The sequence below is a fragment of the Paramormyrops kingsleyae genome, chromosome 11, assembly GCF_048594095.1.
Source record: "Paramormyrops kingsleyae isolate MSU_618 chromosome 11, PKINGS_0.4, whole genome shotgun sequence".
NCBI lineage: Eukaryota > Metazoa > Chordata > Actinopteri > Osteoglossiformes > Mormyridae > Paramormyrops > Paramormyrops kingsleyae.
In genome coordinates, this window is record NC_132807.1 from 3,951,182 (window position 1) to 4,095,360 (window position 144,179).

The following is a 144,179-nucleotide window of genomic DNA, read 5'->3' on the forward strand; positions in this document are numbered from 1 at the left end:
ACATTAGGACATCACAAATAATAGCTTCCAAATTAAAGTAAAATCCTTTTTATGGTATAGGCTTCAATAGTTACAGTACTGAAGCTACACAAACCTGCTGTAAAGGCACATTTGTCCTAAAACAAACAGAAACATAAAGCAGAGAAACTCGTCAGCGGAAGAAACACGCATAAACAGAAATATCCCGCTAATGCAGGTATGCTCGTTAGTTATATCTGAGCAGGAAGCTGAGATAGAGATTAGACGCTGAGGTTAGGGATGAAGGAGACGCTTCCTGGCAGCCTGTGGTCCTGCTGCTGAGCGTTTGGTGCAGGGTGCACAGCGCCCCTGTCGGCAAGCTGGGGGGACGACAGTGCGGGCGTCCAGCATGTAGCGCTCATACCTTAAGCAACTTCTCATGTAAACGCCGAGCAGACACGGCTCCTCCACAATCACGGGGCTCTTTGGAGGATGCACTTTTTCCCCGAAAAAAATGCCGCTTTTCACAAAAAAGCGGCGTCCTCCACTCTCCGGTATCAGCAAGAAACACAGTGAGGAGATGTCAGGTCCTGCGTTGCTGCTTATTTGCCGTCGGGGCGACAATGTCTAGAAGCTGCCAAGGGACGGAGGTCTATTAACTGCCTATAAAACTGCAGTTATAGCTGCTGGCTGCGGGATGTGCACGGTTGGGGTGGAAGGGGGTGAAGAGGAATAAGCGGCCGGCCGCGGGATGCGCTGAACGCGGGGCAGAGACGAACCCTGCGCCGTCATCTCTGTACTTTACAACATTAAGCAGAAGCAAACGCCATATAAAAGCATGCAGCTGAAGGATGAGAGGTGTCCGGAGAGGAGTAGCGGGGACAGTCAGCGGGATGACGACCAGAAGAAATCGTCTTGCTTCTCAAATATAAAGATATTTCTGGTGTCGGAATGTGCGCTGATGCTGGCGCAGGGCACGGTTGGGGCATACCTGGTGAGTGTGGTCTTTTCCTTCATGTTTGCATGCTTTGCATATCCCTTTTAGGGCTGTTTATGTGGCATGGCTTATGACTTGGCGAAACGTAAACGCGGATGGTTGATGATGCAAGTCCTTAGTCTAACCGCATCATCGGCATGCCAAGGAACTTGGGATAAGGTTTAATGCTGCTTTTCCGTCCTCCAGCTGCCGCTCGGACGCCGGTCGATTCATCCCCGTCCACCGCGACCTGCAGGCTGCGCAGTTTTGGCTCCTGCGGGAATGTTGCGTGATCATTGCGGGAAGTCAAAGTGACGCGTCTTGGGTTAAATGTGCGGTCGGATGCGGTGTTTCACCACGCATTAAACTTTATATGTCCGTTTTTCTTGTAGATTAAGGGCTATTATTGGAAGCTGTTCTGTGCGAAGCATGCCTTTAATTTTCCTTTTTTCATAATTTATTTTTTTATACGATGAAATGTTGCGGTGTTTATGTCGTATAACTGCGAGGGTCCTGTGAAGTTCACCTAAGCGCGGTTTTATATAACATACCACAATCAAATCCAATATAAGGATGAAATTTATATTATATATATCGCAAGAAGTGGCTGGGAAAGTGATAGATGATAGAATGATAGATTTTTGTTTTACCACTGAAACAATTCACTTGAATCACATAAAGTCTGGGTGCTTTACTTTCTGTACCCTACCTATGAACTATCTACTGAAGAAATATTTAAACATGTTAAAGAGCAAAGTCGTAGGTATGGTTTCCTTACTGGTAGTAACCAAATTAGCCCCTTAAACATACACGGTACTCCCGCAATATTGGTATTGACATGTCCTTACCGTCCATATCCAAATGTATGACCTTGTTAATGAGTGCCATTAACGTACATTAGGCCTTTTAAACAGTATGTACGTTTTTAAAGAAATACGTCAGTATTACTGATGAAGACAAACAATTGGCTTCAAGTCAGACACATATAACTATCTGTCTCATTTCTTCTATAGTTATCCTTAATATATAGTAACAATACTTTTTGTATATAACACATAGGATTCTGACGAATGGAGCCACTTTGACCACAAGGAAATCCAGATTATTACACATAATTCTTAAATTCCTGTACCGGGAAACACAGGGCACAAGGCAGGGCAGTACTCTGCATGGGATGCCTGACCGTCTTAGGGCACATGTACTGCATGGACCACAGGAGGAACCCCAAATGACACGACTGCCGCACACAGCAGGGCTGGGAACCCCCATCATGAAACAACTTGCCCCCCATAATAACAGTATTCAAAGTCCCTATTATTACTTTCAAAGGTTATTTTGATGTGTGATTTGACCTTATTTGACAGGTTAATTTCAAGTGGTTTCAGAAGATGTCTTAAATATTCATTTCTTTTTCCTTTCCTTTATTCTCTTCAAGCTCTATTTCTTTTGAAGGAAAAAGATTTTTTTATGCATAAGTCCAGGGGAAAAAAATGGAACTTAATTGTGACGTGTTGTTCAGTTTGTTGGGCTGTTAGGCTGGCACAGGGTGCCCGCAGATCCTTAAAAAGAAAAGTATTTATCTAATATATATTAAAAAATACCTTAATTTGTATTAAAATGTCTTAAATGACACAAACCTGGAAAATAATACTGATTTAACTGCAGTTTTCAGGATTGGTCCCTGTCCTGGCCCCTTCTTTATCTCAGTTCCCTGTTTGCCCAGCAGGTGTCGCTGGCCATGCCGTTTAGTCTTGGCTCCTAAGGTGCTCTCCTGTTCCTTGTGGTTCCTATTCTTTCTTGGTCTATCTATCTATCTATCTATCTATCTATCTATCTATCTATTTGGAGTCGGGCTTCAATGAAGTCCCTTAGGTTTTTTTGGGCTGCAGCTTTGATTATCCTTCACACCACCGTGGCCCACCATAACAGCGGTGGAACCAACAGCAATCATTTTTGTTTGCAGAGAGAGGGAAGGACACTATCTTACTTATTATTAGAAATTATTTTAAGATAGCCTGTAAATAACATTATCTATCAATTTTCAGTACTGGTAAGTGCAAATTCAACAAAAACTGTTTGGATAACACCAGTTTTGCAGCTTTGTTAAAACCTGGGGGGTATTCCATGATGCAGGCTTAAGGGAAAGTCTGACTTATTTCGACAAGTCAGTCTTACTTAAGTGAGAGTTCCGTTCCATCAACGTGTCTTAAATGAATCCCCGCTGAATTACCATGGTAATTTAGGCCTGCGAACAAGCCTGGACCGGACCAGGCTAACTGTCTCGCTTAGTTTAGCATTGTCTCAAAAAACGTCCGACGTGTGGGAACAGATTCCCAAAAGATCGTTCCGTCGGACGAAATTCCGCGATCTTACTATTCATGTTCATGTAATCTGTTGAATTATATGTCCTCATCTGACATTATATTTTACATTATCTGATTGATTTTTTTGTTAATCTGTAAGGTGTACCAAAATGACATGATTTTTTTGAGTTAGCGGGAGAGTGAGTCTTGTATATACGTATATAAAAAAACGGAACCCTGTAGTCAGTGCTGTGAGTAAAAGCAAGACGAGAAAGCAGAGAATGAAAACCATCTTTTCGGAAGTAATCCTCTGCGTGATATTTCCATAATAGCCTATGGAGAACAGAGCTGAGATTGCTACATAATCAAAATAATAAAGCCTATAAAATCACGTTTTAGCATTCTAATTAATTCCAAAATAATTACAGTAAAATCCCGTTATGGTGGACTCGCTTATAACGGAATATCGTCTATAAGGGACGAGGTCCGCTGGTACAGGTGTTCCGGGCAATTCAGTTTCCCTATGTTTCCCCTGTCGCGCGCTGATTTGTTCACGGTTTCGCCATTGTTTTTCATGTCTTTTTACGAAGCTCTTGAGGTAAACAACACATAGCCTATATTTTAAAACATCACATGCCTTTTCGATGTTTTTTGTTTTTACAGATAATAAATGAAAGTATTTAATTCGCTGGATAGACATATTTCTTGATGAAAACGGTATAGTAGGCTATTGCTTATAAGACTATATCATGCGTGACAGACTACTGTATTCACATGTAATAATGTACCTGAGTGATTTTCAGACATCTCCCATACATATTTACCTAAATATTACGAGAAACATTATTTCCTAGACATCCAGGATATTTGGTTCCCCCCTGTTAAAACAGGTATACACTACAGCAACTCTGGGCCTCGGTACTAATAACAATACTGTATTCACATGTAATAATGTACCTGAGTGATTTTCAGACATTTCACATACCTCTTTGCTTTAATATTAGGGGAAACATTATTTCCTGATAGACAGGGGAAACATAGGGAAACCGAATTGCCCGGAACACCTGCCGTGCGCCTTTACGAACATTCAGAAAAAGCATCGGATATAGCGGACTCGCATATAACGGAATTTCGCTTATAATGGACAAACAATTTGGTCCCCAGGGCCGCTTTTAGCTGTAGTTCTGTTCGGCTATAACGGACATGCAGCTCCGCCTACATGGCGTGTGGCGTGCCGGTGATATCCAGCTCAGATAAGTATGTAGTCGGGGTTATTAATAGTCACGCATCTGGTCACGTCAAGTTGGATTACTACATTTACAATATAATAATCTATACCACAAGTGTCTCTGCTGAGGTGTGGCATGAGTAAATGGAGTCCTGTAGTTGTGTTCTGGGCATACAGCAACTCTGGATGTAACGGACTGTTTTGCCAGGTTCCTTGAAGTCCGTTATAACGGTATTTTACTGCAAAATAAAAGGTACGCATATTACGAAGGTGAAACATGAAATGCAATGACTGTAATTGGAAAAAAAATCCGTTAAAATAATATGAACAGGAAGATATCTTTATATTTTTATTTACTGTATACTTTGAAAGTATACTACTAAAATAGCAAAGACAATATCCGGTTATTTGTGCAGAACATTTCACGCAGATTTGATTTAAAGTATTTTACGGAGATCAAATAATATTATAAAGTAATAATGACTGAAATCAACCCAGAAGGCTCCCCGTTGGCTATGGGGATCGATCCAGCAACTTTCGCATTACAAGGCGACAGCATAAACCACCGTACCACCATGCCACTGTACTAAGCACCTGTACCATTTGCGTAACTTATGCATTTAGTCTGTCTGCAATTCATTGCCAAGCCAACTCCCTGGATGTGTTTATGGCCACAGTATTCCCTTTTTTTAACGATTACATCTTCGTATTTTTCATACAGCTCCATCAGCAGCGTTTATTCTGCGGCGGAAAGAAACACCGCTCTCGTTTTACAGGCTTTCCGACTCATTTGGTCGATCTATCCTTCATCCATTTATTTGGGCTTCTTAAATATCGCGGGTGTGCGCACTAAGTGAGACTATGCAAGTCTGTTTTAAATGAACCTTGATTAATTAAAATTGAACTGCGTTCGTGGAACGACGTGAGGCTAAGTTTAGAGATGGAGGTAGGTTGAGTCTGACTTTTTCGGGAAAGTCTGCCTTTTTTTTTTAGCTACTTTCATGGAATACCCCCCTGGTCTGGCCTACAAAGGCTAAACACAGCAACTTTGTTGACACTGAAATTGAGAGATAGGGCTGCAAAGCTTTTTTCACCCTCCACCCAAATGTGTAGTAGGTAGGTAAATTATAGTGTTTTCTCCAAAACCGAGCACAGTTGGACTAAGATAACTGGGTGTCATGAGGTAAAACAGAGCCTAAGAGACCCAATGTTGGTCAAAATTCAGTTTTGATGAAGTATGTTGTTACAGTGTCTTGCGTTGCGTTTGTTTTGCAGTATTAAAGATAATGACTATGTGGCTTATTTTACACCGCGAAGGAAATTCTTCAAACTCGGCATAATGGAAGTCAGTGCTGTGGAATCCCATACACCGGGTGGCTGCAAAAAAAAAAACACCAACAATCTAAAGCAATCTGTGAAACTTAAAAAGTCTTAAATCTAACCAGCCTAAACCATCAGATGCTCTGTGGTAGATGCTAGGCATCCAGTGGTTACATTTGGCTTGCAAATTTGTCATTTGGGTGCTTCCCGAAATCAAACCAAGGAGATTGGTCTGTACCTGAATCATTGGCCGGCTGGACATTTGCATGGTCCTGACAGCAGGCATCAGGTCCCTGTGACCCTTTGATGACTTTTACGGACTGTTTCCTGTCTCTGCCCCCTATAGGTTGAGGAGGGTTGGTGCGACAGTAACTGACTAAACCATAATCCTCAGACATGATTCTCAGAAACCTGAGGCCTGATCTACATGATGGGGACAGCAAGTCCTACATCACTAGTTTTAAGGCCATTGAGCAGCCACCAGGAACCAAACCACCTGAGAAGGTTTACAGCAGTGATACGTTTTCAAGATTAATTAACACATTTGTAATATGTTTGATAGAATAGGCATTAAATAGAGATTCTTCAGCTGTCTATAAGCGATGTCAAAAGTTCTTATGCTCACCAGTCATACTTTCCCGATTCATTTATCAAGTTTTACCATTTTTCAAAATGGAGTAATGAACATCTGGAAAAGTAAAATTAAGATCCATTTTAGAGGTGAATAGTAATCAGAGCCAGTGTCTATTTTAAGCCTAAGAATATGATACGAAGCTGTAAGACAGGAAGCCATTTCATTAGGACTGTATCTCAAGGGGGACTGTAAAGAGAGAGATGACTAACAGCCTGATTTGTGACACTGTTAGACTATTATCAGATCCTGAATCTGCACAGATGTGGTCAATGACAATCCATTTTATTGCTTTCAAAACAGAAAACATAAATCTTATAAGATATGCTCCTTTAATTTCTAAAAATATCTTCCAGAAATGAAATTGCCCCTGTGGCCGTATAGCTGTTGTTCATCCATAATTCCTAGCAGATATCAACCACTGGGCGAGGAGGTCAGTTTCTGCTAGACCTAGCCGTCGTCTTTAAAGGCGTTCTATATTCTCCAGGAGAGACGTTTTCCTTGAGTGAAGTAGGGCTGAGACTCTAGTGTGGCGGGTCAGACTCTTGGGAACCATCCGGAAGTGTGGGCCATATCGTAACAGTAAAGTGGGAGTCACCGTGAATGAGGTTATGGATTCACGAGGGATACAGGCTGGAGAAGCTTTGTGGTAGAGTAATGGGCCGTCCATACCACAGTGATGCCTTGCAGCGCCACCTAGAGGCTCTGGCCTCAGCACAGCATGGAGGTGATGACCCTGGCGATTGTGAGACTTTGATTGGGAGGAGGCCATTTTCCTCGAATGAGTACTTGCGCCTCAGTTATCGATTAGGGATAACAGACCTGACTATGAGTCTCTCACTCCTCATGGACTGAAATTAGCTAAATGAACACAGAGGGAGGAAAAGTCAAACGGTGCTTTTCAGAAAAGACACTGTGTACAGACGTAATGCAGACCCCTCAGCTGAGTTTGGGTAGAGGTCGGTCTTTCATTTTGTCATTTTAATCAACAAGATTCATGCATAATGAAGGAAGCTAATTTAACAGAAACTGACAAGAGTTTTTAATGAGGAAAAAAATTGTAAATATGAATATTTAAATGAGGAGATTCAAATATTTATCATAATTTTAATGACAGCGGCACGATGACTCACTGGGTAGCACTGTGACTTCAAACCTCCGGATAAGTGGGTTCAAATCTGACCCCACCCCCCCCCCAGGTATGGGGGTTTACCTGACTCTTTTCCCCATTTTGAGTTTCTAAGTGCCCCGTTTTTGATAACTGAGAATTAAGCAATATTTACTAAGGGGGACCCTCCTGGTTGGCCTCCCATTCAAGCACCTCCCCCTTGGAAAATCTGCGCACAGTTCTGGAAGTTCACATGTTCTGTGTTGTCTGGGTGGCTTAAAAAAATATTAGCATGTCCAGAGTGTCAGAGTAGAAACAACCCTTAGTTGTGTTGGTCTGAAGTTAACATGTTCTGTGTGTGTGGGTGGCTTTGCTCTGGTTGTTCCTGTTGATTCCTACATTATGACATAAGCTGTTCTGGTAAGCAGGTAACTTCTACTAAGCTCACTGTGTTCCTGGCTGAAGGCTATAACCCTGAGCCCAGGGCATTCTGGGTATGTTCTGAATCCATCCCTTTTGAATAAACAAGTGCTTGCACGTTTTCCTGCTGTCAGTAATACGACAGATTCAGTCAGTACATCTGTGTTGTTTGTATTTACTTTTTAATTGTGTTATGTTTTAATAAGGCAGCAATAATATAGATGAAGAAGAACTCAGGGATCAGAACGCAAAGGTCTGAATCTCAGTAAGATGTATGAAGTGTCATAATGCCGGAACTCATTGAAAGCAGCTTCCGATGCCTATAAAGGAGAGTCTGCCTTTTGGAAAATAACGTAGTAGCTGATTTTCGGAAATTACTCGCTGAAGTATTTTTATGACCCTCTGTAGCTGTCACGTAATGGTCACATTAACGGTTATGATTCTGGGAGACACAGAGCATCCTGTGGATCCACGCAAATGTGGACAGAATTGCCGTGTGTGGCTTTTAAGTGCTGTAAGTCCCTGGTCTGCAGAGCCTCATAAATGTGTCCTTATAGAAGCCCTAGAAATGGGGAAAGGCGTCAATCCACGGGCCTCCAGCTGGGACGTTTACACCACACCTCAAGGGTAGGGGCCTGGACAAAAACGGCACCGTCTCCAGGTTCTCCTCACCTGGCTTAGGTGCTGATGTCACTTCCTCTTGTATCGAGGCTGTCTGCCGCTCACGTTAACCCCGTTTCAGTCCATTAATCCCTTTTTGGCACTTGCCAGGCCGTCATTGTAAATGAGAAACTGTTCTCAACGCTTTTCCTGGTAAAATAAAGGTTAATGAATGAATGAATGTATCTCCCCTCCTTCTCCCATCTGCTTCCCATCACTGTGCTCCTTCCCTGAGCTCTTGTTCCCTGCTGTCTTTCAGTTGAGTGTCCTGACCACTCTGGAGCGGCGGTTTAACCTGCAGAGCGCCGACGTGGGCGTCATCGCCAGCAGCTTCGAGATCGGCAACCTGCTGCTCATCCTATTTGTCAGCTACTTCGGGGCCCGGGCGCACCGGCCACGGCTGATTGGCTGTGGTGGCATGGTCATGGCTCTGGGCGCCCTGCTGTCGGCCCTGCCCGAGTTCCTCAGCCACCAGTACCAGTACGAGGCGGGTGAGTCTTGGAGGACGGAGGAGGGCCGGGACGTTTGTTCCAATGCCTCGTCCCCCTGGACGGAAGGCTGGGACTCTGGCTATGCATGTGGGAACAGAGCCAACACCAACATGATGTACCTGCTACTGATCGGGGCCCAGGTGCTGCTGGGAATCGGGGCCACCCCGGTACAGCCGCTGGGCGTGTCCTACATCGACGACCACGTACGCAGGAAGGACTCGTCCCTCTACTTAGGTGAGTGAACTTCAGAGGCTCTTTGGAATCGTGCACACGGCATTGTGGGTAAGTGACGTTATCGGTCCCTCCCGTCGTGTTCTCCGACATGTCCCCTGCAGTTTTAATAACTGCTGTTATTAATAGACCATATGTGGTTCCTATTCATATGCAAATGTGTGATTTCTCAGTAAGTGTCGGGGGCTTTAATTGTTGATTTAAAGGGAAGTGGATCTGTTCTGTGACGGTTAAGCACAGGGGCCCCACTACACTCACGTAAATGACCGGCTGTTTATTAAATTACATGCCTTTCTGCGAGGAATCTGTTTAGAGTGCTCTAATCTCTGCGTCAGCTTTTTGAGTGCCCTATAATATGATCCATCCGGCTTACAGATGTGTGTAAATATGCCCAAGTGAAGCAGCAGAGCTCTGTTAGCAAATTTACTGACCTTGGTCAGTCCCGGTTCAGGGTCATCCCGGCCGCTCTCCCGCTTCCTGTCAGTGCTCTCGCATGCTGCCGACATCATGACCCGCTGTGTATCCCTGTCATGCAGCGTCTCCGTAGGCCGATCACACCCCCTCTAATGGGTCATTCTGAGAGAATATGGAGCAGGAAGAGAGAAGGTGACCTGACTTCTGGGAGGGACATATCGTCCCACATCAAATATATTATACAACTCTTAAAACTTAAACACTTTTGTAAAACTTTTTCAGAAACCCTGTGAGACTGGTCCCTTCCTTGTCATTAACAGAAATGTTTTTTTCTTTATCACTACTGTCATTGACTGAGTAATGTGTATTTTGATGTGATAGTTGTATTTTCTGAATAATGTGGGTTAATTCGCAATAATGTTATGGACGTCTGTTTTCTGTCCACATAAATGTAATTTCCGTGGCGTGTAGGTGGCATGAAGGCCTCTTCTGGATACAGATGGATTCCTTCTGCTGAGGATGTGAGAAATGTGGCCTTGTTTGATTGTGTATCAGTTCTCGTCATTGTTATTTATATACCCAGAGCGTTTTCATTCTCAGTCTTCTAACATGTGCTGATTTCCCCAAAACGTACATTTTTCTCTCGTCGCTTCCCGGCACTTTTACTCAGACCTAACGCTGGGTGAGCGGTGAACCGCGAGCGTAGAAATCTGATTGCAATGAGACAGGTGGTGAGGGCCGGTGTAACAACAGCCGGATGTTTCACTGAGCTTCTCATGAACTTCGGGCAGAAGCGGCCAGTTCTGGTTCACCTGAAGTCATCGATCTCTCGTCTGTGGGGCACGGGAGGAGAGAAAAAGGCAGCTAGATTACAGAAAATAATCCCCCCGCAAATCCACCATCTTTTCATCTCCGTAAAGGCACTGACATCCTGAGATTTGAGCCTGACAGAGCGTAGATGAAACATCACAGGCGATGCCTAAAACCGGCCTGCAGCATATTCTGTCTCCTTGGACTTAAGGGTGTTAAATATAGTTCACACAAGCAGACCAGTGTTATTTTTGGCTGATGTATGCAGTAAGATTCCCTGCGTGGTGCCGCAGACATCTGGATTTCCATGTATTTGATTAGGCATCACCTGGGAGCGTCTCATCTAGCAGGTTTGTATCTTCATAGGCTGACCCTGAGCAGGTCTGTCCTTCCATTTATATGACATTATTGTCATGCAGTTGTGTACTGTGCCTTTAGCTTTAAAGCTGGTGTAATTAGCAATAGCTTTTGGTTTTTTTTCTAGATGTTATTGTCCTTAGGAACACGAGAAGCTTAACATTTCTTCTGAGACCGATGGTTTAACCTGTCACCTTAGTGTTTGACTGAACATGCCTGGAGTTCTCATTGATCACTTTTCAGATCTATTCAATTGGTTCCCAGCAGCAGGCAATTTAAATCAAATGCTGTTAAACAGTTTAAATGTAGCTCTATTGTACTTCTGTGCTTCCGTTTGTCAGGCAGTCTGTGTGTCTTAAATTTCCCTTAGTGTGATTGTGTGTGTGTGTGTGTGTATGAACACACGCAAATGGTGACATGTACCAAAAACTCAAGTAACACTGACCAGTGTTCCTGTGATATTATGTCAGATGAGGTGCATCGTGAGATGTGGCCGTGGTGGTGGACGACGTTTCCGGTCCTGGCCCCAGGGACTCCCTGTGCGCACTGGCCTGGCTTCCATTCTAGCGGAGATCTTAATTAATTAGTACAGACGGAACTGTTGATTGAGTGACTCACACTAGATCATGTTCCAGGCCTGGGAACCACCCCAGTAGTATTTTGGAGGGAATGTGAATTCAGGAAGAGCCAGGGTGTTAGCACGAGCATGAGGACAAGCGTGGAAATGGGTGCTAACAGAGCGTTAGCGCTAGCATTACCCTGAGTGTTAGTACGAACATGAGGACAAGCGTGGAAATGGGCGCTAACAGAGCGTTAGCGCTAGCATTACCCTGGATGTTAGTACGAACATGAGGACAAGCGTGGAAATGGGCGCTAACAGAGCGTTAGCGCTAGCATTACCCTGAGTGTTAGTACGAACATGAGGACAAGCGTGGAAATGGGCGCTAACAGAGCGTTAGCTCTAGCATTACCCTGGATGTTAGCACGAGCATGAGGATGGATGTGGAAATGAGCACTAACAGAGCGTTAATGCAAGTGTTACCCTGGCTGTTAGCACGAGCATGAGGACGAGCATGGAAATGGGCGCTAACAGAGCGTTAGTGCAAGTGTTACCCTGGGTGTTAGTGCTGCGGTGGTGTGCTTTAGGCATGTCTTGCAGGAAACCCACTTAAACTGGTGAAGAACATGAAAAGCCCACACAGGCTGGAGCTATGGGGCTTCACCTCCGTCTACCAAAAAGTGTTCAGTCCTCCTTAAAGACGCTCAGAATTCTGACGCTCCCTCCATCCCCTCCATCATACCCCACTAAGGTGTGCGGTTTGTTGTTGTTTATGGTGACTGTTTTGCTGTCTGTTAGCGCCAGATCAGCTCACGCATATGCCCACCGTAGGCAGGCGACTTGAATCAAGCCCTTGTCACAGCTACGGCCAATGGCTCTGTGCCTTGGTCCCCATGCGAATGCTGGGCTCATTCCAGCACGGGAAGCCAAAGGTGCGCAGCATGCTCCGGGTGCCCGACCACTCCTCCATCCCGCCAAGTCCATCTGCTCCTAAAAGCCTGCTTCAGTTGCTTTGGATTTGCTGCCTCCTCCAGATTGAAACAGCTGCCACAGCAGTAGAGAGTGCAAATGATCAGCATCACCTTTGGGTTCTGATCCTCTGACCCCTGCTGGCCGGGCAGCCGGGCGGTCTTAGCTGCACCCCACCGTTGGCGCCACCTACTGGCATCTTCTGTGTGGTTGAAACTGCCACTATTCTTGTCCTGCAGAGCAGGGCAGAGAGGAAGGTATCACAAAGCCCACAGGATACAGGCACGCCTTCACTCTGCGTGACAGTTGTGTCCTGACATATATTGGCTCTGCACTTGCCTACCATCTAGTGTAGGGGCATTTTTTATAGGTGTAAAGTTATGGGTCATTTCCTGTGTGTCACAGGATCACTGGGTCACTTACACCTTTTACTCTGATAATGAATATTCAGTGGCTGCAGTGTGATATTGAGATGTGCAACAGTAGGACAAGCATGTCAGCTAAGTGACGTAACAGATTGTTGAATATTGACACTTTCAACAGAAATCTGTGTATGTTTTCTTACTCATTTCTCATGTTGCACTGCGAAGTTGTTTATTTTACATGTTCTTGAGTTTAAGGTTGCAGTGGCAGACGTACTTGTCAACAGACACATGCCATCTGTCTGTTTCAGGTCACCCAATACAACAGCAGTCCAGTAATGACAGTTCAGAGGGGTTCAAGAACAGACCAGTAACAAGTATTACTGTGTCCTATGGAGCAGTAATGTTTCTGATGTTTCAGTCGTATTCTGGTCCTCCCTTGAGGTACTTCATGCAGGTCATTTCTTAATGCTGCACCCCCATTCTGCTCAAGTCCATAATGATCATTCAGATGTCAGGAGAGCGGAGCGCAGATGACCGAGGTTATTTGACCTCTGCATTGTGACCTACGTTTGTACCTGCATTGTGGAATAAGGATCCGTTAGACCAGTGTTTTTCAAGCCATTCTTCAGGGACACCCCCAGACAGAAAGCTGGGAGGGACCCTGAGGATCGGGTTGAGAGACACTGTATTAGACAGAGATCTATCACCTACTGATGGACGCCAAAAGGTCCTTGTGCTTTGATTTATGGAAGGAACGTTTTTGGAGGTCAGGGCTAAGTGTGGGGACAGCAGTATTTCATTCACACGCAGTTTCAATAAACCCACCATTTCCCCATTATCCAGCTGTTATAAATCATGTCTTTGTCTCCCAAAAGTGCCCACTGCATTGGCATTCACAGGGTAGCCCATACTCTGAGGTTTACAGTAACAGTGAAGGAGGTTGATTCGTGAAATGTTGTTTAATTGTGAGGGGTAACTCTGCCAATTTTTAAAGTGTCAAAGTTGCAAGGTTTCTGATATTAGAAATGTCACACTGATGAACTGCCACTGAATGACGGCGTAGGGTTTTTGACCGTTCGATGGTGAAGGCCTTGAATTTTTTGGCATATAACTGATCTGACTGATTTGCTATCAGATGTGACGCTGGAAGTCCTTTCTCACCCATGATGCAACGGGGCATGAGAGCGGCTCTGGCTTAATTAATATCATTAAAAAACTAAGTTATGAATCACGGTGATAGGATCCTTTCCCACTGGTCTCTAAACAAATTACAGAGAGACAATGAGAGCAGAGTCTAGCTGCCTGATTTAATTAAAGGCAAGATGTAGTGCAGAGAGCATAACATATAGGATTTTTGAGGGCGTAAGAGAAACACGGCAGAAACACGAACCACATGTGCTCCAAGGCTGGGACGTGGAGGCTGGTTAAGAAAATGCAAATGACACAGGCATGGCCTCTGCCTTTTAAGGTAGTCTGAAGAAGGAACCCATTATAAACAAAAAACTGCTTCCTTGATGGAGTAAGAGCCTTTTTGTGGTCTTGATCACAGCATTGGTCAGGTCTGTATTACGAAACAGGATTTCTTGCTTAGCCGAATAACTTGCCAGATTTAAGGTACCCCAGTTTAAATGGACCTTATCTTTCTTCACTTACATTTAGCTCAGACTACCTTAAATCTGGCAGGTTGTCCGGCTAAGTAAGAAATTCTGCTTTGTGATACAGACTCCAGGTCTCTGTGGGCCGCTGGACAGTGGAGTGTGGAGATCCTCCCCGGGACCCCAGAAAAGAGGTGATAAGAAGATGCTGGACAGCAGCTGTCTGGGGCACCTCCAGCTGTCAGCTGAGGCCCCTCCTCCACCTGTAGGCCCGAGTGAGGATGTATCTGCTTCTGCTCATCCCGGGAGAGACCTGTGGAGGAGATGACTCTAAACATAGCACACCTGGACACGTCTGGCTGGCTGTCACGCTCTCTGGACGGCAGACTAAAATGGTCGCTCTGAGAGGGAGGGGACGCACACCTGGGGGCGGGGGGGGGGGGGGTGTCTGTGACTGTGGAGGACACTGGGGATGTGAACTTTGATGGAGGCACGGCCGATGTCGGTGCTCGTTGGTTCCTCCCCTAGCAGCAGTACTCCTTTTCTGGATCGTTCCGGATCTATGGGGAAATGGTGTTCCTCCGCCTCAGCATTTTCGAGCTCGTCCCGAACGCAGTGCGGTGCTTCTGTCTGAGCTTCAGCAGAACCTCAAAAAGCAGCCATGGGAGATGCAGGGTATGCAGGGAAAGACAGCCTGCTTCCCCCGAGTCTGTACCATCCCACAGCTACCAGCGTGGTGTCTTTATTCCTTAATGGTTCATTACTGGCCTACAGAAAACCACATCCCAGCAATATCTACAGCATCTTTATACACTGTCTCATCTGAGGCCATTTACAGCAAAATTGAGGCGGGCAGCTCCAGGAAAGTGCAGGCAACCGCTTCTGGAAAAGTGGTGATGTGAGTCACATTTTCCATTCCTGGTTGTTAATTAGCAGCTGCGGGCAACATCCGCTGTGCCTGGCCTTCCGGGATGGGGTCTGATGAGTTTAGGGTCAGGATTAGGGCCGGTAAGCCTCCCTCTCGGCTTTCGTGTGTATAGTTCACTTTCCTTCTGTCATGGTCCTGTTCTAACGCTAGCAGCCTTAAAAGCGTTTGTGAATTGCCTGCATACGTGTTTCTGTGTGTGATGCACCACAAAGACACGGTTATGACACGGTGAGGTGTGGCCTCAGTGACCTCATGTGTCTCCAGCCCCTCTGGTTGGCTGAAACCCGTCCAAGGTCTTGGTGTCCCTAAAACATGCTGATTAGTGCTCTTCTGGGAGGCATTTAGATTGAACTGCACACCACTGAAACAACAATGAGTTTTAGGACCTTCGGTTCTTCAGATTAATAGGGAAACCCCTTCCCATCTCCTCCGCGGTTGGCAGGCTGGAGCCCCGCCCATTACTGCCCGTCATGGTCACATGACTCCCGGCCCCATCAGCTGCTCTCTCTTTAGAGGGACATCACACTTTACCCAGTCCTTACTCAGAGCTGAGCTTGCAGCCCCATAAGCTCAGTGTCTGTCTGACCATGTCAGGCAGCCACTCTGCTCTCCCTGCCTCTCTGTCATTTGTCTGGATTTATTTGCTTGTTATGTGTGACCCGAGTTATTGCATGTAAAAGGCCTCTGCACTCCAGCAAAACATGCCAAAAGTGTGGGATTCCAAAATCGATTCCAGCTATTTGTTTTTCTTTGCTTTAGGTCACATTGCGCAGTCCTTTCTCCCTCCATATCGAATATCACACACTGTTTCCCTCACTGACAAAGGGGCATTTCAGCTGCTCCCGTTTACTTCCTCGATGCGATGAGCCTCCTGTAAGCCATGCACTGTGCAGAATGCGCCCTCCTGTGGCAAAAGTCAATATTGTCACTTACATAGTCATTCCACGGAGAGACCCCAGCAGGCAATGGCGTAGGAGAGAGTTTGATATTGGGAGGGGGGGCACAATTCAATAATGTAAAGACAAAGGTCTACTTCTTGGGGGAGGTGAATCCAAATTAAATATTGGGGGGCACATGTTGTGGTTTGTACGCCCCGCCAGCAGGAGTCAGTATGCTTCAGGTATCTGGTGCAATATAGATCAAATATAAATATATATTTGTGGCTTATAGGTGTGGTAACTAGTGGTGATGATGGTAGTGATATGTCCTGTATCCTGAGCTGAACTCTGTAACACCAACGACCACTAGTCAGCAGAGCAGATGTTCGGCAAGTGAAGAATCCCTCCTCCTCCTCCCTCCTCATAATTTCACTCCAAGGTATCAGTTTCTTCATATTTGGAACTAAAGGAGGAGTGATTTCTCATAGGGAATCCCTCTTAAAATAGATAAAGTCCCCCAACCCCCTTTAATGCTGGCCTGTGTGATGTCGCCGACACACTTAAATCCTGCAGCACTCGCCACTCCTCAAAATCTGCGTCGGGCTTCTTCACTAACGTCCTACGACGACCTGCCCTCCAAGGTCAGAGGAATTATGACTAAGTGACCAGCAGCGGCTCCTCGACCTGCTCGCGATGAGGAGATTTCTGCGTTCCGTCTTCAGCTTTGTTTCGCTTCTTCACGGACAGGCTGTTCGAGACGGTGACTTTGACGAGATGAAGTCACATCGAGGTGCATTTCTGTCTAGGGATATTTTTTCATAAAGCTCATTAACGAGAACATTAGGCTGCCTCGACTTCACCTTGCTATCCTTTTATGAGCTGCCTGCTGTTATTATTATTATAACAATCAACAAAACATAGCTTTAATTAATAATTCCTGAATGAGACCCCGTAAATCTGGCAAATACTAGTATTATGTAAGACTGCAAGATACTTCTCTAGGTTTTGTTAAGGTTTATTTGTGGTTATGACTGAAACCCAGTCGGACTTCACTTCTCCAAGGGTAACCAGGGGGAAATGGGAGTCACCTTGCTGAGGCCTGCTGAGTCTGGCTGATGTCGGGAATCTATAAATAGTTTTAATGTAATCCAGGCCCCGAGGAAGATGCTGGTAAAATACATTTACACATATTTTCATTTTTATAAACAAAGTAAGGCAGCATGACCAAAATTCCTTTTTTTTGCCCTGTTTTCTGTATTTTTTGAGTGTTGCAAATGAATCTCGTAGTATACAAAATTCAGGGTTCGGTTTTGAAATGAATTATTATTCAAACTACAAGCACAGTTGTAAACCAAAGGCAGTAGGTCTGAACAACAAAACCTAAGAGACACTTATTTTCACATTGTGATAATAAATATATAAAGTCATTTTTTTAAAGGGTAACACTTTACACGAGGGGGCACAAGTAACTTAGTAACTCATTTGTTACTCAAGTACAAACCGTGAACAAATATAGTAACTGCATGAAAAGCATGAACTGTTGTGGTTGATTAATGATTAATAAACATGGGATCAGTACGCAAGTTTCTGGATGATTAATAGATAATTTAACAGTGTACTACTACATTATTTATTTGTGCACCCTAAAGTAAAGTGTTACCAAAAAAATAAAAAATATGACTTTATAACAATCATAATGAACTAAATCCCATCTAAATCCCATGTTCTCTTCTACTGAGTATGGTCAGATATTTGTAGTGATAAACAGCCCTATAGCCATAATATTTTTTTTTTGCTCAGTCTAAATTTTCTGGCAAGAGCGTCTTAGATGCCACAGAGAGACTCACAGAAGCTGTACACACACTCAGATCTTGTCTCAGATGAGTTAGCGCATCAGATGTGTTTCCAGCAACATATCCGACGTTGGTGTAGCAGAACGGACAAACAGCCTTGGTCCTCTCAATTGCTGTCACTCTAATGTTGTCATTTTTTGGCAAACCCCCAGAATGTACCCAAACTGTCGGTTATAACTGAGTGTACCAGCACTAGCTGTGACCCACTCACAGCCACAATTAGCATAATGTTTTCCATGCTGAACATCTACCTGTGAAATTAGGTTCCATTCATGTCAATAAATGTATTCATTCGTTTCACTGTGTGTACTGAACTGAAAATGATGTACTGAACTTTACATGACGAATACTACGTGTCGTTTCAGCCCTAGAACCTTGGGTACTGTCTCCTGCAGTCATAACAGCATGTATCTATGCCTTCCAGGCATCTTGTTCTCAACGCTTGTCTTCGGCCCAGCTTGTGGCTTCATCCTGGGGTCCCTCTGCACCAAGATCTACGTGGATGCGGTCTTCATCGGCAGCAGTGAGTCTTTGTGTATCGCTGCGCCGTGTGTAGAATTGCCCTTACACTGTGTTTTCACACCTTCCTGCTGCCAGACACAGTCACTAAGCCCTGTGGTACAAAAACTCTGATTCTTGGCATCTAATCCCAGCACACATGTTTTTTACATGGCAGGCACCTTTTCCAGTAGTAGTCTGGCTGAATGTGCGCTGCTCAAGTAGGATTTTAAACACAATATATACTTTAAAAATAGAACGTGTGCAACAATGGTCGAAGCCGGCTAAATTCTGCGGCTTTAAATGCGCCGTAAACCTGCCTGCGCTCCCTTGTGTCCCAGGATCGCTTGATTATTTAACGCTGTGAACAGCCAGGTGCACCTCCAGCGTGTATGAATAATTCACTGACTGGGCTGTTTCCCAGTCAGCTGAAGCTGTGTGAAGGTGACGTCTGTCTCGTGTGAGTTATCCGAGCAGGGGGGCGCGGTGAAAAGGCACGGCTCTCCGCAGGCAGGCTGGACATCACCCCCGATGACCCCCGCTGGATCGGGGCCTGGTGGGGGGGCTTCATCCTGTGTGGGGTGCTGCTCTTCTCCTCTGCGCTGCCCATGTTCGGCTTCCCGCCGTCCCTGGTCGAGCACGAGGAAGTCGGCAGGTGTGACAGCGAGCGCGCCATGCTCCCGAGAGAGCCGTCGCAGGACTGCGAGGGAACTGGGCCCAGCAACGGTGCCCTGGGCCACCTGGAGGACAGGGACGGCCCGTCCTGCTGCGAACAGCTCAGAGGTAAGCAGCAGCGTCACAAGTACCAGGATAAAAATACCCTCACAAAACTCTTTCGCAGTACTTATAAAGATACTGCTTATGTTGTTGAGATGTTCCGCGACGCCTATGGATTACACCTTATAACTGCATAGTCCGCTCTTTCACATTATGCCCTTTCAGTTGTTCGGCGGGAACCGCGTTTCCTCCTGCTGGAGAACTGAACAGATTGCAGTCCCCTTGAAAAATAACCAAAGGACGGAAGATACCATATTGTCTGTCTTAAAACCCAAGAGAGTAGCAATTCCCCTGTCTGTAATGGTGGTTTTATACAACACAGAGGCAAAAAGAGTGAGTGATGTTTGTAGCCAGTCCTCTAAATTATCGGGTTTCTTTCTGGTTTCTTGTTTCACTGGCTTTTTCTTACTATGCCTGCAGTGAGTCCTGATCGAAACAAGCTTACTGAAAATAGAAACCTGCGTTTGACCCGTCCTAGTTCCTGCGTTTCCATTCATGATTTAAATGTCTGCATGTACAACCATATATGGTTTGATGCTCAGGTCACTGTGCGTCTGGTAAGATTTATTCACAGCAGTAGGTCAGTAGCAGCAGAGGATTGTGGGAACAGAGTGATACCTATGCCTGTCGTCATGCATACCTGATGTTGCAGGTGTAATGGTGTGAACTTACAGATATTATGAGTGTTTGGAGACTTCTGTCCTTGCCCATTTTCTGCAGTGATTCCCATGGTGACCAGGCACCTCCTATCCAACCCTGTCTTCACCTGCATCATCCTGGCCGCCTGCATGGAGATCGCCGTGGTCGCTGGCTTCGCTGCCTTCCTGGGGAAGTACCTGGAGCAGCAGTTCAACCTCACCACCTCATCAGCCAATCAGCTTCTTGGTTAGTTGCATGTGTGGCGAGCGGCGGGACCCGATGGTGACGTTGGAGTCGTGCCTTGGACCGTGTCTGATCTTGCTGGTCTATAGGCATGACCGCCATCCCCTGTGCCTGCCTGGGTATTTTCCTGGGGGGTCTGTTGGTGAAGAAGCTGAACCTGTCTGCCCTGGGGGCAGTGCGCATGGCCATGATGGTGAACCTGGCATCCACGGCGTGCTACGTCTCCTTCCTCTTCCTCGGCTGCGGCACAGGGCCAGTCGCTGGGGTGACTGTGGCTTACAACAACGAGTAAGGGCTGTATTTAATACATACAGGGGAGACAAAAATCTGACCATATTTGGTGCGTGCTGCATGAATTTAATTCATTTTACGTCAATTTTGTGGCCCGAACAATTCATTTTCCGGGAGTTTGGAATCTTTAAAGGGAAAGTGTGGCACTGTGGCTCGTAGCTGAGCAGAAATCGTGAGTGAAAAGCAAACATCTGGAGAGACACAGGAAGCAGAGCTGTGCCTGAGACACAATGCCCTTGTCAGGAGCCTGCAGGCCAGCCGGAGACCGGAGGCAGCCTGCGTGGACAGCTGCGGGTGTCACACGTCGTCTCTGAGCCCCGTGTGTGGCTCCGATGGGGTCACCTACCTGTCCGCCTGCTTCGCCGGCTGCACCCGAGCTGTGAGTACAAACCCCTCGCCCCCCCCCCCCCCCGGGTTTATGAACCACACACATCCCACTTCTATGCGGCAGTTTGCTTGCAGAACAGATAAGAAACAAACACTTGAAGTAAACCCCTGAAAATCCACTTTATATGCTGTTGTTCAACCCTTTTCTTGGGGTGGTGATTCTGTTTCAGGTTAAATTTACATGTAACGTTCCAGCTGCCATTTTTCCAAGCTGGGCAACCCCGCGATAAGTGAGGGGAGTGTCCTCCGTGTTTGTTTATCATTACCATAACAAACGCGATGGCCATCGCATCCTGGTGTGGCACTCGACGTTTAATATCAGGCAGCCAGAGGAGTTTAATGTCAGTCTGTGCTTGTAATGGCTGCCCAGCAGGGACACGCTGAATATTACTGCTAAAGCTTTCAGACTAAAACCCGTCGCTTGATTCCCTCTGCAAGCTGCACCTCAAGTCATTTTTTGCGAGGAATTTTAAAGGACGTGATCTTCTTATGGTCGTCACCTTAGGTGAATAAGTTTAGTGACTATCTATTAAATAGATCTTCACCTCGTCTCCTGTAGAATCTGACGGGCTGTGCTTGCATCGCCGGACGCCGTGATGGTGGCACAGCCAGCCCGGGGAAATGCCCCAGTCCCGGCTGCCAAGAGGCCTTCCTCATCTTCCTCTGTGTCATCTGCGCCTGCAGCATGATTGGCGCCATGGCCCAAACACCTTCCGTCATCATCCTCATCCGGTAAACCGTTGCGCTGGATAAGGGGGGTCTCCACACGGGAATCTGCCCACTCATCCACACAAAGCCCCTGTAGGTCCACAAACAGAGTGGTGAGCTAATGATGCAAAGGTCATGGGTTCAAATCCCTGCAAATGCATTAAAGTCATTTTGGATAAAAGCATGACACAAAGCAGTAATTACAAAGGGTATCAGTTGCTCATATTTATATATTCACCTTAAGTATTAACCTCAGCCATCCCAGAAAGAATCTGAATCACTTCAGTGAAATGATGTCACAGTTTATTGTCGTTGTTGATTTTACTACAGGACGGTGAATCCGGAGCTAAAATCATACGCTCTTGGCGTGCTCTTCCTCCTCCTCAGGCTTCTTGGTAAGACCCAGCTGCAGGCCACAGCCTGCTTATTCCCCATACACCCCTGTGTCACCCCATACACCCCTGTGTCACCCCATACTCCCCTGTGTCACCCCATAAACCCCTGTGCCGCCCCGTACTCCCCTGTGTCTCCCCATACACCCCTGTGTCTCCCCATACACCCCTGTGTTTCCCCATACACCCCTGTGTCACCCCATACTCCCCTGTGTCACCCCATACTCCCCTGTTTCACCCCATAGACCCCTGTGTCGCTCCATACACCCCTGTGTCACCCCATACTCCCCTGTGTCACCCCATACTCCCCTGTTTCACCCCATAGACCCCTGTGTCGCTCCATACACCCCTGTGTCACCCCATACTCCCCTGTGTCACCCCATAGACCCCTATGTCGCTCCATACACCCCTGTGTCACCCCATACTCCCCTGTGTCACCCCATAGACCCCTATGTCGCTCCATACTCCCCTGTGTCGCCCCATACAGCCCTGTGTTGCCCCATACTCCCTGGTGTCGCCCCATACACCCCTGTGTCGCCCCATACTCCCCTGTGTCGCCCCATACACCCCTGTGTCGCTCCATACTCCCCTGTGTCACCCCATAGATTCCTGTGTCGCCCCATACACCCCTGTGTCGCTCCATACACCCCTGTGTCACCCCATAGATTCCTGTGTCGCCCCATACTCCCCTGTGTCGCTCCATACTCCCCTGTGTCGCTCCATACTCCCCTGTGTCACCCCATACTCCCCTGTGTCACCCCATAGATTCCTGTGTCGCCCCATACACCCCTGTGTCGCTCCATACTCCCCTGTGTCACCCCATACTCCCCTGTGTCACCCCATAGATTCCTGTGTCGCCCCATACACCCCTGTGTCGCCCCATACTCCCCTGTGTCGCTCCATACTCCCCTGTGTCACCCCATACTCCCCTGTGTCACCCCATAGATTCCTGTGTCGCCCCATACTCCCCTGTGTCGCTCCATACTCCCCTGTGTCACCCCATACTCCCCTGTGTCACCCCATAGATTCCTGTGTCACCCCATAGATTCCTGTGTCGCCCCATACTCCCCTGTGTCGCTCCATACTCCCCTGTGTCGCTCCATACTCCCCTGTGTCACCCCATACACCCCTGTGTCGCCCATACACCCCTGTGTTGCCCCATACTCCCCTGTGTCACCCCATACACCCCTGTGTCGCCCCATACACCCCTGTGTCACTCCATACTCCCCTGTGTCGCCTCATACTCCCCTGTGTCACCCCATACACCCCTGTGTCACTGTCCCACCCGGGGCAGGGCTGCTATCCTGCCACTGCAGAACTTACTTTTTCATTCTTCCCTGTGAATTGTCTATCAATTCATTTCTTGAGGCAGCTGGCTTCCCTGACAGTAAGATGTGCTCTGTAGGGTTCATTCCGCCGCCACTCATCTTCGGTGCAGGGATCGACTCGACGTGCCTGTTCTGGAGCACCGTGTGTGGCGAGAAGGGGGCCTGCATGCTGTATGACAATGCAGTCTATAGGCAGCTGTACGTCAGCACCGCCATCGTCCTCAAGAGCATGGCCTTCCTGCTCTACTGCACCACCTGGTGGTGCCTGCGCAGAAACTACAAGAAGTACATCAAGAACCACGAGGGCTACCTGACCCCCACTGAGCTCTTCGCTTCCAACCTCACCCTGGACAATCTGGGCAGAGATATCGGCCAAAACGCAGCCAGCAGGACCAAGTTCATATACAATCTGCAGGACCATGAGTGGTGTGAAAATATGGAGTCTGTTTTATGAGCCGAAAGCGGAGCAGGGAGGCGGCCCACTCTGCATTCAGCCATTCAAGAAGATGATCATCAACTTTCTTTTTCCAAAGGAAGAACTTTTTAATAAAGAAGATGAATGTAATTTCACTTCCAGAAGATGAAAGGTTTTCTGCTTAATGCTTCAAGTCCAGCCTATTAGGAGTTAAACGGTCTGTCGATCTGGTTTGTTTGTAACTGAGCATCTCTTGGGATAGTGGGCCACTAACCCAGGCACCTCCCAGCAAGGCTAGTATCCACGATTACCAGTGGGTTTACATTTTTATTTACTTTCTTACTGATCATGTTTTCCTTTTTTCTGCTTTTTAAATATACATTATAGAGTATTTGTTCTGATGCAGATTTATGTACATTTTTAATTAAGGCTGTCTTAACATTAGAATTTTCACTATTAAAGATTTTGTAATAAACTTCAGCGAGTCTTATTGCTTTATTATGGTGAAATTAGCACATTCTTCGGAACACTGACGACTGTTTATCTCCATTAAGAATCAATCAATATATCTGCCAAATGCTTTGAACAAACGTAACTCTTTGATATGGCGAAGCCACTCAATAATTAGTGCTCCAAATCATAATTAGTGCTCCTAATCAGGAAGAAGGCTGCTTGCACACAACAGAATGCATATCATTTTTTCACACTTTCTCCCCTGAGTTCCCTTCAGGCCTTGTTTTGGTGGTGGGGGGGGGGGGGGGGGGGGGGGGTGGGGGTAGACTGTTTTCTTCAACCTGGCTGCAGTAATGCTTCAGGGAGCAAAACCCGTTGCGAGCAGAGACTTCAAAACCAGTTTGGTCTGCAGTGAAATGGAATTTCTGCCTGTGGAGACGCCTTAAAGGTGCTGCTGTAAATATTTCATTTCTTTTTTATGTGCAGAATGCTTTCTTTTTATTGTCTTTAATTTGATATTCATACGTTTATGGCATGCACACTTACGTGGGCCACAAATCTCCATAAAAAGACAACAATCGCCTTTAAGCAAAACGGGAAATAAAGTTTTATTGACCAGTTTCAAAAATGATTGAATAAGCCTTTACTTGACTGATAGTATAAATGTAAAAGGCTATATAAAGAGAACAGTATCATCAGTTAAATCAAGATTATGGTGAATATGAGGTCGAGTGCAGCTGTTAGGTAAAGCCGGGTTACTCTCTCCCTCCCTTTACTTCCCCCACACACTTACACCAGCTATCTGGCCAGTATGACGCACACAGAAGCCAGTGCGGCGTTAATGTGTGATTCTGTAGCAGACAAGTCGCTCCTGTGTATGAAAGAGTCCATTAAAATGGTCTCGTCGGGGTATCGCTGGCAGTCGGCAGTGCCAGTCGGCGGTGCCAGGCTGCTCTGTGCCTGCAGACAGTCAGCGATTCACCGACTGGAACGCGACATTCAAATTTGGTACGTTTGCAGAGGCGGGAGGCAAGGCTCTCAGCCCAGTTCTCATTTATTATGCCCAATTTTTCCATGCAGTCATCCATTGAATCCAGGTAAACAGAAAACATGAGCTATGTAGCGCATGGAACAGCAGGTCCATCAAAGGCACTCTAGCTCTCATGCTAACAGCAATTTAGCAACACAAACACACCCCCACAGCAGTTGTTTACACTGTAGGAGGAAACCTGGGTTTAGATCAAGGTGGGCAGGGGCGTACTGGCAACAAAAAGCAGCCTGGGAATTTGCGGAGGGGGGCATCCCTTTGGTATATTTTACCAATCGCAATCAATCAACCAGTTGGTCACCAATGAAATAAAGTATGATCCATTAATTAGCTCCAGCAATCAATCTGAAAATATGACAAGATCGACGGACGGGTTGGGCACCCCTGGTATTTAGGTTCTATAACATCGGGGTTGGTGTAGACACACCGGCCCTGACAAGGCTGGCCCACCCGGAAAATTCCAGAACTTTCTGATAGGCAGATCGTGCCTGAAGGTGCATTCAAATACACCAACTCAGAGGTCTGTGGTGACACTACACTACTGTATCACCCTATTCACATCTACATTTGTGATCACCAGTGTAGTGCATATGCTGTGGCCTGCTTTAAATTGCCATAAATTAAAATGCATTCAGATGAAACTGGTATGTGGTGGGTGACCATCCAGTCACAGTCCGACGCAATTCAGCTAAGCTTAATTGCCCAAAACTGACATTTTTCTCTTAATATCACCACAAAGTGTTACCCTTCAGGCGATACAGATTGGGGTTAAAATGTAATTTAGGGATTTTTACACCACAAACTTATGAAATTGCACGAGATACATGTGCTTCGGATGAGCATTCTTTGATCTTTTACATTTGCCACCTGCTGAAAGGCGATTGTACTAATTGCGCATATGATTAATTTAGGCTTCTTTCTGGAGATTAATTTCTCCAGAGACCAATGCTTAATTGCAAAAGTACATCGCTGTTTTGAATAATCTGAAAGAGCCATGTTTTCCCTCTAGGTTTCAGGACTGTCCGTAAGTGGCGGGACTTTAATGAATAACAAACTAGCAGCACCCACAGACATATAAATAAAATATGCTTACTGAAGTATTCTCAAGCCTGAATTCCTAATAGCAAATACGATTTTACCAGTGTTTCATTCAGTCCATTTTAAAAGTTAAATAAAAACGAAACATTAACTGGTGTGTTTTGTAGTGATGGCCAAATGAAGCATCATGAACCATTTGTTGTATTTTCTGACTCCACTAGATGGTGCTCTCTGTTAAAAAAAGGACACAAAGCAAACCAAGAGCGCCATCTAGTGGGGTCAAAAAATACAGCAAATGGTTCATGATGCTTCATTTGGCTATCATTAGTGTTTTGAAAGCATTGTTGCCAGATTAGATCAGAAAGTTTTGCTTGTGCAAAGAGGAACATAAATATGAACAGGTTATTTTGTCATTAGAATAGTGTTAACCCATAGGCTGTATTACATTGCAGTTAACATGATTCCACTTCAGAAACAAGTGATGTGTCGGTGAAAAACAAAGATTCCAAGTGACACTCCGGAGCATTGCTTCAAAACAGCATCCAGGAACCCATGCATACTTTTAAGTATGATACAGTAAGTAATTGTGTGCATTTTGAACAGTTTTTGGGCTGGAAACTGTCAACTGTATCCAGCAACACTATTTGAAAGTGTTTAGAGAAGCCTCGTTTTAGGCACAGGATTTGCAAGTCTGTGACAGGCCAACTTAAGGGTTTTCAAAAGGACAAGGAGGTGCTGCAAGAATGTAATGAACATAGCAATCGTTTCATAATTCTGCCTGATTTTGCAGGTTTACGGAAGTTAATGGCAAGTTAAAAAGAAGAAGGAACTCCAATATGGGAAATTATAATCCCAGGTTCCAAAAGTGTTATGGGGGACTTAAAAGAGCAACCTCATGTGATAGCTTCAGATTTACACCTAGTGATTCTAGGACGTATCTCCTAGCATACTCCTGTGTGTGTGTGTGTGTGTGTGTGTGTGAGAGAGAGAGAGAGAGAGAGAGAGAGAGAGAGAGAGAGAGAGAGAGAGAGAGAGAGATTTATATTACATTGTGGGGTCCAAATGTCCCTCACAATATAATAAAAACCTGTTTTTTTTTTTTACATTTTGGGCACCATTTTTCAGGTCCCCACTAAGGTCTGTGAATGCAATCAAAAAAGTGAAAATGCCAAAAGTCTCCTATTTTGTTTAGTTACTTATGGTTAAGGTTAGAGCTGGGTCGGGGCTAAAGTAGTCATGTTGGGATTAGAGTTTTCTCCATAAAAATGAATGGAGAGTCCCCGCAAAGGTATAACTAAAAACCTGTGTGTGTGTGTGTGTGTGTGTGTGTCTGTGTGTGTATTTTCAGAAAATGGTGTCTGTAGTGCCAGACTTTATTTTGAGGGACATCTGTTCATGAATACTAGCTGGCCTGCTTATGCTAACGCGCATGGATTGCAAAGCCGCACTTTCCAGATACTAATTGCGATGCTAATGCACTTTTAGTTCTCTGAGCAAATGCTTCCCTTAAAAACCAGCCTTGTTCAGTTGTTCAATAAATGCATGGCTTAATAATGAAAAAATTGAAATTAAAAAACCACTGAACTATTCTGTAGAATGTTTATGTAAGAGTCACAGTATTTAAATGTCAGACATTTCTTAGACATTAATATTCAGGACCAATGGCTTCAAGCCTATGATACTTGAAGGGCGGAGTGTACAATATTGGTTGTCTTGAGTCATTGTCGACTTTATGTTTTAAGACCTTTAAGAATTGTTGAGGTTGCAATGAATTCAACCTGTTTATGGTGAAGGTGTGTTATTCAATGACAGCGAAGGTCTTTCAAAACTCAAGACAGAAGCTAAGTAAAGATTACATGAATGATTAAACTTAAGTTTCTGTGCGTTTGTATAGTCCTGAGTAATAGAAATATTACAGATGGTAAAGAGGGTGTTTTCCCCAAATGCACGACCCTTTACAAGCCAGTACTTCTACACATCAGCCAGAACACTGAGAGCTTGAGCGTGGCTAATTTCACTCAGGTAGAATCACCATTCACCAGAGCATGCTGAGTAACTGGGCTTTAAATCACGTTTGTTCTGAAGTAGGAGGTTTTGCACTGGTTTATCGGCTCTGACAGGTAAATGTACAATAATGGTACCATTCAATCATGATTTCACAGGCTTTAACTGTGCAGCTTTATTTAGCTGGAAATATGTGGCTTCCAAGGGTCAGAAGTAAAATGTATATTGACTGTCTAGTGAGTTGAATAGCTGTTGAACAGAATAGTGAATTTCGACTTGACATTCAGCACGTCAGGGAAAGCACTTCATGCCACTGGCATTCAAATAGCATTTATCAAAGGAGGAAAATAGCACCAAGCTGAATATTTCATAGTTCAAATTCCAAGGGCCATCTGCTTTTTAACACCTTTGCCTCTTTATCCTGTCAATCTCCAGCCATCCAAAGCCAAAATGGAATTCAAATAGGCAAGGCTTTGTAGTGCCACCTACTGGCCGAACTTGTAGGCAGCAAATTGACCCATGTTCCGCTATCAAAGTCGTAACTCCAACAACTAACAGGCTAGCTATCAAGTTTTGTAGAAAATACTGTGGAAATGTTTTGATACTTGAGTTTACTGTGCCCTTTAAATATTTAATCAAATCAGTAAATCTGTATATGTGACAAATGTATTAATAGTGCAGTTGTCTGACATACGGCTGAAAATTTTTTAGAGATGACCAAGAAACATAGCTATCATTTAATTCACTCAGGCAGACGTATCAGACTGCCAGTAAGACAATGGTCACCTGTTTTTGTTTACTGACACGAAAAATATTGGAAACCAGAAGCACACACAAGGAAAAAATACTTAGGAAAAATCAAAACACTTCAATTGCTTTCATGCTGGGTGTTCCTGGCTTGAGAAATAGGATAACACAGAATTCTTTTAAAATCTTTCTTCATGGAAGTCACAACATCTTTTCAGGTCGATGCACATTGTAAAGACGGTAATTCTTTTAAGGAAACTAAATCCGCATCTTTAATCCCCGCTGGCTTGGAGCAGAGACGGTGCTAACTCACCAGTGAAGGACTAACAGTTTGCACAGCTGGTGCCTGGGGACAACTGAAAAAAAGAAACGGCTGCCCTTTTTGTTTCATAAAGATCTTGCCGCACAGTCTGGCGATTTGGGAGGATGGGGGAGTTTTCCTAGTTGTTTACACAGATCCTCTCCAAACTACCATCTCTTGTGTTTCCCAGTTTGCCTCTGGAATTAATTTCCCGCTCGTGCGACTTCTGGATAACCAACCTGATCCTCAATAAAAGATTTGGTTTTGGGGGATTCTGTGGCCGATAACCTTAGGTGAGGCCGATAAGCATTTCATCACAGAGTTGAGCTGAGCTCTGAAAAACACCCTCTCTTCAAGCCACGACTCTTATGCTTCAATGTTAGGCGGAAAATTTTTATGCAAAATACGGCATATATTTTCATTTATCCCTGCATCCATTTTCAAAATCTCTTATCCTGTTGCAGGTCACAGTGTGAAGTATTTTTATAGGCATGTAATGAAAATGTAGTATGATTTTTACAGGTGAGAAAACCACCTACGTTTCATTTGCAGCACCCCCCACCCCGAAAAAGATCACCCACAGCCCCAAACCCAGTCCCCCCACATGCCTTGATCAGCATAGCAAAGGAGATGGTGAAAGGCGAGGTGCGGCTAGAGATGAATACGGTTGGATGAATGCTTAAAGGCCAGAAGGACTCGGACTCACCGACAAGGTGAAACATCAGAGGCCTGAGAAATTCCTTAGAGCATAACGAGAAGGTACAGTTAACTGAAATATGTCCGAGCACATCCATTTCATTTTTAAATGGAGAAAAATAATACACGCACGCAGACACACACACACACACACACACACATATATCTATATATCTATATCTATATCTATCTATCTATATATATATATATATATATATATATATATATATATATATATATATATATATATACGCACACACATATATACGCGCACACATATATAATAATAATAATAATAATAATAATAATAATCGATACACACACACATTGAACGCTTTTGATCACAGGTACACATTTGCAGCCAGGTGGTCATTCCCAGTGGTCGCAAATGGGAATGAATGAACTTGAAACTAATTTAACGCTTTTTACAAATAGTGTCACCTAACAGAGTATCGCTTAACCGAATGCTGCGGGGAGCAACAAGGCAGCCTTAACGAAGGGAAGATGCCAGACGTAAAAACCAATTACCCATGAGAAACGGGCAAACAAGCCCCCCATCCATTATACAGGCACGTTGTTTAGCCTTCATTTTCCCAGAAGTCATGATATTGGAGACATAATGAATCTCATCAAAGGTATTATTTATGTCGTTAGCAGGGTTTTATGTAACTGTTACCCTGCTTCATTAGCTATTAATCCAGAAGTAGTTACATGGTCGTTGTGTAAAATAGAATCCATTAAGTGCAATGAGCACCCACAGTCTTTGGCATTAATCACATTTAATATTATTTATTTTTCAGTAATATGAGGGTTATATGTGCATAAAACCGCCCCTCATATTTAGTGTATCTGGTAGTAGATGCATAGTGTAAAGTATAGTCAGGGTTTATTTTGAGAAAGAAGAGAGACTACGAGGTGTTGGCAGTGGATGGAAGCACCATCCTGTCACAGAGGGCGTTCTGCTGCACATCTAACAAGCTCCACAGGGGGCATAGCCGGTTAAATGCCCTCAGACTGCGGGCAAAAGGCAGAGTCAGCCATCCATTGTACCCAGAGGCCATTACACGCATCAAGCCTTTGTCTGGCTATCAGAACCATGTTGAACTTGGTTTGTGCTACCATTTGTGCTGCAGAGAGCATAAGTGAGCGGTAAGGTGCTTTTATTTTAGGTTAAGCAGCAGTGGTTGTGAAATTATGGTCCAGGGAGCTGTTTCAGGACCCGGAGAGGGTCCTTGGTGTATTTAAGTACAAAACATCCAGTGTTCCAGTAAAACATTGTATAAGTGGACAATATGTGACACGGCTACTTGAGAGGCTTTTCATAGTATAGGCTAAGCAGATTAAATCACATTTTTTGGGTCTGAGCAGATTTTGGGAACAATCGTGGACTCCTTTGCAAGCTTGAGGATTCATCGGCACGAGCTGAAAGGTGCAGCCGAGTGCACGTTTTCTGAAGCGCCGGGCAACCCTGTCCAGCTTCAGCCCGGTCCAGCTTCAGCGTCTCTCTCTCTCAAACGTGCCATTCAGAATTAGGCTACGAGCGAGGAGGAAGCGCGACACCCTTAAGCCTGATTTAGCAGCCGATGCTCCACATTTCTGCTTCACAATCCCAAAGTGGGTTTATAATACAGTTGCACTGAAAGTTTGTAGGTTATAGGGTGTAAATGAAACGGCGTTACTCCGGAGTAAGAGCAGAGTGAAGGAGGGCGGAGAGGCAGGGAGACAAAACACAACCTGGGCATTGTGCTCTCAAACTACGCCCCTTCCCAAACCAACACATTCGAACAGGAAAATGACAAGGATAAAATCATTTTGGGCTACGGAACATGCAGGTGGCAATTAAAACATCTTAAGACCTGCTGCTTGGAACTTTATTATTTCTATTTCGCAGCGATCTTCAGGTTAAGTCTCAGAGACGGAAGAAAAGTCATGCCGTTTCTGTTTCGGTCACTGGGTTTCGGGGTTGTAGCGTTGCTGGCACTGTTTTTTATTTTCGCAGATTTTTCTGAATTTAAAGAAGAAACCGGGTGAGTACAGCCTTATCCGCCGCTGCGAGAGCCGCTTTTCCGCTTTGGGTTTGGGGATGTTTCCCAGGACTTCGCATGGAGAGGTTCTCTGCCAGTGTTGTAATTTATTGTTTGGCTGCCATTGCGATAACCTCTGTCCAGAGGATTAAAATGCTTGCCAGACATCCAAGAGTGCTGATGTTTCAGCCGCTTTGCTGAAGGAGTTTAATTTGCCCAAAGGTTTCTTTGTACCGGCAGCAAACCTGCATATGATGCATCCCATTCAATCAGGCATTTCTTAGTTGATCTCCTATTGCATTTTATCCCCTCTACGAGTCAGTCCCTCCAAACGCTACTTTACGCTTCTTTAGTAACAATGTGGCGTTTCTCGTGTTGCTTTAATTGTTAGTTTGTTTCATCAATTATCCAGTTACTTGATATCGCTGGGAATCATAAAGGCGAGGTCGTGTGCCTTGTTTTTTAGTTACATTAATCTGTTAATTGTAATATTTTTATATTAATCGCCAGTACTGACTGTTTGATGTCTGTTTGATGACACCTGATTGGTGGTAACCTGGTGGCTATTATACTGGACATTTCAGCCGTTACCAGAGTGCCTTCGGGCAGGGACACTCCGTATTTTCTCCTCTACTATTCTGGAAGTCTAATCTCAAACGAAACCAGTTCATATGTACAAAAAGTTTCACACAGCTTTACTGGTTAAAACTGGAGATCTCACTCAGGATTACAGCTCTACAGAGAACCCCGTTACTCCGTGGCGCTTTGTAATCAGCGAGGCAGAAAAAAACACAATTTTCTTATGTTTATAGCCACAAATTAAGTTTAACTAACATCATCATGTTTATACTTGGGCAGAGTGGCTGTGATTAGGCGATGCTTTTATTAAGAGGCTTTTAAATATCAATAAAAGGTTTATAGCTATCAAATGGGGACCTAAGTATTATCTTAAAGCCACTTAACAACAGCTACTGTTTCAGGCACTCCCTTTTTCCAGTTCACTCTGATTTGCAGTACAGCGTGACGCAGTTAATATGTATGGAGTCGTTAACGTGTATACACTCGGCAGGCATACACTTCGTCATACAGAGCCTCACACTGTTTGCTTAGTCCTTCAGACCAAAGCAGCCTTTAAGTGAATATCAGCCAGTGTGTCCTGAAGTTACTTTGACTGCCAGTACGTCTCGTTTGCTCAAAGGATTGCAGAAGGCTCTTTGGTCGATGCGACGGATAATAGATGGATGTTTGATTAGTCAGTGGAAGGCAAAATAATAACTAACAGTGATGATGACGATAATTGATGATTATTAATAATTAATTCATTGGTTGGTTGATTAATATTAAGCATGGGGGTTGCTCTCCCGTTTGCAACCGTCAAGGGTTCGAGGAGGTTCAGTAGGGTATTCTCTAAAAAAAAAAAAGAAGAAGAAGAAAAGAAATCCTGTAAATGTCAAAGAAAATTCTTTGTGTCAGTGATGCAGAAACACAACACAGGTTTGAAAAATGATGGTGTAAGGCTGGAGACAAATGTAAAACAGCCTTAACCAAACAAACTCAATATTTAATTTGTCTTGAAGTAAAGATTAATTTTAGTACATTAAAGATTATTACTGTTACTGTAAAATTTGTCATTTAAATGCCTAGTGTCAGTGTTGACTGAGTATTGGCTGTAATAACCCTTTGTATTTTCTAGGGTCTCCTCTTATCCCAGGCAAACTGCCTACAAACATTTATTAATTAGTGCCACATCATTAGCTTATAGGTTTAACATATTTCTGTGGTTTCATTACATTAGGTTCCTGTATGATTCTTCTAACACTCTGGATCAGAGCCGTGGTTCTTAAAATGTGTGTCTTGAGAATCATTGGGGGTGGAGCTGGGGGGAGTGGATTCCATTATCAGCGCCCTAAACAGTTATCGTGATTACAGTATGTTTCCCGCTCATTGCGCTAGTGTGCTGTTTACATTGAATAGGACTCCATGACAGGCAGAGTGATGGCTCTGAGGCTGGTTTCAATCCTGTGAATCCCAGGAGTGATCCTACTCCATTGGGCCCTTGAGCAAGGCCTTTAACCTGCAATTGCTTCGTCATGGGTATGACATTAATCTGCATCCAGCCTCTGACTTACAGGGAAATTTGGGGGTTGGTGGGAGGATTGGCACTCCAGCCACCAGATAAAAACCTCTCTCTGGTCCAGGTATCACCTGCCGCATGGCTGCACCCGGGCTCTCATCCCTGAGGTGGTTTGTAGTGTGGGGGGTGCAGCTATGCGCTGTCAGCACATGCTCCTTATGACATTATTGGGATAGTGGTGTCTTACTGTCTTAGGGTGTAATAGAATGCATTGAGTGTGCGTTCTTAGCTCATATACTGAAGTGAATCAAAATGGACTTTTTATGTAACATGGTATTCCAATGTTTTTTATAGTCTATGTTAAAAATCCATTGTACATGTGAAACAACCTAAAGTAATGACTTTAATGGCATGTAGTTTAATGTTGTTTTTCCCCTGGTTTTGGTTCAGGAATCTTGGAGGTACAAGGAAACTTCAAACATTGCTTCTGAAGTCCAACAGGTCCGTTGCCTCTGTTCCTGCTCCTGACTTGCTCCTTTTTGATTGTGGTATGCAGTGTACTTGTGCACAATGGATTAAAACTTAACCAAAGCCTTGAATTACATGCTGAACTCTTAAGTGTCCATTCATGAACTCAGACATCATTGCATGACTCAACTCACATTACGTCCTGGCTTCTCATTAAACATACTTTTGACTCTTGATGGGTGGGGGAAAAATCCCCAATAAAGACTCATTATTAGGGGAGTAGACAGTTATGTGTGCACGCGTGATAGAGGGTCCCGTACGGTGTCTTGCCTGCCTGGTGCCCAGGTAGGAGACCTTCCAGATCGTGTGGACAAGCTTTTGGCCCCAGCTGGGGTGGATCCAGTTGTCGTGGTGCATGTTGGCACCAACGACATAGGCAAGGGTAGAAGGGCTGTTCTGCAGGATAAATTTATAGAAGTCGCCAATAAGCTTAGAAGCAGAACGTCCATGGTGGTATTTTCCGAAATACTCCCCGTGCCACGCGCAAGTGAGGCTAAGTTAGCTGAGATAAGGAGATTAAATGCGTGGCTAAAAGGATGGTGTAGGAAAGAGGGGTTTAGGTTTATGGGGCACTGGAGGACCTTCTGGAACAGGTGGGACCTGTTCAAGCCGGATGGGTTGCATCTGAACCGGAGGGGAACCAGTGTACTGGGAAGGCGTATTTGTAGAGTAGTTGAGGAATGTTTAAACTAGGGACTGGGGGGGCAGGGAGGTTAGTTAAGTATGTAACTGGGGGGAAACGGAAAGCCCAAAAAAATCATATTATAAGTAGGCACTGTAATAAGCCTACCCTTTGTTGTCTGTATTTAAACGCCAGGAGTATTAGGAATAAAATTCATGATTTAGAGGCTCTTATCTCATCGGACTCTTATGATATTATAGCAATAACTGAAACGTGGTTGAGTGATAAGGATGGACAAGAATATAATATGGATGGTTACACATTGTTCCGTAAAGACCGTATAGGTAAGAAGGGAGGTGGTGTTGCAGTATATGTAAAGGAAATCTTGCAGGCAAGGGAGCTTACTGATATAAGTAAAAGTACGGAAGCTATATGGGTAAAATTAGATGCTACAAACTCAAATAGCCTAATTGTCGGTGTTTGTTACAGAGCACCCAATGTAGCTGCTGAGGAAAGCAGATTGTTATACAGTGATATTAGGATTATGAGCAATAAAAATGATGTGGTAGTTATGGGTGATTTTAATCTACCGGGGATACAGTGGGACATTGTTGCTGGCTCTTCTGAAAATGAACTTGAGATGGTGGAATTAGTACAGGATTGTTTTTTTACTCAGTTTGTTAACACCCCTACCAGGGGAGATGCCATTCTTGATCTTGTTTTGTCTAATAACCAGGACAGGATTGGTAAATTAGATGTTTTAGAACCACTTGACAGTAGCGATCATAACATGGTTAAATTTGAGGTTAAGTTTAGTGCCCGAAGAGCAAAGTCCAAATCAAAAATATATAATGTTAGGAAGGCTAACTTCAATTGTATGAGATTAAAACTAGAAACCGTGAACTGGATGGAGTTAAATAACAAAACTGTTGAAGAGGCATGGGAATTTTTTAAAAGCACGTTATTGCAAGTACAAGAGGACTTCATACCTGTTTCTAGCAAAAATAAATCTAGGAAATTGCAACCTAGGTGGTTTAATAGGGACATAAAGTATAAAGTAAGGAGGAAAAGGGCTTTGTTCCAGAGATGGAAAATAACTGATGATGACATAATAAAGCAAGAGTATCTAAATCTACAGGCTGAATTAAAAAATGACATTAGACGAGCTAAAAGGAATGTCGAAAGGAAGATCGCATTGGAGGCTAAGGATGACGTTAAAAGTTTCTTCCAGTATTTTAACTCTAAAAGAGCTCTAAAAGCTGAAATTACTAATCTGCAGGATAGTAAGGGTCTTATAATTGTAAACGACATTGACATAGTAAATGAGTTCAATGATAGTTTTGCACGGGTATTCACTGTCGAGGACACTAGTAACTTACCAGTTCTTATTACTAATTCAACATCGTCTATAACTAATATATATATAACTGAAGCTGATGTTTTGCAAAGCCTAGCTAAGCTCAAAATAAATAAATCACAGGGCCCTGATGGCATCTTACCTATAGTGTTAAAAGAGATGAGGGATATTATTTGCCGACCCTTAACATTACTGTTTCAAAAATCCTTATCTGAAGGTGTGGTACCTTCTGATTGGAAGCATGCCAACATAACGCCCATTTTCAAAAAAGGGGATAGAAGTAATTTGTCAAACTATAGGCCAATCAGTCTAACTTGTATAACTGGTAAAGTTATGGAGGCTATAATCAAAGAGAAAATGGTAGATTACCTGGACTCAAATAACATTTTGAGGGATAGCCAGCATGGATTTAGGAGAGGTAGATCCTGTTTAACAAATCTGTTGGAGTTTTTTGAGGAAGCTACTCAGGAAGTTGATGATAAGAAGGCCTATGATGTCATCTATTTAGATTTCCAAAAGGCTTTTGATGTTGTTCCCCACAAGAGGCTCTCACTTAAACTCAAAGCGACAGGTATTTTAGGAACTGTAGCGACTTGGATTGATAACTGGTTAACGGATAGGAAGCAGCGAGTAGTTATAAGAGGCTCGATGTCACAGTGGGCCTGCGTTCATAGTGGGGTACCGCAGGGTTCAATTTTAGGACCACTTTTGTTCCTAATTTACATAAATGATATAGACACCAATATATACAGTAAACTGGTGAAATTTGCAGATGACACCAAGGTGGGTGGTGTAGCAGATACTGAACTAGCGGCTCAGCAGCTACAGCGGGATCTTAATTTAATTAGTGACTGGGCTGACACCTGGCAGATGAAATTTAACATAGACAAATGTAAGGTACTCCATGTAGGGAGCAGAAATATAAAGTACAGGTATTTTATGGGACCTACTGAAATAAAGGTAGCTGATTATGAGAAAGACCTTGGTGTGTATGTTGATGCTTCCATGTCTCATTCTCGCCAGTGTGGGGAAGCAATAAAAAAGGCCAATAGGATGTTGGGGTACATCTCCAGGTGTGTGGAGTTTAAGTCAAGGGAGGTAATGCTAAGATTATACAATTCCTTGGTGAGACCTCACCTAGAATATTGTGTACAGGTTTGGTCACCATATCTTAAAAAGGACATAGCGGCCTTAGAAAAGGTGCAGCGTAGGGCCACAAGAATGATTCCTGGTCTTAGAGGAATGTCATACGAGGAAAGGTTATTTGAGCTAAATCTGTTCAGCCTCAAGCAAAGGAGACTGAGGGGGGACATGATCCAGGTCTATAAGATTCTAACAGGTTTGGATGCTGTTCAACCGAATAGTTACTTCAGCATTAGTTCAAATACAAGAACTCGTGGCCATAGGTGGAAATTAGCGGGAGAACATTTCAAACTGGATTTAAGGAAGCACTTCTTTACACAGCGTGTAGTCAGAGTATGGAATAGTCTTCCTGATAACGTAGTGCAAGCTGAATCCTTGGGTTCCTTTAAATCAGGGCTAGATAAGATTTTAACAACTCTGAGCTATTAGTTAAGTTCTCCCCAAGCGAGCTCGATGGGCCGAATGGCCTCCTCTCGTTTGTATAGTTCTTATGTTCTTATGTTCTTATTATGTTCCTAGTTTCCATAGAAACAACATGGGTACACCATATGTTTAAAAAAACATGGTCTCAAATTATTATTTAATTAGGTAGTCCATCAAAACCTTGTTGTTCTTTTATAAAATAAAAAAGGTCACATTTATGAAGCAAATAGGTTTCTTGGTATATTATGTGTTTATGCATATGTTCCATAACTCCACAGCACGTTGTGGTGCTCCAAACAGTGGAACGGTGACCAAAGTACAGTCTGAATTAATGTTGTGGGTGAAACTTACCTGCAGAAAAGAAGCCAACCCAATCTCAGAAATCCTAGCAAAAAATAATTTATTTTCTGTGGAGATATTTTCTTCTTTAATTAATACACTGTTGGTTGCAATACAAATTTTAAAATGCAATAACCCCATTTAATGAAATTCAATTAGCCATTATTTTCTGGTAAAAATCTACTTCATACACAAATAACTGATGCCCATAAATGGGCTCCAGCTCTGCAGATCCGTAGGACGTTTCTCACTCATCCTCTGATCTCTTTGGAGCTTCCCAGGGTCCCGATGGATTCTCTAATGATCATTTAACCCTAATTAAAGACTTCAAGGAAGTAACTGCATAAACTTTGCGGTGAGATGGATGAATACTTGTGTTTTTCTCATAAAGCTTGAGGGAAATTTTAAATCAGAAGGAATTGCAGATTAGCTGATCTATATGAACAGGAATGATTAGAAAACGCTGGAAATTAGAAATAAAATGGTCTTAGTGAACTACTAAAGAAAGTGTGGTGAATTATGCGCTGCTGCCTGTCTTCTATTGGCACAGATGCACAGCGTTGGCTAACCTGTTATATTGTATATGATGAGAGTCTGACTCTGACAATCTCCAAATTCTGCCTTTTGGTTTGTTTCACCTACAGGAACATCTGAGAATTGACTTAGCTCAGGCCCCCAGGTCACGCCCATCTATTACACTCGCATCTCGAAAAGGGCCTTTTTTTGACTTTGGGGTCATTGCAGAAAGTCCAGTTCCTCCAGCATTTTATGGGTCGTGGCTTTAAAAGCCGCCTGTCCCAGACGGAGAGTGACGGCTCTCCTCGACCTGGAACTCCATCTCAGTTTGAAGAGTTGCTATTATTTGAAGCAACAACATCCTGATTCTCATCAAAGTGTCTTTTTTTTTCTTTTTGACCTGACTGGCTTCACTGGTGCTTTTTTCCAGTTCAAGTATCACATACTGGGTTCGTCCTGTTTAGCTATGACTGGATTTGTGTCTGTGTTGAAAAGGAACAGAGCATCACTGGCTCTCGCATGCAGAAAGGCCTTTCTTCACTTGTTCAGAGGGTCACTGCCTTAAAAAATAATCTGTGTTTTTGGTGTCATCAGGGAGGGTTCTGTCTGATCTGAGGTTCTGGTTGAACATTCCATGTTGCTTCTTTAAGTATGTATGAAGGGTCTCTGTACTTGTATTTGGTTGTTCCCTAATCCCACCACCACTGGGAAATTGCCTGGGAAGATCTTGATTAACTCACTTGCAATATGTTTTGTTTAGATTACCAATGATTAAGCAGGCTTACAGTGTGTTGTGCAAATATACCAGCTTATATACCAGCATCATTCAGTTGTCTGCATTGCTTCTTGATATAACTGGGCAAACTCTGAGGCTTGTTACCAGGAAAGTGCATTTTACACTTTGACATCCCTAACTACACATTCCCAGGGACAACCTTGCACAACAAAAGCCCTATTAGTGATAGATCTGATGCTTGATTAGATTATTGTAATCTTTTAAACATCATGCTGCCCTTCAAAAAGTTGTTGCAAATTGTCAGTCATTAGCTCAATGCAGCCAAGCTACCAGAAATTGTAACACAGAGTATTCAGAATATATGCAGTGTTGCTTAATGATTTGCCATCACTTGTATATATTTTTTTTTCTGGAATGTCTGAAAAATGCTCCATATCAGTGTTTCCAGGTTCCCTTGGCAACATACTTCACCTGACCCTTCTGATCTTCTGCTCACTGGGTTAGCCATCATCATAATCAATCACCATCAGCAATATCAGTCATCCAACATTTTTTTTTAGTTCTACACTGTTCCATGATGTTCAGGATAAAATGGATATAGACAAAAACAGTGATTGCCCATTAAAAATCAGTGTGTTGCATGAAGATGAGTACAATGGACCATTGAGACCCAAACTCCATCTGATCTATTAAAATAGTATAATGTTATCTGCTCATGTGTTTGGTTTTCTATACATCTCTGCCTGGTCCTGTACCTCATTAACATGACTCTATCATCTCGGGGTGAATGGGGTCCCTCTGTCTCACGTGGAATCAGTGATGTTAATAAGACTTTCCTCGCATTGCACGTTTTCCACAGCAGCTCTAGTGATTTATTAGTATGATCATTCCCAGACCTTAAGAGGTCACATGGTCCACCACCATTTGGGCATCGTTGGCTTTCACTCCTGTTTTTACAGGCAGATCTCAGGGTCTGTAGCCTTTCATTACTTACCATTAACAGGATATAATCCCAGAGGGCACTTAAGGCCATTAATGTGGGCTCTGGTGGGTGATAAAAATCCACCCCACATCCCCCTACTGACCATCCCAACTTCAGTAAATTAGGCAAAGACGTTTGAAAGGGAAGTTGCAGTTGCATAACCACAAACCCATTATGATTATGATGATTGTACTGAAAGGTCTTTGTTCAAACAAGCTGTTCTTGTACTACCCCTTCTGCTGTGTGTAGTTTCTTCAGGCAAGAGCCAGTAAGTCATAAGCTCTTCATGTGACCCTCAGTAGGTGAGGCAAACTCTCCCTGGAAATGTCTTTGTAAAAAGGACCTCAGCAAATCAGCCCGAAGTGTGTTTTGCGGTCCATGGGGGGACCAGGCTATCATCAAAAAGCATTTCACATTGTGAGTTGCCATAGTGACATCCTCCTAGTCACTTTGATTCTGATTTATGAGGGCCTTGATTGAAGAGTGTTTGTTGTGGAGAACACTGAGGTCTTTGATTGGTTATTTTAGCCTGTATTGGTTACTTTGATTAACTAGAGTGCCGTGAACCAAACAGTAAGTTATTTGGCTGCTTCAAACCACACTCTCAAGATAGGACTTTGATTTGAGTGTTATCAGTTACTGGCTTTTGTGGTGCTGTCAGCTGATCCTTCAGAACAGTGTGCCTGACACTTTTGACATTGGACGTAAAGTTTTTAAAGCAATTATTGTATGTCTGTAACTTTGAATATCTGAATATCCTTTAAACTACCAGTGATGGTACTTAAAGCTGACTGTAGAGGCACTGTTCATTACTGCTCTTTATAGCATTGTGATTCTTGGCAATAAACTCACAGCTCTTCTCCACATTTTGAAATCCAGAAACTTTGTTCCTGAGACAGTGCCCACTTCATCACTGAATGCTCTGGACCATAAGACACCCCAGTCCCCAAGCAGTGCTGTTCCAGTGGCCTCTGGCTGGCATTTCAACAAGACCCTCTCAAACCTGATAAGGTATGGTGTGTCACATGTTCTCTGTTATTCTTTCCAGTTTGATCTTTTTTTTTCTTTTTTGCAATTTTTTTGTTTTATTTTAAGGAAAAACATCTTGAAGTTCTTGGATGCCGAGAGGGACATCTCAATTCTGAAGGGCATTTTGAAACCCGGAGATGTCATCCATTACATCTTCGACCGTCACAGCACCATGAACGTCTCTGCCAGCCTGTACCAGCTCCTACCCACGGTGTCCCCCATGAAGAATCAGCACCACAAACGCTGTGCCATAGTGGGGAACTCGGGTATCCTGCTCAACAGCAGCTGTGGCCCAGAAATTGACTCTCATGATTTTGTCATCAGGTGAGCTGCTGAATTACTGGGACCACATGGTATCTCCAGCCTGGCTGGCCAATGCACAACAGGCTTTTATTCCAAAAAAAGGCTGGGGGGGGGGGGGGGTGCACTATCAACCGCCCCTGTACGAGGCCTATTTACAGGCACCTCCCTTGCAAACAGACTCCCCCAATCAGACCGTGGTGTCTTGGTGCTGTTCCCTGCAGGTGTAACCTGGCCCCGGTGGAGGAATACGAGCATGATGTGGGTCTGCGCAGCAGCCTGGTCACCATGAACCCGTCGGTGGTTCAGCGTGCCTTCCGCGACCTGGCCAGCCAGCTGTGGCGGGATCACTTTCTGCAGCGGCTGCACAGCATCGCCGGCGGGGTGCTGTGGATCCCGGCGTTCATGGCCAAGGGCGGCGAGGAGCGTGTCGAGCTGGCGGCTAGGCTCATCCTGCGACACAGCCTGGACGTGCGGCCTGCTTTCCCCTCACTGCGGCTGCTCGACGCCGTCAGAGGGTGAGCATGCTAGCGGCTGCCTGTGTCATCATCTGGAAGGGTCATGAGATATGAATCGTTCATAATGGTGACTCCACCCACTGCTGGTGTTCAAGTTGATAGTCACCCCACCCGCCACTGGCACTCAGCCTGACAGTGACCCCTCCTGCCAATGGCACTCAGCTTGACAGTGACCCCTCCTGCCACTGGCACTCAGCCTGACAGTGACCCCTCCTGCCACTGGCACTCAGCCTGACAGTGACCCCTCCTGCCACTGGCACTCAGCCTGACAGTGACCCCTCCTGCCACTGGCACTCAGCCTGACAGTGACCCCTCCTGCCACTGGCACTCAGCCTGACAGTGACCCCTCCTGCCAATGGCACTCAGCCTGACAGTGACCCCTCCTGCCAATGGCACTCAGCCTGACAGTGACCCCTCCTGCCACTGGCACTCAGAATGACAGTGACCCCTCCTGCCAATGGCACTCAGCCTGACAGTGACCCCTCCTGCCACTGGCACTCAGAATGACAGTGACCCCTCCTGCCACTGGCACTCAGAATGACAGTGACCCCTCCTGCCACTGGCACTCAGAATGACAGTGACCCCTCCTGCCAAGTGCACTCAGCCTGACAGTGACCCCTCCTGCCACTGGCACTCAGAATGACAGTGACCCCTCCTGCCACTGGCACTCAGCCTGACAGTGACCCCTCCTGCCACTGGCACTCAGCCTGACAGTGACCCCTCCTGCCACTGGCACTCAGAATGACAGTGACCCCTCCTGCCAATGGCACTCAGCCTGACAGTGACCCCTCCTGCCACTGGCACTCAGAATGACAGTGACCCCTCCTGCCAATGGCACTCAGCCTGACAGTGACCCCTCCTGCCAATGGCACTCAGCCTGACAGTGACCCCTCCTGCCACTGGCACTCAGAATGACAGTGACCCCTCCTGCCACTGGCACTCAGAATGACAGTGACCCCTCCTGCCAATGGCACTCAGCCTGACAGTGACCCCTTCTGCCACTGGCACTCAGAATGACAGTGACCCCTCCTGCCACTGGCACTCAGAATGACAGTGACCCCTCCTGCCACTGGCACTCAGCCTGACAGTGACCCCTTCTGCCACTGGCACTCAGAATGACAGTGACCCCTCCTGCCACTGGCACTCAGAATGACAGTGACCCCTCCCGCCACTGGCCACTGGCACTCAGACTGATCAAATTGATATCAGATTATTCCTTCACAGGGTGCTGTCCTCTCTGTCTTTATTAACCATTCTTTTCCTTCTTTGGCAGGTACTGGCTGACAAACAAGGTCCAAATTAAGAGGCCGACGACGGGTCTTCTGATGTACACCATGGCGACCCGGTTCTGTGATGAGATCCACCTGTACGGATTCTGGCCCTTCGCCCTTGGACCCCAGGGGAACCCGGTGAAGTACCATTACTATGACAGCCTGACGTACGAGTACACGTCGCAGGCCAGTCCTCACACCATGCCACTGGAGTTCAAGACTCTCAGGGCGCTGCACAGACAGGGGGCGCTCTGTCTTCACACTGAGGCCTGCAGCACGACAACGTGAGCTCCATGGCTGATCTTGTGACAAACCGGGACCTCTGTGAATTATTTACCCAGAGCGGCCTCCCGCCTGAGGCGCGGAAGGGTAAACTCAGGTGTTGTCTAAGGAAAATCCTGCAGTGAGCTGCCATAGCGAGTCACGCACAACAGCTCTTAAGCATTTTAGAGAGCCTGCATACATAACAGCATGGAGTAACCGTTTATTTATTACAAAAGAATGCACTCCCTGAATTCTCTCTCTCATTATGGATCAGTGACTGACCGTTTTCATACGCCTGGGACCAAACGGGTCGAGTTTTAAATGTCTCTGTTTGTGCTGAGTGTATTTCTGAGTGTCGTATTGCCATCATACAGACCCGCTGTGAGTTTCTCAGTGGAACGGGGAGGGCGTATATTTCTCACTTGTCCTTTTGGGTTATTTAAATGCAGAAATGTTTGTATTCTAGATGCCCTGCCCTGTTTGAACGCAGATTAAAGGGTAGATGTGTTTTAAGGAAAGTGGGTTTGCACACGGCCACCTCTGATCAGAAGGTAAACGGAGACGGAAGGGAGGGTGCAGGTTGGATCCTGGAGACGCCCAGTCATTTACACACTGGGCAGGTACAGCTACCTGGGCTTGACTAATAGCACCACACTGTTTGTTTTTAAGTGACTAACTCCTGCATACTGAGTGTCGCCTGTGTGTGAATGTGATTAGTGCATCTTCCTCCAGCTGTGCATTAAAATGAACAACATCACAGGTGTGGCATTGCAAACCCCCCCCACCCCCAAAAAGCACTGTTACGTCTGAATTTTAAGAGTCTTCTCTGATCATTTGTGGTTCTCAAACGCTGGTCTGTACAGGCTATACCTTCACCACTGGACTAAAATAAAAGTGTTTCCCTGCCCTACTCTAATCTGGGTAAGACACTATTCCACGTTCACCCTATAAAACACTTTTTTTTGGTATCACTCTACAGTTCCGCTAGTTTATTTTGAAGCAGAACTAGTTCATGTGCCTCTAAGTCACAATCTATGGCAACTGTGAGCCAATGTAACCAACTTCTGTGACCTCTTAAATGAAGCATGACAGCTTTAGCAAAAGAGGGGGGACATTTCTACCCAGCTCACCTGTGAGGGGGTGGGGGGATCTCATCAGCGATGTTGTATTGCATTTCTTTGGCACACTTCAACACCCATCGTATTTTATTTATGGGAATCTTAAAGCCTTAATCTGTATGATTAAAAATAAATTATACATAATTATGATGCTTGTTTGCACACCAGTGTTGAAATAGAAACACAGCCAAGCTTGAAGAATGCATCAAAGTTTGCTGCCCACATCCAGGAGAGAGCTGCTCTTCAGCTCAAGGCCAAATAGATAAAGTGCGATTAGCTTTGAAAAAGGTCCTGTGCTACTCCAGGTAAACACAGCTGAGTAAATGTGCACAGGTGTCAGAAACCAGGAGCAGAGTGCTGCTCTCTTTTCTGCGAGGCAGTGCTACTGTAGCTGGTCCGGAGATGGTGCCTCCCCACACTGGTGTTTCTGGCCCCAGAGGCTCCCGGGCACTGGGGGAAATGAAGCAGCGACGGCACATTAGCACTAAGCGGTTTGATCTGACCTCCGGTAATCGCGCTAATGCTGCTCAGGCTTAACGTTATACGTGCAGAACATCACCAAATGCTGCCTCGGTCGCAGTATTACATGCATGCGTGCAGCAACTGCTGCCTCGTTAGCTAATGAAGCACGTTACCTTCGTCCTTTTTGCTAACAGGAGCCGGTACAGGTCACCGAAGGACGTGCTGTAAAACGATCGAGACCTGAACCACGTGCCATTTATACTGAAACTGTCAGTCGACAAACACGTACAGGGACAGAACAAGGTATTCCTCAGAAGCACAGATCTCAGTCCCACGAACCAGAGAAACGCCGGCAAGTGGCTCTGGAAGCAAACTGACAGTCGGCGTAGCAGCAGCACAGCAGAGATAAGAGGGCCGCTGACTCGAGTGCCAAACTAATTATACAGGGGATTAAGAACTTAGAGGCACAAGCAAAGTTATTCACTCCGTAAGCCCGACCCCGTCACTTATGGGATGAGTCTGCAGTGAAAAAAAACATTCTGACACAAAGTTAGTGTATGAAAGTTGATTTTTGCCTGTCTGGAGGAGGATTATTTAATTTTGGGTCTAAAAGCAATAAACGGCCAAAATGGCAAACTGACGCATCAACGAAACATTGGAAGAGTATTGAAATTTCAATCACATGTGGTGCAGAGGATACAGACCACTTTTTCCATTTCATTTTGCAGATGCTTTTTATCCAAAGCAACACTTTAGAAAGAAGGACCAGCTAATTCCTCAAGCAATTCGGGGTTTAGGTCCTTGCTCAGGCACCCAAAAGTGAAACCTCTCTACCAACCCTAGGATTTGAACTAGCAACCCTCTGATCACAGGCTGCATCCTAACCACACACCCAAAGGTATTTCTCAATGCCAAGAACATACTTGCGGTCTTGGCAAGGCCGGTCATGCTAACATGCCTCCTAAGAACCAACTTGGGACGCAATGACTCATAGGATTGGTCTTGTTTGGCGAGGATGCACCCGATGCATCCTTGATATATAGGGCAAGGCGAGAATGACATCTGGGGTTATTTACTGTCCTCTGTACTTCTGTTCTTAATATTGGAACTCATCCTCTGCAATGTAAGATCATGAAGAAATGGATACACAAGATCATAAGAATGGTGAAGTATGCATATTGAGAAACATCTCAAGACAGCAGTACTTATGTCACAGTGCAGAGTTGCACAGTTTATTAGCTTAATACTCTTACACCTACATTGCTGGAGCTACCATCTATACAATAAAAAGGCTGTATATATGTATGTTCTGTAGTCATACAATGTCGTTTCCCATGTTAGAGACAGGATTGCATACATTTCACCAGGCATAGGGGCCATGCAGGACATTTAAAATCAGACTAACTACAATTAGGATGCTAAACTCCTCTGTTCCAGTAAAGATCATGACATTGTGAATCAAAATGGCAGCTTTGCACATTGCAAACACTCAGTGTTTTGGTAAAAAATACTTTTAAGCTGACACAGGTGACAGCGGCGAATATTTACTAGAAAGAAGTTCCTGAATCTATGGTGCCCAAAACGGCAGTGGCATGGCTAGTTTCAACACAGGATCTCAGTAATATTACAGAATATCATACAGCTAGAAGGTCACAACAACTGAAGAATCAGTCTGGATTATGGAGTTCTAAAGGAAAATAAAACCACGATAACATTACATTCAAAATAAGAAGAAAATAAGAAGTATGGCTTCTGAAGATCATAGTTAATGATACACAAAGTGTTCTTGCCATAGGGAAACTTAAATCCCCTCTAAAACACTCTGGCGTAACAGTAACTGATTCATAGCATTAAGATAGAACTTCTGTTTCACACAACACACACGGAGCTAATGGGAAGTTTACTTACACAAAAATGTTCTGAGGGCAGAATGAAAAATAATTGGCTTGGAGATATAACCAATCAGATTGTAGACAAGGTGGGTTCAAGCGACTAAAGGAGGCAGGACCAACCAATCAGATGTCTTGGTCCTGCCTCCTCTAGTTGCTTGAGCATACCTCCTCCTAAAACGCCTACAAGCACACACTGATAGACCTACAAATGTGAAGTCCAGTAGATCACCCATATCAACAGCTCCAACACTGGAAGAACCGCATTATGTACGAAAGAAAATATAATGATTCTTCTGAAGATCAGAGAGATGTCTCCAGTAGCCTAGTGGTTAAGATTAGAATGAGAGGGAAAGGAGCAAGTAAACTGAAGAAACTGATTGTCCTTTTTTTTTTTAACAATCCCTGCAGAAACAGTCGTGTAACTGTACATAGATTGTACATACTATATCCAGTGTTACAGTGGTCTTCACCTGGCAGGGGAAAAACAAATAAAATCAGTCAAGCACTGCAAACTGTAATGGAGACCTCTTTAGTGTCAGACAGGTAGACATATACTTACACAAGCTAAGATTTAAATCTCTGAACAGTTTTACATATTTGAGTTCTCTGTGATGATTAGAATGAGGGCCTCACTAGAAATAAGAAAGCTTGACTGAAAAGAACCTTTATTAACATCTACAGCACCGGTATACAGCACATTAAGTTATGCTTCAACTTCTGGGGGCAGTTTAATTATACGGTCATTGTTGTAAATGGAGAACAGAATAATGAGCTAATGATGAATCTATAATTGAAAATGTACACCTATTAAGCTGGGTTTAAGTATTACAGGTCCCACCTATGCACTAGTGATTCAACACTGAAATGCAGAGAATCTACCATGATTTCCAGCACTGCTTGTATTCTAATTAGTGTAAAAGCATGATCAAGATCGAATTAGCTATCAATACTTGAGCTCTCTATAAAAGTACAGTGCTACCAACAGACCACCCACAGACCTAATTTGCTCTTCCAGGTGGAAAGTCTCCAACTTCAGCCTCATATGTGCAGTTCCCAACTCAAGAGCAGGACAACCACTTCACTAAGACGAGGTCTTTTCGCCTCAAGTATTTCTCATTGCATGAACAACCTGGGCTTCCTCACGTTTCAATTACTTTCCCAAAGCCACTTTTATTGACATTGCATCTGATCATCTAAAGACACATTATGAATTTTTCCCCCACGTTTAAAAATAGAAAGGGAAACGAATTGTAGTACCTCCTGGGGAAAATGACAACATGTGAGAAAAGGTCATTTGAGCAGTAATGCATTTATGAAATGAGACTGCACAGTGCACCTCAGCATTAGCGATATGACTAACCCATCAGCTGCCTGATGGAGACTGAGGCGAGTGGCACACCTGTACTTGATATCGAAGAGGGTCGAGTCCTCCTCATCTTCGTTCTCCTCATTTAAAGGCGCCATCTCGATACGCTCCGCCGGCGTGGTGATGATGTCGTACCGCCGCGTTTTCCCCACCTTCCTCCCAGACCTTCAGACAAAAGGAAGCATCCACACAATTTCACTTCAATACAGGGCTGTCAACTTTGGTCAGCTGGCTGTCCTGAGATTTTTGATTCCAGACAAGTGCGCACATGCATTTACACCTATGTGACAGTTTTATTACCTTGTAGATAGTCTGTAGGGTTTGCAAACTACCCCAACACTTTTGATGCAGCTAATTTTAGGTTTATAATGTAATAACATTAATTTGCCATAAGAATATTTAGAACCCATTATTTAAAACCAGTAAACCCTCCATTTTGAGAAATTGTTCCGATGCTCCCTACCCCACTGAAATCCCCCCCCCCTTTTAAAACGATGAAGAGCATCCAATACCTTCCAGAATTTGTCTTACCAAAAATACTCAACTATTATACATATCGCGTCCATTTTTAGTTACTAAATAAAACAAAACTAAAATATCACTAAATTGCATTATTGATATTAAATAGGAAAATACCAGACACGTTGTCACTGCGCCTCTCACCTGGAAAATGATGGAGATGAGCATGGACATTATACACAGGGATGCACATAAAATTATCATGCAACTTAACCTTTATGTGGCTAATTTGTAATTCTTTCGCCGTATAAAGGTTAAAATAAGCGATAATTTCTTGTCTTAGCACGAATGCACACAAAATAAATATGCCGCGCGTATCACTTACACAGCCGATGCGTACTTGCGTACCAGTTATGTGCATCCCCGATTAAATAAGTGAAAATAAAGATCCGGCCGTGCTGTTACCTGTAAACCTTGACGACCAGGCAGGTGATCAGGAAGACGGCAGAGACGCAGATGATGACGCCGAAAGCCCTAAGGGTGGCCAGGTCGCCCAGGAAGGGGGGGATGTGCGCTCCGACGGTCGGCGCACCGCCCGTGCCGTTCCGCGGCCGCTGCGGCTCCGGGATGCTCGCCGTTCGGTTCGGCCGTAAGCTTTCGGCCGGCGTGGTGCGCAGCTCCCCATGCGCAGCCACAGTCAACGCAAAAGCAAACGCCAAGCAGATGCGAAGCGGGACCGGCATTTTGGATGTCCTTACGGTCGATTCGCTTTGCGTAGGTTATAACCTATATGGCGACCATTTTGCTAAATTCGCAATATGATTAGGATTTAAATGGTAACTGACGAGCCACCGTACCGCACAAGCAAGCAGCTGTTAAATCACCGTCGTTGGGTCACTAAAGTCATTTCCCATGCCCCTGAAAAGGTGACTCAGTCTAAGGCCACTTTAAATAATAACAAGTCCCATTACAGCACTGAAGTCCGCTCCGGGTTTTCGCCAACTCACTCCGCGATCCTCCCCGACGCGATCTCCCCTCCCCAGTGGGTTTATTTGGATGGATGGTTAATAATAGGCCGCGCTAATCCAGCTAAACCCGGACCTGCCGCGCCGGGTCCGGATGTGCTGCGGATAAACGTGGATTAAAAAAGGACGAAGCCGCCGATGCTGCGTTACTGGGGAAGAAACAGATGAAACAGCTCCGGGCTGCGTGTTAACGCGTTATCTCCCATATATATGTAAGGATATAAGCCAATATAGGACATGTCGTCATGTTTATTGTAATGCTTCAGGTTTAGGTTGTTGAAGGAGAATTTATGTCTTAAAACCGAGCAGTACTCATATGGAGCAGAACTAAAACGGTACGTCGTGCGTCTTATGATGGTCTTATCATTCTGATCCGCAGATTACGGTACAGTTAAATCCATCTAATTAATTTATGGTGAATAAACGTAACCGGTAAACCAGTGCAAACCGGGTGCTATTTAGAGTAATTTTTTAAAAGCATTTGTGGAGAGATTCCATAATGAACACCAAAAGCATGTTCACTTCTAAGTTTTGCAAATCACGATCACACATACGCTTCCCTTTATGTACGGTACAACTTCTGTTTTGTTCTGTACAAGACAAAAGTAGCAATGTTCAATTTCAATGGAGTGATAATTATGAATTACGGCCACTAGATGGCGTATTGTCCTCACCATATATTTTTTGAGTCATATTAACGATGGGCTTGTTAACATTTACATACAAACTGTATGATATAAAGAAACAGACCATTTCACAACTGTGTGACAATCTTTACTCCTTCTAGTTAAACCTTTCCACAATAAGACGTAAAAACAAAACCAGACTGTACAGAGTGATTATATATTTCTATCACAAATGGTTATTTTCCCCAAAAAATTGCTTTTTTATGTTAAACATTTAAAGCATTAAACAGCCATTAGAATTTCAGATGACACTGATTACCTAAACAGCACTGTCTTAGTGTATGTGACATTTTTTAATCTACAAATTTCATAAACATGTCAGTTCCCACGTGTCATACATAAATGAATACTCAATGCTGAAATACACAAGCTTGCAGGAAAAATCCACAAACATGAATGCGAGTCCAGTGTGTGCAAACTATGTTATACGGCAATCAACATTTTTTCCCCCCCATAAACAGCTAAAGAACGCCGACCGGTTGACCTATTAAATCAACACTGAATTTTCACAGCTTACAGTATAAATTTCACTCTCTTTACTGATCACTCTTTAATATTTGATATGCGACAATATAGCTGGAGGGTTTACGATTTGAAGACAACTGGCATATCATATTATATCACACACTGTCAGCATAAAATACAGCTTCACAATAAATAATGTACAGTATTATCGGGTGTCACAATACAAACATGTTCTGATCTGGTTCTTGTTAGTCCTCTTTTCCTAGTGAAACATAAAGTGCGTTTGTAGTGTAAGAGTGAGTCGCAGCACACGGTTTTTCCATTCTGTTTTCACTGTTCGGTGAGAAGCAAACGTCCGCATGTGGCCTCATCTGCCCTTTTATTCCCAGGTAGGGAGGTTGTTCCGGCCTCCTGACCCATCACGCCACAGTTAGCCAAAGTATGGCTGACAGGAACACATCACTATTATAGTGCACTACCCAGGATCTAGGGACAGTCTTTCTGGCAGCATGCAAGTCTGCAACATTCATATTTTCACAAATCGTACTTAAATAAAAAATAATACTTACCTCCTCACCCCTCATACAAAACCCCAAAAGAACAGCCTAACAATAATTCATTGTTCTTGGCCTTTCGTACAACCACACATTTTATACGCTTATTTGCGGACAGTGCATTATCGCAGCAAAGCCGCTTTGAGGTGAGTCGTGTTGGACTAACTTTCCCAAACCAGGCCAGCAAACCTGCGCCGTGCTCTCGCTGCTCGTAATCAGTTCACGAGATGCTGTCTGACAGTTTGTATTTTTTTTTTGATGCTGTAAGTTATGTAAAGTGGTTCTCGCGTACAAGTGCTTGTTGTTCTTCAGGAATCCGCTCGCGAGCTGAGGACGAGTTGCCTTGGCAGCTTCGACAGGGAGAGAGATATTAGCCAGGAAAAAAAAAATAAAAAAATCCAGGATCAGCAGCATAGCTCAAATGACCTTCAGTGCATTTCTGTTAGTAGAAGCTGCTGAGATCAGCCTTGTGTGTACCTGTACAACACGAGCTGAGACAGTCTTGGAGAAGACTGACATCATGACACATAAACAAGAGCCAACATCTTTTAACACCTTATCGGCACCTCTGCTAGTCTCCCCCCCCCCCCATCCCCATGGGGCAGAATGGTGTTCAAGGAATTAGTAACAATGTGTCGAAGGTGCGGCTCTCCAGAGTGTGAAATTAACTACCACCATTAAAATCAGAGAATTTCCATCTCTCTCATTTCATGGTCCCTTCAGGTTACCTGCACCATCAGAACGTCCATCTAGGCCAAACCCAAAGGCACCAGTCCACCTCCCTCAAGCCCTGGCTTAGTTGTCTGGAAACAGATCTTCTCTTGAGAAGCTTTTACCCCAGTAATCCATTGGTCCACAGAGACACACGATCCCCAGCCAGTCCAACAGCACGGCCAGATCCGCAGATTCACAGTCACGTTCTGCTCTTCACATTTAACGGTCTGGCCATACTGGTATCTTCAGCTCAGGGTTAGAGAGCAGCCTCAGCCCAGCATTGAGCCAGGGATCTATATTACTGCTGGGAGCCGCACTCAGCACTTTGTCCGGACTGAACCCCGTCTCTGAACAGCCACATCCCCAGATTTTTAAAACATTCATCTACAGGAAACTGGCCACAAGTAAGACAGACATTGACGGTAATACAGTGTTGGAGCAGAGGGCATATGGGTGTACTTACACTCAGAAGACATTAGCAAAGGAACTTTTTCATCAAGGAATTAAATACACCTCTTATTTTAGGCCCAGGACTTCTTGGTCTAAAACGACACTGTTGTTCATGACTCATAGTAATTAGATATAAATAGTCCTGTAAAATAAACCACTTCTGACTTGACATATTACATACTTGTATACCCTGGTTGTTTCTGTAATGTGAACAGAGAATTCACTGTCCCATTTAATAAATAATAATGATAACATTATTAAGTCACAGCACCCACAAAATATTAATGAGCCAGAAAAGCTGAATGCTGCAAATTTTTGAAACAGTTTTTCTGGAGGATCTCCCTGATTCCAACTACTTGCTAGAAACATCCTGTCTACAGGCATATTGGTGTTTTTCTTCTCTGAATGGGATGCCAGCGCAGGACATGTCTGCGGCATCTCCTCATTCCTCTGGAGACCCACACCAGGGTGGTGGTTCTTTAGGAAAAAATGGTAATGCAACACAGACTACTAGTAGATGAAGTTCTCCAGAACTTCAGGTAGAGGTCATGTGTGGCTCTGAAATGACAATGCACTGATAGATGATCTGATAAGCTGGTCTGTAGGGCTGTACTTGAAGACTCCAGAAATGACTGAATGACACTCTACCAGCAGAGGTATGATCAGGTGAGAGGGACCTTCTGTAGGTTCGGCCCACTGGCGGCAGAATGAAGGGCGATGGAGGTGAGTGACTATGGATATGTGAGTCAGCCCTGGATACACAAGACAAACAACAGGAGGCTGGCAGAGGACAGTGAATAGCCAGTGTGCGTTCCTGGTGCAGAGCTGCCCGTTTTCCACGCGGCTTCAAAGATGTGATGTTTGCTCTTGTCCGAATGGAGCACTTTCGCATCCTCAAGAGCGTAATAAGCCGCCATAGTGAAACTGACATCTCCAGATGTGAGGAGGTCAAAGACGCAGGACTGGAAGTAGAGATCTTGAACAGGGAGGTGCTCCTTGCACGTGGCTGTGGCTGACATGTAGGTGAAGCCCGTTTTGCTGGTGGGGGCGTGGCCATTGTCAGCCTGGACCGCGGCGGCGCCGAAGCCGATGCGCTGGCTGAGTGGGCAGCCGTCCCGGCAGAGGTACAGGTCCTGCTCGTCCCTCTCCTCCAGCGAGTTCACCACCTCCTCTGGCATCCGCACGGCAAACGTCAAGTAGCGGCCTACCTGTCGGACCACAATGGTGGTGCCGATGTACCGCGCCTGGATCTCCACGTGTTGACCCGGAACTTTCTCCAGAATGGCCAATGCGCTGGCCCCATGCTGGTCACCTCCGTTCTTGGAGCCGTCTGCAAATGCCGCTGGAAGCTCATCCGTCTCAGCATGGTACATCTTCTGGTCTACACATTCCTGGAAGTTCTTGAATATGATGGTTAGCTGTTTGAAGGGAGAAGTGTAACTATTAGTATACATGTTTGTTTTAATTATTTAAATGCATTTGTTTGAAATAAAACATCTTTCTTTAAAGACCTCAACAGGCATGTCTTGCCTTGGTCCCCACAGACATTTAAAATCTTTCTTTGTTCTCTCTATTCGTTCATGTCTCTACCATAATTGCAGGCATCGCTACTCAAAATCTAATGGGCAGTGACAGGAGAAATGGAGCAATAGCAGACTAGGCAACCAGGACCAGAATCTGTGACTGGCATCGATGGACTGATCATGTGCTCAGTTCCTATAAAACCTGGAGCTGGCAGTTTGCCCCATCAGACCCTCCTAATGAAAGGTTTTGTCCCCTGCAGTGCCCACAATAATGGTTACAGACAGAGAGTAGTGCAGAGAGCCCAGCTCCTCGTTCAATGAAAGACTGACCACAGACCTCTTCTGGAGGTCCCTGAAACATGGAAGTTCATGATTTATCTTTATAAATGTACATTAGGAGTGAAAACAGTCAGCGAGTGCGGTTGGGTGATTTCAGTGAGTGGGATTCGGTCATTTCAGTGAGTGGGATTCGGTCATTTCAGTGAGTGGGATTCGGTCATTTCAGTGAGTGGGATTCGGTCATTTCAGTGAGTGGGATTCGGTCATTTCAGTGAGTGGGATTCGGTCATTTCAGTGAGTGGGATTAGGTGACTTCAGTATGCAGCATGACAGCAATACCTCCTCACCTTACTGGTGGCTGTAGCAACAGCCCCAGGCAGCACAGGTGTGTTGGTCACCTGGACGGAGAGGTACTTGTTGTGGATGAGAGGCCACGCCCCCTCCACCCTGCAGGTGTGGAAGTCATCGCTGAAGGTGCGTAGGTGCGGGTCCCCGAAGAAGCCGCAGTGCGTGTAGTTAGGTGGCGCACCGTGAAGCAGGAGGCTACGCTCGTAGTGGCACACCTCTGGGCCGTCGGAGCGCTCCTGGCTGTCAGGGGATGGAAGAGGGGGCGGGGCAGGGGCACGGGAAGGGGGCGAGGCCGGGGTGCGGGCACGGGAAGGTGGCGAGGCTGCCTCTCGGGAGCAGTTGTGCTGTCCCATCAGGTCCTCGACACCGTGCTGCGCAGAGTGGTAAGTCAGGTCACCGCGGCAGGCACGTGCCGTGCGCCGCACACATGCATCATACGCCCTCAGCGCCGCGCAGAACTCCCCGGGCCCTGAGCTGGCGGCTGAGGCCCAGAACTCCGAGTTGCACCTCAGGATCTTACACTGCAGGCTCACTGTGGAGATAAACATACTGTACGTGAAGGGAGGAAACTACAGATCTGCTCAAGGATGAGGTCTGCAGAGGGAAACGGGAAGTGAGAGAGAGGAGGAACAGCAATAACCCAACAAGAAAAGTAATAATGAGTGTATGTATGTGTGATTATGTATACTGTCAGAAACATGCAGGGTACAGTCCTGGTACAGTTTTGTTCCCCAAGGTGCAAACAGCATTAATGTACCCCCAATGGTACAAAAATGTTCCTCGCAGTCCATTTATCTACAGTTAGGGAGCGATAGGCAGACCCTTAAGGATACAGCCTCAGTGACAAGTAATTGCATCCTCAAAGGTAGAAATTGGTACTTTTTTTTTTGGTATGTACTACTATATCCATCTGCCTTCATTTTAAGAATAGAGGCAGTATCATTTCTTATTTAAGGCACCAAGACAGCAATAAATTAGTCCAGTATAAAAAGATTAAGTCAAGTACAGAGTTTCATTGTACATATGACAATAAAGACTTATTTTGAGGCAGGCACATGGCAGGCAGACCCTGACAGTCTCCTTAAAGACCTACATTCCCATTCCCTTTTACTTTCCTAATCAGTATAACCAGAGACATTCTAGCAATGCTTTCCTATGCTGTTAACCAAAGTGGACAGAAGATATTAATCTGGCCACTACAGTTTGTAGCCAACAGCGGAGTCAATTCTGTTAAAAACCCAATTAACAGCAGAAATTCCCCAGCGCGCTGCTAAAATGCATTTAAATCAATAACATTTTCTGCTGATACGAAGAACCCCATCTTTTTAACACATTATCATCTGTAATAAATCCTCACCGTATTACCCACAATGCTGTGCAGTATCTTGCTCCATTAATTTGGGGAGAAGCCCCCTGGCAGGCTGGATTGCACTGTTTAAGCCAACAGCCGAAATCTCCATCTGCAACTCAAGGCTGACTGAAGGTGTAATAAGATCCTGACTTTAAATAACGGAGCAATTCATCACCTCTGTTGTACCATTGGGTGTTTTCGCTTCGTATCCACACAAATCCTCCGAACTCAGTTTTTAGCTCTAACTTGATCTGAAAGGAGCTAACGCATGTTGCGAACCCATTATCAGCATCTCTCCACCGCAATTTCTTCAGAGGTTTAGAAAAGCGCGGTATAAATCTGTTGTAATAATAATAATAATAATAATAATAATAATAATAAATAATAATAATAATAGAAGATTAAAACAATCTGACCTTTACACTTGCTGGTACCACTAACAGTACAAACAGAAAATCATTCATAAATGTAATCTTTGTTACAGCAGGATGGTCTGCTGCAATCTGCCAAGGTTTCGTAAACAAGCTGCCTTCAGTACAATGTTACAGCTGGCTTCACCTCTACAGGTTAAAGATAAAAAATCGATACAACGTTATTTTAGTTAATGTTCACAATTACAACTCTCCTGGATGACATCTTCAGTTTACGTGCATTAAAAGTATTATTTTTATATTAAGCCGCTGTTAAACACAAACCTGTTAAACGTAAATAATTTTCCACAGAAATCTCCTCCAGTCCTCCCATCCCTGACTAAGTAAACGCAGAGAGATAATGCAGATTCGCGGAGAAATCAGCAGACACTTAAAACTGGTATATATTACACTTGAATTTTCCTTTGAAGAAATCCATTAATCATTAAGGGAATTAAAACCTTTACCTTACCTGAAGGGCAGATGTAAATGAGCAGTACGGCGAACTGGGAGACTGCCCGCAGTGAAGGTCTTGCTCCTTTCCCCATAACCATCCATCCAGCTCGGGGTGGCCCTCGTTTCCTCTCTCTGATTAGATCAACGAAAACGACGGGCAATCCGTTGCGTTATTTCCACTGCAAAAATCACGGAGGGTTTAAAGCACCTGCATGAGTGCATTTTTTTCAGTAGCAGCACCTAACTTGATCTTAGTGTATGAAGCTCTCCTTCTCAGATCAGGGTGAGGGAGTTCAACTTTCGGGGAAAAAAAAATTGCGAAACGTCCCTTACCGGGGCTGTTTGGGAGGCACAGCCCACAATCCTCCGGTGGGAATCCCAGTCTTTACCCTCCACCGCACCCCACCCGGCCAGGTTTCACGTTTCATCCGACTTGGAAGAGTGCATTTTCAATATTACACACGAGGTCGGTTATATACGTTTTTTAAACCGTAAATTCTGTATGTTTTGACTGTTTCATCTGAGGGGCACTTGCTTAAAAGATTGCCTACAGAGTCTTCACAGCACTTTCTTTTACAAGTGCAAACGTCCACGTTTCATACTTTTATAGACAGAGACATCTCGCCACGGCTCACTTTGCCAAGATTTCAGCCAACTTATTATACAGACCTTCTGTTATACCGGTTCATATGGATTGCCCAGGGGCGGTAACTAAATAAGTAACAGGTTATTAAAATGCACCTTTCCCCATCTCAAATTACACAGGACATACCTTCACTATTAACTTTACTATTTACTATTATACTTTTATGAAGCATGTCTTCATATGGCAGAAATATTTTAAATAGTTTTAAGCCAGAGAAATCACGTCTTATACTCTGCATAGATATTTGCTTGAATATTTCACCAGTTTACTGCATGGTTGCAGTTCAAAATCAATTATATGCTATAACTAATATATATCCATATCTCTGGCAACAAACCTTGTTTTTAAGACTACGGGTTTTGCATTCTTTATACCAACGCAGTTTTTTTCACACCTGAAAGTACCAAAACCCTAGCATAAAACGATATGACAGCTGCAAGGTCCATGAACTTGAGTCCTGGTACCAGGTACCATTCAGGGCCTTCACTTCACTTGATGCACCGGAGCACATGTAGCATGCGAAAAAAATTTCATAACAGCAATAGCATATATGTAGTATAATCGAATGCCCTTCCGTTTAATTTCTCTTATTTCACTGGTACCGCAAGCCGACACGGTAAGACACCCTCATATTAAACGCCGAGTAATATAATAATTATAGTAACTCTCCAACAGGCGGCGCTTTTATGTCTACTGTTATGAATATACGTATCTGGAAATCACGACAAACGCACGTGATAGACATACAGGTTACTCCGCACGTTGGGTAATTCTGAAGGGTAGATTATAACTCCCAGGAATTAACGCATAATTACAGAAACAGGGACTTGCTTTCTAGGCTGCACGTGAACTGCGAAATTCGCATTATTAATGCATATATTTCACTGGCACGGTTAATTACCTCCACCACTTTTGCAATTAGCAAAACTGAAAATAAGCTCAGAGTTCTAATGTGAAATAGCCTAAATGAAGATTCGTCATAAGTAGCCGAAGTGAGAATATAGTCACTCGACAGTGTTGAATAAAACTCCATTCCAATTTTCCATATTAAAATTTGCAAAAGCGCAATCAAAGCAATTCATTTAATCTTTAATAACGTCTTCTGTTTATCTGCATGCTCAGTTGGATGTGTTCATCTGCATTCACTCAATCTAATACGCCATGCAACAGTAATTTTATAGGCTAACTAATTATCATTTTACAACAAAAGCAGGTTCCCGGTTGGGTTACTGGATTTTCAGCATACTGCGAGAAGAATGAATGTACAGCCGCATATTCCCCAGTAATAAAAAGAGTAAATTACATCAGTTACTTCCATATGAAAATACTGTTAATATTTAATGCTGAGGAACCTGGAGCAATGTCATCTAATGACTCACCATCTTACCTTTGTGGATGCATGGAGCTCTCCAGCCCAGATCCCAAGCAAGCTCTGCTGTGTACCCGGGGGGAGCCTATGGGCGGTACAAACCCCAATTCCAGTGAAATCCAGGCGAATACTGCCTGTATATGTGCGCCGCACACAAACCGTACTTCGTATGGTTCATCCGAGCGGGAAAAGGCAGTCTTCCTTGCATGCTTGCCCCAAGTGCTAGACAGACACCGTGCAACGAAAGTAATTTCTCACGACGTCTGCCGACGGTACTTGCGCTGGAGGTCCTGTCATCTCTGATTTGAAACACACCAGCACTATTGCCTCAGATTCTGTTTTACATGCTATGTTAGACATTCGGAGATCGCCGAGTGTTTTACTGTGACACTTTCAACAAGATATAAAGGAGTACATGTGCTGTATTTGTATCTGTACAAACTACCATTTTTTCTAGTTATCATCAAACTGCTACCGCTTTCTCTTTCCCAGTGAAGATGTTGAGAAACGGTTCAGCGCCGAAGGCAAGACAAACCGCAGTGCGCGTCGCTCCCGGGATAGCAGCGCAGCGCGCAGCCACCAAGCCCCGATACCTCCATGTATAAGTCTGACAGTACTAAGAGTCATTCAGCTCCATTAAATCATTAGCAAGATGGGAATATGTGCCCCTTCTTGTAATTTGGATTAAACCGCTTTGTTTTTGAGGGGACACTGAAGAGAGAGTAAATTTACCCAATTTCCCTCCCGCTACTAGTAAAGTATCTATCTCGCTAACCCTAAACATGCAACTAATTAAGCTGCAAATGGCCCGTACCAGGTAAACGCAGCTCTTTAGCTCAAATGATCGCACACGCACACGCACCTAAAGGATTATTAGGAACACCTGTTCAATTTCTCATTAATGCAATTATCTAATCAACCAATCACATGGCAGTTGCTTCAATGCATTTAGGGGTGTGGTCCTGGTCAAGACAATCTCCTGAACTCCAAACTGAATGTCAGAATGGGAAAGAAAGGTGGTTTAAGCAATTTTGAGCGTGGCATGGTTGTTGGTGCCAGACGGGCCGGCCGGTTCCATTCCAGTGGTACCCGGTGGGGTCTTCTGCTGTTGTAGCCCATCCGCCTCAAGGTTGTGCATGTTGTGGCTTCACAAATGCTTTGCTGCATACCTCGGTTGTAACGAGTGGTTATTTCAGTCAAAGTTGCTCTTCTATCAGCTTGAATCAGTCGGCCCATTCTCCTCTGACCTCTAGCATCAACAAGGCATTTTCGCCCACAGGACTGCCGCATACTGGATGTTTTTCCCTTTGCACACCATTCATTGTAAACCCTAGAAATGGTTGTGTGTGAAAATCCCAGTAACTGAGCAGATTGTGAAATACCCAGACCGGCCCGTCTGGCACCAACAACCATGCCACGCTCAAAATTGCTTAAATCACCTTTCTTTCCCATTCTGACATTCAGTTCGGCGTTCAGGAGATTGTCTTGACCAGGACCACACCCCTAAATGCATTGAAGCAACTGCCATGTGATTGGTTGATTAGATAATTGCATTAATGAGAAATTGAACAGGTGTTCCTAATAATCCTTTAGGTGAGTGTATGTATATGTGTGTGTGTGTGTGTGTGTGTATATATATATATATATATATATATATATATATATATATATATATATATATATATATATATATATATATATATACACACACACACACACATATATACACATATATATATATATATACATATATATATATATATATACATATATATATATATATATATACACACACACACACACACATATATACACATATATATATATATACACACATACATATATATATATATATATATACATATATATATGTATGTATATATGTATGTATATATATATATGTGTGTATATATATATATATGTGTGTATATATATATATATGTGTGTATATATATATATATGTGTGTATATATATATATATGTGTGTATATATATATATGTGTGTATATATATATATATATATATGTGTGTGTATATATATATATATATATATATATATATATGTATGTGTGTATATATATATATGTATGTATATATATATTCATAAAACTGGGATGCTTGTCAATATTTACACTTCTTGTGCAGAAAGCTTGTTACCTTGGTGTTGTTGGCCAGTCTCACAAACTAGCCTAATAAACTGGTGCGATGAAACTCGTAAATTGCATGCATGAATGGGGTGCGTTTGAAGGAGCCATGCATGAAACACCTCTACCAAGCAGCAACTCACCTGAACCCAAGACGGTTAACCTCACGGACGTATGTTTTTGTGGAGGAACCCCGTGCAGGATATAACAAGATCGCTATACAGAACCCCAGTTTTAATTTAAATATTCATGTTTCACAAAGGCCAATTCATGAGACAAACTTATTCAAGTGAGAACCCCCAAGCAAAGCTGACAGATCTGAAAACGCGATGTCCCCTCAAGCCTGTCCTCATTTACAAACCGCAGTTCATTGCCTATAGTGCCGCTTCGCTGGTCTGCAACGTTTTGCAGGTAATCGCTACAAGTGTATACGGTACCGCAGCGTCGCGTTTATTTTCGACTGTGTCGATTTTAAACACTCCCTTACAATTTAAAAACTAAAACAACTAGGTACGCTGTGTGGTTTTTGCATATTTATCTGTAGACCCCGTACATGCAGTTATATGAGTGGACGCCATGCAATTATGCACAGAGCCAATTAATGTAGGTATTTGAATTTCATTTTGAATGGATTCGAAAATCACATAGTAGCAACATTGTTAAATAAATGGGAAAAAGCTTCAATTTGAATTACTCAGGCTTCAAGTATACACACTTATCAACGGATGTGTAGGCTATACATACAGTATGTCTATAATTTTTTCATCTATGTGTTCGACAATTTTCTTTCTCCCTTGATTACACAGTGTCACTGTCTTTTCAATCAAATGAGTCCAGAATTTTCACCAAATCCAGAACTGTCACTCTGCTTAGTCTTGGCAGTCCAACCAGTAAAGAAACCATGAAATTGACATTCACTTAAAGACACAAAGACTATATGGATCCAAACTGCAACTCGTAAAACAGTGCAGTTTCATTGAGAGCGATGCTGCAGGTTACAGTGCAGTCCAGTTTATTGGAAAGTGCACCAGTCACACAGCATTTTTCATTCTTGTTGGGTATAATTGTGTAGAGAGCAGTTGTAATCCCTGCTCTGAAGAACTGGCATTGAAAGTTATTTCCTACATGAATAAACACACAACAAATATTCTGAAAATGTACAGGAAGATCAGACTGTCAGTGGTAATGACTTTTGACTGAATACTTGATGTATGTGTTTGTACGCAGTAGGTAAGAAGCACCTAAAACGCAAAATTCTGCATTTCATTTATGCAAAATCATCACACCTTTGCGACCATTAAGGAGTTTTTACTACATTATTAGTACGTTGCTGCCCCGCTTTAAGAACCTATTAAAATTTGGGTAATACTTTATAATACTGTTCCGTAGTTAACAGGTAACTTAAATAATTAAAATGTAGGTACTGTATACATATTTTAGGCAGTAACATTTTGTAGAATAAGTTGTATGTCATACAAACAAGTAGGAAGAAACAAGCCTGTTATTCCAAAAGAAAAAAATGGGAAAAACCACTGAGAACAGTAGCCTGTAAGTTCCTGTTAGTCCAAAAAAAAGCACCATTCATTGATGAGTAATGAACTAGTAGTTATTAGAAATAATCCATAGTTAGTACATAATTCCCAATGAGACCAGCAATACTCAATAGTTCCTAATGAAGTAATAGCGAACTACTATAATAATTAGTTCACTATTACCTATTGAGTAATTAAGCATAATTCCTTAGTAGTTAATAGTACCAATTTAGGTGTTAATGAAGCACTACTCCTTTGTTGCTGCTTACTTCTTGCATATTTACCTGTTAACTACGGAACTATTATAAAGTGTTACCAAAATTTGTATTGACTACTAGCTCTTTTCGGACAAGCAGAGCAGAACAGATTTCACAGCACATTAGGAGAATTGATGAAGTACACTGGTGATTTTAATTTCAATGCCCAGTACAATAAAGGTGCAGATTCATCTTGTGTCTCACAGTTTATACGGACTGTCTATACGGCTAGCAAGTTCATGAATAATACATGACGCAATCTTTAAAACAAGGACTTCCTAATTACTACCTGCTTACACAGATAAAGGCATTTCGAGTAATGGGGGTATTGGATTTAAATCATGAACAATTAGGATCAAGTTTAATTGACTTAGAGGCGGGATGGTAGATGATGTTCTGTGACAGTCCTGTAGTTCTGCGTTGTGTTGTCACCAAGCACATTAGACTGTCCTCTGTCTCTCTTTGTCTTGTCCCTTGCTGAAGGATGGACACTGCATGACTCCATGGGTCTATTCAGCCTTATGGCAGACAGGGTCCCCTCTGGCCGTGTCACACAAAGTGACGGGAGGCTGCCCATAGCTAAACGCACAGATCTCCATCTCACAATTTTCCTACACGTTCATAAAACGTATTGTGTTTAACACTGAATCGTGCACATGTACATCTTTCTGCACCTCTCAACTGGAGATGAATCGAGTACGGAGCAGAGGTCTTATTTAATTAAAAGAACTATTTCATTAAGTGGTCGTTCCAGGATATGATACCAGCCTTTACCCATTTGAGCTCTAATTTCTCATAAGACAAACAAAATATTGGACCATATAGTGACTATTAATCAATTTATCCATTTCAAAGAATGCATCACAATACTGTTAACAGGTAATTATGTGCCATGGTTAAGGTTATATTAACAAAATGCTGTATATAACTGCAAGTCTAAAAACATTAACAAAAATACTGCAGAGCCAAAACAGCTTTTGGGGTGATAACTGTCAAGAAATACATTATAATGAGACAGAAGGGATTACAGCGGCAAATAAACAAATAAACTCAAAGCATTGTTTCCATAGTAACATCCTCTTCACCAAGGCTTATGTTAACCACCTTTAGTCTGTAAAGTTTGACCATTTGTGTTATGGACATTTTAAATTATAGCCACAATGTGCTTTCTTAGTAATTGATAATGCTGGTAAATGGCAATACATCACATTCACTTAGAATCTGGGGCGGAGGGTGTCAATAGCCGTCTATGATCCAACAGAATAAACAGTATTCAGCCATATGTTAGAAGTTGCTACTTGAAGTCATTGTTACAAAGGTGGCTGGTAGCTTGATCTGTGCTCATATGGGATCTTGTGAGGAACCACTCAGGGATGCAGTGAAGGGCTCCCTCACTGCCAGGCCAATGGAGGTAAGCACCTGGGTGCACACGCTCACCCCATCCTCGCCGGTGGTGCTGGTGAGGAGGGACGACGTGCACAGAAAGAGACTCCATAACACGATAGCACTGGGCGCACCTGGGTGGTTGAAGAGGGCAAAACGCATGGTTCACAGCCCTAAGTTTCCTTATTAGAGAATGTTGTTTTACATCATTAATATGAAGCCGTTCCATGTTCAGTTCAATACTGATCATTATTGGCTCTAAGGTTACACCTATTACATCGCTGTGGTTTGTATCTTATCATTTAAACGGCTGAGCGATTAACCAGTGTGTCATAGCACAAACCTGCTGGTCGATAAGTTCACTCACTGCTTCTGGCCAGTTCAGACCATGATCATGTGACTCCTGGAGTAAATATCTCATTAAATAGTACAAGGAGATGGGAGAAGGGCTGGAATGAGTCGGCTCTGCACGCTGAACATCTGACAGGCTGCAAATTACTACCCCAAGGAATTTCAAATATTCCCCTATCTATAATCTCCAGCGAAGATGACAAGAGGTGTATTCATGTTATTAAAGATAAAAGCCCATTTCAATGGCTGCTAAGGTAGAAGTCAAGCAATAAAACACTGGTCCAGCACACTGGTGTACCAGCACTTTAACTACTGTGACGGAGACACGGGAGGCGCTGCTTGTCAGGACTGGCCCCGTTTGCCCAGCAGGTGTCACTGGCCATCCCATCTCCCCTTGTTTTCCATTTCTGTTCCTAGCGTGTTCCCCTGCTCCCTGGCTCCCTGTGTGAATGAATGAGCTTAGTTGCGCAGTTGCTAACTAAGCATCTATCATGGATGGATATTTTTTGTTCCCTAGACCTTGTTTTATATACCTTGTTCATTTTCTTGTTTCTGCATGGCTCCTACTTTTGTTCGTGTGGTTTATTCCTGCTTCTGCCCCTGTTTTGTAAGTCTTGTAATCCTGGTATCTCCTAGTGTATAAACCCTTAGTATTTGTTAATGACCCTCACCTGTGTCTTGTTGTTCCCAGTCCCAGTGGTAAGTTAATTGTTGTGATCTGCACCTGCCCTTCATATAGCCCTTGTTATCTATGCATTTAAGTACCGGCCCTCACTATGCTACCCAGCAGTCACTGTCTGTGTTGATGTCTGCTTGGTTCCTGTGTATCTTTCTTGCACGTTTTTCCCCTGAACATGTTTAATGTTAGTTTTCCCTTATCTTGGTTAAATCCTGTATAGATGTAGTTTAATCTCCTATGTTTATCACACCTCCTTGTGGTTCCTTTTTGTTTTTGGTTTTTTGAGATCAGCTTCCAATAAAATTCCTTTTTTTGTAAGTCGCAACGTGGATCACCTGTCACTCCGCCATGCCCCGCCGTAACAGCGCTGAGCTCTCTGTGAACGAGGGTAAGGGCTGCTGACTGCATTTTATGCAGTAACGTGCCGTTCTAGAGCTGAGAGGAACTCATCACCACGTCCTCCCCATCCTAATATTTCATGCATGTGACCCAAGGTTGATGACCCCTCAGAGCATTTCATTTTTCAGTTTATGCAAAGTTGCTTATAGTTTTTAAAAATTGTTTTTATGACATATGCATGATGTAATTCAGGATAAATACCTGGTTTACTAGTGCTGGAGTCTCCTGGGACATAGAGCAGAAACCTTCCGGTTAGGAATCTGTGCTGCCTAGTATATTACCCATCATGCATTTCTCCCGGCTTATACTAATACTAAATAAACTTAACCATTTACCTGAATTCTGTAACAATTTTATTGAACTCAAAACAGTTAAACAGAAACAATCTCCCTGGAGAGATTCTGCACTGCATTAAAAAAAATAAATTGGCTTATTGGTGAAAATGAAAAATTTTTCCACTCAGACATCCACAAACCTGGTCAGCGCCTGCAGCTCTAAGTACATCTGCAGAGCGTTTGGATGTTCTGTAATGAGTATAAGGAATATCCTGAAATGGATCCACAGATTAAAAATGTATTTGCAAGCAGTCTGTAAAACGTGATCATTCTTCCAGCATTATACTGACAACATTAAAGCTGTGTGACTTTTCCAGCATTTCCATCCAATGCTGAGGACCACCATGTAATCAGATGAATCAAACTGGCCAAATAAGCAGCATTTCTTACTGCACACAGGAGTGGCTCCTTACCCCATAGACACTGCCACCTTTTCACCTTCACACTTGACAGGTGTCCTTTCTCACAGATTCATTCTGCATGTACCAAGACAAATGAATTTTACTTCTCTCTAGAAATGAATTCCTAGAAATTTAACAATGACCATAAAAGGGGATTTCCATTTCAGTATACAGTTTACACCCATTAAGTAACAAGATACAGCAGTATTTCCTGATCCGGTCCTCAGGGACCCACAAGCAGTCTACGTTATTGCTCCCTCCCAGCTGGGAGGGAGCAAAAATGTGGACTGCCTGGCAGGGAGCAAAAACATGGACCGTCTGTGGACCGGTTCAGGAAACACTGGCGTAACAGTAATCCATGACAGCCACTGAGGGAAAGGTGCATCTCCTCTAGATTAATGAGTGTTGATGGCATTCTCCATCAGCCAGGCTACTGCCTAATAAAGCTACAGCTTTGGCATCACCAGCAGCCACAGCAGGCCTGTTAATGATGTCTACATCACTTCAATATGTGGAGATGCTTCATTACTGCAGAATGAGGACAAACTGTGATCCTCAGTACTGGATGTGGCCAACCAGGATCAGGCCAGGAGCCGGTCACATGCCCAGCATCGCAGGTACAGGGGAGTGGCAACACGCTGCCGTGACTCCACAGCCATCGTCTGGTCAGCCACCATGGACCCGGATGTGTGCCCACAAACCCTGGCTCACCACAGGGCTCCAGTCCACGGCCGGCCGATGTTACCCAGAGCAGGTGTGGCTCATAGAGAATCCATTTTAATGAGCACCTCACTGACACCTGACAGCGCAGGTGAGGCAGCAGAGGCAACCAGCAGCCTGCCTGCTCCTTGGCTCACTCTTTCTGAGACATGCCTCATTGCAAAGGGCCTTTGTTACAGCTTTAGGATCAGTACACGAGCCTCGAAACCAAAAGCCAACCAAAAAAAAAAACATGACTGTGAAATAATGCTGCTGAGTTTGAATTAGTTGTGTACTAATTAAGACTGTGTGTGTACAGCATTGTTATTTACTTCTAATAGGCTGGGGACCAAATAGCTGAGGTCGGCAATATAGTGTGAGCAGTGAGGTTCATGTGGGGTCTGGATATCCTCTCAGCAGGGGGTATTTTAATGTACTGGCTTCCCCAGACTGAAGCCCAGGGGCCTCCGTGAAAAAAGGGGCCTCAAATTTTATCGTCACCACCCGCAGCCCCCCCCCCCTCCCCCCCATCAATGGCTACACCATTGTAGGAAATAGCAAGGGGGCCCCTGCCCAGGTGAATGTGGTTCTGCCTGACTGTGCTGTGTATTTAGGATTGTCTGTCATACGCTGCCTCCTATAGTCACGGCGCACGGTGAACTCCGTGTAAACCCGGAGCATATCGGATGCGTATCGGTGCCAAAGGAGGCTGGAGTGTTCAGTGCGCGATGGGAGCCCCTGGGGGGCCTCCTCCCATGAGAGTGCCACCGCTGTCAGCTCATGCTGAGACATGCTCCCGCTCGCGTTCCCGCCGCAGACAGGAGAGGCGATGAGTAAAATCAACGGCTCCAGATAATCTGATAAGTGTTTCCTTTTCTGTTCGGCGGTCCACGTTCCATGGCTTCCTGTGCCGACTTGCCTCTCTTTGCTCATATACATCACTGGTTTCCCAGAGCTGTTCGGCTTCTTGAATTTTTTTATTTTGCACCCACACGACAAGTAATGATCCCTCCATAGGCCAGCCGCATCGCCGCAAGGTGGGAACCACAAACAGACAATGCGTGGCTGCTTCTCCCACCCTCTTGTAGGTCTCAAGACTTGCCTTCTTCATCTTTACTGGTGACTTTAGTTCCCAAGAGCTGCATCCCTGTATGATTTCAGTGTAGATGTTAGCTGATGCCTCCTCTATACCCGAGATCCCAAGCGAGCAGTACCTCCATGAAACCAAGTAGGGCAGGAGAGCCAAGTGTCTCCATACACACGCTCAGAGCATTCCAGTGCCAAGCCCATATCCAGTGCCAAGCTCTTCATCTTCTCATTATTTCATTAATGAGACATTAGAGCTTTCCTTGGCTTAATCTCTGAACTTGTTTGCGCAACAAAATGCAAATAAGCTTCAAGCTAAAATGCAACACCCTAAAAAAGCGGGATGAGAAAAGTTCACTGGGGAACACATATATAATCAGGGCAAGGCTTACAGGGGCCCAGAACTGGGGGGCCATGAGTGCGTAGCTTTGGTTTGGGAGGGGGGCATTCGGAACAGTTTTTCAGGGGCCTGGCCATGCCTTTGTGTGGCCTGGTGCATAAGCAGCCCTCAGCCAGGAGTTGCTCAGTGTTGGTACGGGGGCAGATTACCACATTTGAAGTGACCATTTAACTTGATGGACAACACCTGGATAAAAAATTTAAAAACATCACTGGAAAAATTTAGACAGTGTTTTAACTATAAGGAGTTTATTTATTGCTGCCCTGTGATACCATTCAGCAAACATTTGATATCTGAGATGAATTGTGAGAAATATGAGTATGGAATAGAGAGGAACACCTCACCAAAGGAGTTTCGAACAGGATGAGCCAGTAGACTGATTTAGCTCCCCATAGCAACAACATAACAGAAACAACAAAGTACGAGGGAGTCGTGGTCAGCAGCTGTAACACAATATGATATCATCACAGCTGGCGTGTTGAGTCAGGGAAGGAAGAGCTAGGATGAGCCAGAGGGGGGGCACTGGGGTGCTCAGGAAGATCAGGTTTAAGCTGATAGTCCCTCAACGCCGCTGTTTCGCTGGGAGAAACTGACTCTCCCTGAGTGTTTACAGCTATGTTGGCCTCAGGTGATCATGTTGTGTTCTGATGCCTTGGCTTGGCAGGGAGGGAAAGACCCATCAAGCGAAAAAAGCCAACATCACTCATCAAACTGCTTTTCATGGCACGACAGCCCCACCCCACTCCTCATGTCAGGGTACTTGAGCTTCTGAAAAGCCTAGCAATGTTAACTCTGAAATACCCGCAGGACTCCCTCATGTCGCCTTGGCAAGGGACGGTGGGACTGAGGAAGGGGATTTCATCTCACAGAAAACCAGGTGATTCTTTAGACTTTGCAAGTCAAATCACTGGTCTGTCATTTCTAGTTTGTGTCCATTTAGTCTGGTCCAGAGTCAATCCCAAACAAACACAGGTTGCACTGTAGACTGCTATACACACATACATGGGCACGTAGGTAAAGTCATTCCCATACTCAGTGGAGCTGTCAGGAGGATGTACACGTACTGGCTAGCCTTCTGGTATCATCAGGAGGAGGTACAAAACAGGACTGAATAAGAAATCAATCAGTGAGGCATCAGGTATAGTCAACAGAGCCGAGATGAATCACTACCTGCTCATGATTCTCCATGCATTTGCATAATGATTTACACAAATATATTGCATGTTAATGATCAAGCAAACAAAAACATTTATCAAGCCTTTTGTCCACAAATGATGCAAACATCTGATACTTATACATCTTATAAATAAAGCATCATCCCGCGCACCCAGTGGGACCGACCCTGCAGGTCATTAGGGCAACAATTAGTGACGTATGTGTACCGGCGCCCTCTTCAGGTAAATCAGATTCAGCTGACAAGCAAAGACATTAAAGCAGCCCAACACAAGGAGGGCAGGATAAGTCAATAAGTCAGTGCCCCAGATTTACACTTTGGGCCAAAGCTTGCATGACCAGTTTGGTAATTACTAATCTAATAAGCTGACAGGCACACAGCTACCATCTCTCTCCTCAGGGAGATCAGCGATGCTCGCCTTATGTCTTCCTGTTCCTCTGATTACTGCAGAGACATGCTATCTTTTAAATGAGATCATTAATAACACCCATGAAAAACCTTCAAAAAAGCAACATTCCTCAGAATGCAGGAATGGCCCATTCGTTTGGTCTGGTGCCTGGGAAGGTGAAACTAGCCTGATCCTAACCCTAACCCTAACCCTAACCCTAATCCTAACCCTAAAGCAGATAAACAAACGCAATGCTGTTCTGAGCGCTGTGAAATAAGCCAGACAGAAGTCATGGTGCCAGACTTGTATGGTGATTTTTTTACACGCTTGTGTGCAAAGTTGACCTGAATTTTTTTATAGATCAAAGGAGGTGAAGCCACTGAAGGTGACCTGACCATTAAAGGTAACGTGACGAAGGTAATGTGACTGCTGAAGGTGATTGGATCATAAAAGGCAATGTGGCTGCTGACAGTGATGTAACCGTTATTGGTACGGCCTTTATTAAGTGTGAAAAACAGCAAGGCCACTTAGAGTCTTAGGCACAGCCCTCTGACAGGAATCAGCTGCCAGATTCAAAACTGCAGGCCAGGTCATTGTCACGCACCAGGGCTCAGGGCTGCAGTGAGGGCAGGACAGACAGCTCTGTGCTTGGCCATGCATGGTAGCATCAGGGCCTGGCGTGAGCTGGGTCAGGGTTTACCCAAGAGCAGGAATGGGCTGCAAGCACACAGAGTGTAACCACCTGCCGGAATAATCCCACAAGTGTGTCTGGGTGTGCATGTGTGTTTTCCAGTGAGGGAAAGGCTTTGTTTTCAATCAGCAAACCAAAGCTGTTTGCAAATCCCTCCACCACGTGAGAAGTCTCACTCCAGACGTTTCTCATGTGTGGATCTCTGAAGGTGAAATGAGCTGCCAAACCACATCCGATCATCAGATTCCTTCTCCAACTTCAAGAAACGGCTCAAGATCTATGTGTTCCATGAACACCTCTAGTCGCCTGATGCCACTTTATGTTCCCTGAATGCTATTAATGTTGCATTTTCTCCTTACTTTTCTCCTTATTACGTTCTTGATTTGTTTGGACAATATTGTGTAGCAACTATATCTCTTCATCCAATACTGCTTACGCTTAAGAACATAAGAACTATACAAACGAGAGGAGGCCATTCGGCCTATCGAGCTCGCTTGGGGAGAACTTAACAAATAGTTCAGAGTTGTTAAAATCTTATCTAGCTCTGATTTAAAGGAACCCAAGGATTCAGCTTGCACTACACTAGCAGGAAGACTATTCCATACTGACTACACGCTGTGTAAAGAAGTGCTTCCTTAAATCCAGTTTGAAATGTTCTCCCGCTAATTTCCACCTATGGTCACGAGTTCTTGTATTTGAACTAATGCTGAAGTAACTATTCGCTTGAACAGCATCCAAACCTGTTAGAATCTTATAGACCTGGATCATGTCCCCCCGCAGTCTCCTGTGCTTGAGGCTGAACAGATTTAGCTCAACTAACCTTTCCTCGTATGACATTCCTCTAAGACCAGGAATCATTCTTGTGGTCCTATGCTGCACCTTTTCTAAGGCCGCAATGTCCATTTTAAGATATGGTGACCAAACCTGTACACAATATTCTAGGTGAGGTCTCACCAACGAATTGTATAATCTTAGCATTACCTCCCTTGACTTAAACTCCACACACTTGGAGATATACCCCAACATCCTATTGGCCTTTTTTATTGCTTCCCCGCACTGGCGAGAATGAGACATGGAAGCATCAACATACACACCAAGGTCTTTCTCATAATCAGCTACCTTTATTTCAGTAGGTCCCATAAAATACCTGTACTTTATATTTCTGCTCCCTACATGGAGTACCTTACATTTGTCTATGTTAAATTTCATCTGCCAGGTATCGGCCCAGTCACTAATTAAATCAAGATCCCGCTGTAGCTGCTGAGCCGCTAGTTCAGTATCTGCTACACCACCCACCTTGGTGTCATCTGCAAATTTCACCAGTTTACTGTATATATTGGTGTCTATATCATTTGTGTAAATTAGGAACAATAGTGGTCCTAAAATTGAACCCTGCGGTACCCCACTATGAACGCAGGCCCACTGTGACATTGTGGCTCTTATAACTACTCACTGCTTCCTATCAGTTAACCAGTTATCAATCCAGGTCGCTACAGTTCCTAAAATACCTGTCGCTTTGAGTTTAAGTGAGAGCCTCTTGTGGGGGACAACATCAAAAGCCTTTTGGAAATCTAAGTAGATGACATCATAGGCCTTCTTCTCATCAACTTCCTGAGTAGCTTCCTCAAAAAACTCCAACAGATTTGTTAAACAGGATCTACCTCTCCTAAATCCATGCTGGCTATCCCTCAAAATGTTATATGTTATAGCCTCCATAACTTTACCAGTTATACAAGTTAGACTGATTGGCCTATAGTTTGACAAATTACTCCTATCCCCTTTTTTGAGAATGGGCGTTATGTTGGCATGCTTCCAATCAGAAGGCACCACACCTTCAGATAAGGATTTTTGAAACAGTAAAGTTAAGGGTCGGCAAATAATATCCCTCATCTCTTTTAACACTATAGGTACTGTAAGATGACATCAGGGCTTAGACCTGGCGGTCACTGGAAGCTCAGCCTAACTGCACCTATGCCTATTGAGCTCCTTGCCAGCATGTATGTCTGTAATGTACTATTTGTCTGACTTGTATGTCACTTAGGACAAAAGTATCTGCCAAATAAAATGAATGTAAAATGTAAATGCACAGGTCTTTCTTTCAGCTCCACCTGCCTATAGAATGATAAAGGCAGATCTTCTGTTTGTCGTTTGTTTCTTGGCTTTGTTTGAACCGTGGTTGGATGCTGTCAACAGCACTGACACAGCAATTAAAAATCCCCAGGAAGACAAGAATACAAATAAATGTAATTCACATAGCTGGATGTGGCAACTTTAGTGGTGTCAACGGGTCTCAGATGCTGCGGCGGATCAGAAGGACAGACGGCGGGCGAGAGGAGAATCGTAGTGGAACACGTGTTCAGCAGCATTCAGAGAGGCTGTATCCTGATGTGGTGGAGCGAGGGGGACAGAGAGGATGTAATGCAGCCTGCCGCGACCCCCCCCCCCCGCAATCCCCAGTTACCAGCCTCCTCCTCCGCCTGACAGACAGGGTGACCTCTCATTGCTCACAAGGGGAGGACCGGGGAAATGTACTCCGAATTTTAACAGCCACTCCCCCCCCCCCCCCACCCCACACCCGCTGCTGTCACCGGCCCTCTGTGTCAGCACCACCATGTGCCTATACTACTGTTATTATGGTCTAGGACTCCAATTACGGCTTGTGCAGAAGAGACCGACAGAGGCCAAGGACACCGAGCTGAATACCAAGCGCACCGGGAGCCGTAACTGTGTGGAAGAGGAGATAGTACCGGCACACTTTGCGTTTAAGATGTCAGACATAGTGCTGTACAGGGGACTCTACAAAGAGCTGTGCAGTCTTCTCCTTGTGCTTTTAAAATAGACCGGTGCCTCAAATTTATACTGTAAAAATAATCATTAAAGGTGATACATTTAAATGCAAATGACTCCATTTTTCATGCAAATACCCTCAGTGTGCTGAACAGAGAGAAGCTCGTTCCTGTCACGATGCACATTATGTCTGACAGACTGGGACGTATTGTTTGCAAATCCGCCGCCTCCGTTATCATGAAGAGTCCGGGGAATGGAGAGAACAATATGCTAATCATGCGAGGAGACGGAAAGGGTCTGAGACAGGCATGCACCTCATTCTGGCTGCGTGCGTCTCGACACCGAACGGCTCCGTGATAATCCATTACTTTACGGAGTAGATCAGGGAGGTACCCATGGGGACGGATGACTTTTTCACCAGGAAGGCTTTCTGTTTCCAGCTAAGCTCTGCATGTATGTTGTCTCCCCTCTGGGCTGTGCGACAATGACATTCATGCCACTTAAATTTTCGAGGTTATAAACAGCAGCCCACAGAAAAACACTGTTAAGTTTCTGTTCCTGTTCTACAGCCAATGGTCCTAATGTTTTTCAGAATGGCATTAGGCCTCACTCTGCTTTCACTCCAGTTTCCCTCTGACCTCACAATGCTCTTACTCCGGTTAGATCGGTTTTGTGCAGAGCGATGTAAATGGACAGACCAGCTGTTTCTGACTACAGGTCATCTTGGCTCTTCTTTTTTTGGACAGGAAATCACATTAATCCCATCCCTGGAAAGAATAACATACTGTTCCACTAAATATCCTTCCATTACAAGTCATTTTCTTTCAATAAGCTTGTAATTATGAATTATGGGTTGTTGCAGAAGCAGAAGGGCAAAAACATTAAAAAATGTATCCTAAAATGATGTTAGAAGGGCACACCTGTTTGCTAATTTCATACGGCTATGTCATCGACGGAGAATATAGTGATAACCCTTTTCATTCAGCATGATATTTCGTTGAATGGGCAGAATAGCACTTAAACATAAAATGGAGTGTCTCTTACTTTCAAAATGCAGAGAATGTGTTCGTTTGCTAGAGCTATGTGACCTAAGAGCAGGAGGAACATGTCATGCTAAGACCTGAGGCCTCAGCTGGACTGGTCTGGTCTCCGGTGCCTGCCGGATGGGGACCCATCGCGCTCATCCTGCATGTTCCTCTGGTTCTGCTTTACATTCCTCTTGGTGCACAGGGACCATGCTCAGCTCTCTTTCTGACCTGCAAGAGCTGTGCAGACGCAGCTGCAGTCTTCAGAGCGGGGGATGGGAAAGCCCACAGGGGCAGAGGCAGCGAAATCAAGAATTTTAGCGTTTATATTCAAGAAACCTTCAAACGCTCAACAACAGCCCTCACTCTGACCAGGAACAATGGTTAGAAGAGAGACTGATGTTGCAAATAATCGTGCCTTGCCCTTCAGTTCTATCAGGAAAATGAGAAAATTCTTAAGACATTGGGAAGATATCGGGATTGATTCTTTTTTTAACGTCAAATATGAGCCACATGTGACCCTCTGACGTCCTCTGGGATCTATCAGATTTGTCACTTTCACACTATCAGTGACATTGATCACCCAGTCATGCCTGCCAACAGGCATCTGAGCAGACAAACTGTGTCTTTCCTTTCATTTGAGCTCTCTGTAAGCAATCAGCGCCTCGACTTGGCAACTCCAAGTCTGGCACACACTTATTCAGTATTAGCCAATAAGTTGATGGACACCGAAAGGTGCTGTCCTGTTGGTCTATCAGTTTCTCACGATCTCCGCGGCATCCTAAGCTGCCAGCCTCTTTGGCACATGCATGATTGGCCTCCATCACTCCTCACGCTGGGATAACCTGCAGAAAAGTGCCCTAAATGTCAGTGTCACTCTAAACTGACATCATGTATCCATCTATCCATCCAAACAAACTCCCACATAAACACAAAACCAGGTGCCTTCTTATGAATAACTCAACTGGATCTACTCCTTTCTGGAACACAGAGGTGAGAAGAACATGGAGAATGGTGAGATGCTGACGAGACAGCTCCCTGGTGAGAGGCATAGCGACTCATGCCTGCCTCCTGGTCCGTGAGAAAAGTGGTGGGAACATTCAGATCAGATCGGGTGTTGTAAAGAACATCCAGAGTGTGAAATATTTCCCCCCAACTGCTGTAAAAAAGGGTGAGGGATGGGCTTTTGGGGGTGGGGAACTCAATGCCTGCGTGGCCACTGAAGATCCACATGGTCTCCCTCTTCACTGCTTCTTCTCTGTTGTTCTCAACATGAACACAGGGGTAATCTCTCAGCTACCAGGCACCCTGAGCCAGAGGCATGCTGGATAAAGGTCAGCATCTCAGTGTGAGGCACGGAGCCAAAGCACACATAGGACAGGTACCAGCACTCCAGCAGGGCTGACGTTCCCCTGAAGCCTCCAACCATGGTGGAAAAGAGCACACAAGCCTGAAGGAGGTGAAATAGGGGCAGGTTGACTAGGCATGTTCTCCCAACCAGAGTCATGTGCCTTTGTCCAGTATGCAAACAATGTCAATGCAAAACAAATACACGCCAATAGTGGTAATGAAAAATAAAATGTTTACAAAAGATTATTCCTCCCATGTTCATCAACCAAGAAGATTAATTAAGGGGTTAATTAAAATCTGTCAGGATGCCCAAACAGAGTGTTACTCATCTGCTGACTGAAAGGGTTTGGCCTCAGTCAGATGAACGTGGGAGCCGCCAAACACTGAGGAGCCAAAGGCAGCCCGTCTCTGGCTCCTCCCACGGACCCGGGGGTACTGTCCGGATGCAGCCGGGCCTTGGACCGCTCAGGGAGTCGGCCCAGACAGCTGGAGGAGCGGTCACCTCATGATTCTGTTTAGCAGACCAGCCATACAGTGTCTGGTGCAGGGAGGAATGTGTCTGCTGTCTGCTTTGCCTGTCAGCGAGTTTGAGGAAGGACAGAAATGCCAGTTTAAATTTTAACATTCACACCATGACATACTTTCACTGTGTCATGTCTCACAAAGATGCCTGAAAACCACAGCAGAGGATGCACGGAAAAGAGGTTTAGTCCCCATTCAGAAGAGCTCTGTTCAACATCCACTCCCTTGTCAAAAAATGGTCCCTACAACGTCAAAATGACAGGCTTTTATCACATTGCAGTTGCAGTATATACATATATATATATATATATACACACACACACAGCCACCTCTGCTCTCCGTCCTCCTTAATTCCTCTGTAATCGCCCCATAATATACTGCATAACCTTCACTAAAAGAATGCAATGGCTGCTCCATTTGTTGCATTCCCAGAGGGAATTTTTAATATGAAACATTAACACAGCCAAGGATTCCAGATAAATGTTGCTAAAAATGTCAGTGCTGTGAGCAAAGACCAGCTGTGTAGCTGCATTTTATATTTTATAAGCATAGTTTCCTTACTATACCCAGGTGTTCAGCTGCCTGATTGGGTTCCAACCAGCACAAGAATATACCATGTAAAATGTGGGTTACAGAGCCCAGTGGATATCTAATGTCGTCCAGTAACTTGGCCAGATGACGAAACCTTACCCGATGTTTATTCTAAAACAGCTAGTAAATACTGTGGTGTTCAGACTTTAAAATAAGATTTCTGATGTGAAATCATCCTCAGTAATTCCTACATGACAGTGATGCACATTGCACAATTATATGTATAAAGGAAATATGTCTGAAACTCTATGTTTATCCTCAGCTTAAAAATAACCTCTTAGCTTTGATACTCAGTTTAGAGAAACTAACTGTAGTTTTTTTTTTTTTGCAGATATCGTAACCTGAGAATTCTGACCCTAGCTGTCACCTGTTATACCTTCCTCCATTACTGGACTTCTTAAATGGGCTTTTAAATGCATCTGTCCTGCCGAACGCCGCACGGAGCGCAGTAAAGGCGCAGGAAGCCAGAAGTTTGGGGGGAACACTGAGTTTAACGGACGCAGCAACACAAGGAATAAGCAACACTCGGGCTGACATAACAATGGGGAAACAAACTGAAACGCGGACTAAATACACTGAACTAATGACAGTAATCGGAAACAGCTGACGAACACGGGGAATCCACATGCGGTTAATGAGGGGGCGTGGCACACGAGAGGAGCGGACGATCGGGGCATGATAGTATGCATGCTCATCCATCAACACATTAATTTCCCCACAGCTATTTTTTATGGGTGTAAATCGTAAGCTTTGCCACGATACGATTCTATTTCGATTTTGCATGGTGGCGATTCGATATCTCTATATTTGAAGTGTTACTGCATTGACATGATTTGATTCTGTAATATATGATCAATATATTCAATACAGATCGACATGCGGATCGGTGCGGCGTCAGCAGTGATGCGGGCGCTGCATCGGCTGTCATGGTGAAGAAGGAGCTGAGCCAAAAGACAAAGCTCTCGATTTACCAGTCAATCCATGTTCCTACCCTCACCTATGGTCACGAGCTGTGGGTAGTGACCGAAAGAACGATATCGCGAGTGCAAGCGGCCGAAATGAGTTTCCTCCGCAGAGTGGCTGGGCTCTCCCTTAGAGATAGGGTAAGGAGCTCGTTCATTCGGGAGGGACTCAGAGTAGAGCCTCTGCTCCTCCGCATTGAGAGGAGTCAGATGAGGTGGCTCGGGCATCTGATTAGGATGCCTCCTGGACGCCTCCCTGGTGAGGTGCTCCGGGCATGTCCCACTGGGAGGAGGCCCCGGGGAAGACCCAGGACACGCTGGAGGGACTGTGTCTCTCGGCTGGCCTGGGAACGCATCGGGATTCCCCAGAGGAGCTGGATGAAGTGGCCGGGGAGAGGGAAGTCTGGGCTTCCTGCTGAGACTGCTGTCCCCGCGACTAGACCTCGGATAAGCGGGAGATAATGGATGGATGGATATATACAATACAGTGAAAAATAAACTGATTTTAGTGGAATTTATTTGAATTCAAAATAACTATTTTTCATTTTAAACACAGAACAAGAAGAAATATGAGAAAAAATATATACATGAATCAAAACACATAAAATGTTTGCACAAGAAACATTCTGCCTTTTATTTGCACTTTAACCACAAAAAAGTATTTCGGTGTATGTATAGCTTACTCTCTGAACATGTATAGAAACACAGGTACCCTAAACTGCATGAAAAGTACCGTAATGTATTGGTCTCTTTCAAGATCAATATTTGTTGAATATTACTCGATATTTGTTAATTGGATTAAATCGTATTGTGGCCTTAACAATCGACATATTAATTAGGATCGATCAATTGTTGCAGCCCCAGTATTTATGTCCTATGAGATGACTAATCAGGAGATGTGTGTGGAAGGTGGATGGAAGGGTTTGGATCTGTGACTGGAAAGCTTCTCTCTCCTTCAATATCATCAGAGGTTCCTTAGAGCTTTAAAAAAAGTGGTTCATTGCCAGCCACAGTAATATATGAAGCACTTGCCAGCCACCAAAGCTTTTATCTTAAATTCCTTCGGCCATTTTCCACAATTATGCTGTACTCCCTGGTTTAAAAGAAACAAGACCCATTTTCAGATCAAACTGCAGTGGTATCATTTAAATTAGAGCACCTTGCTGATGGGGAATTCAGCCCAATATTATGTCCATGGACTCCAGAATCACCGCATTCAGAAAAATGACAGTCGCTCTCAGAACTCATCAGGGCCCGGGAGCTCATCAGGCCACGCCGGGGAAAACGCCAGATACCCGATTCCCATAGCCATGCTCATTTGCTTGTCTACCTAAGCTGCTGTCTCTATGGCAACCGCAGCCAGCCCAGGACTGAGCATCCTCCTGTAGAGGAGCACGCGGAGCAAGGGAGCAGAGAAATGAGTTCATTAGTGTGCAGAATCACAGCTGGATCGAGGGATATGTGGGTGAGACTCTCCATCCTTTAATTACAGCTGGATTTATGGCTCCTACTCTGGGTCAGGAGGGTAAAAACAGGGTTTCCCCCCCAGATGCCAATGTAGCTGACATCACTAGATCAGTATGTAAACTGCGTTATGAAACACATACTTTATTAACTGTTAATGTCTGAGAGGAAGTCACACTGTCTGATTTAATGGAGTTGAGTGGGAAGGGTTAGGGTTAATGTTGGGGTTACGGTCAACTTGTAGGACAGTCAGTGACAGAAACACACAGGCCCATTCCATCCAGGTATATACAGCACTCTCTGCGAATGAAATACAGTAATTAACAGAAAAACAAGTCAGGTTCCAATTATCTTACTGACGGCATCTGTTTAAACTGTGGGCACTCTCAGATAGTACTTTATTAATACTAATTAATGAGCCGCTCAGTCATTTGTAGGCTGAGTGTGTTCTAATGTTGATTTATACATTTTTAAATTGATCTCTGTTCAGAATACATGCAAATTATCAACATGCTAACAAGCGGAGTGCACTGTTAGTAATACACATGGTAAAAATTCACAAGACAAATATTGGATTATATAGGGAATACTAATAATTTTCTCCATATCACAGAATAGATCCCAGTTCTCTTAATGTAGACAGATAGACAGACAGACAGACAGACTTTATTGACCCCGGGAGAAATTTGATATGCCCAGAATGCAGCAGGCAAGATGTTTGTTAGTTATAAGCTGATAATTCCGGGCTCAGTTCTCTCATGGGGGAGACCATAGGAAATGTTGTTCAAAGCAGATGTATCAAAAATGATTTAATTAGCACTGTGCTGAGTCCCCCCCCCGGCACGTCAAGGGCGCCAAACTGATTGCATGTGGATTGCCACCGGTCCAAAGAAAATAAACTGCATTGCCTTGAACAGCTGATGTGGTGGATGGTGTGGTGGTGCAGTGATCAGCATTGCTGCCTCACCCTCCTAGGACCAGCGTTCCAATCTCTGCTCTGTGTTTTGATTGGGTTCATAATGTCCCCCACAATGTAATAAAAAAAATTGACATTGTGGGGACCATTTTTGGGTCACCACAAAGATCTGTGGATGCGATCAAAAAACTAAAAATGCAATAAGTCTCGTATTTTTTTTTTGGTTACTTATGGTTAAGGTTAGGGATGGGTAGGGGTTAAGGTCATCATGTTGTGCTTAGAGTTTTCCCTATAGAAATGAATGGAGAGTCCCCACAAACATATAATTACAAATCTGTGTGTGTGTGTGTGTATGTGAGTGGAGTTTGGGAGTTCTTGTCATGGGGATACCTCTGGGTACTCTGGTTTCCCCACCACAGTTCAAAAACATGCTGAGGTTAACTAGAGTTACCAAATGGCCTGTAGGTGTGAGTGTGTGAGTGTAGGCGTGAGTGTGTGAGTGTAGGTGTGAGTGTGTGAGTATAGGTGTGAGTGTAGGTGTAGGTGTGAGTGTAGGTGTAGGTGTGAGTGTGTCAGTATAGGTGTGAGTATAGGTGTGAGTGTGTGAGTGTAGGTGTGAGTGTGTCAGTATAGGTGCGAGTGTGGTGTGAGTGTAGGTGTGAGTGTAGGTGTGAGTGTGTGAGTGTAGGTGTGAGTGTGTGAGTATAGGTGTGAGTGTGTCAGTATAGGTGCGAGTGCGTGAGTATAGGTGTGAGTGTGTGAGTGTAGGTGTGAGTGTGTGAGTGTAGGTGCGAGTGTGTGAGTATAGGTGTGAGTGTAGGTGCAAGTGTGTGAGTGTAGGTGTGAGTGTGTGAGTGTAGGTGTGAGTGTGTGAGTATAGGTGTGAGTGTGTGAATATAGGTGTGAGTGTAGGTGTGAGTGTATGAGTGTAGGTGTGAGTGTAGGTGCGAGTGTGTGAGTGTAGGTGTGAGTGTGTTAGTGTAGGTGTGAGTGTGTGAGTGTAGGTGTGAGTGTATGAGTGTAGGTGTGAGTGTATGAGTGTAGGTGTGAGTGTAGGTGTGAGTGTGTGAGTGTAGGTGTGAGTGTGTGAGTATAGGTGTGAGTGTGTCAGTATAGGTGCGAGTGCGTGAGTATAGGTGTGAGTGTGTGAGTGTAGGTGTGAGTGTGTGAGTGTAGGTGCGAGTGTGTGAGTATAGGTGTGAGTGTAGGTGCAAGTGTGTGAGTGTAGGTGTGAGTGTGTGAGTGTAGGTGTGAGTGTGTGAGTATAGGTGTGAGTGTGTGAATATAGGTGTGAGTGTAGGTGTGAGTGTATGAGTGTAGGTGTGAGTGTAGGTGCGAGTGTGTGAGTGTAGGTGTGAGTGTGTTAGTGTAGGTGTGAGTGTGTGAGTGTAGGTGTGAGTGTATGAGTGTAGGTGTGAGTGTAGGTGTAGGTGTGAGTGTGTCAGTATAGGTGAGTGTAGGTGTGAGTGTGTGAGTGTAGGTGTGAGTGTGTGAGTATAGGTGTGAGTGTGTCAGTATAGGTGCGAGTGCGTGAGTATAGGTGTGAGTGTGTGAGTGTAGGTGCGAGTGCGTGAGTATAGGTGTGAGTGTGTGAGTGTAGGTGTGAGTGTAGGTGTGAGTGTGTGAGTGTAGGTGTGAGTGTATGAGTGTAGGTGTGAGTGTGTGAGTGTAGGTGCGAGTGTGTGAGTGTAGGTGTGAGTGTGTTAGTGTAGTTGTGAGTGTGTGAGTGTAGGTGTGAGTGTGTGAGTGTAGGTGTGTGAGTATAGGTGTGAGTGTAGGTGTAGGTGTGAGTGTGTCAGTATAGGTGTGAGTATAGGTGTGAGTGTGTGAGTGTAGGTGTGAGTGTGTCAGTATAGGTGCGAGTGTGGTGTGAGTGTAGGTGTGAGTGTAGGTGTGAGTGTGTGAGTATAGGTGTGAGTGTGTCAGTATAGGTGCGAGTGTGTGAGTGTAGGTGTGAGTGTGTGAGTGTAGGTGCGAGTGTGTGAGTATAGGTGTGAGTGTGTGAGTGTAGGTGTGAGTGTGTGAGTGTAGGTGTGAGTGTGTGAGTGTAGGTGCGAGTGTGTGAGTATAGGTGTGAGTGTAGGTGCGAGTGTGTGAGTGTAGGTGTGAGTGTGTGAGTGTAGGTGCGAGTGTGTGAGTATAGGTGTGAGTGTAGGTGCGAGTGTGTGAGTGTAGGTGTGAGTGTGTTAGTGTAGTTGTGAGTGTGTGAGTGTGAGTGTAGGTGTAGGTGTGAGTGTAGGTGTGAGTGTGTCAGTATAGGTGTGAGTATAGGTGTGAGTGTGTGAGTGTAGGTGTGAGTGTGTCAGTATAGGTGCGAGTGTGGTGTGAGTGTAGGTGTGAGTGTAGGTGTGAGTGTGTGAGTATAGGTGTGAGTGTGTCAGTATAGGTGCGAGTGTGTGAGTGTAGGTGTGAGTGTGTGAGTGTAGGTGCGAGTGTGTGAGTATAGGTGTGAGTGTGTGAGTGTAGGTGTGAGTGTGTGAGTGTAGGTGTGAGTGTGTGAGTGTAGGTGCGAGTGTGTGAGTATAGGTGTGAGTGTAGGTGCGAGTGTGTGAGTGTAGGTGTGAGTGTATGAGTGTAGGTGTGAGTGTAGGTGTGAGTGTGTGAGTGTAGGTGCGAGTGTGTGAGTATAGGTGTGAGTGTAGGTGCGAGTGTGTGAGTGTAGGTGTGAGTGTGTTAGTGTAGTTGTGAGTGTGTGAGTGTGTGAGTATAGGTGTGAGTGTAGGTCTAGGTGTGAGTGTAGGTGTAGGTGTGAGTGTGTCAGTATAGGTGTGAGTATAGGTGTGAGTGTGTGAGTGTAGGTGTGAGTGTGTCAGTATAGGTGCGAGTGTGGTGTGAGTGTAGGTGTGAGTGTGTGAGTATAGGTGTGAGTGTGTGAGTATAGGTGCGAGTGTGTGAGTGTAGGTGTGAGTGTGTGAGTGTAGGTGCGAGTGTGTGAGTGTAGGTGTGAGTGTGTGAGTGTAGGTGTGAGTGTGTGATTGTAGGTGCGAGTGTAGGTGCGAGTGTATGAGTGTAGGTGTGAGTGTGTGAGTGTAGGTGTGAGTGTATGAGTGTAGGTGTGAGTGTGTGAGTGTAGGTGCGAGTGTTTGAGTGTAGGTGTGAGTGTATGAGTGTAGGTGTGAGTGTGTGAGTGTAGGTGCGAGTGTAGGTGCGAGTGTGTGAGTGTAGGTGCGAGTGTGTGAGTGTAGGTGTGAGTGTGTGAGTGTAGGTGTGAGTGTGTGATTGTAGGTGCGAGTGTAGGTGCGAGTGTATGAGTGTAGGTGTGAGTGTGTGAGTGTAGGTGTGAGTGTATGAGTGTAGGTGTGAGTGTAGGTGTGAGTGTGTGAGTGTAGGTGCGAGTGTGTGAGTGTAGGTGTGAGTGTGTGATTGTAGGTGCGAGTGTGCCCTGCGATGAGTCGGCACCCCATCCTGGGCTCCTCCCTGCCTTGTGCCCATAGCTGCTGGGATAGGCTACAGACCCTGAATAGGACAGTACAGAACACGGATGGGGTTTATGTAGCTTTTAACCATGTAGAATGTTTAAAAAGATCCCCACATACAGGGCAATACATACAATATTCATACAGGTTTAATTTTTAACACAATTACAAGCAAGTTTCTGTGGCTGGACCTTCATTAGCTCAGTGTCTCCAGCTTGTCCAACAGAATCGGCTTCAGCCGGCCACATTTTTAAATACCATGTCCACGGTACAAATTGCATTTTCATCAAAATGTCCACCAGAATTCCCCACGATATTGAATGAAATCACCACATAGGGACTACAGGTGTTTTTCAGCAGGCCGGCAGGGTTCCTTCAGGGTCAGAGCCAGCCTATGTGCACAACATGCATTCAATGGCATTTAAATAGCTGCATGCCAGAAGCCCAGAACATTACCATAATTAAAAGACAATGCTGAGGAAGGATAAAGATTTTTAGCCAGTAGCAGAGTGCGCATTTCTGAATATGAAGCCTGCAGTTAATGAAACGGGATGATTGTAGTGAGCAGTGACCCCATGCCTGCCTGGTCAGGTACTGCTGTCTTCTGCTAACTCTCCAAATGGCAGATCATGGAATAACACAGCTTGAGAGAAAATGATTCCCTGTGGGATTCTGGGAAGAATCCAGCCCACAGAGGAGTAATGCAGAGACGGAGCAGAATACAAACTCTAAGCCTCCTATTACCTTCCAGCCTTTTCCTCGACAGACCCACTGGTGCACGTCACTTATCATATGCTGTGACAAGGATGGATGTTTATTTACTTATATTCAGGTAAATTTCTTGGCTGTGGAGATAAGAACGCTCTCTTAAATGGAAATTGAGCTTATCACCGTCTGTCTGGACGCTGCAGTTTTTCAAATACCACTAGAAATGGGTAAAGCGAGTAAATGAAATTATGGAATGGAAAGAGAAGCTGGCCTCGATCCCCCAGATGACACACGGAACGTACCAGAGTTTGGGTGCGGCGGGCTGCTGCTGCTTAACCCCCTCCCCGCTCCTTGCTCTAGGTGGACACGCTGCACAGCAGGGGTCTCTCAATGAGATCATTCCCTAAATGGAATTTTCTCTGTCTCAGAGCACCGACTCATGTATGCAGCACTTGCCTAACATGTGAGGGACATGGACCCCATCCTGCCCCCTCTGCTCCCAATCAGACGAATCCAACCCCCCCCCCCCCCCCCCCCCAAATGGATCAGTTTCTTCTCCTTCCTTCAAACCATTGGCAGCTTTAAGTCCACAGCACACAGCTGCATCAGTTTTTTCTAAATCCAAATGCCTCACTGAAGTGAAATGGAGGTAAAATTGCTAGAGAGAGAATAGGCTGATCTCACTGCGATTCACTTCATCTTAGATGCAGAGATTACCAAACATTACTCATAATTGCTGGAGCAAATTGAAACTGATTTTGTAACGCAATTGAAATCCATCCTCCTCATGTAATTGCTCTGAATGGTAATTGCAATCAATTGACATACATTACCTAAACTACTGTGTGCAAAATGCTCTAATGAAGGTCTTGAGGCATTGTGCAGCAACGCTCATATCAAATTTAATCTCGAATATCATGACTCAATATCGTTTGTAGATTAAAAGCAACAACGTATGATAAAAAAAGGAATAAACAGGATGTGTCCCACTGTTTATTTAGAATGACAAGGTTTAATATACCTTAATAAACACTGTCTATAAAATCCATTTTCCTCAGGATAATAAACCTCACAGATCAGAGTTTCTCAACCCAGGAGAATAATGCTGCAGGTGTGTCCAGTGAACAGGGGCAGTTCTGGGGGGGGCAGGGAGGCCAGTGCCCCTGGGACAACATCCATGGACCCCCAGTGGTCTCTGTAAATACGTATACTGCTTGGGTCTGAAATAAACGTATTATTATTATTACTATTACTATTATTATTTACATTTATATATGTGGGCTAAAATTTTGCGCTTTGGGAACAGGCGAAACACAAACGTAAGCACATTTTCCTGCCGGACTCGTAGTGTGGGTACGCCGGGCGCTCGACTCGCTTCAGCTGATGAAAGGCAAACTTAACAGCACTGCAAAAATAACATCGGTTTTCAAAAATGTCTTTTGCTTCTTAATGCTGCTAATCTAGTGCAAGTAATACTTGGAGGTCAAATGCATCTGCCCTCCCCCAACAGAATGACGGGGCTCAGTCTGTGCCCCCCAGACGAAATGGTCTAGAACCTCCACTGCCATTGAGGGCAAAAGACAGAGCAACCTCCTCTCAGCTGTGACGTATGTTTACGGCCCCTGTCTTTGTGCTTGAGATTAAACAGAATAAGTTACTGTAGCTCATTCACAGCTGGCTGTCTTGGTGCGAGAGATGCAACGAGCAAAAACACAAAGACACATTCAGCTGATTTCTAGCAGACTTTTTTTTTAGGTTTGTTCCAGGACGTGCACCTAACAACAGCCAGATGATGTTTCTGAGATAGAGAAGTACGACAAGCGCAAATATGTTGTATATATAAACGTGCATTGTTAAAAAACAAAGAGTATCATCTTGGCGGAAACAAAGCGTCTCGCTTGGTTGGATGCTGCATGTCGACATCGGCAGTGTAACCGGTCTGTTCTGGTGTGTGTGCAGGATGTTTTCTAGACCTGACTGAAGTGCTGATGGGTAGCATCTGAAATATTAATAAGGAAGCATTTTTTGATTTCCTCAATAAACTGAAAATAACATGGCCCAAAAAAAACTCTAGAAGATTTGGACTAGGAAGATCACTCACGGGGACTGATGACAGGTTTGTAGGTCAACAGTTCTAGGAGGGACTTTGTTAAGACACGGAGCAGTTTCATCATCATCAGGTCCTGCCGTATATTTGTGTTTGAGCTTGTATTTCATTCTGCATAAAAGTGTAGTGAACTGCTTGACTAAACCTGCATTTGGAGTAATCCTGCAGTACAACCACTGGGGGCAGAGTGGTTAAGGAAGCATCAGATTCCTTTATATCAAATCAGTTCTACATCACACAGAGCCCTTGTGTAAGAACACTTGTGCAAAAATAATAGTAGAACTCTCTATGAATGGCATGTCTATAAGATTCTATGAACACATTTATAACATTATAATACATCCATAACGCATTATATTCAAGGCTATAAATATTTATAAAAGGGCATAACCCACCATAGCCATGTTTATTATGCATAATGAATGCTCTGTGAAGCTCTCATCTATGATGCTGTAAACTATAGATAATATCATAATGCAGTACACAGCATCCTTAATTATTATACTGACCATTATAATGCATTATGAAGGTATCTATAGTGCATTATAGATGAGAACTTCATTGGAGCTTATGAAGTATTATAATCAACAGTATAATGCCTTATGACTGTCAACAGAAGATGCTGTAATGCTTTTATTAATTCTTATACTGACCATTATTATACATCACTCTATAATGCATTACAGATGACAGCTTTAAGTTAAGTATTACCAAAATTTTTCGTTATACTTTTGACCTTCGTGCCTAATGAACATGGCATTAAGGCAAAGGCATGGATCTCACTTCCAGCCAATCCCAGCTAACAGCCTCTGCTGCATCATGGTTTAGTGGAACGAAATTGGACAAGACTAGCATTTATTAGACAGGCAGGTCGATCTATTGTCAAAGAGGATCAGCACAATGGTTTATTTTAAACTTCTAAGTGGGTCACGACCCTAAAAGGTGGGGGAATGAACTCTGATGTCTAGTTTATGAGTTTTCTCCTATTCTGTCAGTCAAAGCTCAGAACCAAGCCTTAGTGTTTGTCTCCTTTATCCTCACTAAACCACCACACACAGGGAAAATGTGAGGTTCAGCTTGCAATATGCCATCTGCTTCCAGTTGTGACACCAATAACAAGCATATAAGGAGCTCGGACTTCACCTGCATGAAATCCATCGAGCAGAATAAAACCCAAACTGTCTCAGAGCACGAATTATATTTTAAAAAGCCACTAGAGAAACATACAAGTCTGGGTAGAATTAAGCCTCTATATTTCAATCCCAGAATTACAGGCGTTAGCTGTCTCAAGTGTCTGTTCAGGATGCGGCCACACTAATCCCATCCTGAAAACATGCCCTGCACCCCATGGTAACCGAGAGGTTATGGAAGATGGAGGGATGTACGGACAAATAAAATCAGTTGAGAATTAGCTGTCATCTTCTACAGTGAGCAGCACCGAACCCGCAACCCCGCAGCACTTAGAAAGCACCGCGGCGGCACACCGGCCGATCGATGGCCTCTTCGCGATAATAAATTCAAGCTCCAGTGTACAATGCTTAAAATCAGCCTTAAGCAACATTTCACAATTTAGTAGCTAAGCTTTCATGGAAATTCATCAGCTCAGTGAGACGGATAAATTCATAGGCAAAGCTGCATTATACACAGATACGAGACCGTAACTGTTTTTATGACCTTTTATATACCGCAACCTACTCAAACATCAGATAATGACGGCTAATTAAACATGACATTGAATTCATTCTGGAGATTCCTGTTGTCATGAGGAAACGCTGGCGCTTTAAGGTTGCTTTTGGAAGGGGCTCATGAAACGCACGGCTTACTGTGTCCTGCGGACCGTGTAATTACCCCCCTGGATCACAAAGCAGATAAGCACTGCAGCAAGTTCTGAAGTCAATTTCCCTGCACCTGTCGAACTTCTTCGGAAAAATGCGACAGACGCTACGAGTATAAGATCTTCCTCGGGACACACGGATGTAAGTGCGTTTTGGGGCAGTTAGAACCCTCCCATAGGAGAATCGATCTTACCTTACCGGTCCTCCAAAATGTCACGCGCGTCAGAGCCGCCGCGAGGATCGATCAATCACGACATCGCGAGCCCTCCCACCAGACCGCATAGGTTTCTTCTTTTATTAAAGCAATTATTCAGACTTAAACTAAGTTGAAAATGCTAAGGGGGCTCGAAATTTAACCCTAAAGCAGGAAGACCGGAAAAGCTCACACTACCAACACAATCCCTACTCTGGGTCTCCAAATGGTAACTGCATTGAGCCATGTGAATGGTATATACATTCATGCGATTATATTAATGTATTTTTAAAACTTTTGGCATTAGTTGTTGCCCACCAAGTGGAGGCTGAATATCATGCATAGTCCAAGTAACCTGATAAATGATGACAAAAACATTTGCACCCAAGGGTCTATTTTGAGGGGAGGGTATTGGAGGTTTATTGCAGTCTCCAGCAGAGCTCTGCGCAGGTTATTGGGCCTCACACCATAAGAGGGCCGTCCACGACGTGCCTGAATGTTGATTCGATCGATCAGGCACTTCAATCTGCTTCAACATCTCCTCCAATTGTTTCAAGATATTTACTTACATTACTAGATGATTTACATACCTCATATCTCTATGCGAATATCTCATACGACACTGTACTGGTAACTAACATGTTACCTGACAAATGTACTTCTATTAGTATTCCAGAGAGGTAATTTTTAGGATAATAGGATTGCAGTATGGATTTTCCATTTCCATTCATCGGAGAGCTTGTTAGTGTGTGTGATGATAAACTGACACCTTTTGCTTCATCCCAGTGGCTGTATATTGGCAGAGTGGGCAGTCAGAGAAGAGCTGCGTTCATCTACGCTTAAGCACCAACAAAATTCAAGTTTCCTTGGAAATGTTCTTTGGATTCAACGTGGGGACAGAATATAAAGTTCAAACCCTCAGAGATTGTCTGAGCATTATTGGATACTTATAACCGGCACGGAGAAAATGATTAATGAAGGTTTACATTATATGTAATGTACCCCAAGCATATCACTCTGCTGGACTCCCAAGAGTCAAAATCCAATTTCATTTCCTTAGACCACAGACAGAAGAGCACACAGGAGAAACCCATGGTGAAGGCTCCCCCTACTGTTCAGTCATTGCATGTGCCATGGATAAGCAAGGCTAGCATAATATCAATCAGCAAGTAAAAGGTTATTCCACCTGTAATTTAACAGACTTTTATTTGATATAATTTAAACTCTTGTCACTTGAGATCTACATTCATCACATTAAAGAGAAATCATTGCATACATCATATCAATCAACCAAATTGACAAGAAAAGGGAGGGGGAATCAGTGTACAGGGTTGGGATGAAGGACATGCACTTGTACCTTCGAAGAACATCTCTTCATACCTCTGACAGATTAACTAAAATGCATTTAGTCACCAGAGAAAATCTGCACTTTCTGTTAGGAGGGGTCCATCTCTGTTTGAGGCGGGGGAGGCATCTTCCATGCCAAGCCTGTGCATTTTCTGCAATGTGCGAGTCTGGGACTCGAGCCAGTTGCTAACCACAACGGCACAGCTGTGACACTTCTAATCTGGCTCGCCTGTCACTCCCCGTACCTGCGAGCTCACGCGCTCCGGGTCTTGCCGTGGTCATTAGCGTAATCCCCGACATTAACATGAGCGCCCCCTAAAGGACACACGCTACACGTGAAACGTGACACGAAAACATGTTTAGTGAAAAACCATGCAAAAAAATTATGTACATTCTGTTCTGTTTAATTACATTGAAACAATATAACGCCAGGCCTCCGGGCACAGGGAAGGTACCTCCGCATGCTAGAGCTACGCCTATGATCACACAGAGAGCACAGTCTTAGTCTGTGTCTTAGTCTGTGTCCATTCTGCCCTCAGCTTTGGCAGTCATCTTCATTCTGCCTTCCTCAGGGCTTATCACCACCACCACCATCATCATCATCACCACAATCATACTTTAACTTCTCCCTTTCACTAGATCTCTGGTTGGCCAAGAGCCCCTCCCCAGCAGTATGGGGGGGGGGGTGTTTGTGCAGTATACTATATATTGATTAGTCAGAGAGATGGGCAGTAATTCATTGGTTATGGAGTGAGAGATTTCAAAATCTCTCCATAGTGCATAAAATTAACTTCAGAAATGAATGAGTGAGGTTTTTACTCAGTGGGGAAAGAAAAATTGTGTCACGTCTGGAGAGCACCTGCCTGTAAACACACTGTAAGATGGAATGCATAACAGCATGAGGACTAAAACAAAAGAGAATTTACAATTTGGCAAATTTCAGCCTTACAAAACCTTTAAAACGAATGCATCGAGGAGTGGATCAGATTCAATTCCTGAACTAGTACATCAAATGATAAAGAAAAAATTCAAAAGATGGCAGAAATATTGATCAATTGTGTGTGGCTCAATGGGTTATCAGGTCGCCGGGTCAAATCCTGTGGTTGGCAGAGCGATGTCGCCGTTGGGTCTTTGAGCAAGACCCTCAACCCCAATTGTTCCCTGCCTGAACATGCTTTTTCAATTGTACGTCTCTTTGGATAAAAAAAATCTGCTAAATTAAGATATATGCAAACTTACCCTCAGATTCTGTATATCTGAACAGAGATAAAATCTGCCTTTAAAAATTGTACCAAAACATCTAGGTTTGTTTTCAGTGGTATTTTTCCTGGCCTTTTCCTTATAAGGTGGACTTACGCGATGCTGAAGGAATCTTGAGGGACTCCCCGTGGTTAAGCTCAAAGCAGAAAAAAGGTTTGGCATTAAAAGCTTTGTGATGCAGCATAAATCTTCACAGGAGGGCATATTGAATAGGAAGTGTTCTTCTGAATTGGGGTTAGATTCATACAAATATAACCAATCAAAAGAAGTCCCCTGAATTGGACCCCCTCAGTCTGCAGAAATACAATAATGCATATAAATCTGACAAACATACCAGTATTAGTATTATTACTTGAAAAGGATAAAATGCAGTAAAAAACATCAGTCTGTAACCATTAATCTTTTTAAATGCAAAAACCAGAGCACAAGTCCAGTTCAGGATTCCTTTAACTTAAGAACAAGCGAAGGACTTAGGATTTTACACAACAGAGGGACAACAGAATTGATTAGTTTTTATCTTGTTTTGTCACCATGTGGTTCATGGAGGATTATAGTATTGGCAACGAGTTTTAAATATTTTTTGATCCAGAAATTATCATTTGAAATCAGATACTTCTTAGACCACCTTTGTATCGTAAACCAGTGTTATTCTGTGATCCACACTTGTGATGACAACCTCACAATCAGATCTTGAGTGAGATTACAGGACAGGAGCGATTCTCTGCGCGCTGCTGATTAGGACTAATAGCAATCTGATTAGGGTGGCTGGACCCCATCGGCATTAGTTTCAGCCCTAGCTATAGCCAGCAGCTGCAGTGGGACTGACATTATTGAGTTTTCTCTGCAAGATGGTTTTATGCATTTTGCATAAATATTACACAGGGATTGAAGGCCACGCATCACAGCTTTCCTTGCCTTTGCTACTAGTTCAAATGATCACACAAATATGAGCTTGTGAAACGTACATTCAGTGGGTGGTCAGTGAAGTAACAGACTGTCTCTGTGATTGTCACCCAACCATTTTCTGTAACCACTTGTCCTATTCAGGGTCACAGCAGAGCCAATCCCAGACGCTACAGGTGCAAGGCAGGTGAACAAACTAGGATGGGGCACCAACCCATTGCAGGGCACACTTAACATGTTCTTGGACTATAGCGGGAAAACCTCCAGCAACACGAGGAGAGCATGGAAACTCCACACCCAGAGCTACGGTGCTCCCAACACTGTGAGACAACGGTGCTAACCACTGTACCACCGAGCTCGTAACATTCAAGCGATGGCAGTAAACCATAACAGTGGATCTCATCAAAGACAGGGGGCGGGGAATAAGGGCCTGGTTCAGGGGCCTAATAGGGAAATTACTCTGATGACTCAGAGATTTGAACTTGTAATCCTCCAATCAGGGTGCAGCACCCTAACCTGATGAGTCACAGCACCCCACGGCTAAAAACCGGCTCCTGAAAATGAATCCAACATATGCCAGCTTCCTGAATTTTATAGCAATAAAGCATAAAATTTCAGGAAAACAATCCATGGTTTCACTGAATCGAACCAAAACAGATTTATTTCATAGTAAATGAGCAGAATAGAAGGGTTAACCCTCACTCAGCTGTGCTGTTGACAGGACGGGTCAGCGCTGTCTAGCAGGGAGGCTGCCTCTGATCCAAGGGTCAAAATCAGCGCACTTTCTCAGAGCCTGACCTACATCCACTCAGCCGTTGTGCATTTCCAGGTAGGGGACAGACACCGATGCTAGGGGCCAGCTATTTGTACAGACAGAGTGCTTAAGACCACAACACCTGACAGGTCAGCGATGGGTAGAGACAGCATTTAGACACCGGAACAGTGCAAGTATCCCTTTCACATTGAGATGAATAACTATAATGGCGATCTATGTCCACTGGATTACAGAGGACCTTGTGACATGTGACCATCACCTCAGCCAAATGACAGGCTGTTTACTCTCAGCTGTCATATAAACAAGATCAAACTTAATTACAAAACTGCATGGATTTAGAGTCGTTTTTTTGTTTGAACAGTAAGATAAAGGAGGAGGAATTTCTAATGCCTCCGCGGTTTTCGATGAGGTGGGGTTTCACGCAGATTCATCCCCCCCCCCCCACCGAACACACCTCCCTCATCAGAGGCTCAGTACAAAGGCTTTTCTCACACTCGGATTACCAGACCCAAAGGCAACGCGGTGTGAAACAGCCATACCGCGAAGGCAGAGCCTCCAGCCGCGGTCCATCTCCTGCTATTTCTGGTTACTGTGAGACCGTTGCCGTCTGTGGTCAAGCTGTTTTTCGTAGGCAGAGAGTAACTCTACACCTACAATCAGAGGCGTAATTCCATGTTGCCTTTCATGTGCAGATCGTGCTCGTCTCAAAGCGATCGTCCCCGTCGGTATCGCCCGGCCCATGAAAAGACATCTTAACCTTACGTGAACCCCGAGGTCAAGGGAAACGGAGAGCTCTTTGTCCTGTTTGCATTCTGCTGGTAAATAAAAGGGGGATATATTGTGGATTTGGTTAGCAGTAGGTCCTGAAGGCAACCAGGAAAGGAACAGAAAAGAAATGACATGTGGAAGGCGAAGCACGGCCTTCAGCTGATTAAGCAGCCGGAGTGAGAAAAACCAGCTGCGGCCTCCTGATTCGCGGCCTTGGAAAGCGCTGCAAACCCACGTGCTAAACAGCTAATTGATTTTTCATTAGGACAGAGAAGCACACTGATGCCCCACATGGCCTGCCTGCCTGCCTCTCTCACACACACACACACACACACACACACACACACACACAGCCCAGTGACATTAGCCACACAGCTGTGCAGGGCAGTATCTGGAACCGCAAGGGACTAGGAGCCGGTCGGCCAGCAGCCAACGTGATTTAAGCCCAGAACCAAGGTAACCTTCGGAAATCGGTGCTGGCTCCCAGCTGGCACTCCAACAACATTGTGGAATGGAATAATTCAGCTATTCTTTTGCCGTGTAGCTTGGCAGAGGGACAGGAATAGGCGAAAGTGTCCATATTATTAAGCAGTGCTTCTTTAAAAAAGATTTATAAGTGTTACATACAAAAACATCCTTAGATTTTGCTGTAACCTACCATTTTTGGGATGAACCTGAACTACAGAAAAGTGGGATAGTCAAAGCCAGGACCTAGTTTGTTGACTAACCAAGAACTGGTAGCTTCGCTAGTTTATTGTTGTTTATGAATATACAAAGGATCACAGAATGACAGGCGAATAACCTGCTCAAACAGGAAACTCCCAACGGATCCTGGCTTGCACTCAAAAAAAAAACTGGAACTGCATAACCAGAAATATGACAGATAATTACAACTTCATGGGAAGTCATGGGTAAGTAGTTGATTGATTATTAACAACAACAGATGACAGTTAATGACAGTTATCACATTTTGACCTCAAAGCACAGCAGCTAAAAACCAGTGCTTTCAATGATGAAACGAATGTGACGAATGAAACGAAAACCTAAGACATTTTCTGTAACTACAGGTTGGATGGATTGATGGAGAACAGTGGGCGCAAGACATCCGCAAGAAGCGTCCATGTTAAACCAAGGTCGACTGCACTTAAGAAGGGTGAAAAAGACAATGGCTCATACGTGAATATGAGAAAAGTCAAACAAACTCTGCTCAACTAAAAGATGCCAAAGCAATTCAGAGAAACCTGCACCTCTGTCACGTTTACAGAACTGCCCCTCTTGGTAGAGCAGAAATATACAACACATTTTATTCAACTCTGCTCTCCCTCTCTACTGCTCCACCTTCTCACAACCTGTTTTGATCGGACAACACATTTTCATTCAAAAGCAAAATGAATGTGATGTTATGGATGACTTTCTGAGAACACTCCCCCTGTTGGTCATTAACCAGAAAGACGCAACAAAGATTAGTGACCAGACACTTCAGGACAAGACAAATTACACTTCATCAAACGTCAGAAAAACTTTAATAGAAAAACTATTCAGACGTTACAAACGTGGTATTTTCGTCTGAATTCTCATTTTCTGTATTAACGTGAATATGAATTACTGCACTGTTAAGAAACTGACATTCTTTTTTCCTTCTGTATTAAAATTATTTTACATACCAAGTATTAGTTTGGCACATAATCACAGAGAGGTAAGAGCTGTTGAGATCAGAGGCATTAAACATGATGCCAAAGAACAAAACTAAATGAAGCATCATTGGTGTATCATGAATATTTTTACAATAGGCCCATATTCCACATCCGCAGTTCAATTGCAGTGTGATAAGATTGTACCACTAAAATAATCTTTAATCCACAGAAAAATGCTATAAGTTTCTTGAAAATAACTGAATAAATTTAAAGGTAAGAGTAAACATAAACCGAACCGTTTACAGAAATTCCATCAAAAGTCATTTAATTGCAATAAGATCACATGATAATTACGTGTTTTTGAGAATTGATTAGCGAGTCCAGTCAATCCAGATTTAATTAAAAAACAATACTAGTTTTGTTACATATACAAGAAACATATACAAGAAATCAAAGTGCCTGTGAATAAGAGCAGTAATGCACTGAGATCCTAACACGTGAGGCCAAAGAAGCAACCATGAATATCACGATTTGTCATCCACATTTGCTGAATGAAAAGACGTCTTATGTTCAGCTTAGAGCCAGATAAATCAGTACTGCATAATCCATACAGAAAGGCGCTTTATAAGAGAAAAACCTGACATACCTGGAAGCTGACGTCAGCTTCAGGAGGGGAAGCCAGGCAACCGAAACCGGATCTGAATCCCGCGTCGATCACTGTCACCGCACATGTGATTCTTATCGGACAGCAAAAATTCTCCCACGCAGCAATATGAATGAACTCAGGTTAAATAAATTAACTCAGATGGTCACTCAGATTACAACATGCAGTTAAAAACACCTGTACTTAAAGGTGCTGAAGCACCTAATGCCAAGGGCAATATATCACTGAGCCACACCCTAGTGAAAGGTCAAATACGTCTGACAAGCGGCATCTTACACGTTATCGTACAAATAAAACTGCAATTTTTCCCATGAAATAAGTTATGGAGAAAACAGATATAGATAAATAATAATATTATCACGAAGTACAGACAAATTATTTACATAGGCCCATATCATACAGATCAAAATGGGTTATGGCATTTCCCTTACTGTATAATTCATTTAAAAAAGGTTTAATATATATAAAAAAAGCATAATTACAGAATTTTCCACATTGGTTCAACGTTATTGGCTTTGTAAAGTCAACCTGGCTACTGTATCATTAAAGCCGAAAATACCAATACTTTTTAAGGGCATTATTAACAGAGATCCACTGTTTTCTGTAAAAATATAAAAGTAGCGGCCCAACCTCTTTTCGGAAGCACTAAATGAGTTTAGAAAGTAGGGAAATCTTAATTCTAGCATCACCACACCGTACAGGACATCCCTTAATGCTCAGCACTATTTAGTTTACTCAAGTTGCAAAGGTGCAACTGTTTTTCATATAAAATACCAGCTTATTAGAATAACTGAAGAAAGTCCTATACAGCAAAGGACGTAGGTAGGGATGTGGAAGCATCACCTTGTTTATGACATTTCACACTGGTGTTTTAATCATCTGATCGTTTAGTGGCTCAAAAATGCCCCAGCTTGGGTGGCTCTAGACTATTTTAGCTTAAAATGTCTTTATGCATCCTAAAGAAATGTCGGAACTTACCTATTGCCACAGATGAACAGTATGCTGGCTAAAGATAATAATAATAATAATAATAATAATAATAATTTAAAAAAAACTAAAGAAAACTCAAGGCTGCGTGCCGGGTGATATAAAGAGCTAGAACCATAACAAAGACAAAAGCTGTAGACAAGTGGACAAATTAGAGGAAATGCACACAGAAGGCAAAAATGGTGTTTTTTTTAAAGGACAATTATATGAATGCAAACGTCTTTCCGTTAGTAATATGGGGAAGGCTGACTGACATTGTGGCAATAAATCCCACATGTAGGAGATCTGCCATGATCATAATCATGATGATCATCAGGTCCAGAGCAGCTCTTTTTCCCTTCCTCATTTCCCTACTGAGAGGGAAGCGTGTGGCTGAGCAAGCTGCCGTTTGTCTCAGTGCCATTTGAGGTAGACATGGAGGTGTTGACCATGCTCTCGAGTGGATGTATCACTTTGTCCTGCGTTTTGTAGTAAACGACATAAAAGAGAGGCAGGATGACCCCGATTAAAAGCATGAGAACCACAGCGTTCCACCATTGGATGCCCCAGTCCGCCCCATGGCTGTGTGAAGAGCCAGCCCCGGGTGTCTGCTGTGGGACCCCCGGGCCACTGGATGGCACTTCGTCCTGGCTGTCCGTGGTCTGAATGAGCCTCTCGATGTCACGGTCGATCTCTTTGAGGAAGTCAGCATAATCAGGGAGATGTGGTGTGGCGGTGCCCTGGGAGGAAGGCAGGTGGGATTCTGGGTGCGGGGAAATCAGCTTGTTGTTCAGCTCCGTTAGAAGGCCGTGCTTCTTCACTGGGATTTTGATGGATTTCAAGGCATACAAGTCTTGCTCACGGATCAGGTTGTTCAGCTGTTTTATGTCGGCTACCTGTTTTACGAGAGAATCAGTCACCCCTCCTGCAATATTCTGCTACCCTTTTTTGGACAGTAACTTACTAATCATTAGTTAAGTTCTAAGGAGATTAACTAGATACTGTGGCCCAGTCACGAATTCCTACTCCTCGCAACCCCCAACTTCTACATTTTCTTGCACTCCTACACACTCTCCCCAACAATAAAAAAATAATAATCTTTGTTAGGCCGACTTTGTGTGACTTGTGCCAATGTAATCAGGTTCATAAGATCTGCATCTGTGCCTGAACCTTCATATGCTACCACTCTGCAGCGCTGATTAATTTTTGGTATAATTTACCTGAAGCTATGACTAGTTCCAGATCTTCACCCATACATTGTGTCGGCAAAGTTTGAAAATGCTCTGCCAAATACTTTTTGAGTTATCACACTACCGAAAAGAGCAGGATCAAAACCATATGTACCCCCTGTCAAAGACAATTTTGATCCAAAACTAACTCAGCCTAAACTCTAAAATCAGGAAATGTAAGTGGCTACAGATCAATCCTTACCTGCTCACTGAGTCAGTGCAGTGAAATCTGAAGGACTGAGGACCCAAAGTGACCCAAAGTAACCCAAAGTCACAAGCCGTGAGTCCACCAGCATGCCCCATTGTCAGACACGTGGATGACGCACACAGACTTCTAACCAGAAAGGGGACCTGCCATTGTGCGCTTGAGCCAGGTGTCTTAACTGCGTCAGTAAAATGTCCAGCGGTATAAAAACTCTAGAAGTGTGTTCCAGCTTCTAAGCGATTGGACTCACCTTGCAGCCGTACTGCAGGGCCAGCTTGTTGAGGCTGTCGCCGTGGGAGACAGGCCGCTCCAGCAGCAGGACGCCCCCCACCCGCGCCTGCTCCTGCCCCTGCCCGGACCTGCACCCGCGGGGCCTCCGCTGCACCATGCCCAGCTCCTCCTCCGAGGACTCGGCGGAGTCATCCCGCGCGCCCCTGAAGACGTACACCTGGCCATCTGCGCTGGCGTGGACGTCCACCGGCGCCTGGAAGGCTCGGGGGAACCTCTCCCCATGGCTCCCCATGGCTGCGGGATACAGAGCGGGGAAGATCGGTCACCTCACGGACAGCTCGTGGGAAGGGGAAGGGGAAGGAGAAGGAGGCTCATAAGCGTAGACAGGAAAGTTTGTTTTCACTTCACAAATGAAACAAGCGCGTTGGTTTTGGTAAAAATAAAAATGCTGAGTGCAGCTACCCCCCCCCCCCCAAAAAAAAACAAATAAGCAATACAGCTGTTCATCGACTTGAAATGCACAGCGCTGCTGAAATGGGCTGCATATGCGCGACACTTTACTGAGTAACCGTATGGTCTAGACCTCGAACTTGTCTGTCAGACGTGCTTATCACAAGCCTACAGTCTGTGGTGTCCCCACAAACCCAAGGCTGCGATCAGCGGACTAAAAACAGTCATTACCGATGGCAGATCAAACGCATACTCTTCTGCGGGCTCCACACTCAAGACCGACGAGTTTACTGACAATCAGGAGCTCACACTCGGTGTCCCGGTTAACCCTCAGATTAGGTAAATCCGAAGCCTGACTGTGATTCTCATACTGGACACTATCCTGGCGATTAGCTGAGGAGTTCATTAGCCCCGCCATAAACACATTTAAAACGCTGCCGATCGGCCCTGGAGACCGCATGCAGTATTAACGGCGCATTTTAATGACAGCAGCAAAGCAGAGAGAGGTAAAATCACGGATTTTTTAAAGATCAACTACCTGTCTACATGAAAAGTTATCCTGACAGCGCATCGATAACGAAACTGCTGTAAGTTTTAAGAAATTCATGACTTACAAAGCGAGAAATTCAGCCATAAACGGTACTCACCCGCTTTGAATGCAGGGTATTTGCTGCCTACATAATAACAAAACACTAAAAGGCTCACATTATGGTAAGCCTGCGATACAAAGTAACCACCGCGATGTGTCGCGGCAAGCCCCAGATGAACAGGAACATCCACCAATCACGTCAATAGTCGACGACGCCACTAGCCAATAGTGCAGCAGATTTTTCTTTCGGTTTTCAAGGTAGGTAGACGGAAGCTCGCTGCTACGTGTTATGTACCCTAGGTGGACGTATTATGTACGTAGCATACCTTTTGTGCGTCCCTCGGAAGTTAATGTATTGCATGTGTGTGGTTTCTTTGTGCTGCATCGATTTTCTTCGAGTTTTTCGGTTTCTTTCCGCAATCCAAAAGCATGCAGTGAGGGTAATCTCTAAATTGCCCGTATTGTGTGATTGTATGTAAGTATATCAATGTCCCACAATGGACGAGCATTTCATCCAGGATATTACCCTGATCTGTAACTCGTGCGTTTGGTAAAATGCTCCAGGGTCTCCGAGATCCTGCGCCGAATAATTGGTTGGAAATAGATGCATGAATTTCTTAAACATTTCGCACACAAAAGGTGTGTGACCATACCTTTTTTGGACCACTAGAGGGCAGCAGTAGACTAACTCAGGAGTAATGTGCATTGAAAATATTTTTTTCCACTAGAGGGAGCCAATGTGTATTAGAATTTATTGTCTTGGCAATGCACACAAAAATGGAAAACATGTCACGTGATAAAAGAACAACTAAAGATTTCGGTGTTTCAGATAAAGTTCCCTTTAGTCGTAAACATGCCACTTATGACAGTATGAAAGAAAAGCAGTCCACAGAGGTACAACACCTGAGCACCTGTGTGTTTTAGAGATACAATTTAATTAGCACCTGCCTGGTGGGGGACATTCTAGCACCTGAAACACCAAGTAGTGAAGCAATTATGAGCACAACCGGGTCTCGCAGCCGGGTCTGTGAAGCCTACCTGAGACAATACTGAAGCCCAATAATCAGGAGCTACAACCCACTCAGCCAATCACATCTCTCCGTGTCTGCACGTGTATACCTGAAATTTAGGGAATGGTCATCTTAAACTGTATTTTACTTGTCACAATGCATTGTGACAAGTAAATGTAAAATAGTCCACATGCAAAATAACAGTCACAAAGGCCTAAGTTTGTTTGTCGGTCTTTGTATTGCCTTTTATATTCAAGTCAATTCAGTTCAATTTTCTTTTTATATAGCGCCTTTCACAACAGAGTCGCCCCAAGATTCTTTGTATGAGTGTTTTGGGATATGTTACTACATAATTAGACAGAATAATACAAAAACATGGAAAAGGAAAGAGAGAAATGAAAGAAAGAAAGAAAGAAAGCCAGATGACAACGAAGGAGAAAACATTTATTAGTATTTTTAGAAAGCAAATAATTCTCCATGTTATTAATGTAGTGCAGGGTCTTTTCCATAAGCAGTAAATGCAAAATGGACTATCTGACGACCTGCAGCAAAATGATGCTCGATAATCCTGCATGTTCTGCATCGTCTGCAAGCCCTTGCTCTGCATCATTATCTTCACCTCAGATGGCCCTGAATTGATTCCTGCCGAAGCGTGGAAGTATTAACATGGGTGATCGCTGATGGCTTTTAGAGGCCACTGGGGGCATTGCTGGGTAGGATCGGGTTTGAAAACACAAAGGGCAGAGCAGAGTTCAGCCCGGCTGCACCTGCAGAGATGCAGCCGGGCAGAATAAGAAGGTAACGACAAGGCTTACATCTCCGATGCCGGATTAAGGACCTTTGTCTAGCCTTTGTTGAAGAGGGCTGTGGTCTTTAACTTTGATGATTAAAAAAGGAGATTTATGTTACTTGTCAGTCTCTGTATAGCTATGAAACCATGTTTAAAAATGCCACATAACTGCCTTTGGAGAAAAAAAATACAAATATATTTTGCTTAGATATAAAATGTATGACCTTTAAGGTTCTGGCAGTTTCACATGGATATTCATTCATCTGCTGTAAACCTGATGTTAGGATCAAAATAAAGGTCACATAAGTAATGAAATTGGTCAAATTTACTGGGGAACTAATTATCTTAGGTGTCAGTGCTGGTCTCTGCTTTCACACTACGATATCCTCACTGTCCTTAAGCAAAGGTCACATTTCCAGTAGCTCATAAACACCATGGGTCTTCAGGTACTCCAGCCAGGCCCTGCATTTGTCTGGAACAGAAAAGATTGCATCCTTCGTTTGTCATTTTTCAGTTTTATCTGTGTCAAAAGCCTCATCTTTATGTATTGTTCAAGCCCCCTTTCTTTGTGATGCTCTCCCATTGGTCCCACGTCCTGTCAGTCAAAACAGAGACGATGGCATTTGCTAGCTGCCATGTTTGGTTGAGAGTCCACTGAGCTGGGCGGGGATTCTGCTCCTCCTGCCTTGTCACCTGATGCTGGTGTCCGGCAGGGCGTGTATCAGGATGTATCAGCTCTGAAGAACTTTGCCCTGGCCTGGGCCTCCAGGGAAGCTCACCAGGTGCTCCGTGTGTTAATTATTGCTGACAGAACGGTAACCCTAAAACTGCCCTCCTGTGATGGATCAGGTGTACCCGCGGACTGTCTACCGAGTGGGATTCATATTCTTTATCTCGGAGCCTCTGGGCAGTGCACAATTACGGACAGTGCCGGAGGCGGTGAAGAAGCTGCTCATTCAGATCGCAGTTAAACACCAGTGTGGTCTGGAAGTGTGGAATTCAACGATGTCTCCTTATGCTGTCCCTTCACACGAACGTTGTGAACAGGTGCTATATTGTCAAATGTTTGCTGATGGTTAACAATCAAAATAATTAAATGAGTGAATTAAATACATTTTCTGGATTGAGTTTGTCATTAAGTTTATAAATTTCACCTGGAAGTAACAGGATTCTATCCTTGCTGTTTCATTGGCTGTTCCCGATTTAATTCAGGACTTTCCTTCAGCCAATGGCAGCTAGGTGGCAGTGTGGAGCCTTCTCGGGCCACCTGAATCCTTACCACTTCTCATTGTAGACCTTGACCGCTCCTTCTAGCTGAATTAGACACTAAATATGAACTATGAAAAAATGAATTAAATATAAAAAAAATTCCCATATAGGTCATAGGTTTTAAATAAATGTGATTGAAATAATGATGCTTTCAGATGATGAGCTTATTATTAAAGGGCTTTGTTATCGATGGAATCACTCGGTCTGTCTGCATTACCCATAATCCTCTGTATTACAAGAAGGGAAAATGGGCATGGCGACATCTGCTGCTCTTTGTAGATTGGATAAGAGCACTTTTTGAGGTCCACATTGGCCAGAGAAAGACAAAATGACAAAACGAACCCCCCCAGCCCTGCTTCACGATGGTGTCTAATGAGAGAGTGCAACTTGCGTTCAGTTGCGGTGAGGAGGTTTTCACACCCTGTAAGATTCAGTGACGCTGATTCCTTCGGTCCACTGCACATGGTCATCCATCCATCATCTCCATGACCAGTGCTGAGTCATGGCTAGCCCATTAAGCACAGGGAATAAGGCAGGAGACAGTCTGATACAGCTGACACACCACACACACTGAGCAAATAAAAGAGTCCTCAATTCTGATGCTTTCATCCTTTGAATGTGGGTTAAAGCTGAGGTTCCAATTAATCAGACAAATCGGCAATTTACTTCGCCATGGAAACTAGCTGCTTATGTTCCACAGGGTGTAAACTTTTCTTGGATACTTTCTGTCTGCACTCTGTTGTGCTTTAGGCACAGAGAATATTCACAGAGAATATTCTTACTATCATTATTAGCTATAAATTAGGTGTGTATGTGTCTGGGGGGGAGTTCCTTTTGCTGAAACAGTTAAATGTCCCCTCCCCCCCTTTTTTGATATCCGATGAGCATACAAAATCTACAGAGGTCTACAGAGTCCCCGCGGCCCTCGAAAAGTCTGTGTAGGTCACCGCTATAAATTGCTCCCTGGCCAAATCACCCTGTTCTGCAGCGTTCCACACTGAGTAAATGCTTGCATTTTTGTGCAGGTTTCGGATACATACAGGATCTCCATAAACGACGTGTGACACGTCCTACCTGCAGAGGCAAGTGCTGCAGTTAGCATGACCTCCATAAGCCAGAAGCAGCCTCCGTGAGTCATTTTACATTCACGCTTCACCTCACATATTGTCTTACTTGTGACAGTTCAGCACCACACACTGCTGACTTAAAAACAAACGTTTAACACTGCCTGTAAATGCTTCTCCTCCTCCGTGATGGAGACAGGCAGCGGGGGCAGGGGTGACGGAGCGTGAGGACTGAGCCTGAAGATGCCCCGTGGATGAACTGTGAGGAGTGGGAGTCCAAACCGCGTGGCTGTGACAGAGGACATGATTACACTTTAATCCAGGATAATGCCTCTTTGCTCACACATCAGAGGATTAGGCAGCATGATGCCCAGTGGGGGGGCCGTGCCTCGTTGTAATGTATTTATTTGCATTTTTGCATGCTGTTAATGGAGTAATGACAGATCGGAAGACAATGCTGCGTTTTTCGTGGAAATATCTCTCTCAGATTACATTTGCACGAATGGTTTTCATACTGCAGTACCAGGTTCTGCTTGGTGAGTGGTACTGACAACAGCTCACACCAGTAGACTTTTGGATTAATACCCTGATTAATACCCTGACACACACACACACGCTGCACTGTAAGGAGCGCATTGTCCCAGCTGTGCAGGATCGGCTGTCCGGTTATGCGTGTAAATGTGTGTTTGTTGTGGCTGACCTGCCTAATAAGCCTGGCTAATGAGGCGGGTGGTAATGGTGGATCGGGGCAAAGACGCCTGACTCTGACTCTGGATTAGCGGCACAGCAGCATACACAAGAACTAGGGACAGGAGGGAGTAAAGGACACAGTTAAGGGCTCTCACAGCCATTTCAACATCCTAAAAGGAGAAAGGTAACACTTTACCCAAAGCTGTCATCTATTATGCACTATAGATACCTTCATAATGCATTATAATGGTCAGCATAAGAATTAATAAAACATCACTGCATCTTCTATTGACATAAAGCATTACAGTGTTTATGATCTCATCTATAATGCATAATCACTATAATGTGTTATGCCGTTTTTATAAATATTTATAGCCATATTTATAATGCTTTATGAATGCATTATAATGTATTATGAATGTGTTCATAGACTCTTATAGACCTGGCATTCACAGAAAGTGTCATCAAGAGAGAATTTATCGTACTGGGAGTCTAACTGCAACCAGACAGATGCAACCCAGTTCTTATAACTCATTCCCAGAGTACCTGAGAGTTGGCTCCGCCAGGAATGGGGTGGACATGAAGGTCTGCGGGGTCATGAGGCTCCTTGGTCTCCTCAAGCGGAGGAGGCACCATCAGGAAAGGCCTGTTTTCCTCATTCCAGCGCCTCCATTACCTCTGGACTCCATCATCATACAGTAATACACTGGAGGGTTTCGGGGCAGGTAACAATTAACACGCCTGTCCTGATAAGAGTCAGCTTCCGACGGCGGAAAAGGCCCCATCAGGGGAAACACCCCGGGGGGGGGGGGGGACACCGTGCCAGGGAATGTTATGGCACCTGGCTGTAGCAGTGATTAGTAACCAGGGACTACCCTGAAACGTCTACATCTTCATTAAGGATTTCTGGTCGAAGATTTAGGCTTAAGCTGAAGTGAGTGACTAATAGTTTATGGTTTGGCACAGGATCCAAAAGGTAGATGTTTGTGTGACGAGAAAACTGGGAAGAACTTTGGTCACTACCTGCTAGCAGACTGTCACGGACAGGACTTTACCTTTAAGGAAAGGTGGTGGTCACCACAATAGCAGGTGTTTTCTGGCACTTTACCTGATGCAGTCTGTAATTATATTTTGATACTTTTCCAGGATGTTCTATGATTCATAACAAAACGTGTATATGAAGAAACACAGCTTGTGACTTTGGGTCACTCCTCAGTCATGAACCCATGCAGTCAATGTCAGGACATCCGCTTCATCTCAAGGGGACCTAACTGAGTGAGGGGAGCCAGAATCCCCCAAAACACAAACACACGTTAGTGCCGTGACTTAAACAGGGTGAAGCCGAGTGTCTGCCAGTCCCCGTCCCCTCCCGTCGGCCTGTAGGGAATGCGGCTTGGTGACACGGAGGACCCGTCAGCCGCGATCGCGCAGGATGCTCAGTGAATCTGAAAGTCCAAGCCGTGCTTTCCGGTGACTGAGACCATGCGCTCGCACATAAATTCAAAGGGCTGTAACCCTTTCCAGTCCAATGAGTGTCACCGGCTCTCCGCCTGAGCTCCCCAGAGACCTCTGATCAGGCCGTACCGTACACAAACACAACTCTGTCGTGAAGAGCAGGTGTCCAAACTTGCAGGTCAAACTCATGCCTGAAGCACCTGACTCCTCCAATTACCCTCCTTTCAAAAGGTCGTTATCCTGACGGTTCGCATACTTTTTGCATCAATGACCTTGATTGGCAATGTGTGTGTTTGTTATATTAGGCTGTCTTAAGGTTATTGTTTATGATGACTTGAGGATCAGATCACATTTTAAGAACCATTCATGCAGAAATTTCTTTAATTCCAAAGGGTTCACAAATCATTTCTTGCATCTGTATGTATGCATGTGTATATATATATATATATATATATATATATATATATATATATATATATATCCACAAGTTTTGCATTAAACATCAGATGCTTCATCATGACCTGTCACTGCCCCCTTTTTCACATGAACAGATGTCCCAAATTAAACTGGAACTTAATTAACAACATTCATTAAAAGCAGACAGAATCTATAATGAAAATATGAATCAGTTGGTCAATACCGCTAAGACAACATGAATCCTAGATGTTGGTGTGTCGCTATGGGCTGAACTGAGGTATAGGCTGCTCTGCAGGCCGTTCCTGGGTCCCGCTCTGCGCGACGTGGGCCTCGACACGGGTTACGCACTGCTTGTCACATAATTAAAAGATCAATTGTGCCCTAAAACACAGTCCTCTGCTCTGCAGACACACGTGAGTGGATGTGGCTGATGAGAAGCACCTTTCTCTCCCATTAAGAGCAGCCACCTGATACCACTGTATGTGACTTCATGGGAGTGTGCATATTCAACCACAGAGCGCATTTCAAGTGTCTAACAGCCTCATCGATGCGGATCAGATACATATACAACACCCGATCGTATGTGGGGGGTCGTGGTGCAGGAGGGCGGGGGGAGAAGCCTGACTTTCTGACTTGTTTGTGTGAGATGCGGAGGCTATATAAGCACATGTGACATGGGGTTTTAAAAGACCCCCACGGTCTTATTGTCAAGGATCAAAAAGAAAGGAGAGCATGTTTATCGTAAAGAACTGCGGAGATCTCCGCACGGCGATGGACTCGCCCTCCCTCCCTGCCTCGGCCATGGCCCCCATCCACCATAATGCCAGAAGCACGGCAGAGCCAGACTCATACATGCCAGAAGCAGGCCCAGGTGGGAGCCCTCATACCATCATGTGACTCAGCCCCCCATCTCGCATTAAACTGGAAACCTTCAGATTACAAGCCTGGGTCCTCGGCCAACATGTCAAATGAAGTGATATTTATTAAATAATGAATATTCGCTGATGAATTCACCTCAGCCGGGCACAGTAGGACTTAAACGTTCAGGTCGTCGGGGAAACAGGCCGGGAGCCGGCTTGTCCGGAGCCATGATCTCCATTACGAGTGGCCTGGTGCTGGGATCCCGCCGCGGTCCTGGCAGCTGTGATCGCCTGACGTGCAAAGGCAGCTCACGCCGGCGGGACGTCGGAGCCCTTTGCGGGTTGACAGATCGGGGGTGACAGGCGCTGGGCGCAGTGTGAGGCGCTGGCATTGGGGAATGGGGGGGGGACGGGGACGGGTTCAACCTCAGGTTAATGTAAACAAACAGCTGACGGCGGGATGCCACAACTTATTACAGAGCGAGCTGGTGGAGAAATCCCTCAGTGCCACCAGCCCTGGGCTTTGACCCGCCCCCCCCCCCAAAAGGACCTGCAATTTCCTCGGTGACAAGACATATTAAGGCCGTGTGTACTGCATCCCGCAGAGCTCTAACAGCCTTCCTCCGTCACTGCTGACTCACAAAAGAAGGACGTTTTTTCGTGATAACTTAAAACCCAAATCCTCTTTGGTCAAATGGCACATACATTAATTATACTATACTTTTAATTATCATTTTTGTGTTTATTTTTCCATAATCCAACATGGGCTAACAGTGAGATATGGTAATGTTTGTTTTATCCATTTATCCAAGGAATCAGCGCCTTTAAATACTGCACTTTATTGAAAACAGAGCAGGATACTGGCTCAGACACGTCTAATGTTTAATTACTTACTTGCTATGTGTATTTTCTACTGTCCTACGGGCAGCGATTTGTAAAAGCAGTACATTTCATTAACTGAGTCATTATTTTACTGGCACACGGCACACGCTGGGGGGGGGGGGGGGTCCACGCCACTCTTAATTAAATCCACCCCCCAGCACACATTCTCCCTTTTACAGTTGGGTGCTTTTCCAAAAACCTGGAGCCCGTCTCACACTCTGCTGAGAGCCCCCTCCCAGAGTCACTGGGGGACAGGTAGAGCCCCTCCCCCCTTCCTCCGGGTCACTAGAAACTTCTAATTAACTTAGCAGCATGTATTAAACACCTGGGAGGAGTTCATGAAGCACCTGGACGAGAAACCGAGTCAAACAAGCCCACGCTGCCGGATTATTCCCCCCCAGCCAGCCGCGGCGTGCAGCTGGGCCAGGAGCCGGGTGTCCTGTCAAGTTTTATATTCGCCACTTACAAATTAATTTAATTAAATTTTAATTAATTGTGCCTTTTCCCATGTGCCAATGAAGACTCCTCTGACGTCACAGAGTGGGAAATGCTGTATGAAATATGTCTATAATCCAAAAGCATAAATTTACATTTCCATTTGAACAAAAATGTCCAGACTATTTCAGCCCAATTCTCCTTAAAATGATACCCACAGTCACAGTTTCTGTTTGCTTGGAGTTCATTGTTTTGACTGCCCCCTAGTGGACGGAAACATCAGTCGACTGCGTTTCTGATTAAAACGTGGTGGATGGCCTTGCCGTGGCCCCAGAATACTCTGCTGCTTGAATAGATAAAGCTGTGTGGGTAGACGCAGGTGTGTACGGTTCTCATCTTACGTTCATAGGCCAGGCCAGGGATTCTCACAGACAACAGCAGACAGGCACAGGCAGTTTTCTTTGCAAATCATCTGCCTTTGTCCTGTTGCCTACGGTAGGTGCAGGTGGGCACATATTTCTAAGCAGGCGATCTGGAAGGACAGCCACACACAGGGAGATCCTCCACGCGTCTATGAGCAGCAGCCGGGGTTATCAGAACCTATGACGTCAGCCACATTTCCTTAACAGCCACTGCCGGCTAATTAAATCGCGAGGCACCGTAAGAGCTGGTCTTTGCACTGAGGTAAGCGACGGGAGCTGGCTGAAGTTTTCTCCACATCAGTGAAGACGTTCCCTCCCACATCCAGACGGATCTCTGGCTCCTCCGAGCCAATTAAGAAGCCTTAAATCTCATAGTTTAACTTTCAAAGTCAGCCAGGAGAAATTATATTCCCACAATATAATAATTACAAACACACACACACAAAGTCGGCCAGGAGTATTTAACCTGAAGTGTATCGATGATCTTAATAACTTTATACGTGAAATTAGTGGAAGGCTGCAATTAAGTTCCCCTGCCAATTTTCAGTCACTTACAGTCATTGACAAAAGTCTTGTCACATAAGGACATAGTAACTTAAAAAGGCATATAACTTTATTTCTAATCAATCAATTGTTACAATGAATGGATCAATTTAATGCCAAGGGCTTTCATATTAATAACTGGGTGCAAAATGAAACAGTCAAAAAGTGTCCTGATGTTCACAGCTTGTTAAAGTTCATAAACACCTGTTTTTGCAAGGACAAAAGTCTTGTCATGTCTTTTAATGATTCAACCAATCACAGATTAGAGGTTCACCTGTGACAAATATTGTAATTAACATAATCCCAAATGTGTATCAAAAGAACCCCAAGAACACCACACCTTCACTTGAAGTGCAGCCTGGCTTCTGACAACATGCCAAAGATTCAACCACAGACCAAGTCTGCTGCTGAGGTGTCAGACATCGTTAATGTATCCAAACGTCAAGTGGAGAGGATTAAAAAAAGATATGAAGAAACTGGTGATGTTCATGACAAGCCCAGGTCAGGCAGACCCCGTAAGACAACTCTTTGAAAGGACCGTTTGTTGCTTCGAAAGTCCAGGGCCAACCCTTTTTCAATTGCAGCAGAGCTACATCAGAACTGGTCACCAGAAACTGCTGTGTCTACAAGAACAGTTTCTCGAATTCTCGCACGCAGTGGTCTCCATGGCCAAATTAGTGCTCAGAAACCAGCATTAACGAGAATGCAACAAAAAAAGCATATTGAATTTTCCAAGGCCCACAGCTTGCAGCAAGGATGGACAGTGGCAAAGTGGCAGAAGGTTGATTTTTCTGACGAATCATCCATTGAACTACATACCAAATGCCGCAAATACTGCAGGAGACCTGTTGGAACCTGCATGAACTCAAAATTCACCCAGTAAACAGTCAAGTTTGGTGGTGGAAAAATCATGGTTTGGGGTTACATCCATGGGGGTGTTCGAGAGATCTGCAGAGTGGATGGCAACATCAACAGCCTGAAGTATCAAGATATTCTTGCTGCCCATTACATTCCAAACCATAAGAGGGGGCAAATTCTGCAGCAGGATGGCGCTCCTTCTCATACTTCAGCCTCCACATTGAAGTTCCTGAAACTGAAGAGGATCAAGGTGCTCCAGGATTGGCTAGCCCAGTCACCAGACATGAACATTATTGAGCATGTCTGGGGTAAGATGAAGGAGGAGGCTTGGAAGACGAAACCAAAGAATCTAGACGAACCCTGGGAGTCCTGCAAAACTGCTTTCTTTGCCATTCCTGATGACTTCATCAACAAGTTATTTCAGTCATTGCCAAGACGTATGGATGTGGTCCTCCAAGCTCATGGGAGTCATACACATTATAAATTTTTTTTTTCCAAGGCACCATGACTTTATGTTCTGATGTTATTGTAGCATGTTTGTGTATTCTAAATGAAGTATATGTATAATTTCTACATTATTTTTATATATGACAAGACTTTGACCTTTCTGTCCTAATTACATGACAAAACTCAATGAATGATGCAAAACTTTATTTTGGTATAATAAGCCTAATCTAGAGGGCTTTGTCTTTTCTTATAAGTCATTTCTGATTCCAACAGATTAACTACAGGTCAAGTTATTATTTGTTGTTCCTACAACTTGGTTAAGTGACAAGACTTTTGTCAGGCACTGTATATTCAAGCGACGATGGCAGCCTTCATAGTTTTATGCTTATTGTATTTATTTTAATTTTACATGCAGGATTTGCCGCAGCTATCAGATTGCAGTACACATTGTAAGGATGACAGCCTCCAGTCCTCAGAATACCAGTTTACCTGCAGGACACATAAAATTCCAGCCAGAACAACAGTCCTACAGCAAGGACTGTATCTGATCTTATCTGAGTTTCACATGAGATCAGTGTTTGTACAATCAGTATATCCATCCATCCATCCATCCATCCAGGCCTATTTCAGTCAGAGAGGTGTGAGCTACGTCAACATTAGAGTGATTGAGGAGAGGGGACAGCTGTCACATGACCATCTGCTGGAGCATCGTGGACGTGCGTACTAAAATGGGGACCTCCTATCTGCGAGATGAGGTCTGCTATTGATACCGTGATGCATGCTGACTGTCATCAAGGAGATCCGGGTTTCTTTCTAGCCTTGGGAGGTCTTATGCCTCACATGTTCCTGGATTCTTAGTGAAATGCCCTTTTCTGGGTCTTTCCGTGTGTTCGAGCAGCAACGTGGTCCAGTCTGGAGAGATTACGATGCGCCCAAAACGACTCTCATCAGCACAAGCTTAATCATGTTTGCAGTAACTGCGTAATTAGGAAGCAGAGCTCGGTAATTAAGAGGCGATCCTTCAAGCTGGGGGTCTTCTGAAGCCAGGCCTGGACACGGATGGAGACGTAGCGTGTAATCGTGTCAGCGTGGAATGTGTACACTGTCCAAACTTTATTAAAGTTAAATTACTCCTGTCAGGCTGGCAGTTCCTGAAGTGGAAACAGAGTGAACTTGATCTTCATCCTCCGGTCCCTGTCTGAGTTGTCTTTCCTTGATGGCTGAAGTCCCCGTCCTGTCCTCATGTGCGTGTCTCACGTGGCTCTGTCCATTGTCCGCCGCAGGACTATGAAATAGGTGAGACATTTAGTTTGAAACGTCTTCAAAGAGAGATTCTATGTAATGTGATTTCGGACAGCACCTTGGCAGTTTGGGACAATTTCTCAGCCCAAATCGGAGGTACACACACACACACACAGACACACACACGTCGCCGAGCTGACCATGTGACTGCTTGGGGCTTTCAGCACCGCCCCTCCCCCGCCCCCACACAGGCTGCGTCTTGTCCTTCGACCAGCGCCCCCCCCCCTTCATATATTGTCCTCTCTCTCCAGGCCTCATCTGCCCACCCCCCGGGACTAAGCGGCAGGCAGGACGCTCGCTGACAGGCCTGGATTTGCCTCTTAATCCTCTCCTGCCGAGAGAGAGAAAATTTGGGGGCTGGGGGGCCCCCACATGGGCCAGTCATTCCCCAGCTACACAGGGGGGTGGGCCCAGGGAGCCTGGCAAGCTCAGGTGCGGGACCCTGACCGCTGCAGCTGCACACGCGATTAAGACACCCACAGCGCCCCCGAGCCTGGCGGGGTGGGGGGGGGGGTGTGGGCTTATTGCTCTGATTGGTCCTCGGGATGCCACCACTGAACCCCCAGGGCGTCTCTCTTCAGTAGCTGATTGGCTGAGGCACAGGGTCAGGTGGATGAAAGGGCTGCGGTCAGAGCGGGCGGCCGGCTGGCCGTGTGTGAAAAGCGGAGCGGGAATCCAGAGCATCACAGCCTCCCTCGACTGCCCCAGCTATTCAGGCCTTTTCCAAAGGCTCAGGGCCATTCGCTGCACTGTTTTCATTTTTAATTTGTGATCTGTAAGCGTCACACTGGCAATCCTTTGTCCGCTCCTGCTCATCAACGCCCCTCTGAGCATGCAGCTAAAAAGACAGAAGGTTTGTCTTAGCGCAGATAATGATATCCAGCTATATATCATTGAAAGAAAGTAAATGTTAGAGAAAAATGAGAGATGACTGATAAGTGTGGAAGATTGTATTTGCTGCCTTGACTGGGGCCCATGAATGGGCTCTGGGACTGCAGCTAAAAAGCCTGTTAGCTGTGCGTGTTAGCTATGCCTGTTAGCCGTGTCTGTTAGCTGTGCGTGTTAGCCATGCCTGTTAGCCGTGTCTGTTAGCTGTGCGTGTTAGCCATGCCTGTTAGCCGTGTCTGTTAGCTGTGTATGTTAACTGTGCGTGTTAGCCATGCCTGTTAGCCGTGTCTGTCAGCTGTGTATGTTAGCTGTGCCTGTTAGCTGTGTTTGTTAATCTGTCTGTTAGCTGTCTCTGTGAGTTGTGCCTTTTAGCTGTGCGTGTTAGCCGTATTTGTTAGCCCTTTGTGTTAACTGTGTCTGTTAGCCAAATCTGTTAGCTGAGCCTGTTAGCTATATCTGCCTAACCTCTTTCATCCTCTCCTTTGATGAGTACGCAGGACCTGCAGAGACGTGCCGCGGATTTAGGGAACTCATAGTGAGCAAGGGAGATGTTCCCCTTCATGTTTGTTTTTCACTTGTCCTTCCTTGAGCTGTCTTTGTGCTTTGATGGTTTATTCTATCCCAGTTGCACCCCCCTTATGATGATCTGCCCCTTCATAATGACACCTGTGGTTCGTACCAACATGGGGGGATTACAGGGGTGGTGAACTTCACCTTGCTCCACGATGTGGGTGTGCTCTCTCAGTCACCCTCCCTCGCTGTATGTCATTCTCTCTCTCCTCCCTTTCTGTCTGTTTTAATCTCCTTGTGTCTCATCTTTAAATCCACTATGGACTGACATGACAGTCATGAGGTTGTCAGAAGATGCTGAAGTTCCTGTGGACATCTCCTGGATGAGTCCACGTGGGCTGCTGTATGGACTCCAGCACCCACCGTGACTCTGCATAAGTCAGAGTCGTGGTAATTTTGTAAGCAATGAAAAGATGTTTGTTTATCTCTGATTGTGTGTGTTTCATTCTCTATACTGTACATACACTCTCGCTCCATCCCAGCTAAACTCAAAAACATATGATGGTTAACAAGCACAAACTTTTGCCACATTTTAAATTTTTAATTTAAATTAAAATATAGCCATTTCATCTTAACTGCACTCTCACACACACAAACGCGCGCACACACACATATACAAACAAACACACACACATAGGTTTGTAATTATAGCTTTGTGGTGACTCTCCATTCATTTCTATGGGGAAAACTATAATAATCCCAAGAAGACGACCTTAACCCCTACCCGGCCCTAAGCTCAACCATAAGTAACCAAACAAAATACAAGACTTTTTAGCTTTTTGATTGCATTCACAGATTTTTATAAAATTAAGGTTTCCCTTGTGGGGACTGAAAAAATGTCTGCACAAAGAAAAAGTCACTGGTTTTTATCACACTGTGGGGAAATCCGGTTCCCACAATATAATAATTACAAATACACACACACAAGGCATGGTGTGTCATACACACACACACACACACACACATGATCAGTTCACAATTCCCTGGAGGATCTGGGGGATTGGGGGTGATTTTAATTCGGCTGGCAGGTATGTAATAATGAGAGACCCGCCAGAGGTGCTGGATACGGTCAGTGTTCGTAATCACAAGATCATGTTTTCTTTTGCCCGATACGGCTGTAGTCACCATGACACACCTGACCTCCGAATATTTCCGGAGCTGCCAGGAGGCCCAGGGAGATTTCTACGCCTTTCCCCACACTGTCCCTCTCAAGGTTGCAGGTACGACTGATGCTGTTTTACACATGATGGCATTTTCTAGGTAACTAACTAATCCCACAGGGACGGATACCTGTGGCATTAACATATCTGTTCCAGAGTCTTCCTTGACTCCACGGTTACTCGATGTAAAAGGCGAGCACGCAAACACACGGGATAATAACGCCGGCGGCATCACTGTGACATGCGTGAGCATTCAGACGTGGATCACAGCCCATGGTAAAAACAAACAGCATCCTCAGTGTCTGGAGACTGCAGCGTGGTGCGCCACTCATTTCCGTGCTCTGGGCTCCGTTTGAATTTTTTCCTTTTCTTTTTTTTTTTACATATTTTGAGGCCCGCTCGGCGAACACAGAAAGTCACCTTGAGTGCTGATGTTCTACATTCTCTACAAGCAAGCGCTTTGAAGCAAAGCTGATAATGTTCTCTGGAGTCTTCAGGGGTCACGCTGATTTCCACCAAATGCGGCGCTCGAATTAAATATGAATGAGAGCGCAACTTCAAAGCGAGACCCCTTACCTCGCCAGATCTGAGAGTGTGTGCTGTAAGGTGATAAAGGAGGGATTCAGGTAATGTTTTTTAGGAAAAAAAGGAAATCTCCAGCCATCACATAAAGTAGTGATGCAGACGGATCTCACTGCTCTTTGTGTGCCAGGTAAATACCGGGTGATAGTTATGTCCACTTTTACATAGAACATCTTCATTAAAAAGCTGTACTTCAGTATAATCACATCAGACGCAACATGCGTTTGCTGTTCGCTGTACTCTCTTCAGCGTGTTTGTGGATTTGTCTGTGCCATTGACACACCTGTGAGTATAACACAGTGACAACAACATGAACAACAATAACAACTACAAACTGCTTGAAAGAGGATGGTCACATCCTCAAACGTACTCGTTATTCAGACAGTGGCAAGGTGGACACACTGTCCAGCAGGAGGTCAGAGCAGCATTTATCTCCGAATGCTGGGACAATGTGGGCAGCTCTTGTGGTTTGGCAGGATAGCAGGTTGCCTCACGCCTCTCGTCTGCCCGTCTGACACCTGCCAGCACCTCCCAACGGCACCCTTCCCACCAAGGCCGGCTGGTGGAGGAACCGCTTAGCCCTGGGCACACAGAGGATAAAGGTGGCAGTTTCCTGAGAGGCCGAGTTCACCACCGTGATACAGGCCCATCTGAGCGTAGCTGCATCCTGCTGCCTTCCAGGATGGGTATGGTGGAGCTCCTAGTCGTCCATCTTACAGGCCAGATCGCTCACCATGCTGACCAAGAATATTTGTGGGCCAGTTCAGAGAAGTTCCACCAAAGCCACATGGATCAGAAGGAGCTGCGTGATGGTGGCCCATCCAGACACATGGCCCACGTCACTTTCTTCTGCGTTTTCACCATATTTCCCTCCACTTCATTTCTTTTTTATTGAATTTTCCGGGTTCTTATAATTAACTGATGTAACTGGAGAGTCTGCAACAGAAGCCCAGTGACAGAGTGTGACACAGGATTGATTTATGGACAGATGATTGTCACCATGCCGGCCTGTGAAGACGCCCAGAAAGGTGAAGGAAGAAGGCAGCCGTACGTGTCCCCAAGTTTAAGCAGAACGAATGGCTTCCGTCACAGCTGATGAGGTTTGTATTCAGCTATCAGCGTATGTCAGAACTGCTGCTGACATGGGGGTCTGTTTCATTTTACAACGCTACAAATCAGAATAACTCAATCATCTTCTGGAAGGGATGACCCATTAAAGCCAAATCCCTAGAGTACAGCCATAACTGGTTTGGCTCACCTACATCTAACTTATGTTTCCACCAACCAGAAGTTGAAGCCGTTTTCTGAAAGAACCACAATTATCTCAACTCTCAATATCCTCCACGTCGGAGAACTGTAGGAGAGAGTCCCAGAACCCTAGCAGTGCCCAGTGTAAGATGTTCTTCCCACTGCAGACTCATGTTTAGGCTTAATGAGCTGTTTTACGGAGCTTTCACAGTGTATAGCACAATTATAGGAAAAACTGTAAATATACTGACGACAACAACAACCACTGTAACAGACAGAATAAAACCAAAAATGCCACATAAAATATGCAGGAAAGTTTCTAGTTGGTCTTTGAAGCTTTGCTTCCTTCTTATGGGCTGAATTTAAAGCCATTTTCTTGTAAACTTTTCTTGTCTGTCATGTTGAGTATGAATATGAAGTATAGATCATAATAGCCTGCATGGATTTTTTTCAATGACAATTTGCTGCTTTTATGAAGAATTTCATCTGAAATTTAGGATGACATTCGAAGACAATTTGGGACACTGGGCTGAAGGACATTTTTTGACACCCTGATGAAGTTAATTTACAGTGAATTACACATGGCTATATTGTAGCTAGGAACCTTCACCTTGTTGTGGATTTTATAACATGTAAAATGGTCAATATTTCTACTCCTAAGCTGGAAAACTACACAACAGCTGCTAATATTAAAATATAACAAAAACTGCTGATCACCTCTGTGCTCTGTCATCAGTCTGTTTTTGTCATTGTTACTGTTATTGTCTTGTGGTATTTATTGTTTTTTTATTTTATTGTTCCTCTTATTATTATCTGCAGCTGTTGAAGAACTGACCTGCAGTAGGTGTGTGACTGAGCATCTCAATGTACTCAGTCCTTCTGACAGTAAACTTGAACTTGAACAAGTGCAATACCATGCTTCACCATTGAGGGGGGCTGAAGGTCTATCAGCAATGACATAGGATATACCATAATTAAGCTACCATTCATGGGCTGGACCTTCTTAAAAGGTAGTGCACATATAAATTATAAGCTAGTAATTTACATTGTAAAACACATTTCTTTAGTTAGTTTAATTTTAAACCTATTTACAACGTAAAGCCTTTCACAGCATTAAGTCAAAACGGCCATAGTATTTAGTGGATTAATTATAGCACATTAATCTTATGGAACGGCCCTTTTAGCTCTCAGAAACACTTAAGAAAAATCTTTGGACATAATCAATGCGCAGCCGTACAGGTCAGCTCTGAGGCTGCTTTTAATTTATGAGTCCCGTGCTGCCCGAAGCAGCCTGTCCAGCACGTGTATGAGGAGCAGCGTCTCACGCTGCTTATTTGTGGACGGTATAGAGCAGCAGTGCGAACCTGCTTTCATTCACAGAAGTGAGGGTTACTAAATAATACAGAGGCACGAGCAGGAAGCGGTGAACCCTAATAAGCAAGTAAGCAGCTTAAGGCAGATGAGCGTCCCTCCTGGGGCTCACCTGCAACTCTCTGGATCACTCTGCCTCTACATCACCCCTTCATAAGGGAGGGTCATCCAGGGGTGCTGTGCAAACCATGTGGCAGGATATGATAAAGGCAGGAAGGCCGTCCCGGAGAGTTAATCGTGAGAACAGATTAGTTTTTAAGTACTGGGGTCTTACTGAAGAAGTTTTTCCAGCCCTGGGATATTGTTTTATTTATACATAGACTGTTTCCATGCTATTTTACAAATGTCTGTAATTTTCACCTGTAACCCTTTTAGCAAGAATAATGAATATTTTGATGAATTGAGATGCTGGTTCAGGAAGCCTGAGAAATCGCTGGGCGTTAATGACACAGTTGGAGTCCGGTAGGGCTGTTCGCTATGGACCAAAAATTATATCACAGTATTTTTTAGGTGAATGGCAATATACGATATATATCTTGATATTTTTCCCCATAAAGTAATAACAGAAAGACAGTTCCAAGTCAGAGCCAAATGTCTCTCATGTCACACAGACACTTTTAGTAACAGACAGCTGTAAATGGACATGAAAAAATGACTCAAAAATAAACTACCGGCATGTATTATTTTACCAATCTGCTCCTCTTATAGCCTGCCTGGTGTCTGTGCCTGTCTGTATGTTGTCGCTGAATGCAGGACTTTTGTGTGAGGGGGAGGGGGTGAGTTGTATTCAGAGAGGGAGGGGGTGAGGCACTGTGAAGTTGTGCGAGACAGACAGAGGAGAAATAGGTGACCTGGTGGCTCTATGAGTATAATTTTAAAGCAGCATAAACTATATCGATATAAATGATATTGTCTCGTTCTATATCTCGTATGAAAATATATAGATATATCTTAAAACCTCGATATATCGCACAGCCCTAGTGTCAGGTGTTTCAGGAAGCCTGAGAAATCACAGGCTGTTAATGACACAATTGGTGTCACATGTTTGGAAGCCTGGAAAATCACAGGGCGTTAATGACACAGTTTGTGTCAATGTGAAATCTGCAGTAGCCCTAAAACACTGTAGTGCACACACTGCCCCCTAGAGGCTAATCTAAGGGTAAAACCGGGAAAAGGAGAGATGTAACCCTGTTATTATTGCCAGCTGCTCTATTGCTGGTGGCTGGTCTTTCAGTGTCAGGAATTTAACAGCAGTACCCTCCTGTGTGGCATGTCGTTCTCGAGCTGACATAGTCAATAGGGCGACCCCACTGGCAGGGCACAAAGCAGCGCTCGAGTGTTCAAACCTCTTCTGAAATATCTTAACATATTATTTGCACCCATATTAGATCACCTCTGAGCTCCGTGTCTGCAGGATTGAGGCTGGTGGCTGATGACTGTCCAGGGTGTGGAGTCGTTCCTCTCATATGTCATGCTGCTCAGGACGGACACTGTGACCCGATTTCAGCCGCGCCTGCTGCTAATGGATGTTCCTCTCATCTCTTTTCTTGGGTGACCAACAAAGAAAGAGATTTTACACTTAAAATGACAAACATGACTTTGCTTAGTTTAGGACATCATGGAATATCACTGCTGGTTATATAAAATGGCCTTGAAATATTAAAATATTGAAAATTCCTCTTTCACCTGAAAAACACAAAGTTGTTCAAAGAGTCTTCTTTGTCAGAGATGCCACTGACCAGAAATTTTAATTTATATCTTTGTGTATATCTGTTAACCATCAGAATAAGTTATTTATCATTGTGTGGAATCATATTTGTAGAACTGTAGAGATGCTAATAATTTTAAAATGCTTTATGCTGAAATTCATCTCTAAATCAGTATATCTGCCTTTAACGTTTTGGACTAAAAAATATGAAAATAATGGAAATAATGGAGAACCTACTTCAGGTGAATGAGAAGCTTTGAATTTTGAGGAAATCTCACTGCCATCCAGTGCTTAATATGGGCTCCCCTCTGCAGACCACTGTAATCTGCATGCATCAGGTGACATTAACCTTACGTAGAGCTTGTTCCGCAGTGCTTATTGGAAAAATCATTTTGCTGGGGCAAAGATCATATGTGGTTTAAATGGTCTAGAAGAGCAATTTGGGTATGAATTGGGACAGCAACTCAAACATCATGAGGTCTTTTTCCAGACTGGACTTCCCTGCTGGCCCTCTTGTGGTCCTCTCCCTCCGATAATGTAAGATGTGCATCACGCACTGACAGTAGGGCCTCCGCCCGTTTCTGCTTCGCGGAAACGCCACCCTGCGTGCGGATATCTTCATCCTTGTGCCAGTTCTCATTTGCGATGATTTGCATGGCAATTATGATAAAACAAACACTAAAGTCTCTGTGGTCTGCCTCCGTTCTGTGACAAATAGATGTCAGCATCCCTTAATTGGACGGAAGGCTCCGGCGATCTTCCGGGCCGTGTGGGAAATGGATGGGGCCGTCAGGAAGCCCAGCCGGGGGCTCTGCCACGCGCTCCCTAATTACCCAGCAATACCCACAGCCCAGGCGAGCACAAACGCAGGCGCGCAACGGTGCAGCGGATCTGGGCGAGGCTGTATTTAAACACACCTGCATATGATGATGGTAGTTATTATTATTATTATTAAACCAGTATTATATCAGTTGGACTTTTCTTCTCTATTGCTAATTCTTATCCACATGACTGCTGCTAATTTAAAAACAATAATACATTGTATAATGCTGCTGTAGGACTATGTGACTGCACTGCTGCAATCTCATTCAGCTTGATACTGGACACATATTGCATGTATTATTTTCCTTTTAATTTTCAAATTTATATGTATTCATTTTATTTATGTTTTATAGCATTGGGGGGAAGCATACAGAGTTTTGTTGTACATGTACAATGACAATAAAGATATTCTTCGTCTCTGGAAAAATAAAAAAGAGTAATTTTAAGATTACGTTTGATGATCAGAATATGAGGGGATATTCTGACATTTTGTGTCCATGGTTACAGGAGTGGGTGTGACAGGATGTTCTAGAAATCAATACCAGTGAGATGTCTGATGCTTGTTTAGGTAATCAGACTGGTCCTGCTAATGCTGCACCTACTGTCTGCTGAGCACAGAGCTGCTGGCCAGGTCCACCAGACCTCATTCTTCTAGGCTTACTTCTAGAAAGTCCTCTTGGGTTTTTATCTATGACCCTGCTGGACCATGAGTTGGTATTTACTCTAGAAAAACAATGAGGCAAAAGAGTAGCAGTTTTCTGCTTGAATGTCCCCCTGACTGAATCCATTGATCATCTTCTTGGTTGCTGACTGGGAGGGGGCAGATAATGCCTGTACCTCTGTTGTTGTACTTCTGTTCCGGTCACCTCTGAGAGACAGCATGAGTGAAGCTCTTCAGTCCTTCTTCTCCCTTGGCCCCAGCTTGGAAGTGTTGCTTATCCATTGGTACATGCAGGTGTCTGGTGGCAGAGAGCACAAGAAGATTTGTTCCTCTTTGTGGCCTTCTGTCTCAGCTAAGATGTCTTAAACCATGATCCTAACACTCCACCTCCCACTGTCCTCCACTGCTATTCAAGTACTTCAGCAGTTTACACTGGCAAATGTCAGTGGAATGTGGTTATTGGTCATAGGCATGCCTTAGTCAGTTTGAGCATCAGTGGTTATTAATCATAGACAAGTCTTAGTCAGTCTGCGTGTCAGTGGTTATTGGTCATAGCCAGATCTTCATTAGTCTGGGTATCAATGATTATTGGTCATGGTCAGGTCTTAGTCAGTCTGAGGCTCAGTGGTTATTGGTCATAGCCAGGTCTTAGTCAGTCTGAGTATCAGTGGTTATTGGTCATAGCTAGGTCTTAGTCTGAGTGTCAGTGGTTATTGGTCATAGCCAGGTCTTAGCCAGTCTGAGTGTCAGTGGTTATTGGTCATAGCTAGGTCTTAGTCTGAGTGTCAGTGGTTATTGGTCATAGCTAGGTCTTAGTCAGTCTGAGTGTCAGTGGTTATTAGCTTCACTAAAAAAGTCTCTTCTTTATTCTGCTTCCTGGATCTTGTCAACTTCTGAAAACAGCATAAAAAGTCCTAATGAAAGGCAAGCAGGTATTACTGTGATTCTGCTCCCCAGACGGAGCCTAATAAGAAAGTGTGCGATTAATTGGGAGCACATTCCTCCTTCTGAATGCTAAAGTAGGACAGCAGCCATTGGGGGACGTGCCATATGTGCCGCCCGGTGACAGATGTCACCTCGTTGTCGCGGCACCAGCTTCCACTTTATTGTTGCTGTTTGAATCGTCGAGGGAGAGCGGAAGAAACACACACGGAAAATAACGCGGAGATGTCCTTTCTGCCGAAAACGCCTTCGGCTGGATCGAAATTAAGGACACGGCTAAGTTTCCTCGTGCTAAAGCCCCGCTGCAGAGATGAGGCATCTCTGATGTCAAGACGGGATAAAAATAGAGGCTCTCTTATGTATTTTCCCTCCTGAAAAGATTCGTAGGCAGGCAGGACGCCGTAACTGCCCACAGCAATGTCAATTAAAGTGTTTACTGGCCTTTCCGGGACAAACCGCCTCACAAAAGCACAGAACCGAATCAGCAGTCCCGACGAAGGGGCCCGATTCTGCCTCATTGATGGGCCTAATTTTGTGATTTACTATCAGGACACATTCTGTATTGGGGTTAGATGAGTGTTTACAACATAAAGTGAATGAGAAACACCCCGCTGTCTATCTCCAGGAAGCAATGGGACAGTTCAGATCCTAAGATCTCGACACGAGTCACTTTCAGACGAGGGCCTATATGAGCCTAATAATCCTCATTAAAATGTTGCAGTCAGGGAAAGTCACCTTTCCATGCACATGGAGCTACAGTCGATTATATATCAAAGCTTCAGATCGGCAGAAAATCATTTTGCCGTAACTTTCACAGTATCTGTTTGTGTCTGCCATTTTAAAGCCTGTTCAGAGACTTTCTGAATTTTCTTCCCAAATATTCTTTAAATAAATAAATACGAGTGATGAAATAGCTCACAGGAATTGTTAGAATCCAACATGATACAAATCATTGTGGCCAGTAAAAACAGAAAATCAGCCTGAAAAATGAATTTCTGAGAAGCTTTGAAGTCTGACATACATGTACTGTAGGACCGGCTATTGAAGCCGCATATTAAGTATTGGGTTTTTGCTTGGCATTTCAAAAAAGATTAAATGCTTCAGAGACACCCATTAAAAAACAAAAAAAGGCTGAACTCTTAAAATGGCTGAACTCCTTTTGTATTCTGAATAATTACACTGGAAGCCGGCATTAGGACGAGCCGTAATAACCTCTGAAGTCCGTTTATTGTCTCATCTAGAAAACAATGTTTTGGCTCCTGCTCTTTACGGGACGTAAGAGGCCCGGATGATGCGTTCCGCAGCCTAACCGGCGAGGGCCCCATGGGACAGGCCTGTAAATGGTATCTCAGCAGACGTGCTCTGAAGATGTTCTGTAGATGAACCGAAAGATGCTAATAGTCTCCTAGGGAAAAGAGAGAGTTACAGCCTGAGGAGGCAGGCAGAGGGGCCTCCTTGTTAGGGAGAAGTAAACTGATGTTCTCCTTTTTGTTAGGTGAGACGGGAGAGGGAAGTTAATCAGAGAATAGTGTAAGATTACTTGTGGAGTATGAGAGTGTGAGCAGTGATGGAGCAGCGGCGTGTAGAACAGTGTCGGGTCAGCCTGAGCACAGCTCCTCCGGTGTGAGTAACTTTCAGTGTGTCCACGTCTGTTTATGTATCATCAGAAGATCCCCGTGTGCAACTCCCCCCCCCCCCCCCTACAACGGTACCAAGACCACAGCCCATCTGATGTAAATGAAAGCAATTATGAAAACGCCAAGCATAATTAATGGAACGGGTTTAAGATGAGAAAACATTGGGACGGGGGAGGGTGTTGTGGGGGGGGGGGGGCAGTGACAGATTCCAACCCGCTTCCCCCTGCTCCTACCCCGTCTCTCCCTGTACTATGACGTTCATCTGGGTCACCGACCTTCCTCCACTCTCCACGATCTCACCATCGCCCCCACTGGTTAGTCTCTCCCGGGGCGGAGGGTGGGGGTAGGGGTGGGGGGGCCTTTGAAGAGGGGAAATAAATTTGTCTGTCCATCCACTGCCTTGAAAAAAAAAATTAATTGCAGGCTGCTCATCCTGTCCAAATACAACAGGGGCATTAACATAAGCAATTTGCTTCCAAATCCTTTCCGCTGGATGTTTAATAGAGCATTGGACCTGGTCGATAAGCCTGGGAGTCCCTGATGTATTACTGTTGTCATAATATCAAAATATTATAGAGATGTAACTCACCCAAGTCTATTCATAATTGATAAGAACAAAAGGTTTTATAAATGAGAGACTCGGAACAGAGCCTATAATTACAGCAAGCAGACGAGGCTGCACTCCAGAGTCACTCACACTCCGAATGGAAATAATGATGCTGGAGATCCTTTCCTCCCTCAGGATCCAGCAGATAATAGACGCTTCTGCAGTATCGACAGGGGATGGAGCGCACGGCACCCGCCTCGCACGCCGGAGGGCGACGTGTCCGGCTACCATGGCAACCAGCCGGAAGCGGTGTCAGCAGAGGTCGTCCTTACGGGGTGCCAATGGCAGCAAAGTATCGCGGACCATAGGAGTCTGGAGAAGTGATACGATCATGTAGAAGAAGGTGGACGCTGAGCCGGTTACAGACAGCGGTCAAACGGCCAATCAAAACTGAGAAAGGAACCTGTTGTGAATTTGTCTGTTTGTCAGCGGTTCACAATGCCAGGTGGGCAGTCTAATGTAAGAATTGTTGAAGGGGTGTGAATCACATTTTCTCTCTTATGGAGAGTCCCAGGGCTTTTGTGGGGGGGTCCACCAGACCCCATCAATTTGAACACTGATGTAAGACAAGCATTACAGTTTACAGTGTCTTGTGACGTGAGCACAGAATTCTCGGGAGGATGGGTGCTGAAAAGGGGGTGGGGGGGTGGTGGTTTAGTGTATATTTTGCAAACTGGGATGGGGGTCCGTTGTAAATTTGACCAACCGTGTGTGGTGGGGAGGGGGCAGCTTTAATCATACCCCCCGACACAGCAGTCTTGAGAGCTAGCCTAATGCTACTGTGATGCAGACTAGCTTAGCATTAAACAGAGCCTCAGCAGACTAAACACATCCCTTGTGTTGGTGTCCCTCAGGTTTACCTAAGCAGTGCAGCACGATACAGCAGGTCTTATCTTTCTTTTAAACCAGTCCTCGAAGAATCCTTCTGGACAAATTCATGAATGCCTCAATAACCTTAACATTTGAAGAGATACAAGAAATAGTCCTCAGAGACTCTTTAAAAAAATAAAATCAAATAAAAACCTTTGAATCCGAGAGACAGGTCCTCGGAGGGCACTTTGAGAGATAGACCTGAAATCGGATTAAGTTTTGAGCCACAGAGGAGAATGAAGATTTAAGGGAGATGGGTTTCAGTCTCTTCTAATTACTGCTTCTCTTCTGGAAAAACATGGGATGGTAAGTGAAAAGTCAGGTGAGAGCTTTGGTGACAGGAACTTGGGTGATGGAGTCACAGTGTGATGCAGAGGGCCGCGTCCCTGGCATGCCGCCCGGCACGGACGCCCTCTTATTCTCCACTTTGGGATTAGGCCGTACGAAAGCAAAGACATCAAATTATACGAAGTTGAACAGACAGCCTGAGTCTTTTGTCTTCATAAAAACGACATCTTTAAAGTGACCCTTTGTAACATAATCTTGAGCTAATTAAGTGCTTATATTTTACTGGGAGACCTCAGCTGATCCAGCTGTTGACATAACGCGGGTTGGCGGGGGGGCGCAATGGGCAGGGTGGTAGGGAGGTCAGGGGGTTCCTCAGTGGAAAGGGGGAAAGTCTGAGTGGAGATAGAGGGAGCGAGAGAGCCATGACTGCCTGTCAGAGAGGGAGCAGGTCCGTTATCGACCCATCCCAGGACTTCCCTTCTACCAAGTCTAACATGATGAGATCCCACATGCAACTCCAGGAAGAGATGATTAACAGGACACGGCCGGGGAGGTGCTAACGGAGGGGGCCTATGGGCCTTCCTGTCAGGGGACAGTGGCCAGCACAGGAATGCGTTTGGCTGGTCCTGGTAGGAAATGTGTCCTTGATGAGCAGCAGCCATGCAAACACTCCTGGTGACAGATGCAGTGTGAAGCTGTTGTGAACTTTCCACAGTCTGTTTTTACAGACTTAGGCTTTATTTACGCTCTTTTTGCTGAGTCAATACCAAGATCCACTTTGAGGAGAAGCAGTCTGATCTTGGGGTGGCTTTGTATCTCTTTACCGTGTGGGATTCACCTGTTTGGCATCTGACACGTTGAACGGGCATCTTTAGTCTTATGGGATCTCAATCTCAATTTTGCGTCTTTGGAATATTGCGTCATATTTCATTGGGAATGATTTTAATATAAAACGAGTAAAGTGTGAATGATCTAATAAATTATAAAGTTAAAAATAAAGCCAGAAAAATGCAGAAGAGAGCATATGGATGACCAGCTCCCAAAGTGCCTCCTGATTGGTTCCCTTTTCAGTAAAATAGTTTCACATTTGCATACGCATCTCCCAGGCCCTTATTGATCTCGCGGGTCACGAACAGGCATGAACAAGTATGTCACCTTTTCAGCAGAGCGCCCACGCTTTTCCTGACAGTGAGGATGATGTGCTTGGGCTCCCCTCCCGCCTGCCGCACGCGTGCAGGCTGTGCTTAGACAATGGGGTGGATGCCGGCCGGGACCAGATGAGGAAGGGGAGATAGCATGGGGGTGGGGAGGATGGGGGGTGGAGATGTCGGGGACCGCTACACCGCTGCAGGATTTTGTCCCTGAAACCCATTGTTCCATGGAGGAAGAACGTAGTAACAATAAAAGAGACCTGAAAAAAAGAGAAATCCATCCTGATCCTTAACTCGCAGCGAACAATCGAGCGGTTTGTTTTATCTGAGGGAGAGTCCTACAGGGCAGACTCAACTGAAATAGTTTCCTCAAAGCCTGCAAGGGCTCTGCCCGTCTGAGGCACGAGACTGATCTTGGTAACGCCTCTGACACAAGGCGGAGAAGCCAGAGGTGTCCAGGGTCAGCATGACCCCTGTACATGCTAGCAGTCATTTCCCGCTTCAGCGGGATGAGGGACCCGTGCTGAATGAGTCGTCAGATGTGAGAGGAGCTCTGGGCGATAGTGGCCTGCCGATGTGCCAGTTGGAGAGCACAAGTTTTATTGGTAAGTCACCAGCAGTGACACAGACAGGGATCTCCTGGTCTGCCACTCCGACCACTTCAGAGGTCCGCAAATTCACCAAGTAAAATGGTCCTGGGTGACCTTTGAACTCGCAGACATCATCTTTGTTCCCTCCCTGAGACACTCAGGTATAAAGCTGTACGTCCTGCTACAGAAGGATTAACCCACTCAGGTTGGTGTAGAAACAGATAGCAAGGTAATCATACGAAAATGGCATTTCTATGCTTAACTGGTTTTAAAAAAAAAAACTACTTTTAATCTGCGTGATGACTTTGCTAAAGATTTAAGTATATAGTACTGAGCCTTCTGAAAGCAGCATGTTGGACGTAGTGTCGGATTCCCCTTGTCAGTGAATAGAGACATTTACTACGTTAAGCTCCAGACTTTTTAGCTGGGATTACAGGTTCTCTCGATTCTGCGTATTCCCGTGACAGCTGAAGTGTATGGAAAAGAAAAAGGCATAATCTCCAGTCCATACGTGTATCTCTACATTCCCATCAGGAGCAGACTTGGGCTTAAGTCCCTTCTTCTTGGGAGAATGCGTGAGGAGTTTGCTAGTGTGAGCTGTTAACTGTTTTTCCTGTATGATAATACCTCGGCACTATGAGTCCATCTGTATATGCAGAGATATTCCGCTGCTCTGTATCTCGTGGCAGGTCTTTGCCAGGGCCCACGAGAGCACAGCTGACATTAGAAGCAGCAGAACACTTTGGGCAGGAGGTGAGTCTCACAGAGCTTCCTAAGAACAGGTAGCAGTTTTCTGAGAGCAGACAAGCATCTGCCCGGGTCACGGTGTCGGTCCACAGAGTGATCTGTGTTTTCACAAAGCCAATAAAAAGGGGCTTTTTTCTCCAGGTGGCCCTTGATTGGCTGCGGCCGAGACAGGTCAGCACACCTGAAAACCGCTATTTAGAAAGTCACTCTCAAATAACGTGGACTCATAGACAGCCGGAGGAAATGGGGGATTAATGATGCAGGTTGCGGGCAGCCCCTGACCCCACGAAACTGGTGGTCTTCTGATATCTTATTGAGGACACCAAGAAAAAAGAGAAAACCTTTTACTTGGACATGAATGAGAGGGGAAGAAAGGGGCATTTGCTTAGAACACCTACTTTTTGAAAGAGGGGCTGGGTGCCATTTAATGGAGCTCTCCTTTCACTTCTCAAACTCGCTCTCCTGGTAACAGAAGGTGTTCTGTCTATTCATACATAAAAAAAAAAATGGAAAATTAATAAAAGCGGCAAGTTATCAAAAGAATAAACATTCTGGACAGCCACAGAATGACGACTGAAACAGAGCCTGACACAGTAATGGAAAGAAAGCATTGAACTTTCCTGCTTTAAAGCACAGGAAAGACACACATTAAAGTACACATGTGGGTTAATAACCTGACATTAATCACTTCATAAATAATTCATTATCTAATTCTTAACCAAGGCCTGGCATGTGTTCATTTGAGTAACTGAACATGTAGTCGGGTAACTATAGCCAGTGCTACACAGAGGAGAGCAGAGTGGAGGACCAGGCCTGGTCTGATTTTTGGCCATCAGCATAGTCACTGCGACAGGACAGAGTTACACTCAAAGGCTCATAAAAGTTCCAGGCGCCTGTGACACGACCTCCGCGCTGCCTGCTGCGTGTCTGGCCCACAGCGCTCGTAAGAACGGAATGTTTTCGAACAGGTGACATTTTCCGGAAATGTAAAACAGGAAGCATACCACCAATTAGCTGGAGAGGCTTGCTGTCTTTGCACATGTCCATGGTGTGTGGGTAAGAAGTGCCTCTGGAGAGGGATTCTCCAGCCTGCTGCTTCCAGATGGTTCTGCTCCTTTAGGCGTACATGTGAAGGAATGTACATCGCTAGCTTGATTAAGCATAGACAGCATGCATGCGCCACTATTTACATAAGTTCATTTAAAATTCCATCTCTCCATCCCTTCATCTTCAAACCACTTCTCCAGTATGGAGTCGTGAGCTGAGAGCGAGCCTGCGATCTATCCCAGGCTGCACAAGGGGCAAGGCTGGGGTAGAGGCTGCATGGGATGCCAGCGCATGGCAGGGTCCTTTGGGCTGTTCTGAGACATCAACACAGGTAAACCCTGCATGCACAGAGCAGGCTGGGATTCCAATCCGAACCCTGGGGGAGCGAGACCACCCCCTGAAACGGACAAAGTCAGCACTGCAATCATGCATGGTTTCTATTAACCGACGGGGAGGGGCATATCAGCACGGAAAGCACTGTGGAAATGAGGCGCTTGTTTGAAAATTCACTAATCCCGCCAAGTGAAAATATTGGATTAACCTGAGAACTGTCCATTTAAAAATGCGATGTGGTGACTCGCTGAGTTAAAGGTGAAATCGATAGCAGGGAGAAGCTTTAGGACAGTGATGAAGGAGCTTGTCGTTGGGAAGTGACTGTTAGAAATGAAGTGTCCAGAAGCTTCCAGAAGTCGTTCAAGTTAACAGATGTTTCTATGTTTGTTTTTCCTTGAAGTGATGGAGGGAGCCCTTGTCCACATATGTAACGCCCCCCCCCCCCCCCCCGCCCAGAGAGTCTTTCTACTCATTTACCCAAGAAAAGGGCCGGATTTGGCCCAGTTGCTATTAACAGCCCTTCTCACGCTCATGGTGAAATATCCTTGACCATCTGTCCCATGCTGTATATTAAAAACAGGAGTTAAGCAGAAGCACTGATGGCTTCTGTTCCCAACATCTCTTTTAAATTTTCCTCCAAGTCAGTAATTTGAAATTCACCCAAGTAGACATCAAAAGATGGCTGAGGGGGTGTGGGGGGGGGGGGGGGGGGGGGGCGGATAAAAGAGGTTATTGATGATGGGAGCAGCCCAGCGACAGGCCAGAAGGAGCGACGCGTTGACTCTGAGCCAGAGACAAGCTGCACTGTGAGACACGGTGGGAATGAAAGTCCGGCCTGTTTCCTCTTTCTGTCTGAGAGAGTCCTCAAACCATAACAAGCCCGACGCAGCGATTTGTAAGTCAAGAGTCTGGCAGAGAGTGACTCTGTGGGTGTCCGGCAGCTGGGAGAGCTGGCTATGTGAATCTGGCACCGGTGCTGATGTCCGCCTCTCCCCGGCTGCCCTCGGGTCGCCTCTGACCCGTCCCCGCCAAGAGGGCGACCCAGTCTCTTTGATGGTAAAGCAGTTCTCCACTGGAGTAAACTTTCCCAAACGTCAACGTTATGAAGTAGGGTGGTTACAGATACAGGAAATAGCCCTATTCAATGCCTTCAGAATATTAATATGAGGGGTTGACATCAGAGGACACCGGATTCAACAAGACCGTGTTCTGCTGTCCGACGTTGCTTTCAGATTGAAAGATGTGAGATCAGCGGGATTAGTGAATTTTCAAACAAACTAAAAAAAAACAGAATAAAGAAGTGCATTGTGGGATTGCTCTGAACTGCAGACAGGCACAGCAAGTGATATATGCCCTTGCCCCCGCCGCGGTGTTGTGGGTTTGGAGCTTGCAGCATCCTCCCCACCTTTCTCAGGGTACTCTGATTTACCCCTACCACCCACGGTAGGATTGGGGTGATCACACAGGTCGGCATGCCGGGGTTGGGGTTGGGGTTAACACGCTTCACTGTGTACCCTCTAAGTGAGGAACTCCGCAGCAGCTCAGGGAAAATGCTGGTAATCACACACCGTGGAGTTAACCGGCTCCTTGGTCGGAGCACAAATTAATCGCTCGTTATCCCTGGCCAGACCAATAACCAGAACTAAATCCCTTAGAAAATTTGTGCAAGCGTCTGGAATATCCCTACATGACAGAGATAATCGCCATCGTTAAACCGCCATGAATGGGAGGATTTCCGATGAAAGCGCGGTGCCAGTTTCCTGCAGAACAAACCCTGGTTAGCTCCATGCTACACGGCATTTTGGTCGCCCACCGCGAGTCGGTCAGACATGGAATTCTCGGCACCTTCATTGCCTGGTCCGTTAGCCGCTCTGCGACTCACCTATCTGTCATCAACACCAATCTGTGCGGCCAAATAGTAAAGGGATTTTTGTCTGTTTTATTGCTTATCTGTCTCTTCGGATAATTATTCCTGATGTCACAGATTTATTTAGGGACTGAACATTAACATGTGACTCAAAATAGGGGGGGGAGGGGGGGTCCCCAGGGGTCTACCTGACAAAACAGTGCGTGCCTTACAGAACGGACCAGGGTTTGGTCCCAGTAAACAAGGCAGGAGAAGGAAGTGGGTGGCTGCGAGCACATGTTCAAGGAGGGGGTGTGTCAGTGCCCCCCTCCCCACACCCGCCGCCAGAACTGGCATAGGGGCTATTTGTCTAGGAGGATAAAAATACCAGGATCATCTCCTGCCTGGAAGCCCTGAAGATGAACTGAGATTATGTACATTAGCTTTGCTAAACGTATTTATACAAGACTAAACTGAAAGCATCTGCAGCCATACAGTGAGAGGACGATGATAAACCCATAATGCAGCACTGGATTTTTTTCATTATGTTGTCCCTTTGGATAAAAAGCAACAAAACTGTGCAGTGAAGCAACAAAATTGTACAACGAAAAACCTGGAATGATGTAACGATTGTTGCTACAACACCAAGACATTTGTTAATGAAGTAATCAGTGGCTCTTCCATTCTGACATGTTAACCTTTTTACTGTGTGTTAAGAAATGGATTAAAGTTTATAGATAAACAGAAATAAACAAAGGGACAAGCAAAACAGACGGCATCTGGCTGAGGAGATCGCTGGGGTGAGATTCTCAGGCAGAGCCGGATTCTTGTCCCTTGACGGTAAGCAGAAGTGCGCGCAACAGCGGCGATAAAGGAGGACTCGTTCATCTCGAGTGCAAGGGCCGTGACCTCCGGCATTTTCGTGCTTCGATATCCCGCTGTCACGCCTGCTCCCCAGGGCCCCGCGGCCCCTCCGCCTCGGCCGGCTAATAGCAAAGGTTAGCGGGGATCAGCGACGCCGGGGCCCCACCTCCCTCGGAACGGCGGGCTCCTTCACGGTGATGAATGGCTTCTCTCAGGCGCTGTGTTCCCTCGTTATGAGAAGGGCGACCTGGTCACTGGATGACTTTATGAAGCCATTAAAAAAAAAAAAATCGACGCCCCCTTTCAGTCAGTAGAGGCACTGCGGACAAAGACATGAAGAAGAGGAACAGCGATACAGCCTATAAATCTTTTCTGTGTCTCAGAGCCATCATCAACGAATATCTACTGTAAATACCACTCCACTGACACATAGCAGAAGCTATAGTGAACACAATTCCAGCTGCTTACGCTGATAGGTCTGGAAATTGGGCTGGGCCACACCTCCACCCGGCAGGTGTCTCACATACCATCATCCCCGGCAAGGCCGGCCAGTCTTCAGCTGCCAGCTGGCGACGGTGGCCGTGAGCCGCCCCGTTAGCCCGTTATCGCTAACAAATACACTTAAGCTTAAAGGTTAACAGCTGACAAATAGCTCAGCTGGTCTCGTCGCGGCCAGGGACTGATGTCAGTGAGCGAGTGACCCTTTCCGCTTCTTTCCAGGCCGTATTGATCCCGTCCACCCCTCTCATTCCTCAGCCTGTCCCCCCGATTTCCCGCGCTGTGCGTAAATATCAGAAATTAACTCCACACAGTGTAGCAAAGTAAAAACACAGGACAGGATTGTGTTTAGCTCCTCTAAACATTAACATCTACCACATTTTCTTTTCCCCGCAAATGAAACATGGATTCTTAATACAAGCATTAATCATAGTCATAAATAACATATGAGCATTTATTCAGTCATATTATCAAGAAATCATTTTATACAGGAATTTTCCAAAATAATGGTACTGCAATTTTTTTTAGCTATATGATACCAAAATCACTGTTAAAAAATGTGCTGCATGGACAACTTCACATTTGACATGTTATTGCAGTTTATTTCTAATGTTTCTTGTCATGGTTATTATCGTTATTAGGCATATTACACATTTTTTAATTAATAGCAATTGTCTATGTAGTGTCTTGTGATAAACTGATCATTAATCTAATTATGTTTTCAGTTGTACACACTTCCATACCGTGTGTATAATTAATATGGTAATGATGGGGATGTGGAGTTTTTAACCGGATACTGGCTTTAGTTTTCAAGCATGAAAAACATCAGCCAAAGACTGGTTAAATTAACGATTTTTAGGACCTCATCATGAGGCCAATTCACCAATGGTGTGGATTTGGGGGCGACGGCGCATTCTTGACATTCAAGTAAACTTGTAAATTGTTATTCCGCATAATGGCTCAATAAAGCACATCAATCATGGATGATTCAGACACAGTTGGAGCTCCATGGAAGGCTGGGCTGTGGCCATCCTGGGCAGATAAATATTCTGCACGAAGACATATAAATTACATGAAGCTAAAAGATACACCAGGCTGCGTGAGAAGTGCTGCTGGTTAACGAATAAACAATCCTTTACAGTACTTTCATCCACTAACTTGAGTTAATAGCTTCAGCCATAAACACTGGACACCCATTTCCACTGGAAGGGAGTGTGAAAGAGATAACAGGAGACAAAGTAGTGGGGGCTGGTGCTTCGCTGAGCCATGCGTGCGCTAAGATCTGCTCACAGTCCCCGTTTTCAAGTGCGGCTCTCTGCCCAACTTGAGTGATTATCCAGTGTCCTCCACATGATGACACTGTTGGACTGCATTCCTCTGATGAATGTCCCTGATGCCTGGTTAGCAGTCTTAAGCTGTAGCCTGTCCTGCACACAGCCCGCCCCCTCTCACAAGGCCCGGACCCCCCTCAGAGCTCGCCGGGCCTTGGGACTCCTGTAGTCCTACCGCAGGCAGCGTGGGGATATCCCCCCTGGCATGTCACATGACCAGACAGGAGACGATGTTGCTTATTGGGAGGCACGGTGAGCTCAGAGACTCGGGACAATCGTGCCGTCTCCTTGTGGAGATGAGGGCGTCCCCCGTCTTCACGAGCTCACCCATTCCTGCCAGAGCTGACCCATCCCCCCCCCCCCCCCCCCCCCGCCCCCCGCTGGAGCTGGAGCCCCCTTTCCCAGCAATATCGGACTCCAAAACCAACAGTGAACCTTTTTATTGCGTCCGCATGTGTGTGCTACATTATCTGTGAAGAGGTCAGACTCCATATCCTCCCAATTACCACACAAAATATGAGCGAGAGAGAGAGAGAGAGAGAGAGAGAGAGAGAGAGAGAGAGAGAGAGAGAGAGAGAGAAGGTTAAAGTCCAGATGGTATGTGAGATGCATTGCTGCTACAGGCAAACTTGATTTATGGGAATCCATAATGGCAGCCCTGTTCTGATCTGGCGGCTCTTCACCTCCCTCTCATGTGCAGCTTTAAACTCATCAGATTCTTTCAGGACTCTCATTAATCCTGCTCTACAAAGGGAGGCGCCGCTCGCAGAATTAGCGACTCGCTCGCCTCCCCTCCCCCGCTGGCTGATGAATGATAAACTGACGAGCAGACCTAATCCCAGAGCGCCGCCCCGCTGGTCATCCTCCGGGTGCCTTTACACACCCAGACAGGCGCGTTTCTGCTGGAAATGTGCCGTGAAATCGGGAGCTGGTTTGCGGGGATTCCCGCGCGCTGAGACGGAGCTGCGCACCCAGCGCCGTGGCCCACAATTCCTTCCTCCTCATGTTTCTGCCCGGCGACCTGGCTGAAAGGAAGTCGCTGTGTGGGATTTTCAATAAATCACGTTTCAGCTCCTCCGGGACCCCACACATGGCTGTCCAAACACGCCCCCCCCCCACCCCCACTGTGTTAGCACACTCCCCCGCTTCACCCTGCCCTCCCCACACTGTTTCCCATGTTCCTTTGCTCTAAATGATCCAATCGCTTGCTTGTCTATAGAGGCACCTTAAAGCTTTACAAAATGTTTGATTCTAAGCCTAAATGTTCTAAAATTGAGCTTCTCAGCATAGCCCACACACTCTGCTAAACCCCAAACACAATCAGCCCCCCCACCAGGCCCCCCGTGTGTTAGACTCTCGGTTTTAAATGAAAATACATTATCCGGTTCCTGAAACAATAATAAAAGTGGATCCCCCCCCCCCCCACACACACACACACACACACACACTTATTAATTCCTACTATAGAATAAAATGCTACCCTGTTTTCCTGATTGTGGAAACGAACAGTAAGGGATTCTGCCGACGGATCGCATGCCGTTTATGAAAACTGTTTTAATTGTTGGTGCCTGTCATCATCCTGCCATGCGTAAACGGTAGGATTAGGACCAGCAGGTCCCACAATCCTCTGGGAGACGCGTCTATGCATACGCGAGCTCAGATGGCGCTGCACTTATCCCCGGCTTACCTTTCCTCCCGACTGATAGTTATCACGTCGATGACGGCTCCCTCTACCTGTCGCAGTGCCACTCGGCCCGAATGCGGATGAAGGCGGCTCTGGGGCACCGTCTTCCTCTCGCAGCAGAGCCTGGTGCTGCCCTGATCCCACCGAGCGGCCCGATCACGTGAGGATGGCATAACAGATTTTCTGAATGGGAGAGATTAGAGGAATCAGCCAGACTGCACACTACTACTCCACCAAATGTGAAGGTATTATGCTCAGAGTCAACACTGGCATTATGTTCTTAGAACCCAGCTGTATGAAATCGATTCGAATCTGCAAGAAAGAAGCAGCACAATAAAAAATAATGAAGATCCCAGTCAGAAGGGAAAGTCAAGTGTCTGTCAAAACATTAATATTCAATCTGTGTGTCATGTTTTTTTACAAAGCAATTTACAACGTATGGAGGTTAAGGGAAGCCTGGGACAGAGCACAGGCTGTTCTCTGCTCTGGTGTGACATGCTGCCTCTGGATTAAAAACTGTCCGGTCCATTTTTGAATGGGGGGTGGGGGGTGGAAATGGACCCCATTGATTATACTTTAATGATTTAATATAATCATAAGTGCTGTATGTGGAGTGCAAAACATTATATACCTGTAAACACACCAAACACAATGACTACATCCCTACAAAGGTTTCTGACACCTGTTATCCTGACCTGGTCCCTCACCTGCACGTCACCACTAAAACCATTTACCAGGTGCTCCTTTAAAACCAGTCCATTCTGGCTGAGACGGGATGAACGCTCAGAGACATTTGCGCTACACCGCACCAGCTCCGTTTGGGGTCTGGGATTGGGCCCGAGACCCTGCCTCAGCATCAGGATTCCAAGGAGAGTCTTACAATGTTCCTTAGATAATTACAAACAGAGCTATTCATAATACCCTCTGCAATACAGCTACTGTACTTCTGAATGACTTTGTAATGAGTACGAAGTCACACAGTAATTATACCAAGCTAGCTCTGATTTAGGCGGTGAAAAACGTGGGTAATTACGTGCAGAAAAATTACCGGTGCTTCGAGTAGAAGCCGCACTAAGCTATAATTTAACCCTCTGGTCCAACCAACACTGTTAATAATGAGACAATGTTAGGTATTCACAATTAAAATGTAGTATGACAAGATAAGGAAATGACCAAATATAACATTTAGGGTGAGCGCTGAGAATTTAAATGTCAAAATAAAATAAGCATAATTAGGTGCATTTTCATAATTACACAGGACAACTAGCAATAATTTAATTTAATAGCTGTGCTCACAAACTGGGCCACATTAGGCATCGTAAACGCAGGTGTGTCATAAATTATTTACGCATTCTTGGTGGTGCCGTACCAAGACAATGGATTTTGTATGAACTTCCATTTCCTTCCCTAATGAAGTCATACATCGAGGAGGAACCAGAGGGGGCCGTCACAGGCCGGGCTGCTGACCCCCAGATCCGGTGTCCTTTAACATGGGCGCCATCGGACACGCCTCACCGCCACGCTAACCTGTTTCGCAGAGTCTTGTTTTCAAAGTGGCCTGTTTTATACCCTCTCTGGTAAGTTGAGTGCTCTGACTGTATAGTTAGCCTGAATCCACTTTAAATCAGCACTAATTCAATACTGATGCTTTCCTCTGCGGACATACACCGTACCCAACACGCGTTAATTAACCCTAAAGCTCTGAATATAAGGACAGTTGTTCTATCCCATCACACAGCTGTAAATCATAGGTCTAAAAAGAACTAGAGCATAAAAATGAATAGACAGGGCTCCTGATGTCAATGATAAAAATTAATACAAAAGCAAAGCTCAGAACTAGAGACTCTTTTAAGATCCACCAGTTTCGCTTGTTTGTATTTGACTACACACACTCATTGGAGACATGTTTTGACAGACATGGCTACACGCTCACAAATTCAATCAAACAACTAGACAATTACCGAAAACAGAACGCCGCTGATCCATCAGTCTGTGTTGTTAGGAATAAGCGAGCCGTTAGACCTGATTCTGAGTTAAATTCACCCCCAGCAGTGAATGTTTACCAAAGTTAAAAGACTTTGATTCTCCATTTAATTACTCTTCTGCTGCAGCCAATACAACACAAATTAACTTTTTAAAAGTCTGTTTTGACACTTTTCATGTTTTTTGTCCCACGCTTAACCCTAGAAGTCTATCCAGGGCCTGTGGACGTCTGTGATCCCAGAAAGGAGGTCTCTCCTGTGCGGAGCATCAGAACCTGAGAATCGGCCGCCCTGGGAAGGGGAGTCCGGTACTGGGGCATCGTGGGAAGCGGTGACCTCCTCCCTGCTCCGCCGTTAATAAATTATAAATGTGTATAAGCGTGCATGCCTAGCAGTGAAAATACATTTGCACCTACAGGGGGCGCTGTGACGGGGAGGCACCCCCTTCAGATGGACATAAAACAGTTAACTGGAGTGGCGTCGTGCTTGGGGAGATCCTGCCACCGCATGCCTCCTCGCCCCTCTGACCCGAAGGCACACACCTGGCACCGGGTCGGGTTACAGCTTGGCTCCTAGGCTTACGGGTCAGGACCTGGCAGTTCAAGCTCCTAATCCCTCGCAGGGTGGCGTGCGGTGCGGAGAGGAGCCTCCCACGCCCCCCCGGTCAGCCTGGCAAGACGACCCCATTTCCCCACGCTCATCTTTCACTTCTCAGCCCTCGCTGGAGCTCTGCCCGGTGAGTGGCATCGCAGGGGCATCAGTGGCCACCTTTTAACGCTCCCCCTGAACGCAGTGCAGCCCCTCACGCCGTGCCAAACCAACATTTACTCTAGTAAATTTTTTCGGTGAGGAACTTAAGCCTTCATTGACCTTATGACATTTAAAATCCCGTTCATGTGAGAAGCCCCACAGCACAGATTGCAGATACTGTAAAGGGCCTCACTTATATATGGTGCATATTGTTGATTGTTGAGATTGTCTGCGTGACATAAGCTGGTTTAGCAAGCCATTCTATCTCCGTCTTAAATCTACTTTTTAAAAAGTGATCCAAATATATAAATAAATTCAAACATACACAGACAAATACAAGAAAATTTTTAATTTGGATATTCCATAATAATAATAGCAACAACAACAATAATAATTAAATAATAATAATAATAATAATAATAATAATAATAAAAAATATATGCTCTGTACTGATACACTTGAGAAAAGATAGTTTAGACCAGTAACGGTGGCAATTTGCAGGTTTTTTCCTCGGGCAACATTTGAAATGAGTCTCTTGTCCAGGTCACCTTTTCATTTACAAGGCGAACAATGAAAACTGTGAAAAAGGGAGAGAAATTAAATAAAAAAATAACTGACATCAACACACCAACATTAATCAGGTTTTTAAAAACCAATTCTATGTAATTTGAAGGACAGAATTATTACCGACGTTTGCGGGACTTGGGATTATCGCATCGTTGTTATCCTTACGATTTTCCTCGATGCGGAGTTTCAATATTCAATTTTTTTCAGGAAAAACATTCTGCACAAAAAAGATTCAGGAAATGCTGACTTTAAAAGCGCCTGGATATGAAAATGAATTAGTACAGTAGTGAAATTACGCTGAACGTGTTTTTATTATGCAATAAAATACTGAAACCATTGGCGTTTGTTCTAATCTTCACTGACAGGAGCTGTTATCACTGACTCTAATACTTTAACCATATTACATTATCCCAGCGTGACCTAGTTAAAGTAAAAGTACGTACAAATCAGAAGGTTATTAATAGCAAGTGTACCAGAATTTCTATTTCAGCAGCACAAAGGACTCGCAAAATAACCATTTAATCTGCGTATTGTCTAAAAGCTACAAACTCTTAGCCTTGCGATCATTCATCCAATTTCAGTTTAACAAGGTAATTTCTTTATTGTCCACCAGGGGGAGCGATGCCACTATTATGGAGCTAAGATGGGATCATTTCCGTGGCAATTCCCAGCACAGAGAGGAAAGCACAGACATATATGCACGAATATAGTATGCAAATGACAACATTAGACTAGCTTCACCAAGCAGTTTACACACTGACATCTTCAAATATAAATGTAACTCCAAATTAGCTATGCTGAGATGCTGTGGTGTCTTGCAGCCTTTATGTTGGTTAACAACGATCATTTGGAGAGTTCTGCTCACTTCACAAGCTGGATAACTAAGCAACCCCCCAGCAAGCTCGTAAAATGGGAAGTTAAAGCCCTGCTTCCTCCCCTTGTGTTTATGATCCAGAGAGCAAGATGCTGTGAGGGACCCAGAAGCACTTAAAGGCTCCGTCTGACACGAGTCTGCAGAGTTAACAGGATAATTGATGGTCTTAAGGGTGCGACTGAGGATGTGTAATATCACAAGCGGGAGACCCTTCTGTTGGATGGCTTGTTTGGATGCATGATACCTACAATAGGTGTTTTTGATGTGTACTGCTCAATAAATTGAGACAGCACCTCCGCAACTCTGCTAGGAAGCTTTTTCCGCACCTCCGCCTCATGTAAAGAAATCTTTCTTTTGTCCGGACCTAAAATGGTCCCCAACTAGCTTCCATTGGTACATTCCAGCAAAGCTTCTCCCCGCTCACCCCTCCATTTGCTCTCCCCGCTATTGTTCTTGTCTCTATAGGCAGGTCTTCGGCGAGTCTGGGGTTCACGGCTCCTCAAACGGTGTCCTGCACACTTTAATAAGCTGTGAGTCAATTGGGGGCCCGGGGTTCCCCCCGCTGGGAGACGCCCATTACTGGCCAGGCCCTGGACCGGCTGGTCGCTGGGGGACTTTATTTGGATACGAGGGCCCGGCGACGCGTCAGCGGTTCTCCACGGCTCTGCCCATTTCCACTGTAATATGGCAACGAACCGGCTGCAAACGGCGGATGTTCGACAGCGTTCATAATTTAATGTAACCTTTAACCACGCAGTGGAAATGGGATATGGCTGACAGCTGATAGAATTATTTTTCTGCTTTACTGGTGTACATTACAGCACTGGTCCACGTGTGCCTGACATTTTAATAAGGCAGCAGTAACCAGTCCCTTCAACCTGTCACTCAGTATAAGAAAACACCTGAAAAAGTTGCATTTATCCGCAGCCTCTGCCAGACATCAGGGAAAAAAGGTCCTTTGAATGCATTTCTCTCCAATTTCTCTCCTGCACTTATTTTAGTCTCGCATTTCAACGCAAAATGGGGACATTTCGCGGTAAATGAATCCAAGTGGGCTCTGTGGGTCAGATGGGAGAGGATTTTCAAAACATGCTTCTGTCCAAGGAGGCGCAACGCAGTGCATTAGGTGCATGAACTTTAGACTGAAGCAGATTTAGCACCTTTTCTCTTCCCAGAATCCTCCACTCACACCAAAATTAGGTTCTGTCCTTCCCGTGTGCAGTTCTAAATCATTCTGAAATTTCTCTGTCTGATAATCAGGTTGCGGAAAATAGCAGACAGAATATCGAGGAGAATGTGAGCAGAGTGGAGCCTCTGGCTCGCTCTCCCATTGGTCAGGAAAGCCGTCTTTGTTCGCGCTCTAAGACAGACAGATGGCTCGAGTTCCACCGTAGTCCCAGACAGTCGCGAGGTTTTGAAAACGTCTCCATTTGTGCATCATTTAATCGGGCGTGGGATGCCCTACTCTGACGCGGAAACGCAGGCACGCGCTTGAAACATTACTATGGTAAACAGGAACGAGACTTGAAATGCCGACTGCTGAGGTTTTCTTAGAGATCGTAACAGTGTGGATACGCAAACATCACAGCTGGGGACGCTACTCAGACAATGACTCTGAACATCTGTCTCAGGATGCGATTAGAATCAAAAGTGCCGGTGCTGAGAGGAAAGAAAAATACGTCCCTCTAGCAGAGAGTGCTAACCCCTGGCCTTCAGAATCTGGAAGTCACCGCTGGCTTCCTGTTCCTCAAAAGGACGACTCACAGCTGTATCCCAGCTCTCTACCCATGTTCCTGGTCTTCTTTCCCGGTGCCGTTATGTTTGATTGATTACTTGTTAAGTCTTTTCGCCCTGCTGTCATCTGCTACACACTACACATGCTTAAAATACCATTCTGCACCCTCCTGTGTGCTCTCCTGCTAAAAGACACACAATATATCATGGATGATGCTCCCAGAGACTGCCACTAAATAATACAGCTATTAATACTGCACCTCATCTGTGACGATCCTTAATGCATAGTCTTATAACAGCTCTCTTGTGTCAAAATACTTTTCATTGTAACGAAGATAACTTTAAAATACTAATTTCAGGGAACAAATATGGGAGATTCTGGGTGTTAGCAAACATCGGAGTGCTTTGAGGGCAGAATCTGTCCTGCAATGCATAACATGACACAACCAGAACGCAAAGACTTTTTTCTAAACCTTTCATATTGACTGACCTGGTTTATTCAACTCATGGCGATTTATTAATGGAAACGAAAAGAGAATGAAATGGCATTTATCATAATGACCTATGCAACAGCATCAGAGGATCGTAACGGTTTCTGTTTAGTTTTCTGTGCGAAATCTGGGCTTTGGTACTCGGTTGAGAAGCTGCTGTGTCTGAGAGATGGGAGCATGATTTGCTTTGCTGTGGTAGTACTGAGAGTGAGGGCTTGTTGCAGGTCACTGTCCTCTTTACCCTGCCCCATTGGAACAGAGCCAGGGGTGTGGGGGGGGGGGGGAGGGTTTGGGGCTGTAGGCAGCAGGATGGAGAGAAGATGCCACATCTTATGGCTGACCGTCGCTCCCTTCCACAGAAGCAGAGTGAGGGAGAGTTTGAAGGAGCTCAGTTCTCTGTCTTCCATGCGTCTTGTTCACTCCTTAACACGCACTTCGCTTTGATCCCTCCAGGCTTGTTCCAGGATGCCCGCTTGTGGGCCCATTGGACCCCAACAGGGATGCAGGGTGCGGACAGGTGGGGCTTATTCCACAAAGACCCGTGGGGACATGGAGGAAAAAAAAGCAATTTAACTGTAGAAAAATTCTAAAAATTACAATTTTGCAGGTTTTGAAATATGAAATACATACTCTTTTAAAATAATATCAATAATATTAGAAAGTGTAATAGTGAGTATCCTGTACCATAGTCTGCTTTGTGGTAACATTATGTCACAGTTGCTGTGTGTAGCTCTGTCGATTTCAACCGTTGATGTCGTTCCAAACAGCCCCCTCACAAAAGCAGAATAAAAATAAACAGGACATTCATCTGTCACCTCGCAGCTCTCGGGGGGAAGCAAAAATGCAAAATCAGTAAATTCTTATCAACTGCAGGAAACTCCTCTGGCAGGATGAAAGGCTTGCCCAGGCTCTCAGTCTGCATCCCTCGCGGAAGTCACATGCCGCATTTCCATGGCGATCCTACGACAGGGCACTGCCCAATCAGAGCCGCACCATCGCCGCGGTGATGGAATCAACCCACGACTGACTCGAGGCCCATTAAAATAGCACTCCGATTCGTAAGAAGCTCATGTTTCACGGCTCTGAAGTAAGACCCTGAAGATCCTCCGTGAAATGCGTACCGCCGGTTACGGTTGTGACGGTGATTCTGCGAGGCCCTCCGTCATGTTTTAATGCATCCCAGAGACGCGGACTGTCCTCCGGGACAGAACCGCCACGTCAGATCAGCTCTGACTGACAAGGTCAGGACTTCCTCTTGGCTGTAAAAAGATGAGCCATTTTTGTTAAATAAAACAAGATGTGTAAGTGATGTCTGGCATGGAGCTGGTGCCGATTCCTGCAACGTTCAGTGAGGAAAA

At 44.8% G+C, this 144,179-nt stretch overlaps 5 protein-coding genes across 17 annotated transcripts; 2 read left to right on the plus strand and 3 right to left on the minus strand.

Moving 5' to 3' along the window:
- Nucleotides 1-265: 265 nt before the first annotated feature.
- Nucleotides 266-24,199, plus strand: LOC111845097 (solute carrier organic anion transporter family member 3A1-like). Of its 2 annotated transcripts, none has more exons than XM_023814217.2 (10): nt 266-952; nt 8,864-9,329; nt 18,479-18,577; nt 19,063-19,335; nt 20,050-20,214; nt 20,301-20,499; nt 20,746-20,881; nt 21,449-21,621; nt 21,928-21,992; nt 23,395-24,199. In XM_023814217.2, the coding sequence occupies exons 1-10, from the start codon at nt 797-799 to the stop codon at nt 23,769-23,771; spliced, it is 2,109 nt and encodes a 702-aa protein (XP_023669985.1). In that variant the 5' UTR covers nt 266-796; the 3' UTR covers nt 23,772-24,199. The 2 variants fall into 2 exon arrangements, with proteins under 2 accessions (XP_023669985.1, XP_023669986.1); XM_023814218.2 differs by lacking the exon at nt 266-952 and adding an exon at nt 3,256-4,494.
- Nucleotides 24,200-30,992: 6,793 nt separating this feature from the next.
- On the plus strand, nt 30,993-45,407 carry LOC111844957 (alpha-2,8-sialyltransferase 8B-like). 4 transcript variants are annotated; one of them, XM_072717857.1, is made up of 7 exons: nt 30,994-31,168; nt 31,388-32,046; nt 34,568-34,618; nt 41,643-41,774; nt 41,859-42,116; nt 42,317-42,610; nt 43,884-45,407. In XM_072717857.1, the coding sequence occupies exons 2-7, from the start codon at nt 31,949-31,951 to the stop codon at nt 44,167-44,169; spliced, it is 1,119 nt and encodes a 372-aa protein (XP_072573958.1). In that variant the 5' UTR covers nt 30,994-31,168; nt 31,388-31,948; the 3' UTR covers nt 44,170-45,407. The 4 variants fall into 4 exon arrangements, with proteins under 4 accessions (XP_023669680.2, XP_072573958.1, XP_072573959.1 ...); XM_072717858.1 differs by lacking the exon at nt 34,568-34,618; XM_023813910.2 differs by lacking the exon at nt 31,388-32,046.
- A 1,523-nt stretch (nt 45,408-46,930) lies between these two features.
- LOC111845036 (membrane protein FAM174B-like) lies at nt 46,931-50,916 on the minus strand. The gene is made up of 3 exons (XM_023814090.2): nt 49,908-50,916; nt 49,017-49,148; nt 46,931-48,087 (listed from the first exon to the last, which is right to left on the minus strand). The coding sequence occupies exons 1-3, from the start codon at nt 50,183-50,185 to the stop codon at nt 48,084-48,086; spliced, it is 414 nt and encodes a 137-aa protein (XP_023669858.2). The 5' UTR covers nt 50,186-50,916; the 3' UTR covers nt 46,931-48,083.
- Nucleotides 50,917-51,219: 303 nt separating this feature from the next.
- On the minus strand, nt 51,220-89,761 carry LOC111845035 (repulsive guidance molecule A-like). 8 transcript variants are annotated; one of them, XM_072717855.1, is made up of 5 exons: nt 89,514-89,761; nt 59,737-59,803; nt 57,720-57,835; nt 55,486-56,018; nt 51,220-54,754 (listed from the first exon to the last, which is right to left on the minus strand). In XM_072717855.1, exons 2-5 carry the CDS (start codon nt 59,748-59,750, stop codon nt 54,083-54,085), a joined length of 1,335 nt encoding a protein of 444 aa, XP_072573956.1. In that variant the 5' UTR covers nt 59,751-59,803; nt 89,514-89,761; the 3' UTR covers nt 51,220-54,082. The 8 variants fall into 8 exon arrangements, with proteins under 8 accessions (XP_072573956.1, XP_072573953.1, XP_072573955.1 ...); XM_072717852.1 differs by lacking the exon at nt 89,514-89,761 and adding an exon at nt 60,254-60,509; XM_072717854.1 differs by lacking the exon at nt 89,514-89,761 and adding an exon at nt 59,883-60,507.
- Nucleotides 89,762-96,072: 6,311 nt separating this feature from the next.
- On the minus strand, nt 96,073-100,737 carry lysmd4 (LysM, putative peptidoglycan-binding, domain containing 4). 2 transcript variants are annotated; one of them, XM_023814254.2, is made up of 3 exons: nt 100,593-100,737; nt 99,515-99,789; nt 96,073-98,726 (listed from the first exon to the last, which is right to left on the minus strand). In XM_023814254.2, exons 2-3 carry the CDS (start codon nt 99,785-99,787, stop codon nt 98,202-98,204), a joined length of 798 nt encoding a protein of 265 aa, XP_023670022.1. In that variant the 5' UTR covers nt 99,788-99,789; nt 100,593-100,737; the 3' UTR covers nt 96,073-98,201. The 2 variants fall into 2 exon arrangements, with proteins under 2 accessions (XP_023670022.1, XP_023670023.1); XM_023814255.2 differs by lacking the exon at nt 100,593-100,737 and adding an exon at nt 100,177-100,312.
- Nucleotides 100,738-144,179: the final 43,442 nt, after the last annotated feature.

Coding starts and splice junctions, on each gene's coding strand:
- LOC111845097 (XM_023814217.2), top strand. CDS start 797: ATGCAGCTGAAGGATGAGAGGTGTCCGGAGAGGAGTAGCGGGGACAGT. Junction 953..8,863: donor GCACGGTTGGGGCATACCTG/GTGAGTGTGGTC, acceptor GCTGTCTTTCAG/TTGAGTGTCCTGACCACTCT. Junction 20,215..20,300: donor ATCAGCCAATCAGCTTCTTG/GTTAGTTGCATG, acceptor GCTGGTCTATAG/GCATGACCGCCATCCCCTGT.
- LOC111844957 (XM_023813910.2), top strand. CDS start 31,023: ATGCCCTCAGACTGCGGGCAAAAGGCAGAGTCAGCCATCCATTGTACC. Junction 31,169..34,567: donor GCAGAGAGCATAAGTGAGCG/GTAAGGTGCTTT, acceptor GTTTTGGTTCAG/GAATCTTGGAGGTACAAGGA. Junction 34,619..41,642: donor TTGCTTCTGAAGTCCAACAG/GTCCGTTGCCTC, acceptor TTTGAAATCCAG/AAACTTTGTTCCTGAGACAG.
- LOC111845036 (XM_023814090.2), bottom strand. CDS start 50,185: ATGCCGGTCCCGCTTCGCATCTGCTTGGCGTTTGCTTTTGCGTTGACT. Junction 49,149..49,907: donor CTGGTCGTCAAGGTTTACAG/GTAACAGCACGG, acceptor TTTTGTCTGAAG/GTCTGGGAGGAAGGTGGGGA.
- LOC111845035 (XM_072717852.1), bottom strand. CDS start 60,317: ATGGAGGTATCGGGGCTTGGTGGCTGCGCGCTGCGCTGCTATCCCGGG. Junction 57,836..59,736: donor AGCTCCATGCATCCACAAAG/GTAAGATGGTGA, acceptor TGATCTAATCAG/AGAGAGGAAACGAGGGCCAC. Junction 56,019..57,719: donor CATTTACATCTGCCCTTCAG/GTAAGGTAAAGG, acceptor TTATCTCCACAG/TGAGCCTGCAGTGTAAGATC.
- lysmd4 (XM_023814254.2), bottom strand. CDS start 99,787: ATGGGGAGCCATGGGGAGAGGTTCCCCCGAGCCTTCCAGGCGCCGGTG. Junction 98,727..99,514: donor CCCTGCAGTACGGCTGCAAG/GTGAGTCCAATC, acceptor CTCGTAAAACAG/GTAGCCGACATAAAACAGCT.